At 46.1% G+C, this 144,179-nt stretch overlaps 1 protein-coding gene across 1 annotated transcript; it reads right to left on the bottom strand.

Annotated features, from left to right (window-relative positions):
• Positions 1 to 64,029: 64,029 nt before the first annotated feature.
• On the bottom strand, positions 64,030 to 123,964 carry LOC126183272 (uncharacterized PE-PGRS family protein PE_PGRS54-like). The gene is made up of 3 exons (XM_049925092.1): positions 122,628 to 123,964; positions 116,621 to 122,301; positions 64,030 to 64,550 (listed from the first exon to the last, which is right to left on the bottom strand). The coding sequence occupies exons 1-3, from the start codon at positions 123,962 to 123,964 to the stop codon at positions 64,030 to 64,032; spliced, it is 7,539 nt and encodes a 2,512-aa protein (XP_049781049.1).
• Positions 123,965 to 144,179: the final 20,215 nt, after the last annotated feature.

Here is a 144,179-nt window from a genome sequence, read left to right as displayed (position 1 = left end):
TGCGGTGGAGCGTTTTCCCCTCCCATGTAAGTTGTTCAGTCGATTGCTACTCCCCATTTAGTGCCTTTATTTAGTTGGGAGAAGATCGATAGTGGTGTGTTAGGACACATGTTTGCCTGTTCTCTAGACATGGGAAACACCCTAGTTGGTTTGTAAATAATATTGATCATCTGGAATCTGTTACATCTCCGACTTCGGTATTCGAGAGTGCAAATATCAGTTTACTCTACTTGTGTCTAGTCATTCGATGGTTTACAGCACGCTGCACGTCGTTAAAATTTGGTGTTTGGGGAGAAATAATTTACAGTTTTTATGTAGTGCATTATGTGGCGTTAGCGATCGGGAGGCTACTGCTTTGTGCTTGATATCGGGAAGTACTGCGAAAATTGTATAATATTATGGCGAAAATAGAGGTGTTCTTGCAATCGATGAATCTGAAGATATCTCTAGAAATGCGAGCAAGAAAGCGGAAACAGTAACGAGTTTGTGCCGAGGGGAAACGAGCCTGTCTTTGCACATCATTTCTGAGAGTGACTTCGGTTCGCTGATGTAAAGGGGGTGATTTGGTGTGGTAGGGGATATGAATTGCCAGACGGTACTCGGTGATTTATTCCCTGGTTGGAGATCGGTTTGACGCTCCAATATTCCTGCGAGTATAGTAGGTATTTGATGACCTGTAGATCACTTTGCGATGTTTAGTTGTCGGTGCAAATTGGTATAATAATAATGGCGTGTGACTAGGACCTCCCGTCGGGTGGAAGTCTTTCGATTTGACGGCACTTCGGCGACTTGCGCGTCGATGAGGATGAAATGATGAGGATTAGGACAACACAACACCCAGTCCGTGAGCGGAGAAAATCTCCGACCCAGCCGGGAATCGAACCCGGGCCCTTAGGATTGACAGTCCGTCGAGCTGATGGCTCAGCTACCGGGGGCGGACGGTGCAAATTGGTGATCAGTGTAAAATAGTTTCTTACCACTGAGTGTAGCGTCTGTAGAAAGAAAGGATAGGTTGGGGGTGTATAGTTTGAGGGAACCGTCGGTGCAATTTAGCAATCTTTGCAAAATGACTTCAGAAAGCCCCAGAAAGAAAAGGTGGATGGTGCTTCGATACCGACGGCGTTAGTAATTCGACTGGTAAATTCGATAAGAGCCAATGAGAGTTCACGATTGATTGCGGTGGGATATAGGAGTAGTGAGAACATTTGCATATGTTGAGATAGGAAGGCTATCACGTTATGTCCAGGAGGAAGACTGGATTCATCGATATTTTGGTAAAAAGGTTCTGTTAGGACAGGGATTGTGGTGCATACAAGCTGAGACAACAAGGAAGCGAGTTTTAACTATTTCTGGGGCACTATAAAATTACGGAGAGCTGGACCACAAAGCGATGTGACGTAAGATTAAGATTGAGAATGTTTTAGATGGCGATGTGTCAGTTACGCCGAGGTGGATACGTGCGGTTGAACACACGTGTCGACACGCTCTGTGCTATTCTTCCTGCGATGGTAAATACAAGTGGCGCCTGGAGATGCTTCGAATATGAGACTGGCGTGAACGCGCTTTGGAATGCTATGACAGTATAACCGTGGCCGTATAGAGGCGTGCAACTTTCACCGGTGTTCGACGGCGACGGCTCGGGGACTGACGTAGCACGCGGGACCCGAGCTGCGGCTGCCTCACTTCGCAGCGGTTGTGGCACGTGCGGCCCTAACTGGGGGTCTGTGAGTGCTTTGACAGCTGACAGCCGCGTCGACCGTACGTGCGTGCGATCGTGCCAGCATCGGTGTCTAGCGGACCAGGTGTTACGTATGAATGGGGGTGCTTTCAGAAGCCGAGCAGGGGCCTGTGCACCGTTTGACATCTGACTGATGCGTCACTTATCGCTACCTCCTGTGTACTCCAGGGGACAGGGGGCAGTGGACTGTGCTTGCGCGCGTTCATTGCATTATTTCGTGAGCGCAGCCCAGAGCAGGCTGAGTAGGCTTGCCATCATTTTCCCTAGCCATCTTGCTTTACTTCTGGAAACGGACGACAGCTTCCTCTGCTGGTGGGACTGAGTGATAGACCTTGTCGAGAACACGCTGTTTGCCACTATCGTGGATAACTGTACTTGCGTCACAACTGGTGTGACAGTGGCGTTCTCTGGCGGCGACGAAATGTAGCAAGCCAACTGGGGTCTGGAGCTCGTGGTGAACCCACATGGTGGCGCCATCTTAGATTACGGTACTTGCGTCATCACCTGACGTAACTACAGCATCCTCTAGTGGCATCGATATGAATAATTCGTTTGGGCTATGGGCTCAGTGGCGAATAAACTTGGTGGTTGTGCTGCCTCTAATTGTTTAAATAAAGACTGGTGTATGATTTCGACAGTTGACGAATAGCAGGCAGATTCTTTTAGATGGATTATTATTTTGACAATTTACGAGTTGTTTGTCTGTCTATACGTAAATGTGTTGTTTGATTTATGAGTGGTTCGCATGACTGTAGGCTGTGCAATGCGTTACTTTTGACGGTTTACAATTAGCAAGAGTTTGTGTAGAGCCTTATACATGAGTTATGTAGGAGTAGTTTGCAGGTCTGTAAGCTGTAGGGCATGTCAGAGCGTGTGTTCTGTGATACATATACTCCATCCATAAATAAACGGCACCCAAATAAATGAAGTACACTCCTTCCTCTCTCCATCAGCTTAGTGCGGGCTGAGTCCTCTTACCAACCCCACTAGGAAGAGGTTGCACCCTGGAGGCTTCATGGTAGCGCCCTCCGATGGGCACAATATGAACTAAGTCAGTTGGGCTCTGGAGCTCGCGGTGAACACAGTGGGTGTCGTCATCTTGAATACTGGTACTTGCCTTATGATCTGACGTCAGGAGAGCGCCCACAGGTGGCGACGATATGAACTAAGCCAGTTGGAGTTCAGACCCAGTAGAGAACACACCTGTTTGAAATTGATTAAATAATAAATACAAGTCCTTTCTTCTCGCCATTTTCTATGATTAGTATAGATAACGGAGGTGTGATGCATTATCATGTTGGAATATGTACTTCACCCCATTTCTCTTGGCGAGGGGCGCGTGGTACTTTCCCGCCAAAATTGAAACTTCCTGCCAAAATCCGCCATGTTGATTGACATAATCGCCGTCATCGTGAATATCGGTACTTTAGGGCCGTACCAACCTAACCCTAATACTAGTGTCGCATCGCGTGATGTCACGTCATGTTGTGTCGCATCAACTTCATGATCATCATGATGTTATCAGTTTTGGTCCATATTTATGTATCATTGTTAAGTCACCACTCCATTACTTGTGTGTAACGCTGTAATAGCAGAAACGAACACGTCGACTGGGCTTGTGACAGCATAGAAGATTCTGTAAGCCAAAGACATTGCATAAAGAATACCAAGCTCCATTACTTGATTGTGTGACATAATAATAAAATTCTGATGCCTCCAACCCAAGGTAGTTTATGTTTAGCCCGTGGGTACAAGAATACTCCTCTAGAGAGAGGCGAGCAGTATCTGCAACGAGCCCTCCGAAAATCATCTCGCCTGCTGGAGAGTAGATCACCCTTCAGATTGCGACGTGATGGGCATAGCCTCTAATGACGATGCTAGCGGTGACAGCGCCAAGCAATCACAGGGCAAGTTGTGATGGGTGCCTAACACTGATGGCCGTGAGATCTCCACCATCATTAGTAACCGCAAACACATACCAAGTCATAAGCCGAAGTATTAAAGAACGCTACACTCTTGCAGTACGAGGAACCCGATACTTATATTCGTTGGATAATGCCGATACTGAATGGATCTCCTCACACCATCGTGGCCACCAGGTCACGAACGGGAGAGATCCACATTTCAGTCCAACACTAAGGCAGAACGTCTCCCCAGAGGTGGCAAAGAAGTTTGCACAGTCTGTGTGCAGCTGTCACAGACGGCGTTCAATAATCCAGGCAGAGGACGTCCCGCCAATGCAAAAACGTATAGAACTTGTCGACGCTATTGCTGGTAAACACTATTAGCATTCTAAGCGCCAAGCATTTACCATTCCTCGCTCTATAATTTCTGTATGTACACCTAGACAAACCAGTATTAACTCGTAGACACCTACAAGCTCACCAGACGAAATCTGTGCACTCCTTTGCTGATAATCGCTGCTAACAGTTTAAGCACTGAGCACATCTCTCCCCAACTACCTCTCTTTCTGGGCCAATCAGAAACACACACATCTCCCCCTCCGTCTGACCGTCATACTTTTGAAAGTAATGTGGGGATTCCATTTTCAGCTTTGCGGCCCCAAGGTGGAATGAAGACCGGTAAGAAAATAAGTAGTGTAAGTATATGCGATAGCTTCATATACTAACCATGGTATGTAATTTCAACTGATCTACAGCATTTTAAAAGCACACGCTGTACAGTGATCACTCTGGTTTATTTGCTACGAAAACGTATCTGTGCATTAACCGTGAGTACCCCTCAAACGTGAGCGGGAGTGTGAGTGGTGCAACAGACGTGATACATACGTGGCACATCGTGGATACAAATTTAGCGACCAAATACTATCAGAGGACCATGTCGACGGTAGACACGTAATACTAGCAATATTTTTTCTCCATAACACTCGTAAATAGATGCGGGGATAGTCATATACGACATTGGCACACATAAAGGAGACAGAGAGATGATCATATTGCAGCACAAACAATAAACTCTCCCTATGTACAAAGTCATAGAATCTCAGAGGTTACGATACTAATAAATGCGACTTTAGAAACCAAGTACTGTATACCGATAAACCGATTCTTCGAAGACCAGTGACCAACGTCATTCTTAAATACGAACGGCATACGCACAATAAGAGATAGAAAAACTGGTGTCACATACCAGCACCACATTTATGACGAGAAGATCTGTGTCTGTCGACACAGAACCACGACTCCTGCAGAAGCCACTGTGAGCCTGCACAAGGACATGGGAGTGATGATCAAACTTCCCCGTATATGTGTCTGCCAGTTGCGGGTGGAGGGGGTTGGGGGAGCCGTCTCATTGGCTCCAAGTGACTGTGGGAAAACTCATATGCAAATTGAGAAATGGGGGGAATCTATTGTAACGCTTAGCAGCACATGAGAAAGCCTTCGCCTGGTAACTAACGCTGCCTCTTAAGACAAATCCTCCAGAGACATTTGGAAAGAAACAGGATCCGTAGATCGCCAACTTGCTGCCGGTATCAGAGGATGCCGGCGAATTAATATATACTGAGTATCTGCTAACTGGTGACGAGTCTTAACAACCAGAGGACTAAAATCTCACTTAAATTAAATAATTAAATTATGTACATAGTGGCAGCCAGTCAAGGAATACTTTAGGGAATTCGTTTAAAAAATTTGTTTCAAAGGCCCAGTCAAATCCTTACAAGTGTTCTCCCCGAGTAACTTATGCCGTGCGTACGTGAAGCAAGTCGCTTGTCTTTCAAAACCGAACCAGTTCTGTCCAGTTAAAGCCTCTGACAAAAGACGCCTTGAGACCTCTGCTGAATCTGCTTGCGAATTCACGCCATTGGTTTACGCCAATAGCGTGCGCGGGATAAAGATCACATGTGCGGACATTGGAGTGTTCTGCGGAGCCGAACACAGTTTCTTCTCTCTTGTAATCCAGACCTCAAGTAGAATAGACGTCTTTTTGGAAGACAGACCCTCTGGCTCTGCTTTTCACGACCGGCCAACAACGTAAGTTAACATGAATCGCTTCCCCATCCGTTGTCCATTGCAATTAATTGTTCGACCACCTTGACTGGCCTAAACTTCCGACCCCGTGCGCGCCTCTTGTACACCGTATATCGAAATACATCCTCCTTATTGTACTTAATCCTCTGTTTTGTCATTTAACGGCAGCCCTGGATGCCCACTATCAAATCCTGACCGCTCGACCTCCTGCACAATGCCGCCATCAGACATATTTAACAACCTTCTTCCGCCTTCCCTGCCATTTTATATATTAACACTGGTGTCAGAAATTTCTCTCCCCATCCCCAAACCACGTACTCTTTTACAAGTATACACTCCTGGAAATGGAAAAAAGAACACATCGACACCGGTGTGTCAGACCCACCATACTTGCTCCGGACACTGCGAGAGGGCTTACAAGCAATGATCACACGCACGGCACAGCGGACACACCAGGAACCGCGGTGTTGGCCGTCGAATGGCGCTAGCTGCGCAGCATTTGTGCACCGCCGCCGTCAGTGTCAGCCAGTTTGCCGTGGCATACGGAGCTCCATCGCAGTCTTTAACACTGGTAGCATGCTGCGACAGCGTGGACGTGAACCGTATGTGCAGTTGACGCACTTTGAGCGAGGGCGTATAGTGGGCATGCGGGAGGCCGGGTGTACGTACCGCCGAATTGCTCAACACGTGGGGCGTGAGGTCTCCACAGTGCATCGATGTTGTCGCCAGTGGTCGGCGGAAGGTGCACGTGCCCGTCGACCTGGGACCGGACCGCAGCGACGCACGGATGCACGCCAAGACCGTAGGATCCTACGCAGTGCCGTAGGGGACCGCACCGCCACTTCCCAGCAAATTAGGGACACTGTTGCTCCTGGGGTATCGGCGAGGACCATTCGCAACCGTCTCCATGAAGCTGGGCTACGGTCCCGCACACCGTTAGGCCGTCTTCCGCTCACGCCCCAACATCGTGCAGCCCGCCTCCAGTGGTGTCGCGACAGGCGTGAATGGAGGGACGAATGGAGACGTGTCGTCTTCAGCGATGAGAGTCGCTTCTGCCTTGGTGCCAATGATGGTCGTATGCGTGTTTGGCGCCGTGCAGGTGAGCGCCACAATCAGGACTGCATACGACCGAGGCACACAGGGCCAACACCTGGCATCATGGTGTGGGGAGCGATCTCCTACACTGGCCATACACCACTGGTGATCGTCGAGGGGACACTGAATAGTGCACGGTACATCCAAACCGTCATCGAACCCATCGTTCTACCATTCCTAGACCGGCAAGGGAACTTGCTGTTCCAACAGGACAATGCACGTCCGCATGTATCCCGTGCCACCCAACGTGCTCTAGAAGGTGTAAGTCAACTACCCTGGCCAGCAAGATCTCCGGATCTGTCCCCCATTGAGCATGTTTGGGACTGGATGAAGCGTCGTCTCACGCGGTCTGCACGTCCAGCACGAACGCTGGTCCAACTGAGGCGCCAGGTGGAAATGGCATGGCAAGCCGTTCCACAGGACTACATCCAGCATCTCTACGATCGTCTCCATGGGAGAATAGCAGCCTGCATTGCTGCGAAAGGTGGATATACACTGTACTAGTGCCGACATTGTGCATGCTCTGTTGTCTGTGTCTATGTGCCTGTGGTTCTGTCAGTGTGATCATGTGATGTATCTGACCCCAGGAATGTGTCAATAAAGTTTCCCCTTCCTGGGACAATGAATTCACGGTGTTCTTATTTCAATTTCCAGGAGTGTATTACACACTCGTGAGGCGCTGCAAACGTATTACAATATCAGCAGATGTTGGACGTTAAGATTCTACTACATATCCTCCTCTCATAGTTTTAGAACTGTGATATACCATTGTTCAGAATGATATATCGCAAATAAGGATGCTAACTCTTCTGGAATGCCCTGTACCAGGGGCTACCTGCAAATCTAGATTTTATAAAGTCAGTTGTACTAGGAGAAAAATGTTCTGAGGCGAATGTGCAGTAATTTGTGTCGTGCTTGCCATGTGGCGGTACTTATTAAACAAAGTGTAGAGGTAATCTATGTAGTGTTACATAACCATCGATGTTCACAAGACACACTCACATGCTGTTTGCACCAAAGAAGGATAAAAGAGCTATGATTAACCAATGTGTTTTATAAGGTTGCAGTGACTCTTTTCGCTGGAATATACTCCATCCTAAGTGGATAACATCTTCAAAAAATCAGTAGCGTAATGTTGGACTTGTTACTGATAGAACCAGTTGACATGCTCGAAAACGCTATTGAGAACCAACCCTCACACGCAACATAGTTTAAGACAAAATAGACGATGTACAGATAGACACATTCCTCTCTCTAGCTCTTGAGTGGCACATAGTAGCATGTTCAAAAGTTAATTAGGAGGGTACATCAGTATTCGGACAATACAATACAATGCGCACTCCGCATTGTTGCCAGATGTATCCAAGATGGCTGCGATGACACCATACAAGATGGCGGCATGTAGACTTGGTAACAGCACATGACGCCATTGAAGATGGCAGACATGACGTCAACTGATGATGCTAGTACCTTTATCCAAGATTGCGATTTTGGGGGAATGTACCACACCCCCCTCTCAAAAATGGTGGTAAGTTCAGATTTCAGTAGTATCTCTACTAACCTAAGAAAATCACAGGAAGATAGGTCACTTGGGCTACCTCCACTAACCTAATTCATCCGACCGCCACTTCTTCCTATGAACCGGCGCCAAGTTTCAATTTTGGCTATAAATAAAGGTCACTTCGCGTATCTCCAGTAAGCTAAGAAAATGGCGCGATAGAAAGGGCACTTGGACTAACCTGTCACCCGACTGCCACCTCCTCCTATGAACTGGCACCAAGTTTCAATTTCGATGGTAAAGAAAAGTCACTTGGGTTTCACTACCAACCTAAGAAAATTACGGGAAACAAAGCTCACCTCCACTAACCTAAGTCACCTGACCACCACCTCTTCCTAGAGATTGGTGGGAAAAGGATTCAGCCTGCACTGGGCTGGTCGAGAGAGGAAGGAGTGTACTTTATTTATTTTGGTACAATTTATTCAGGGATGGGTTATATTTATCACACTGATACAAAACACATGCTTGGAGTCGCGCCACACAGCCCACAGATCTGTAAACTACTTCTAAATAACGCTCTGCAGAAAACCAAACAGCTCGTAATTTACCAAAATAATGCAGTACACTGATGTGTAGACACGCTCAGTACTCGTAAACTGTCCAAATAGCACAGAGCACAGCCCACAGATCCGCTCACAAAATAATGCAATCAAAACGCACAAGCACTGTCGTCCGCCACCCCCTGTCCCCTAGAGCGCACAGGAGGCTACCTGCAGCCCCACGAAGTGACGCAACCGTCAGCTGTCAAACCGTGGCACAGATGCCCTCACGCATGAGGCGGCCAAATCCCTTTCATACTTGATACCTGAGAAATTCCTCTTGAAATATGTTTTCACCTAGGCACTGATGCTGACACAACTGGCCATTGATGCGCGAGTGCTGTCATAGCCGTGAGCCACCTTCAGATGCAGGTGAAAGTTACATCTATTTTTCAGGTATACAGCCAGTGTTATACTGACGTCACAGAACTCCAAGGCGCGCTCATGCAGCCCCCACATGCGAGTCACCTCCAGGCAGCACTTGTCTTTACCATTGATGACAGAGTAGCACAAGGCGCATTATTTCTAGCGTGACACATCTAACTGTGCTTCACTGCAAATAGCATAGAATAACATCGAATGCACTCTTCCCAACGATCCTAATGTGATATCCCAGTCCATCACGTGTTACCGTTCCCACTCTCAACACACATGAACGTTCCCATTGCTATGTAGAGGCTTATATATATATATATATATATATATATATATATATATATATATATATATATATATATATATATATATATATATATATATATATATTCTACAGATAGGACTTTCAGTGGTAAAATTATCTTGCACAGATTGCTACGGTGCATTGACAGTTAAACCCATAAAGTTGTCTATAGATCATCAAATAAGTATGAAACTCACAAAAGTATTGGAAGCCAGGAACATATCTACAAGTGTAACTACAATTAAATATTACAATTGCTGCTACAGTCTGGCACTGCTCGATGCACAGGTAATATCTCCTCTCGATGACTGTGCTTCTGGAACAAATCTCAGTATCTATAGCACACAATTTTCCATGTAAAAAATCTCATACCATCGCAGTTATTGATGTGCTAAATCTATACGTCCCTCATGCAAGGACACACAGTCATCCTCCCTACTCTTGACACAACATAAACCACAGTAACTTTACATTGCCATATATACAAATGTTTCACAACATAAGCCACAGCAACTTTACAATGCAATATACACACATTTTCCCCAAACGGTGCAGTTATCTTTTATATCTGTACAGCACCTGAAAAAATTATGTTATACCTACACTCACACTGGCTATATGTCACAATGCTTCTCAGTCCTAGGGAAGCACCGTCCACCTTTTCTTTCTTTCTTTCTTTCCTTCCATAGATGTGACATTCAGCGGAAATAAACTATTTTATGCTGATCATCATATTGCAGCGACAACTAAACCTTGCAAAGTGCCATATATCGTCAAATACGGAAACACTCTTACTCAATTACAATGCTCTCTGATTGGGGATAGGAGCTTGAATATTAGAGTGTGAAACAGATCTCCAACCCAGCAATACATCACTATGCACCGTGTCGATGTAGTAAACATACAATTCATATCGTCCACCATACTAAATCATTCCTTTTACATCAGAAAGCCATCAGTGGATTGAAGTCACTGTCGACGGTACAAACATGTTACTATCTCTGGTCCAAACCTGCCTGCTTGCTTGTGTTTCTACACCCATCTCCAGACTCTAGAGTTACAAGAACACAAGTATTTTTGCATGGTTTACCATAATGTTATTTCATTTTCGCGGTACTTCTCTATATCAAGCACACAGCAGTAGCCTGCCAATCACTCACGCAACATAACAATTCTGAAGATATAGACTGGAAATTATTTCTCTACAAACCTGAAACCTTAGCTAGGTGGCGCATGCTCTAGACCACTGAGTAACTAGAAATAAACAGACAAAAATGATATTTCCACCTGCAAATATCAACCTCACTGATGTAACAAATTCAAAATCGAATCTATAATTTACAAAGTCAACTAAGGTGTTTCTAATATCTAGAAAACAAGCAAACGTCTCTTTCACCTACTAGATGTACGCCCCACAATCGGTCTTTTCTCAACTAAATAAATGCGCGAAATGTGCAGAAGCAGTCAACCAAACAACTTACATGGGAGGGGATAACAGTCCAACGCAAACACACCTCCATAATCACTCGCAAATTTTCATTTATTCACGAAAGCTATCCACCACATACTATGTATTAGTTCGCTATTCGGTAGTCTAGAGGACAACACCTTAATTCATCTACATTCCTACAGTCCAACAGGCCTTTGCATTTGGACAGCTGCTGCCGTTACCAGGAAACGGGAATCATTTCCGCACAGGCTGCAGGCCAAGCACGTACAGGTAGAATCAATCATCCTACAAATTCGTTCTCATATATATATATATATATATATATATATATATTATCCATGTACTTACAATTAAATGTTGCAATTGTGGTCTCATTTGAACGGCATTCGACAGTGAGTGAAGTATCGGAAATACACTATTGACGGCTGTGGCTCTGGTTCAAAAATGGCTCTGAGCACTATGGGACTTAACCTCTGAGGTCATCAGTCCCCTAGGACTTAGAACTCCTTAAAGTCTATTATTACGAACATCCGTTGGTCTAATTTTTATTGTACCATGTTTAGTTCGATTATACTGTGCAATTATTTGTGGGAGGGTATCGATCCATTTGTGTGAGCCACGAAGATTGAATTGCATCCACATTTGGGTTTTCACTGTTCTATTCAGGCATTCGACGATACTCACCTTCAGGTGGGTGAACGTCGCCATCACAGTCTCGAACTATGAGGGCTTTTCAGAAAGTAGGGAACGTTTTGGAATTAAAGAAAACTAGGTACAAGAAACACCTTTTATTATATACATCTGAAAGAGCGACTGACATTCTACTTCTCCGCCTAATCACCAAACACATTGAGGAACTTATCATAGCGGTGGACAAGCTGTGAAAGACCGTCGTCGTAAAATTCTGCCACCTGAGAATTCAGCCAGTGAGTCACGCCCACCTTGAGTTCCGCGTCGTCAACAAAGCGCTGGGTTGCAAGCCAGTTCATCTTGGGAAACAAGTGGAAGTCGCTTGGTGCAAGATCGGGGCAGTAGGGCGGATGAGGGAAAATTTCCCATTTGAATAAATTAAGGAGTTCTTAATGCAGTTTCCTGTGTGAGGTCGGGCACTATCTTGCAGAAAGATTATTTTGGACGTCAGCTTTCCTCGGCGTTTGTTTTGAACTGCTTTTCTAAGGCTGTGCAAAGTTAGACAGTAGCAGGCAGAATTTATGGTTGCTCCACGTTCGAGAAAATGAGTAAGAAGCACGTCTTGCCTATCCCAAAACACTATCGCCATCAACTTCGCAGCTGAGAAGGTTTACAAACGTTTTCTTGGTTTTTTGGGGGACATTGTGTGTCCCCAATCTATGGACTGTAATGTTGTCTCGCAATTTGTGTGTTTCACCCAAGTCTCGTCACCGGTACGATTCGATCCAGTGATGAATCACAATGTTTGTGGTAGGCCTCCAGAAATGTCAACGTTGCCCCCATTCACTGTTCTTTATGGTGCTCTGTAATGATTTTTGGCACCCATAATGCACAAAATTTGTGGTACCCTAGCTTTTGAGTGACAATTTCAAACAACAAAGTCTGTGAAACTTGTGGAAAAGAAAGCGAAAGCTCCGTTATTGTGAACTGACGGTTTTCACGAATCGTTTCATCAACTTTAGCAACAAGATCGTCAGTCGTAATGCTCGGGCGTCCACTCTTCTTTTCAGCGTGAACGTTGGTACGGCCATTTTTAAAGCGAATGCACCATTTCCGGACGTAACATTCACTAATTACGTTGTTTCCGTACACTTCGCACGGTTCACGATAAATTTCTATAGGTTTTAGGGTTTTTGTCAACAAAAACAGTATCACAGTTCGGACCTCACAACTGGCGGGATTTTCGATTGCAGCACACATTTCAAATTTGAGTATCGAAAAAATCTGACGTGCAGAGATGTTCCTGCTGTCACGGATGGATGCCGCCGACTGAGCTGCTGAGCACACACATGCAAAATATACGTGATTGGAGCGCACCAAGCGGCGTCAGACAGGTAAGTTCCTGCTTTCTGGATAGCCTTCGTATGTATTGTAAAACTCACCACTGTGATCTCTCTGAAGGATGTCTTGGTTTCGATTCGTCCCCTGCTGCAACAATCCATCAAACATACGTACAACTCCCTTCCCTGTTTTCCCTTTGACGGGTAATGCTGAGGCATATTTAGAATAAATAGCAGTGAGCATGAAAATGTATTTCAATCCTTTATTTACACGTGAATATTCCCTCATGTCGACAAGATCTGCCGGCAACAGGTCGTCCAAACATTTAATCATAACTTCGAGGGTATGTTTTGCATGCTGGTTTGTGCAGTTCTTGAACTACAGCCTCCATACTTCTTCGATGATGTCTCTCTCTCTCTCTCTCTCTCTCTCTCTCTCTCTCTCTCTCAGAAAATATTGAAACAACTTCATTCGAATGAGCTGTATTACCAGAGGCAGCTGATGCCATGAGCAGTCATAGCTGGTCTATTAGCTCATTGGGGTGGTCGTAATACTGTGGGGGTCGATTGCTCGTTCTTATGCTGAATGTCAGTACCATCCAAAATAGGTCTTATAATGGATTGAATCTGTATGGGGGTCACTCCAAAATAATCCATCTTTTATTCTACATGTTTGAAAGTCTTACAGCTTGTAGATACATCCTTTAGGAACAATATTTTCATTTCTTCACATAATTCCCTCTGAACTGCCTTACGCCATCTTGGAACCAGCGCCTGCATACCCACACAGTAAAATTCTGGACCAACCTGTTGGAGCCACTGTTTGGCAGCGTGCACAAGGGAGTCATCATCTTCAAACATTGTTCCACAAAGAGAGTCTTTCAGTTTCGCAAAGAGATAATGGTCACATGGAGCCACGTCAGGACTGTAAGGCGGGTGTTTCAGTGTTGTCCATCCGGTTTTTTTGATCGCTTCTATGGTATTTTGACTGACATGTGGCCATACATTGTCATGCAACAGCAAAAAATCCTGCTTTTGCCGATGTGGTCGAACACAACTCAGTCGAGCATGAAGTTTCTTCACTGTCGTCACATATGCATCAGCATTTATGGTGTTTTCACTTGGCATGATGTCCACAAGCAAGAGTCCTTCGGAATCGAAAAATACCGTAGCCGTAACTTTTCCAGCAGAAGCTGTGATTTTGAATCTTTATTTCTTGGGTGAATTTGCATGATGCCACTCCATTGATTGCCTCTTCATCTCTGGAGAAAAATGATGGGGCCCATGTTTCATCACCTATCACAATTCTTCCAAGGAATTCATGTCCACCATTCTCGTACTGTTCCAAAAGCCCACGCCATACCGTTTTTCTTGTTTCTTTGTGAGCCACTGTCAACGTCCTGGGAACCCACCTGGCACAAACCTTTTTTTTAACGCCAACGCTTTCAGTAATCTGCAGACACTTCCTTCTCCTATCCCAACGTAGCTTGACAATTCGTTCACTGTGATGCGTCTGTCAGCAGTCACCAATTCGTTAACTCTCTGCACAAGGTCTGGAATGTGTGCAGTATGAGGCCTGCCGCTGCGAGGACAATCCTCAATATTGCTGTGCCCGCTTTCATCACGTAACCTGCTTGCTCACCGACTAACTGTACTGCGATCGACAGCAGCATCTCCATACACCTTTTTCAACCTCTTGTGTTTGTTTCTCACTGTCTTTTTTTCACAGCACAGGAATTCTATGACACTGACGAACGTCAAGTGTAGCAGCCATCTTGAAGACGTGCTGTGACGGAGCAACTCACGTGAACAGGTTGAACTAAGTTTGCAAACAAGCGGGAAGGATGTATCTACACACTAAAACTTTCACACATTGTAATGCCAATACGAAGATTAGCCAAGGCGCAGCAGTTGAGTAAGTGAACGCTCATGCCATCTTTTGGATAGTTGCGCAAACAAAAGCACAGGTGCTTCCGCCTGGCGGCAGTCAAATGAAATAGCGCTACGAGTAAGACGGTATCTGTATAGTGCTGCGCTCGGACGACGAAATGAAGTTTTAAACTAGGATAATATTACGTATAGTAAAAATACTAATTTAATGTTAGTTTAAAATATATATGACTGTAATTGAATATGGTAATGTTATGGTATGTCCATTTGTATATAGAGAACTTGGCATGGTGTAAATTAATGTTTAAATGTGAGGGAAATCCCCGAGAACGCGGACAATGCAGGTTGGCGCGTGAATTTGGTGGTAGAGAGAGAGAGGTGTTCTGGAACAATTCAGATGCAGAACAGGGATTTGGCGGCGCGAAAGTGACGGTTTTAGTACGGTACGGTAACGTTGCTTATAGACAGTTAAAAGTGTGCTTACAACAAACACAAACTGGATTTATGGTGTGTCAGCAAGTCAAATGGACAATAAAGCTTGCAGGATGCAACATTTCGACGGAGACGGCTTGTGAGCGATATAGTTGCTGTTCCCGCTCAAAAAACACATGGCACGCTTTGTGGAAGTCTGCGTAATTTACGACGGACTGCAGCGACCAGCAGCAAGGTATGAAGTGACCAGTGTCTGCAGCTAATGTTGCAATGTGATCTTACTACCACATGAGATCCATTGATGAGCTCACGCCAGCACAAGCAACGAACTAGTAGTTCTCGTACGACAGTGTTTTTATGAACAGTGCATTTTATACCGCCGCCATAAGAAGTACATTTATCTGTAGCGAACCAGTTTATGTATTTATCAAGTCAAGTTCTCTACAGTGTAATGTCTGAGTGAAATAATAAGTTTGTGATTCAAAGCGCATTCCATGAGTGTCATCAATTATTTACAAAAAATAGTTCATTATTATCCAAAACCCGTCACTGTGTGTGTGTGCAGCAATACCAGTGCTGAGGCTATATTACGTGAGTATCGGCGTATTAATGCAACAAGAGGATATAATCGGAGTTAACGCCCAAAATTTCCAACAAACGCCGTATTATACAACTGACAGAAGACGCCAGGTACTGTGCCATATTAATTACAGTTCAACTGTATGTGGTGGCTTTTCAGTGCATTGCCAACGTAAAAACTCATTCAGTTTCATTAGAAAAAAAGGATTCTAAAGTAATGTTTTTACAATCTCTAGTAACCATCAGTTCTATAGTGTTCACTGATTATTCAATTAAAGAATTTATTGCCACCACAGTACTCATTGTACCTTCATTACAATGCAAATTCAGTAACAAAATCATAACTGACAGTTGGTGTAGATCAATCTAACTTAACAGCAAGTTCAAGTGTTTATCATTTGTGTGTGTATATTGTGTTACGTAAATGTTGTTCGCCTGCTAGGCGTGATTAACATACACCAGTTAGTGCATTCTGTTCAGTCACTTCAAAGAGGTTATTTTTGTTAATGAAAATCAGAATTCATTTAACATTCAATTCCTTGTATGTCATCGCCAATGTTTATTCAGTAATTCCGTGTAGTAGTCTTAACTACATAGCAAAGCTATTCAGGCTTATTACACGTGATAGCAGCTTTCCAGACGTCCGATGCCGCATGGTCTAAAAATGTTACAGTACATTCGGATAGTGGCATCGCAACATACAGAATGGAAACTGTATTTTTACAAAAATAATGTGCATTTCTTTTGGAGTGGCCCTCGTATTTCACATTGCTTCGACTTTTTGCGTTCTTATGCAGGTCAGTTAAAAGCAATATTTCATGATCCATTTCCACATCTTTAGGCGAATAATTTACAGTTTTTGGGGTCTTAGGAAAATAAGGTTCAGTACACCAGGTGGTCTTTGAAACTGTTGTAAGTAGGCTGTTTATGTTTTCTTTATGTAAGTAGGCTGTTTATGTTTTCTTATTGGCAACGTTACGTAGCGCTCTATATGAAAATCACTGGCTGTGCTGTGTGCAGTCTGTGGCTAGTTTGCATTGTTGTCTGCCATTGTATTGTTGGGCAGGTGGATGTTAACAGCGCATAGCGTTGTGCAGTTGGAGGTGAGCCGCCAGCAGTGGTGGATGTGGGGAGAGAGATGGCGGAGTTTTGTAATTTATCATGAACTGCTACATATATTATGAGTATTAAGGTAAATACAGTGTTTGTTATCTATTAAAATCTTTCATTTGCTAACTATCGCTATCAGTAGTTAGTGCCTTCCGTAGTTTGAATCTGTTATTTAGCTGGCAGTAGTGGCGCTCGCCGTATTGCAGTAGTTCGAGTAACGGAGATTTTTGTGAGGTAAGTGATTTGTGAAAGGTATAGTTTAATGTTACTCAGGGCCATTCTTTTTCAGGGATCTTTGATAGTCAGATTGCGTTGCGCTAAATAATATTGTGTGTCAGGTTAAGCACAGTCGTGTATAATTGTTATAAGGGGACGTTTCATATGTCGACCCTTAGCCTAGGTTACCTCACTGGAATCTTCTGATTTTTTCTTGTAGTTTGTGTATTTAGTGTAGCTTTTGATTATTGCTAGCGCGTAATTGTAGAGAGAATCTCCTTTGTAGTTGCAGTCTTTCATTGTTGTACTGTAAAACAGTTGTGGCATGCATGTAGATTTGCACCAAGTATTTCGCAGCTACGCTTGCAATTAACTAGATATTATGTTCAGTGCTATGTTAATGTGTTCTCTTATTTTTGCACTTCAAATTGTGCTTTTCTGTGTTATCGTGTGAAATATTGTGACAATAATGGCGTGTGAAAAACGTAACACTAGGCTCCAAAGCAAACTGAAAAATAATAGTGACGACGAGCGTAGCTTATCAGCACCACTGTGTAGTGAATTAACAGAGATTCGAAGTAGTAATTTGGTAACTGTGCATAGGGAAATGGAGCGGGCGGCAAACAATGGCGTAGGCAGTGAAACAATTAGTGAACAGGGAAGCATTATCGATCGATCGGTCGGCAACAGCTCGCCTCAGGAATCCGAAATGACAGAACACAATACTGCAAATACTGTAGACTTCGGTTTTGGGTCCTCACCGTTTTCTCAAATGAGTGAAGACACATTTTCAGCTTGTCAAAATGTGAATGTTGCCGGTGCAAATGCACTGCCGAAAAGCGTAGAGGAACAGATTCCAGACACTAATGCATTGTTATTACAACTAATGCAACAAATGAAAGATTTTAATAGAGAACAAACACTGTATTTACCTTAATACTCATAATATATATAGCAGTTCATGATAAATTACAAAACTCCGCCATCTCTCTCCCCACATCCACCACTGCTGGCGGCTCACCTCCAACTGCACAACGCTATGCGCTGTTAACATCCACCTGCCCAACAATACAATGGCAGACAACAATGCAAACTAGCCACAGACTGCACACAGCACAGCCAGTGATTTTCATATAGAGCGCTACGTAACGTTGCCAATAAGAAAACATGAACAGTCTACTTACATAAAGAAAACATAAACAGCCTACTTACACTGTTTATCACCGATCTCTATCGTTTTTTCATTTAAAGCTATAGGCTGTGTGCGCAACATATACGGTTTCTCACCACTGACACCAAATGTCTTGTCTATCCTAGCGTCGCTGTGACGGTCAATGAAATCGGCAATAGCGCCATCTCGTCGTCGTCGCGGAATTTCACTGAGAGTTCATTTAGAGATTCAGTAACTGGTTTAAAGGTTTCTCGCAGTCTCTGCTCCCACTTGAAATGCCCTAACCTAAGCAACAGTAACTTCTCACGAACGGGCTTCCGTGCCTCGATGACTTTGTGCTTACTCGACACCTCGGTGTATACTAACTGCACTAACTGGACTTCTGCGTGAGGTTTTGTATATCCGCTGTTCTTCTTCTTCTTCTTCTTCTTCTTCAGGGTGTATACAACCCGGGACAACGGGGAGATCTGGAAAACTGGGAAATTTTTTCATCCGGGAGAAAACTGGGAATTTTTTAGAATTTCGGAAATTTTTCATTGTTTTTGTTTTCAGTTAATTTTTTGTAATTTTGAATGGTAGGAACCGATACTCTAACAAAAGATTACTGTATCCCGCTATTGCAGAATAATACTGCAGCAATAAAACATGAACTAGGGAAAAAAACTGAAAATAAAACTTAAATTGCAAAGGAAATGCGCCATATACAACAACAAAACACAGTGCTCATACAAGCAACTGCCAACAGCAAAATGTGTAAAGGCTTTAGGGAGACACTGCAATGCTTCCTAACAACAAATTGCCTCCAATGAGCGTGACGTCACAACTGTTTACATTTAGATTCCCTTTATCTGTTACGAGCACCCTCATGTGCATGCGCAGCTGAGTCGCAATGAGCAGTGCCTCCTCCCGCTTCTGGCCTCAGAAATGTGATAGTTGGCTGTGTAAGCACTCGCAGCGTCAGCTAGATGCAACCGAGAAAAATTTTAATTCCGCACCCAACATGCCAGATTGACGCATGCGCATCAGGCCTGGGTCTATTGGGGGGGGGGGGAGGGGGAATTAATATTCTCGATGAAAAAGACCTCGTTTCACAAAGCGCCTAGCATCCAGCGCACGTTGGTGTGTGTACTACTTATATGATTTTGTAACGTATCCCTGTTGGTTTTTGAACACATTCTAAGCCGATTTCTGAACGAATCATAAGCTGATTTTTGAATGCGTGCATAGCGTACGTGATGTTTATGTCAGGGGAATCCTCGTCCTATCTAGAAATAAACTTTCCTGCAGGCAAAAGAAGATGGGGCTATACGAGCTGAGCGGAGTAAAGCCGAACGGGCGAATGGGAATCGCTCTCTGATTATGTGGTTGAGTGGGTTTGCAAATGACCATCGTTGTTACAATTACTAGCAAAATCCATATATTCAGACTACCAGAGTGGAAATGAACGACTATCAGGAATAACAGCTAAGACAGATTACGTATTCTCTCTCGGTGTATTCAAGAAAATGAAATTTTGACAGAAAATTTTTGGTTAGATCACTATACTGGTAAGGGCCAGTTGCACAGTTCCCAGTTAGAAGTTTTGTTCTGTAAGTAGCACGGAGGACGCGTTGTACGAACATGTAAGAACGCCTAACCAGAGAATAATCACGCTATAACTAATCCGGTGATTCTGGCAGGGTTAGTGAAATTAAATGGCAAATAAGTTTTGACAGTGGCATGAATAGTTCCGGAATTAGTGATGACAACACTGTTTGTTAGTTCAATTCCCGGTGGGGTCAGGGATTTTCCCTGCCTCGTGATGACTGGGTGTTGTGTGCTGTCCTTAGGTTAGTTAGGTTTAAGTAGTTCTAAGTTCTAGGGGACTGATGACCATAGATGTTAAGTCCCATAGTGCTCAGAACCATTTGAACTGTTCGTTAGAGTGAGGAAGGAGAAGAAACAGGGGCATCACACCAAATACAGAAGAATATGACGATTTCAAATTTATATAAAAATTTCGTACTGCTACGTTTGAATCTCATGCTTGATAAACTGGAGCGTATGAATGAAGTGTGAAGCTAACTAAGCTTTTTGTTTGTAGTAGGACTAATATGCCAAAATTATATCCTGTCGTGTTATAAAAATGACCATTTGTGCCAAAACAGGCTGATTTATTTGATGTGTGTTGCAATTACTGCAACATTAGAAAGCCTATTTTGTTTTATCTAGCAGACAGTGACAAAATACACCTAATCAGTTCGAGAATCCACACCGTTCTTTGGTACTATATGTATTAACAGCTTTTGCAGTGTTAGACACCTACATTTCGATTTTTCATGCTGAAAAACGTTTGACGAACTTTGTTGAGGTAATATATTCCTTCGCAGAAAGGAAAGCACTCCATGTAAAGCCGTAGGAAGATCAGAGAAAAAATGCTAGGAGCCAAAGATTGAAGAAACGTGTACTGTCGTGCTTGTGTCTCGTCTTTATTGGTTTTACGTATCCTATATTAGTTTTATGTCAAGCTAAAGCGGAAGTTATTGCCTGATGGTCAATAAAGAGCGCAAATTTTCTGAGCTCTAGTTCTCTCTCTTACAAATAATCCCGTGAACTATTAACTGCGAGGGTTTTTTTGAGGAGCAGGGTGTCAAACCGTCCGACTGTGAGCAGGGGAGACATCACCAGATATTTTAATTCCCACTGTTCTGAATATACTTTGACGGCATCCATTACAAAATATACGCGTTTCAATTTCACAGAGCGATAAACAAGTGACGCGCAATAGAAGAATGCCGTGTGAAGATGCGTGGCACTGCACTCTGGCACACTTAAGGCCACATATCGAGCACATATGTTTTATATATCGGACTCGTTCAGAAATATGGGCGCTACAAATGAACATGTTTTTGAAAATTCAATTTTTTTTTTAATTTTGTCGTCCTATCTCAAACGCTCGATGTAGGAGGGCGGGGAGGGCTCCACTATCCAGTATTGCCAAGGTGCGGAAATATCGCAGATCCGGAGCTGATGCGCAGAGCAGTCTCAATTATAGTGGGGGAGTGTGTAGTCTCCACGGGACTCGTGATTACATTTAGTGATTTTGCTGTTTCCTCTTTGTTTACTGCTCTCTCGTCAAATGAAAGCAAAGCGGATATCTGTGGCCGGGAGCTATCGAGTGAATTAAAATACATTCACATAATTAAGGAAGGCTAATATATGTTATTAGTTTCTGATTTTATTTCCACCTTTCTGACAGTCAAGCATCAATCGCGTTGCAGAACAATGAAACTATTTTGGTCCGTTTGCTAAAGTAATTTGCCTTTTACTAATCTTTCCCCCTGAGGCAGTCAATGTATTTGACTTAATTCCACACTATTGGCTAGTTTCAAATGCTCGTTACATTTCAAGTGCATGTTTTCATCTTCTTGCACATATGGCATGATGCCATATTAAAGAACCAAACATGAGACAATACAGTACTGGTACTCCAAGAAAATGTACATTCCGAAAACCACACTGAAAAGCTTAATATCAGGTCGAGGCCTACTTCATTGGGAATCACAACATAGGAATGTGCACTTAAAGTAAGGAATTTAAATGTGCACATTTTAGTATGGTTCACGAAATTACGATGCTTTTTGGAGTATCCTCTGATGTCTTGTTTCTTTTATGACCTAATGTAAGATGTTTCAATGTTTCACACGAACATACGTACGGGCTTCCTGGGCCATCGCAGCTGCGCAAGCATGCTGGCCCCTGTTATCTGGCGCTCTCTAGCAACTGCTGAAACGAACCTATTTCTAACAGGTCGGGGGTAAATATTTCGAATGCTCGTTTGAAAAGCGTTACTTTAAAAGTAAATTTCTTTTGATGTAAGTTGGACTATGTGCGCAAATGTACGATGAATTTTTTAAATCACACAACATCTCTCTTTTAAAAATCAACTCTTTGGTGATGAGCCATTTAGGAATTTCGAGCCCAGAAGGTCAGACATCTACGTCGTTATGAGCAAATTTATGTAGTACTGCGGGATGCCCTCTTCCCTCTCTGGTAACTGATATATTTGTGGGAATCTTCGAGGACAAGTCGCTGGACTCTGCTAAAAGTTTTGCTGGAACATTTTCGTGATATATCCTAGAGCATAACACGCGCAAAAAAGATCGACATTACATATGAAAGCTTTGCTTCTCTTGCAGCATGTGAAAGCTTTGCTTTTCTGGTAGCACCACCACGTATATTAACTTAAAACATTAACTTTTCCTGTTCGTGTATTCGCGCTACTTAACAGTGATGTTGCTATTGGTTGAGTACATGACGTGTCCTATGGTATGAATATCCACTTTCATCCGCTGGCGAGATCACGTGACATGATCTATGACGCTTACAAAAGCGCATCGCAATCTCGTTTTTCAATGGTTCGGAAAGCAACATGCGGTGTTTGGTGGAATTCGAATTTATACTTCCGTAATATGAAAATATGCAGCGTACATGTTGCTGCCCATCAAAGATCTTTCAGAAACATGTTTTTTTCCCCTGAGTTTCGTTTTCTAAAGTGCCGGGAAATTCTACGCCCATGTCTAAAAACATAAGCATTCATTCAAGGGACTGATAATTTTTACAATCCCGAGGGAAAATCTACTGTAATTCAACATGGAAAACGTGTGTTTTCACCTGGGAGAAACTATTTTTAACGGGGAAATCCAGGAATTTTTTTTTCCTTGTCCGTGTATACACCCTGTATTGAGCTCCCCTTTCCGGTAACAGCTAATTTCTTTTCAGTTGCGTTAAACCCGTTCGCACGATGTCCCGTTCTCAATGACAGCTATTCCCTTCAGATAAACCGTTTACTTCCTTCTCAATTGCATTAACCCGATCATTTGGTGTGTTGTTCAGTCTCAGTGTAACCTCCCCCTCTCTTATCGACCTTAATGACAGTGAAAAATTAAACAGCGTGCACCTAATGGAAATTTGGGAAAAGCAATCGTCACCGAAGTTAATTTGTCGGTAAACAGGGAGGAAAGGGTTACATCTAAATTAAAGGAAAAATGCATATGAAACTGGTGGAAATTAATTTTGAAAAGGGGTACAGTTAATAAAGAAAGTAAATGTGCTGTCGTTACGTTAACAGTTAACTGGCGTTAATTAGATATTTGAGATTTGGGGAAAATTACGGTCGCCAGTCCTATGGAGAACTACTATAATAATGCACATATAATCAGCACTAAAAGCGTGGCAACTGAAGGTTGACACGTGTTGTGTGAAAACTGAATGTTTGTCAGAAGTAATAAATTTCGCTACACTGACTTAATTTAGCAAAAGAATTAATAAAACCGGAAAATTGAAAGTTAATTTAGTGACTGAAATTAATAGTGAACTTTGTTTCTCAAGCACTACGAAATTCGATAAAATAAGGTTAGTCTTGGGCTATCTCAACAATCATTACAAAAGCTACTTGAATCTACACAATTTAGAAATAAGAGATTGAACTTTGAACTTGAATCAAATGATTCTGAACAATTAACAATAGTAAAATTTAGTACGTACGAAGCTGAGCTGCAGTCACAGGTAAGCTAAAATATGGTAACAAAATTCGCACTCGTAATTTGTGCTTGTGTAATCTAAATATTGTAGCCAGCTATGAATACTTTAACTGAACTTTGAAATTAAAGCAGCGAAATTGAATTATATTGTACTTTAATGCTGGCGTCTGAATTTCAACGACACTCGGGTTCATTTCGGAAAAGGAAGGGACCCTGCTTGGTAATGCAATTGGGACAATGAGCAACAAAGGTTCATGCAAAGTTGCTGTAATTTGGTGACACAAATTGACCAGTTTGAAAAGCTGAGGTCTGCCATACAGTTCTAAAACTTTACGTGCTTCCAGTCTTCCTTGTTGGCTGATTGAAAGTTTGCAGTCAGGGAGGTGGCGACAGTCACTCATTGTCGGCCGTCGCTGTTGCAGAAGCTGGATGTTGGCGCGCCTTCTTCTCGACACGGTCACCAGGCGAAACGGGCTCTTGATGTGCGCCAGCTAATGCTTCCCGTCCACGACACCGTGTCAGACTATCATAGCAAGTCGAGCGCAATTACATGCTGCCAAACCCTGAAAGCGCGGCAACTCGCGGAAGCATCACACAACACACCTGATCCACCGCCCTACTCCAGCCAGACTCCGCTCTGGCCGCGCTCCACACGGCAGAGTTAACACTACCAAAGATCCTAAACACTTTGGTTCTCCACACGACCTATCGATGTATTCGTTCGATAGCATAGTTTTCCCTAGGCCAAATGGTTCAAATGGCTCTGAGCACTATGGGACTCAACTGCTGTGGTCATAAGTCCCCTAGAACTCAGAACTACTTAAACCTAACTAACCTAAGGACAGCACACAACACCCAGCCATCACGAGGCAGAGAAAATCCCTGACCCCGCCGGGAATCGAACCCGGGAACCCGGGCGTGGGAAGCGAGAACGCTACCGCACGACCACGAGATGCGGGCTCCCTAGGCCAGACCCAGTGTAAAAATACAAATAACATTTACAAAACAAACCAATTATACATCGACAAAAATGCATACATACTAAAACAATTACAATATATAAAGACACAGAAATGTCATATCTTCAGGTAACAAATATAGGAAAAAAATTTATAGTACAATAGATGGAAATAGGAGGATATGCATTTCCGGCGTTACATCAGAAGGGTTTGACAACATGTTTCTAGTTCCTTGCGTACATCTCCAACTTCATGTTTAAGAGTTTGAAATTTCGCGTCCACGTACAGGGTGTCCAGAAAAGGACTCCCTGATTTCAAAATTAAATATCTCGAAAACAAAGATCGATAGAGGAATGCAGTAAACGGTACGTTTATTGTGAAAGCTGTAAGAAGTTTATACAGCAGTTTGAAATAATTGTAACAAAAGCTGCTAACAAATGGCGCTGTAATCGCCATACGTAATGCCTAGTATAAATAGTGATCCGAAGCCCAGAGCGATCAGTTCCACTACTGAAACGTGAAAGGAGGTTAGCGTACCGAAGGAAGAGATTGAAACCATGTACTCCATTGAACAACGCGTTTTTCTGGTGCTAGAGTACCACAGGTTAGAAGAGAGTCCTACGGCAACAAGGCGAAGTTTTCAAGCACAATTAAATTTTCCAGAAGGACCAGATGCGAAAACCATTCGTACGCTCTTCGCAAAATTTCAACGAACAGGCAGCGTAACTGATGATCTAGTGGGGCATGTTGGCCGCAAGCAAACCGCAGTTACACCTGAAAATATCTCCACAGTTTCTGGAATTAATCAGCGAAATCCAATGTCATCCGTCCGTAAATTGCATCTGTGACTGGTTTGAAGCGTTCCAGCACGCGGAAAATACTGAGAAAGAGCCTACACATGTTTCCATTCAAAATTCAAATGCACCAGGCCATACCCGTACAAGCTGTGCAACAAAGGGTTGCCTTTGCTAATCAGATGCTCACAATGATTGATAGTGAAGGATTTGATGTTGGCTGCATCTGGTTTACAGATGAAGCACACTTACACCTGAATGGATCCGTGAATAAGCAGAACTGGAGATTTTGGGGTTCCGAAAAGCCATATTGGTGTGAAGCGAAACCCCTGTATTCTCCTCAAGTTACTGTGTGGGCTGCAGTATGCAGCACAGGCATTATTGGCCCTTATCTCATTCGAGAAACGGTCACTGGTGCACGTTACGTTGCAATTTTGGAACAATTTGTCGCCACACAGTAAGCGTTAGAGGATCGACCAGGTACTGAATGGTTCATGCAGGATGGAGCCCGACCACATCGGACCGAACAAGTGTTTCGCTTTCTTGAGGAATACATCGGGAATCGATTCATTGCTTTGGAATATCCCGAATTTACTGGTGCAGGCATGGATTGACCTCCAAATTCGCCGGATTTGACTCCCTGTGACTTTTCTTTTTGTAGGGCACAGTGAAAGACATGGTCTACCCGAAGCATCCCGCCACGCTGGAGGAGCTTGAATCGGCGATCTCTGGCATGTGAATCCATTTCGGTTGAGACACTACGAAATGTGATGGCGAATTTCATTCTTCGTTTGCGCCACCGCTGTAGTGCCAATGGTGAACATTTTGATAACATTGTGATGCGATTGTTTGCAAAGATTGTTTTCATACGATTATTTCACTTATGTATGCTGATATGAGCTGTACAGCGTACAGCGCCATCTGTTAGCAGCTTTTGTAACTATTATTTCAAACTGGTGTATAGACTTCTTACAGCTTTCACAATAAACATACCGTTTACTGCATTCCTCTATCGATCTTTGCTTTCGAGATATTTAATTTTGAAATCAGGGAGCCCTTTTCTGGACACCCTGTATATGCGAATGTTTGGCTCATGTACACCTATGCTGTCAAACTGAACTCCTGGCATGCGTGCGAATTTATCCATGGTGATGCGTATGCTGATGTACTCACCTCTCTGCATGGTTTATATGTAACTCCTGGAAGTTCCGTCTGTGCCATCATTCAGTTTCCTTGTTTTATCAATAACGAGAAACCCGTACTGTTATTGATTCCAGTTATCTGCACATATCTTTACAAAATCATTGAATGACATGTCGGTTCCTACATGAACCTGGTAGATGTGTTTTAAATTCGGATTGTCCTGATTGAATGCTACAATTAGGTTTGCATTATCCCTACCTACCTGTTTTCTACATCTACATATATACTCCGCTAGCTACCAAGCTGTGTGTAGCGGAGGGCACAATTGGCACCAAAGTCATATTCTCCCCTCCCCCTCCCCGCCCCTCCAGTTCCACTCGCGGATCGCCCGAGGGAAAAACGACTGTCTGAACGCCTCAGTACGAGCTCTTATTTCCCTTATCTTTGAATGATGGATCATTACGCGATTTGAAAGTTGGTGGTAATAATATATGCTCTACATTCTTGGTGAAGATTGGATTTGGGAATTTAGTGCGCAGCCCCTTCTATTTAGCGAGTCGTCTATCTGCAAGTGTGTCCCACTTCAAACTTTCTGACATTTGTAACGCTCTCGCGATGGCTAAATGTAGCAGTCACGAATCTTGCCGCTCTTCTTTGGACCTTCTCAATTTCTTACCAACTGGTCAAGACTGGACGAACTAACGTATTGTAAGCTTTTTTCTTTTGTTGAAGGACTGCATCGCTTCAGGATTCTACCAATAAACCGCAATCTAGAGTTCGCCTTAGCCGCTACTTGTGTAATCTGATCATTCCATTTGAGATCATTTCGAATAGTCACACCCACATACTTGACTGATGTTACCGCTTCCAAAGACGGATCATTGATTTTGTACACTTACATTAATGGGGATTTTCGCGTCGTTATACGCAGTAGGTTACAATTAGTAATATTGAGAGAACTGCTAGTCATTACACCACGCATTTATTTTCTGCAAATCCTCGTTGGGATTCTGGAATATGTCTGACTCAGATAAAATAGACCAACAGCTGTGTGGCGACCGAAACAAATATCGCCTAATTTGATCTTGTTTTCCACAGCAACATCGTCAAATATTAACAGTGTGTTTGGCTTCACTTTTTCCGGTCGTGGGATATCGCTGTCGTCACCGAATGTCGTATATGTCACACCATCTACACCGTGCAGAATCTCCTGTAATAGTTGGTAGTTGGGCTGAAACAGTGCTTTGCAAATACACATACATGCTCAAAGCGGACTCCATCCGGATGTAACAGCTGTGGCATGAGAACATCTACCTTTCGGCAGTTGGATGGAACTATAATTATTGCACGTATGTTGTCGGCAAGGAGTGAGCGATTCTTCTTCCGGTCTTCTTGCGCAGCGTCACAGCTCCAGTCGCTTACAACAAAGTCTTGATGCTTCACCCACCCTGCAATGATACATGCTACGTGAGGTACTGGCGTGCAATGGGTTTTTATAGAAAATAATGAACACAATGCTCTTTCAATGATACCGACCATTTCAGGTACTGGCGTCCAATGGGCTTTTACGGAGAATTTACGTAAATGGCATAATTTTGTGCTGTTGCTTGTTTCCAGTGAAATTACTGGGGCAGTAGCTGTAGTACTTGGATTATAATAAGAGGTAAGAAGAAAGAAACACATACATTGGCATATGCATTTTTTTTCAGTAATCATATATCACCTGGTTCTTTCTTTATCTTAAGTCCATTACAGAATATTGAAAATAGAGCCTTCTTGTAAGCACAGAATTCAGCACGTATTTATCTCAAACTTATTGGTAGTACAGTAGTTATCGCAAGCACCATACTGACCCATTCTTCCAAGTCTTCTACATGCACAGTGTTCGTTCTCAGATACTCTGCAATGTCGCTATACACAGCTTTAACGCAAGGCAGCCGTGTACTCAGTCTTTCCAACACAATGGATAGCACCATCTGTAGGTCGAGAAAGTTTTTAACGGTGGAGTGCTGTAGGTAAACGGATGTGTCACCTGATTTCACACGGGGTGCAGAGCGAATGTACACTGTGGTAATGGATAGGGTTAGAGCAGCAGAGTAAATATCCGGAGGAGGACGGCTAGGGTTATACTCTGCCGTCAACTGGTGCTCGAAATACGCTTTAGCACGACAAAGTTCATCCCATTCCACCGCACTTAAGTCTTTTAGCTGCATTCTCGATCTGTATCACAATACGCCACTCTGTGGTTGCTTGTATACCAATATGGAAACGTTTCGAGCCACTAGCGGTTAAATTATACACTGAAGAGAAGAATAGTGGTGCGCAGGATTTGTATGGTATCTTCTCGTCCACTTCATCCATACTCTGTCCATGCAGTATCACTGGAATATTCTGCGATGGCGCGTATGATAGAGGCCAGTACCGAACAGCGTCATGCTGATTAGGACCCCCAGTGCACTTCAGCGAGCCAGGGGCTGGCTGTCTTCAGCAGCTGACTGTCCTGCCCCACCAGGCTGACCAGATGCGCGACAGGATCCCAGGACGCTGCCGCGGGTCCCGACGGGCTGCTACACGTCGCTGCTGCACACCCCGACAGGCTGCAGGACGTCGCATCCGCTGATGAGCGAAGAAGCAAAACCGTTACAACCGCGATAGAAGCACAAAGACCCTCACGCGGCAGTAAACACTGACATTAAGCAGGGGGTACTCACTTTTCCGCGGCTTCTTCGTATTCTGTTGCTGCTGCGGCTTGACTATCTCGACTGGCGCTCCATTCCGGGTGAAACACGTATGTATTCATTACCAGCGATGGCGAGGCATGACAGAATCTCTGACCAGAGAGTTATTTATCGTTGCTAGTCTGCGCTTGACCGCGCGAGACGACAGTAGTAGCGTGTAGCGAGTCAGCAGGAACAGTAGCACGTAGCGAGTCGGCAGGAACAGTTGTTGTATGTAGCGAGTCGGGAGAAGTAGTAGTCAGTCGACAGTAGTAGCGAGTGGACGATTGTACTGAGCGGGCGTCGGCAGCGTGCTCTTCTCGCGACTCTGGTCACGGTTCGGGACGCTGTATATTGTTATATAAGGTAACGAAGCAGCACTGCGCAAATCTAATAATGTATGTTAATTGTAATTAATTTGTTCAAAAAAATGCCCCAATAATAATTTTTATAAATTAACTCTTAAAGAAAAACATTCATTGCAATTTAAAGAATATTTCCTATGCATTTCCTCCAAGAATCAAAATTAAATATAAGCCAGCATTGCACGAAGCTGTGTAGTAGAATCTACAATTAAGAGCAGATATAGATGCAGTTTTTTTTATTGAGGTAAGAATCTTTTGCTTTTTTTATTCTGAATACAGGGCCGAAGGTCAGCACTGCTGCCCTTATAAAATTTATCAGGTTTAATTATTTCTGTTCAGATGTTACATTCAGTTTATGATTCATTATTTAATTAATATTATTGTGGGTTTAAGATCAATCATCATTCTTTAATTTTGTAGGGAAGTTAACATTCCGGCACATTTTCATTATCATTGACTTTTTACTATTTCTGTGGGGAGGTTAAGCTTGGCTCCATTTCCATTTCCATTTATTATTGATACACATTTTTTGCTGGGAGGTTGCAGGGGTGACTGACTGTAACCGAGGCTGCAGAGCTGCTGGGCCCGCCTTATATCCCCGTTGTCATTGGATGCTGCGTTCTTGTTGGCTACTGCCAATTTCCGATTCCTCCTGTGGTCTAATTGTGAACTAGACGAGTTGTTTGGTCCTCTTCATCACAGGTAGATGTCTTGTAAGGTGGAAAACTGACAGAATTTCAAAAATGTCTGGCAGTTATAACATCATTGGTCCGCCTGACTTACTGACTGCATCTTAGCACCATTCTGCTGCATAGTCATTATCTCTTCACCAGGCACTCGTCCACAATAACTCCTTTCCCTTCTGCATTTGGGAGGCTATGGGAGCAGCCCTCAACCGTATGCTTACAGGCAGCATGGCTGTTGAACTGCTTCCGGTCAGACACCAATAGCTCTTCGATAGAAGAAATTCCGCACAGCTGCGAGGATGGGTTGGTGGAGGGAAAATGGATGGGGATGAGTATCTGCTCTTCAGTGGTATATAGCACGTACACGAATATGCTTCCACTGAAGGGAATTTAGCGTCAACTGCCCGCCTTTTCCGCTTTGGAAGAGTGAATACTTCATGTGGAATATCTCGGCAGTTTGCACACGAGCACGAGCGCGTATCGGTTACGACACTCATCGTGGCTCCATTCCTCTGCACTGTCGCAATCTGCTGAACTTAAGTCTTCTGCTTCTTTCTCATACACTCTTCTATTATCATAGCCTTCCATTCCACATGTAGTGAACAGTGGCTGCAGTCCTGCTTGGAATGTGTACTTGTAATACAGCTATTGAAAGCTGCTCTATCCTTCACATTCATCTCGTCGATCGAACATATCACGATGCTTCCCAACGACAGCCAAGCGTAGATTGAACGTATCCGACCAATTCTGGTCAAATGAGTGGAGAGAAAAAGTTCCTACTCAAATATGTATTTCCCACCAAGGATGGACACGTCAACACAGGCATGGGACAATGAAATTCGCACCAGTAATCGAAATAATATTGAATCATTAAAGCAATTGTAAACGCCTTTGCTAAAATACATAAACACTGAAATTTTTTATTATAAAACAAGCAATACTATGAAGACATTCTTCTTCTGGGTCTACCTCGATGACAACAAAATCAATTTCAGTCACATTAAACTATTTACAAAATTGAAACAGATGTCCACTTGACGAGACTTTTTATCATAACTTCGACCCTCGAGACCACTGTCCCATCTCTAAAATCTCTCTACAAAACTGTATCTAATTCAATTAACTTGCTGTGCAACGCTTTGCACTTGACTTGGAGAGTTTTCTCCTTCCACTTTGCTAACCTTTGAGTCACGAACCTCTTTTTATGGCCGTCACTGACAGCGGTGCACCACTCTGACACTGGTTCTACCCGGCACTTGTCCCCCAGGTCGCGCCCTTTCACTTACCGTCGGCGGGGCCGCCAGTTGTGTCTGGCTGGGGCGGGGCGCTGCTGTCGCGCAGGGCCCTGGCGTCAGCGGCTTCCTCGGCCACCCCTCACAGGCGGGGGCCCGCCCCAAACAGGTTGCAAGTGTCTCAGCTAGAACTACTGACATTTTTAAAATATCGGGAATCTGATATATCGATATTTAAAATTGTATCTTTGTCGACACTCACCACTTCTAAAAAGTATCGATATATCGACTGAAAGAATACCGACGTACTAGGCTATAAACATACCGGCTGCACAAGGTCTGCCGCTCTAGAGCTGCATATTTAAGTATTGATTTATCATTAGATATTCTGTATCTCAAGAAGTTAGCAGCCTGCTTAATACCCCGTAGAGCAAGAATTGGAGGGAAATCAATGAACGTTCAAACTTGGTAATAACCACTGTGCTAACAGTTGCAATTGCGTGTAAGTGGCACAATGAAAGGTGTCTGACGGGTCCGTTGTTCGGTTTCGTCATTTATCGGATTTGTCCGGAACACTTCATGTCGACTTTCCTATTTATTTAATTTCTGCAAACGCCAGCGACCTAACAGTTGTGTCAAAATTGCGTGGTTCAAGTCAAATGTCGCTTTTTCTTTTGGTAGCACCGAGTGCCGATTACGTCGGCATTTCCCCTCACAATTCTCCTTCCACTGCAAGACCAGTCTTCCCATTTAGATTTTTGTTCATCACTTTCGTTCTTTAAGATGGCCGATGTGAAGAAATAGCACATTAGTTCCGTTAAAATTTTTTTAAGAAGACTAACGTGCTGCTTTTTCACATCGGAAATCTTGTTATTCCATTCACACCTCCCCTCCCCAAGTGCAATCGGACTACACCTTTCTGCCAGCTATACTGGACGTGATGAAAGCTCAAAACTAGTAGACTCCTTCACATAGTTAAAGCAAAATTATGTTCAACTACAATTTCAAAAGAACAGTTTCAAATATTTACCGAAAAATGTGAAAAAAATAATTTAAAATAAAAATTTTGGCACTCGATATTCCCATTTCATTATCGATTAATCGGGAATAAAACTGTCGGCGATAAATATCGATACTTTTTGGAAGAACTATAGATAAATGGATATTTTATCAGTAGCCCTAGTCTGAGTGTACAGTTCAATATTGGCCACAGACCTTGATGAGCTACCGCTTAGCAGCTAGCTATTGTTGCTCTAGCATCAGGTTAGCAAAGCTATTACTTCACGTCATCAAGACAAACAAAACTGGCTGTCTACGGATTGGAGTATGGAAATCTTAATTTGGCAGGTAGATTAGAAAATTTTAAAAAGAAAATGAATAGGTTGAAGATATAATGAAAATTATTGAGATTCGGTGGGAGGAGGAACAGAACTTCTGGTCAGTTGAATACAGAGTTATAGGTACAAAGTCAAATATGGGTAATGCAGTATAAAAGGGCAGTGCATTGCTGGAGCTGTCGTGTGTACACAGGTGATTCATGTGAAAAGGTTTCCGACTTCATTATTGCCGCACAACGGGAATTAACTGACACCGAGCGCGTAATTTTACTTTGAGCTGGATGCATGGGGAATCCATTCCAGAAAGAGTTAGGAAATTCGGTATTCCGCGATCCGCAGTGTCAAGAGTGTGCCGGGAACACCACACCTCAGGCATTACCTCTTACCGCGCACAATGCGGTGGGCGACGGCCTTCACGGCATTATTTCCGCCATTATGGACGGCTATAGAGACAGCGTGGCTAACTATTTCAGCAGGGGACTTCCTACACCATGTTGAGTCCACGTCACACCGAATAGCTGCATTACGTCAGGCGAAAGGAGACCCCGACACAGTATTAGGAGGTATCCCAGGACTTTTGTCACCCCCGTGTAGTGACGAAACCCAAACCTACCACAACAAAATGGTACAAATAGCTCTGAGCACTATGGGACTTAACTTCTGAGGTCATCAGTCCCCTATAACTTAGAACTACTTAAACCTAACTAACGTAAGGACATCACACACATCCATGCCCGAGGAAGGATTCGAACCTGCGACCGTAGCAGTTGCGCGGTTCTGGACTGTAGCGCCTAAAACCGCTCGGCCACCACGGCCGGCCCTACCACAACAGTACAAATCTCTGTGCCAACTAGCTCCACAGACTATGAAAAGACTGAAGAAGTGGAAAAGTTTCTCTCTGTCTCTATGAATTTATAGTGAATGAAAAGATTCTGCAAGTTAAAGTTTTCCCAGTGTGTCACCGTAAAGAAAATTACCGGCTTTGTACACGTCCGCGACGGGCGGGAGGAACGTCCACAGACGACAAACGGAAGCAAAAAGATATAAGAAAATGAAATTAATTATTTCTGACAACAGATGCGAAATAAGCATCCGTTTACGTCACCGGCCAATAATATCTTGAGGCAGAAGACCGTCAGGCCACTGAAACGACTGCCAATGTCATTGTACGACGGTCATCGACCGATCACCTGAAGGTTATTCTTGCGTATAGATACACACATCAGATGAAAAGAAATGGTCGGCAATTTGATCTTTGAGTGATTCCACTTCGAGATATTCAAGTAAGTGACGAAAGAACACGCAATATATCCGGTCGTTGTAACCTCGAACAACCCGTCAGTAATCCTTTTTCTACTGGCCGTGAACAGAAAGACAAATATTCGTACATAGTAATACTTGTTATCACAGGAATCAGTGAGGTGTGCATTTGTAAATAGACTCGACTCTTACATTTGCGTTAAATATCGTAAGTTTACCTAAATACAGTGGAACGTAATAGCAGATGGTTACACTTTGTGGTATCCAAAAGAAGAAAGCGCCACCATCAGGCGAGGATAAATGAAGGACATAATGACCGCTTATTTCTTTACCGTCGCTATACATTTTCCATTTTCGCTTCGCTCACTTAGTAAATGTCTCTCGTAATTAAAATCGTTTGACAAAATATATTTCCTTGCATAGGAATCAGAAAACAATATTTTACTGTAACTTACAGTATTGATTGATTTCCATAAATGCGCTTTTGAAATCGCTTTGGGCGCTCGGCATAAATGTCTTTCACAAATAACGATGATATATAACTTTTTATAGGCCCCTTGAATGCGTGAAGTTATGTGATGAACAGACCATACTTCATGCATTCAGCCAGTTACGAACTAGTACACAAGTTTTCGTTTAAATATTTCGCAAAAGAATTTTACTCTTTTTTGAATTATTAGCTTTGATTTTCCAATAAAAAATATTTTCGGAAGCATTCTAATTTGCTTTAGTCATGTAATAAACTTTTAGTTATTTGGGCGCTGATCGATAAATTACCTGTCATTATTACAATGTTTAGTTTACTCCTGGATTGGGTGACAACTTTTTACAATATTTACATTTGACTTTATGAGGCGCAAGTGAATAGTTGTGTCTACGTGGTATTACACTTTGATTCAATTCCTCCCCACTTAGGCGCAGCCGACAGGAAGCCCCACCCCCGCCCCTAAAAATAAAGAAATACCCGCAGCAAGGGATAAAATTCCCATTCAGTTTAATATGTTTAACAAACAGTTTTGCTCAATATTTACAATTTTATCCAAAGGAACCATTACATAAAACAATTTCATACTTAATTGTTTTGCTTTGTGTTATCAAAATTATTGTGCTCATTGTTTTCAAGTCCGAGCTGTTTTTGGCTCAACCGTTTACAAATTGCAGTAAAGTTCTTGAACTCTTTACACACCTCAGCATTCTTCTACTTGTAAATTTCATTTGCTACAGCTCTTGTGTAACTGTTAAGGAGCGCACATTATACGGTCGGCGACCCCTGGCATCTGTTCTGTTGCAGCTCCTCCGCTACACCAGCTGCTTGCTTCATACGAACAAATGCCTGCTGCTCGCGCCAGGGTTCGCACGATGTCCCGAGGGCTGCACTTCGGCTTCTCAGCTCAGCATCGTTTATATGAAACAAATTAAAGGCAGCATCGGAGAGACAAAACATTTGTTACGCGCTATGCAGCCCTGAAAAAGAGTTAGGCTTCGCATATTCGTGTTGTCAGAAGTTTAATGAGGTTTACATGCAGTTACTACTGTTCATTCATTTCAAAGTGAGAACATGTTGTCTAGTTACTTTTACGTTGGCAAGACTGTCACCGGTCAGAGCTCCACATGGCTACCACTAAAGAATCGCTGTTAGCCTGTTGCACACAGTTCAGCTCTCAGCGAAGCATATTACCGAAGTGTCCACGACAAACAGTAGTTGTGCGTTCTTGTAGGGCACAGGTCATTTATTTGAAATTTTTGTACGTTAAACAAGACCAATCATACGTGACAACAGTAGTGGACATGTTAAGCACTGCTACCGAATGCCACAACGGCAGATATCAGTTAGCTTTCGCAGTACCACGTTCATCAGATGCGTTTATTTCTGGTAAAATGCAACAACTCTTAACGCACACTGGATTAAAAACGTTCGTAGATACTTCACCCTATGACTTATATAATCAGATGCAGCAGAGGTGAGTACAAATTCACATATTACGGTGGGCTTTCAAATGTTTTATCTGCTTATCGTTGTGTAGTCTTTCAGTATCACTTAAAAAAATGTGATGAGTTTCATAGTTGGTTTGAAACCATAGTATGTATAGAATCATTGCATCTCTTTCTTAAGAGCTGCTATGTACGTTGACAATCAAATAGTTACTGTGCAAGTATTTTGTTCTCACAGAACGTGAAACAATACAACACCAAAATTATTTACATATTTAGTAACCCTCTTTTTTGATTTTACCAATGGAGTTATATAAGCAAGATTTTTATATTTTCTTAATGTTCGGTCATTTACTTAGTTCCAAGGCTAAATGGCCTGATGTTTAAGACGTCAGAGCAAGAAGTGGGTAAATAAATTGTCCACGGCGCGAATCCAACATGTGCATCCAGAGAGACACACTAAAAGAGAAATTTTTCCTAAGAGATTAACAAGACTTCCAATAACCGACATAGCTAACGCTTTTTTATTTCTCTGTGCTTGCTAGTATATCATACCCATACAGGGTGTGTGTGCAGAAAAATTGTCGTTTCATGGTGCACATTTTAATATTCATTCACATATCGCGGAACTGACAAAGTAGTACTTTCTCAAATTATTTTGGATTAACTATTGTACTCTTCAGGACATATTTACAGCTCATAGCTTTAGACGCCACTGTGTTGTTAGTCCATGAAACAAAACTTACTTATGCTGCTTCGAAGTTGGGTCCAAATCTTAAGCAGTGCGCCGTGCATAGACTTACTTGCTAATCCGCTTCAATCGATTGACTGGCTGCACGCCAACAAGCCCGAACTATAAACACCAGACCAAAGATGGTATACCGTGCAAATATCTATACATACCGCTGCTGCCACGTGTAAAATGAGGAAGAACCATGGCATGACCTCAATAATCGCGTGAAACCAAACGCAGAGTAACAGCCAAGTTTTAAAACAAAACATAAGCCAGGGTCAGCACACCGCAACCCCCCCCCCCCCCCCCCCCCACACACACACACACACACACACACACACACACACACACACACACACACACACACACACACACACACACACAATATTAACCCAGGGAGGAGGTAATGGAAACCCTGAGCTACTTTAACTTAACCTGACTAAGGTGAACCCGATATTGCTTACCTGAGCTCTTCTCCTTGACCAGCAGATTTACTGGGCCTAATATACACGTGGTAGTGTACGGCCGATAGACACGAGGAGTAAATTTACTAAGATTCCCACCGCGCACCTGCCTCCCTTGGAAATTGCGGACATAAACCTGGTCCCCCAGCCTGCCCTTAAAGGTTTCCCGATTACGAATATAACGCCCCGCTTGCTCATTATGAGCTCTGAGTATTTTACGCCTGGCCCAGTTCCAGTTTTCCTTGATAACATGCGTATTAACGTCGGCTGGAATAATATCTTGAATTCCCCCGGAAGTTCGAAAGAGGGGAGTTAACTGGATAGGAAAAGATAAAGGATGCAGGCATAGCTCGCAAGGCGTCACGACTGTCGGTATTAAAGGCAAAACCAAGTCATGGAAGACTTGAGTCCCATTTACTTGGGGTTTTCTGATGATAAATAAACAGAGCGGACTTACGATTCCAATTAACACTCTCCGTAAAGGACCCCTGGGGATAACACGGGGTGGTGGTGACATGCTTGACACCCCCTCTGAAAACAGAATGCCTTGGAAGGGCCCGAAAGAAAGGCAAGAGCGTTATCGCTAACTCCCTCTGAAAACAGAATGCCTTGGAAGAGCCCGAAAGAAAGGCAGGAACGTTATCGCTAACTAAGAAAACACTGAAGATACTAGTTAAATGATTGATGGTGGTGGTAGCAATAACGTTAAGGCTCAGAAACAGCCAAGTAAATCTAGAGAATGCATCGATAATAACTGGTACATATCGATGACCTCTTTTAGTACGAGGTAAAGACCCAAATACTCAATATAGAGCTTGTGCATCGGAGAGGACTCTCGTTCAGAACTCAACCAACCTTGTTGAAGAGCACTGCTGGGTTTGGCTACATTACACAAGCAGCATTGAGATACCATTTGTCTCACATCCTGGTCCATGGAGGGCCGAGGTAAATGCTCCGTGATTTTTGGAGAGTTTTGGAAGTCCCTAAATGGCCACCCACCATCGAATCATAAAAATAACGAAAGACCGGACATACCAAGGTTACAGGCAAACAGATCTTAGACTGCTTAGCATTGCCGACCTTTCTGCAAAGAATACCCCTCTTGACCTCATACTCGTCCGACAGCTGTCCTGCCAACACACGTTGCTTAATACCAGCCCAAACTGGGTCCTGATCCTGATGCTGAGCAACGTCTTCGAAGGAAAGGGGAATTTCACCCAACACCATGCAGCTAAGATTGTCAGGTTCCACCCGCTCCCTTCTCTCACTAATCGTAGCTTCGGTAAACATCTGGCTGAGAACATCCGCAATGACATTTTCAGGGCCCTTCACATGTTTGCCTTCAAACTGAAATGCCGAAATACGCACTGTCCACCTGACAATATGGCCAGTTTTAGCCAATACCCAGCTGAACTGTTGATTGCCGGTTTCAAATTGGAAAACCCCATGTTCAGGGTAGAAACGGGTCTTCTCGAAGGCAAATAAAACAGCCGAGGCCTCGCACACGTAGACAGAATACTTAAGCTCGGCATCAGTTAACCGACAAGACGGGGAAGCTAATGGCTGTCTCTGCTCCTCAAACTCCTGGAGGAGAACAGCAGAAATCCCCACATTAGAAGCGTCACTCTGCACAATAAACTTTTTATTGAAATCGGGTACACCAAGAATTGGCGGGTTAGCTATCACTGTCTTAATGTGCTCAAAGGCAGCCTCCTGGGTGGGACCCCATTCAAAACGCACACCCTTCCGGCGTAACTGATTTAAGGGCGCCGCCAACTGAGCAAAATTAGGAACAAAGCGCTAAAGTCATTTGCCATGCCTATAAATTTAGCAATTGCCCACTTATCAGTAGGAGGAGGCAATGCCCGCAGGGCTTTCGTTTGCTCTTGGTCAATGCGAATACTCTGACTGATAATAGGCCTGATTCAAATCAAGGACGTAAACCAGTTCGCGCTGGCAAACCAAGTAAAAGAATTATGCAGATCCAGCAGGGGTACTGATTCAAGTACAACCTTCCGCTCAAATGGCAGTAGTCAGTCACAGGTCTGTAATCGCGCCCCTGGTCTTTAGGTACCAAAAATATTGGAGAAACATAAGCCAAAGCAGAGGACCTAATCATTCCTTGTTAGAGTTTGAGAGATCTTAGCGCTGAGTATCTTCACCTTCGGGGGTGAGAGTAGATATGAAGATTGCCTAACTAGAATATCATCGGAGAGACATATGATATTCGAGAACGCTAGTGACACCGAGGTTATCATTAAGGAGTTGGGGAATACCGCGCAACAGCTGGCGCAACTGAGAGGCCTGATTGGGCAAGAGATGGGCCAAATCAAATTCATTAGCTACGAACTCCACGGCGAAGCTCCTGGCAATCTGCCGTACCCCAGATTTAGCGCTTTCGCAAAGACCAAACTTCTTGCTAGGAGAAAACTTAAAAGGATGTGTCCGGAATAATCCAAGATCAATCCGGTTTTATGGATGAAATCACACCCCAATATTAGATTAACAGGCAGTTCTTTAACCAAGGCTAAAGACATAGGCCAGGAAAAATTGGTGACGGATATACTCCCCCGGACCCATCCCTCCAGAGGTAACGCCTGGCCATTGGCCACCCAACATCTCTGCACTGTCGAAGGGACCGAACGAAGTTTCGTAAGATGCCCAAATTCCAAAAACCACTCAAAACTTGATAATGAAAAGCAACCACCACAATCGAAGAGAGCACAAACGGGCTCACCAGCTACCCGAGAACAAACATAAGGTCAAAGGGGTGATGAGGAAGCGACAACCCGGGTACACCAAGGCCTGAAGGTTCGAACCCGAGTTTGAGGGCGAACCTGGCGTCATCTACTTGCTCTAGGAGCATGAGGCTGAACACGAGAGCGTAGCAAATGAGCTGTACTGCCGCATCTGAAACACTGGGGTCCCCTTTTGATAACTTAAATGGATGCAGATAATCCGGAATCGGCGCCTACGTCGCCCTCCTTGTTCTCCTGACGTACTTGGCTCTCAAGGGGTAATTCAGATGCTGCTATAACCGCATCACAGAGCTCTCCCCATGTTTCAGGCTGCTTATGGGAAACAAAATGCGACGTATCTGCCTTAAAAACGATAGACTAATTCTTGTTAAGGTAAATCAATCAATAGGCTCCTTACCCTGCTGCACTTCCCAAATATAACGACACTCGAGTTGTTTCCGAAGCCCGGTGGTTAACCTTTGGCTAATTACGAGCTACCTTATTTGCTGCAAGGAAAGGTCTTCCCCCATGGCACGTCAGAGGAGATTCTGCAACTCGTCTCTAGCTAGCAGGTACAACAATGACAAAATTACTTGGTGCGGAACGCGGAAGGCGGCCGCGTGTTGCTCTAGACGGACCAGCAACCACAACAAATTCTCCACCCGATCAAGTCGCTCTACAACCAATTCAGTAATATCCCGAAAGAAATAGGCCAGATGATTAGGCAACTTGGCGAACACAGTATCTAACTTAACAGAAAATGGAACAGTGCCTTTGCCGGGCTGACTCTCGTGCTCTCGCTGATAGCACACATCACCATCTTTAACCTTCCTCTCATCCAACTCCAAACACGTAAAGTGTAATACGCTTACCTGGTTCCCAATTCAAGGGTCAAATTTTCTTGTGATGATCCCCAAATGTAACATACTTACATCGGCTACCCGATTAGTTAAATGCATCAACTGTGCCCGCACCCGATCCAGCTGAATGTCACTAGTTTGGGTTCCCTCTAGGAGACAAATAGTGTCCTCAAGGCCTTTAACAGCCTCATAGAGAAATTTAATCGCCGCTCCTGTCTCACCGACCACCGCCGACGTGACAACCGGCTGCAGCACGGCAGCCCGCAAATGGACCACCAGTCCCGAACACTTCCCTCAATCTGTTGGCGCCTTATTGCCAACTCATAGACAAGGTGGTCTTTCCTGAGCAGACCGATCCCCGGACACTCTGACTGCCATTTTAACACGCACCAGGGAGCAGTACGGTACCACCAAATACAAACAGAAAAAAAAGAGTGAAACTGACAGCAACTAGAATGGCAAGCACAAGCGGAACCACGCTCTGCTACCAGTGAAACGCCCTGCTGAACCCGCAGGACAGGACAAGTAGTATGAATTGTGGAAGGTGGCCAGAATGAGCGGCTGTCAGTTACACTCCAAACATAACACTATTTAGCTGTCCAAACATTGCAGCGCAACTTCGACTATCGACAGGAAACGACTTTATTTATAGCAGTTGTAATTAATTCATGGGCCTTCAGCTGTTTCAGAATTTTTTTTCTTTCTTTCGAGACAGAAGGCTCTCGGCTTTAACCTTAAATAATATTTAAGGCCAAGCGATGTAAGACATGACTAGTCCCATAGATTGAGTGTTTTTAAAAGCAGCTGAAGGCCGACAAATTTAAAACATAACTACAATAACCTGCAATAGGCTGAAGGCTCAAGCCTTATGACCAATAAGAAATCTTACTCCAAAATATCCGAAGGCCTTTATTTAAAAAAAAAAAATGAACTGTAACCAATTTTCCAAGGCAGAAGGCCCAATGCTTTTAACCGAAAGTAGTATTTAAGCCCGAGTGATGTAATACTTGATAGTAAGAATCCAATATTTTAAAGTGGCTGAGGACCCATGCTATTAAAAATCAATACAACTACAATAAAACTTAAACAAGCAGAAAGCCTACAGCTTTATCTTCCAAGAATTAATACTTGATAAGTAGGATCCTTAAAACAAAGTGGCTGAAGGCCGCTGCTTTAAAACAATACAATCAATTTTCAACAGGCAGAAGGCCCAACGTTTATCTTCAGACAATGTTTTTCTATATTGGGCAAGTCTTACTTGCCCAATATAGAAAAACATTTAAAACAGATGAAGGCCTTTGATTTTAGAAACAATTACAAACATACAAATACAAACCATCGACTATGACCCATTTAAAATACACAATTAAAAGCCAACAAGAAAGGCAGTATAGGCAACAGCTCTCTGAAGTTTCCAGGGGGGGGGGGGGGGGGGGCCTTGGTCTCCCCTTGAAATCTTAACGTTCGCTTAGGCGAGACAAGAAGTCGGCTCAACTATACTTTACCGTCGGCAACAACCAAGAGACATTCAGAAACCCACCGACAAGAACGAACTGCAAACCACTGACTAGTGCAAGAGAATACCAGAGCCAAAACGTTACAGACATAGCCGCCCACAACAAAAAATACATTAAGCTGTCAAGAACTACACACCATGTTGGATAGCAACAACAGGTGAGGAAAGCACACTGCCAGAAATTACGTCAGCGACCAAGGCAGAAAATTCTGCTGGTGCACTTTAATTTCAAACCGACAAATATAGTTAATTCCACCACACGGAAGCTAAATCTTCACTAACACTCCCTGTTGCTCCCAGGACTACCGCTAACAGCAAACCAACAAGAGAGGGGACAATGTGAACAGTCGATGCATTGCTAACTAAATCACCGCTGAACTTCATGTCCTGGGTCGGTGAGCCCCCCCACATGCTCCGACACTGCATAGAGACCACCAGCGGGCCCGGCCAACTGCGCCGTCCAGAGACTTGCTTGCTGATCGGCTCCAACCGACTGACTGGCTGCACGCCGCCAAGCCGGAACTGTAAACACCAGACCAAAGATGGTATACGGTGCAAATATCGATACACACCGCTGCTGCCACGCGTAGAAAGAGGAAGAAACACGGCATAACCGCAATAACCTCGGGAAACCAAACGCAGAGCAACAGCCAAGTTTTAGAGCAACGCATAAGCCTGGACCAGCATGGCTCATCCTCGTTTTGCTTTTTTTATGTTCATCTTGTATCCTCCTTTCAAGACGCTGTCCATTCCGTTCAGCTGTCTTCCACGTCCTTGGCTGTCTGACAGAATTACAGTGTTGTCAGCAAACTTCAAAGTATTTATTTCTTCTCCGTGGATTTTAATTCCTACTGCAAATTATTTTGGTTACGTTACTGCTTGGTCAATATACAGACTGAATAACATTGGGGATAGGCTACAACCCCGTCTCACTCCGTTCTCAACCACTGCTTCACTTTCATGCCCCTCGACTCTTATAACTGCCCTCTGGTTTCTGTACGAATTGTAATTAGGCTTTCGCTCCCTGTAGTTGACCCCTGCCGCCTTCAGAATTTGAAATAGTACTCCAGTTAACATTGTCGAAAGCTTTCTCTAAGTCTACAAATGTTAGAAACATTTGTTTGTCTTTCCTTATCTTCTAAGATAAGTCGTTGGGTCTGTATTGCCTCACGTGTTCCAACAGTTCTACGGAATCCAAGCTGATCTTCCTCGATGTCGGCTTCTACCAATTTTAGCATTCATCTGTAAAGAATGTGTGTTAGTATTTTGCAACCAGGACTTGTTGAATTGGTAGGTCGGCAGTTTTTACACCTGTCAACACCATTTTTCATTGGGATTGGAATTATTATATTCTTCTTGAAGTCTGAGGTTATTTCGCCTGTCTCCTACATCTTGCTTACGAGATGGTAGAGTTTTGTCATGGGTAGTTCACTAAAGGCTATCAGTAGTTGTACTTGAGGAAAATGTTGAGGAAATGGAAGGGAACGTAGATGATCAAATAGGAGCTATGGTATTGCATGAAGAATTTGACACAGCACTGAAAGACTTAAGTCGAAACAGGGCCCTGGGAGTAGACATCATTCCATTACATCACCCTTGTACAGACCCTTTGTATACGCCTTCCACATTTCTGCTTTCCCTTCTTTGCTGAGGACTGTTTTTCCATCTGAGCTCTTTGTATTTATACACGTGATTCTCTTTTCCTTTAAATTTTCGTGTATGCAGTATATCTTACCTTAGTGATACATGCTTCTACATCCTTACGTTTGTCCTCTGGCCATCCCTGCTTAGCCAATTCGCACATCCTGTCGATCTCATTTTTTCAGACGTCTGTGTTGACTTCCGCCTGCTTCATTGACTGCATATTCATATTTTCTACTTTCATGATTTAAATTCAATATCTCTTCTGTTACCCATAGGTTTCTACTAGCCCTCTTCCTTTTACCTACTTTAAATTCTCCTGCCTTCACTACGTCATCTCTCAAGGTCATCTCTCAAAGTTTGAATGTAGTATAAAATCCCCATGTCATCTTTAATATTCTTACACTCAGGTGCGTTATGAGCACAGTACTGCCCGCCACTAGAGTACAGCACCTTAGATTTTGTCGTTTTGAGACTGAGCTTCACTTTCTCGTAGTACCAGCCGTTATGCGCATTTTTCCTTAATAAACTTAAAACTAATTTCCTACTACCTGCTAGTAAATGAGATGCTCCGTTCGGAAGGTCGATCTTTGCATTCACTCCTGGCAGAAATTCCAAGCCTAACAGACAAATTCCTTACTGTGAGAAACGTTGAGTCTGCGCAGAAAAACGTGGCCGGTAGATGCGCGATCGGCAGGGCACTCACGGGCACTCGCTGTAGGGGAACCTTCGAGCGTGGGAGGGGTAATGCTGTTCTAAACGGAAGCGTACGGTCATAATTTTTGTTAAGTAGTAAGTGGAGCCCATACCTGTATGGTGACCATTCGAAAAGATCTGTCACCTCTGCTTTCGTTGGTATCTAAAACGAATTCCGCTGAATTGGTTTTCGCCTGGCTTATAACCATTGGTGAATTTTAGTAAAACCTGCACATTCAACTTGTTGCCATGTTAAAATTTGCTTCCATTGTCAAAACACAGCCGAGTTTACAGTTTCATCTCACTAACATATTGTGCAGATGCTTTTGCGAGACGATTCTGAAACAGTGGTTTATGAAGTTTGTTAACTAAGGAACTGAGGAACAGTAAAGTCAATAGCTTATGAAAAAGCACACAATCGGTACAAAAATAAACTTGTAATATCTTCACTTATATTGCCTCAAAACCTAAAGCATTTCTCGTTTCACCAGCTATCGATGGCCCTTAAAAATTACGTCTGTAGTTGGTGGAATCACTCAGTAAATGATGAAGTTCTGCATAATAACTAACCATATGGAAAAATAGTCTCGTCTTTGCGTGCCATCATTTGCCAAAATCTGATTTCGATATCACAAACCGTCAAGGAAATGTGAGGAATGTTGTGGATATTACACTCTGGCTTTAGTGCTGGCGGGTCACAAGTGAATGTGCTACGTCAGTTGGTCTCCATCCGTCATTGATCTCTAAAAAGTTGATCTAAGTCTAAAGAAGAATTCAATATGTTAGCTACATTTAATACAGCGAAACATATAGTGTAATATGTACCAACGTAAAATCATAGTGACCCCTGTTTTTCATTGCAACTTTTTCGAAATTCTCACTGTGTCTTCCATGCAAATATCACCGTAACTATGACCATTAACGAAATGATGTGCACATTATCATGAAGCTGACATATAAAGCTGTAAGTAACGCAAGAATGATTTTTTTTACCGAATCGTGTGTGTAAAATCGTTTGAGAAAGATTGCCGGTCTTGCGCTTCGATTTGTTACCGCCGACGGAAAGAGGCAAACATTGTCGGCATCCCCTCCTGAACAAACGAACGAACTCTCCTATCGCTTTGGTGGCATCGGCCATCGTATTCTGTGCTGACTGCTACTGTTCCGACATCACATTTCACAGTCGCCTAACTAATTGCCCCTTGGCGCCAATAGCACGAGACTATACAGCTTTGGAGTGGCATTTTTGGTGCGCGAGTTTTACTGATTACAGTTTTAAAACAATTCCCGTAAAGGACGTTAATATCTGCACCTCTGTCCGACAATTGTCGTGGGTATGCCTCCCACTACAACATTCACTGCTGCCTGAACTATTTCTTCTTTAAGTTGCATGCGCGATTTAAAATCTCCGCCGATTTCTTCTCGAATGTCTGTATCCTCACTGTATCGTAGGCTCGTAGTTATATATTCTGGGTGATCACAAATTTAATTCAGATAAATATGTGAGTGCGAAATTGATAGTGTCTGCTGTGCAACAGTTATGCTTAACATATTTGTACAACTTCTGTCGTTGCCAATAATAATAATAATAATAATAATAATAATAATAATAATAATAATAATATGCGCAACTTGTCTGAAAAAGGGATGAATTGTTTATGTGGAATTTTGTTGTTTTACACCTAATTTAGTAGATTTATGGCAAGAATGAAGTAATGTTTAGGCATTAACTACTCTGTTTCGCATTTTTGTGTAAGTGGCAGTTTTCGCGGTATTTTTTTTATTGAAAAACGTACAAGATCCCTAACTCTTGTATTAGTTAATGAATTATCTTCCAGGCCAAAAATCGGGCATTCGTAAGTTGCACCCACACAACTTACGCTTATGATAAACTTCTTTGTTAAATATTGACTGTAGTCACTCTTACTTGATTTCATCACTTTTTCAGACAACGGAGCCCCTACTTCCTTTGCGGCTAACTTTTCCTGGTAATTTTACTTTCTTCTAGAGCTTAATAGAGGTTCAACAGAGTTCACGTTGACACTACACAGGCAAGCCGATTCCTGCACAGTAATCAATCAACTCCAGACACAAACTGTTTTTTGCGGACGACTGATGTGGATAGATTTGACAATGTCCAGCAAGAAAATTAGGATTGTGTCAGTATATTCGCATTGAGAAGGGACAGATCAAGATAAGATGGATAGTTTTTATGAGGCACTCAGTGATGTAGTTGTTAGAGTAAAGGACAAGGACAGTGTTCTGCTCGTGGGTGATTTTAACGCCAGGATTGGAAATCGAACAGAAGGGAATGAAAAGGTTATGGGTAAATTTGGAGAGGATATAGAGGCCAACAGGAACAGGAAACAACTCTTGGATTTCTGTGCAGTATGGGCTTAGTAATCACAAACTCCTTTTTTAAACATAAGAACATTCACCGGTATACTTGGGAAGGCAGGGGAACCAGATCTGTCATTGACTATATAATAACAGATCAGGAATTCAGGAAGGCTGTGAGGGACACACGTGTATTCAGGGGATTCTTTGATGACACTGATCACTATTTAATCTGCAGTGAAATTGGTATTGTGAGGCCGAAAGTGCAGGAGGTCAGGTCCATATGTAAGAGGATAAGAGTGGAGAAACTTCAGGATAAGGAAATCAGGTACAAGTACATAACAGCGATCTCAGAAAGGCACCAGCTAGTTGAATGTAGTCAATTACAGTCATTGGAAAAGGAATGGACAAAGTACAGGGACACAGTACTAGAAGTGGCTAAAGAATGTCTTGGAGCAGTAATGTGTAAAAGTAGGATGAAGTAAACAGCTTGGTGGAATGACACAGTCAAGGCAGCCTGTAAAACGAAAAAGGCGTATCAAAAATGGCTACATACTAGAACTCAGGTAGACAGAGAAAGTTACGTTGAAGAAAGAAACAAAGCCAAACAGATAATTACAGCATCCAAGAAGAAATCGTGGGAAGACTTTGGAAACAGGTTGGAGACTATGGGTCAAGCTGCTGGAAAACCATTCTGGAGTGTAATTAGCAGTCTTCGAAAGGGAGGTAAGAAGGAAATGACAAGTATTTTGGACAGGTCAGGAAAATTGCTGGTGAATCCTGTGGATGCCTTGGGCAGATGGAGGGAATATTTTGAAGAGTTGCTCAATGTAGGTGAAAATGCGATCAGTAATGTTTCAGATTTCGAGGTAGAATGGGATAGGAATGATGATGGAAATAGGATCACATTTGAGGAAGTGGAAAAAATGGTCACCAGATTGCAGTGCAATAAAGCGGCTGGGGTGGATGAAATTAAGTCGGAACTCATCAAATACAGTGGAATGTCAGGTCTTAAACGGCTACGCAGGGTAATTGAAATGGCCTGGGAGTCGGGACAGGTTCAATCAGACTGGACAAAAGCAGTAATCACACCAATCTTTAAACATGGAAACAGAAAGGATTGTAACAACTACAGAGGTATCTCTTTAATCAGCGTTGTGGGTAAAATCTTCTCAGGTATTGTTGAAAGGAAAGTGCGAGTATTAGTTGAGGACAAATTGGATGAAAATCAGTGTGGGTTTAGGCCTCTTAGAGGTTGTCAGGACCAGATCTTTAGCTTACGGCAAATAAAGGAGAAGTGTTATGAGTGGAACAGGGAATTGTATCTATGCTTTATAGATCTAGAAAATAGCTTCCTCCTAGGAACCCGGTCATATGCCTTGTCTGCTCTACGAGATTATGGAATAGGAGGCAAACTTTTTCAAGCAATTAAAGGTCTTTACATGGATAGTCAGGCAGCTGTTAGAGTTGACGGTAAACTGAATTCAAGGTTCACAGTAGTTTCAGGGGAAAGACAAGGCTGCAACCTGTCTCCACTGTTGTTCATATTATTTATGGATCATATGTTGAAAACAATAGACTGGCTGGGTGAGATTAAGATATGTGAACACAAAATAAGCAGTCTTGCATATGCGGATGACTTAGTTGTGATGGCAGATTCGATTGAAAGTTTGCAAAGTAATATTTCAGAGCTAGATCAGAAATGTAAGGACTATGGTATGAAGATTAGCATCTCCAAAACGAAAGTAATGTCAGTGGGAAAGAAATATAAACGGATTGAGTGCCAAATAGGAGGAACAAATTTAGAACAGGTGGACGGTTTAAAGTACTTAGGATGCATATTCTCACAGGATGGCAACATAGTGAAAGATCTGGAAGCGAGGTGTAGCAAAGCTAATGCAGTGAGCGCTCAGCTACGATCTTCTCTCTTCTGCAAGAAGGAAGTCAGTACCAAGACTAAGTTATCTGTGCACCATTCAATCTTTCGAGCAACTTTGTTGTATGGGAGCGAAAGCTGGGTGTATTCAGGTTACCTTATCAACAAGGTTGAGGTTACGGATATGAAAGTAGCTAGGATGATTGCAGGTACTAGTAGATGGGAACAATGGCAGGGGGGTGTCCACAATGAGGAAATCAAAGAAAAACTGGGAATGAACTCTATAGATGTAGCAGTCAGGGTGAATAGGCTTGGATGGTGGGGTCATGTTACACGCATGGAAGAAGCAAGGTTACCCAGCAGACTCATGGGTTCAGCAGTAGAGGGTAGGAGGAGTCGGGGTAGACCAAGGAGAAGATACCTGGATTCGGTTAAGAATGATTTTGAAGTAATAGGTTTAACATCAGAAGAGGCACCACTGTTAGCACTGGAGAGGGGATCATGGAAGAATTTTATAAGGGGGCTATGCTCCAGACTGAACGCTGAAAGGCATAATCAGTTAAATGATGATGATGATGATGATGATATTAAATTCAAATAGTACTATCTACCAACAACGTCACTTGACTAGAATACAAATGAGGTACTCAGACACGATGGCCAAAAGCCCCCCATATTTAAGTGAATGTCAGGGAAACCAATGAGACAGGTTTTAGTGGATGTTCAGATCTAGTGTAATGTGGGTCTACAGTGCTGGTGAACCTGATCCACCATAGGGTCAACATATTTCATAAGCGTGAATAAACGCTGGTCTCCAATTGACGATGTGCTCTATGATTCTCAGCGCCTCAAATGGATTATTGTATGATAAAATCCAAAACTTGATGTACTACATCTCAATCAGAATCCCACAAAATAGGTTTTTCTGGCAATATATGTACAGCATCAACTGATGTCCGACGTAACAATGTAGCACAGCGCGGTAGATGCCGTGTATTTCAGAATACCGCATCTACAGTACGATTAAAGCGTTTAAAGAGAAACGACCAATAAATCCACAAGTTCATGCGCTCTTATGCTGTTACACAGCAGCCGCCACTGCTCTTCATGCCGTCTATCACTCCCATTCCCCCCGTCCGTCGCAGTGAGCACAATGGGGGCGGTTTTAGTGTGACACCTGCGTTGCTTGAGAACCATTCCTGGGACACCCCTACAACGCGCACGGAATGATTTCACAGGGGTGGCGTCCAGCTAGGCGTACACCCCATATTTCGTGCCGACATGTCAGCAAATCTCTCAGTTATCAGAGGACTTCAGTCCCATGAGTGATGGTGAACAGGGTCTATACGACCCGGGACAGCCGGGAAATCCGGGAAAAACCCGGGACTTTTTCATCCGGGAGATAACCGGGAAAAACCCGAGAATTTTTCGGAATTCCGGGAATTTTTCATTGTTTTAGCTTTCAGTTAAATTTTTGTAGTTTTTACTGGTAAGAACTGATTCTCTAGCAATGAATGTTACTATATCCTGCTACTGGAGAATGATACTGCAGCAATAAAATATAAACGAGAGAAAAAATAAATCTTTAGTGGCAAAGGAAATGCGCGATTTACAACAACAAAACACCGTGCACGCACAAGCGTCTGCAAATAGCAAAACTATGTCAAAGGCCGTAGGCGAAGACTATGTAATTCTTCGTAAACAATAAACTGGTTGCTATGAGCATGACGTCACAGCTGTTCACATTAGGTTCGCTTGACCAGTCGCCGGCGGGCTGATGCCAATGCGCAGTTGACCCGCGTATGAGCAGTACCTTCTCCGCTTCCCGCTCCTTGAAGTGTGGCTGTCAGCTGTATAGGCATTAGCAGCAAGCAGCCAGATGCTACCGAAAAAAATTCTTTCTTGCGCGCCCTAGCTGCCAGATTCGCTCATGCGCAGAGTTGTCTGAGTTGTAGTGTGGAGGGGACTAGTCTCCACGTACCCGTGTTTACGTTAAGTGATTTCGCTGCTTCTCTTCGTTTACAGCTCCCACGTCAAATGAAAACAAAACGGATTTCTATCAATTTACATGCACATAATTATGGAGGGCAAAAATATATTTTTTAGTTTCAGTTTTCTGATTTTATTTTGTTCCCAAGTTATTAGCAGTCAAGCATTAATCGCCTTGCAGAACAATGAAGTTATTTTTGCAAGTTTGCTAAAGAAATTTGGCTTTATTAATCTTTCACCTGAGGCAGTCATTTTATTTGAAACGAAGTGTTTCATTCTACAGTATTGGTTAGTTCCAACTGTTCGCTGAATTTCAAGTGCACGTTATCTTCTGCCATGCGTGGCATTATGCCATAATAAAGAAACAAAAATGAGATCGTAGAGTACTGGTACTCCAAGAAAATTTACATCCCAAAAACCACACTGAAAAACTTAACAGATGGGACCTACTTCATTGTGAATCTGGAAAAAAACAATGTGCACTTCAAGCCGAATTATGCATTTTAGTATGGTTTACGAAATTCCTATGCTCTTGAGAGTATCCTCTGATGCCCTGTTTCTTTTATATTGTAATGTAAGCTCTCTTAGTGCTTTATACATATTTACATGTGAGCTTCCTACACCACTGCAGCTGCTCACGCGCAGTAATGCCTCTTTTCTAGCGCTCTCTGGCAAGTGGTAAACCGAACCTATTTCTAACAGTCCAGATAGTATTGCGAACGGTGGTTCGAAAAGCGTTACTTTCAAAGTTTAAAATTGAGCAGTTTGAGGGCCAGCCACTTACAAGAATTCCGAGCCCAGACATTTATCTCATAATTTTAAATTTACTGGTACATTTGTGTGATGTATCTTAAAGTATAACACACCCCAAAAAAGATCAATATTACATGTGACAGCTTAGCTTTTCTTGTAGCTATCCTATGTACATTAATATAAACCGTTAACTTTTTCTCTGTGTGTTCGCGCTACGTAAGCAGTGATCTTGCTACTGGCTGACTATAACACGTGTCTTATGCTCTGAATATCTGCTGTCATCGGCTGACGAGATCACGTGACGTCAGATACTGTATGGTTGCCCCACGAAAAGACATCGCAACCTCGGTTTCAACGCTCCGGAAATTAACGCGCTGTGTTTTCGTCTAGACGAACCAAAATATATGCGACGTACTACTTTCACCTACCACATCTTGACAAGGTCTTCAGTTTCATAAATACGGTGATTCTAAGTTAACGACAGGTGTTTGTGAGGCACTGAATCCCCATGTATACATCTGCTTTACAGATGTCCTATTTATGGAGTTAGTGACGGCATGACGTGTAATTTGACATGTCAAACACGGCTGATATGCGTTTGTTTCCTTGTAAGAGGCTTTCTCCGTTACTATCGAACATTTTATGAGTGATGCAAGCGTAGTGCAATTTCTGAACCGTGATAGGATGTGAACAGTGGACGCCATACACCTCTGCAGAGTTATATTGTGGATGTATCACGTAGAATCGATGTTTTAAGGAAATAGTTTTTTCATTTCAAAGTTTGTCACCTCAGTTTATCGTAGAGAAACCCGCAAGAAGAATGTATGTCATGTGCTGGAAATATATTTCATACATCGGAATATTAACAGCGTTGCATTCCACACGGCTTTTAGGTCGGAATGTGCACCGCCCTAACATTACAGAGTGTTTTAAGTGCAGAACTGTGTAGCCTTAGGATCGCATGTGTTTATGTTATCTCTTACCAATACCTTCTTAGTACTGACCCCAAACACTAGAACGATACTTTACAATTGATAGCGTAGTTGATACACATGAAACTCCAGACGTACGTAGTTTGAATCATTTTATCATGCGTAAAAACCACACGTTACTTCTTGTTCTTGACTGCTATTGCAACACACTTTCGTCTCTACTACTATACACCGATAAGGGATGCCAACCTCCTGGACATGCGCGCATCTGGAGAAATCTTGTGCACTTGGATGGGTACAGAGAGCAAGATTGGTGCGGAACAGTGCTTAGGGACTCGGCTCGCTCTATTACCTCACGAGATGCGAAATGCAGCGGTCTACTTCTAGTCAGCTGCATATTAACTCAGTGACAGTGCTGCAGACAATGTGAGACCTTTCAGTTTCTAACTTTATCCTAAGAATGTGAGAATGCTCTGTGACCATCTGCATAGGGAATGATCGTAAATTACGCACTATTATCGAAGTGCTAGAAATGTGAAGATCGCTGTCTGGTATACTTTGGTTTATATGTTCGAGAACCGACAGTGAATGGATTTACTGCATAGTCATCTATCTACATTCGTAATCAAGGATATTTTTCTCGCAAAGTAGTGTAGGGCAGTTAGTCATGATACGGAAACTGGGAAGCATGCTGCCGCGTCATTGGTCGGTGTTGAAATCACGATAAAATTGCAGCATCTTGTCAATGCCTCTGGTGCTCATACTGAAAAAACTGTATAGGCGGCGGTTAGTAATAAAATTAAGAATGCACCTTTCCACTTGTTTGACCTTGTTGCCGATGTCCTATTCCTAATCCGTTACCTGCGGAAACATTTCCACACGTCTATCCTGAATTCACAGCACCAGATTTGCACCTGGTGGCAAAATCTAGAACTAATTTTTTCCAGCGTAAAACAGTTCCCTATTATCTCATGAGAATATCTACCGAGTTTCGCTGCCATACTATAATTACGGCCCACACTGGACCTCTACATCTACATGGATACTCTGCAAATCACCTTTAAGTGCCTTGCAGAGTGTTCCTCGAACCACCTTCACAATTGTCTATTATTCCCATCTCGTATAGCGTGTGGAAAGAACTAACACCTATATCTTTCCGTACGAGCTCTGATTTCCTTTATTTTATCGTCGTGATAATTTCTGCCTATGTAGGTCTGTGCCAACAAAATATTTTCGCTCCGGAGGAGAAAGCTGGTGTTTGGAATTTCGTGAGAAGATTCTGTCCCAACGAGAAACGCCTTTCTTTTAATGAAGTCTAGCCCAAATGCTGTATCATTTCTGTGAGACTCTCTCCCATATTTCACGATAATACAAAATGTGCTGCCTTCCTTTGAACTTTTTCGATGTACTCCATCAGTCCTATCTGGTAAGGATCCCACATCGTGCAGCAATATTCTAAAAGAGGACGGACAAGCGTAGTGTAAGCAGTCTCCTTAGTAGATCTGTTACATTTTCTGAGTGTCCTGCTAATGAAACGCAGTCTTTGGTTAGCCTTCCCCATAACATTTTCTGTGCGTACCTTCCAATGTAATTTGTTCACAATTTTAATTCCTAGGTATTTAGTTGAATTTACGGCCTTTGTATTTGATTTATCGTGTAACCGAAGTTTGAGTTCCATTTAGCACTCATGTGGATGACCTCACGCTTTTCGTTATTTAGGGTCTACTGCCACTTTTCGCACCATACAGTTATCTTTTTTAAATCGTTTTGCACTTTGTTTGATTCTTCTGATTACTTTATTAGTCGATAAACGACAGCGTCATCTGCTAATAACTGATGACGGCTTCTCAGATTGTCTCCAAAATCATTTATATAGATAAGAAACAGCAAAGGGCCTATAACACTACCTTGGGGAATGCCAGAAATCACTTCGATTTTACTCGATGACTTTCCGTCAATTACTACGAACTACGACCTCTAACAGGAAATCACAAATCCAGTCACAACTGAGACGATATTCCATAAGGACGCAATTTCAATGTAATCTGCTTGTGTGGTACAGTGTCAAAAGCCTTCTGGAAATCCAGAAATACGGAATCGATCTGAAATCCCTTGTCAGTAACACTCAACACTTCATGCGAATAAAGAGCTAGCTGTCTTTCACAAGAACGATGTTTTCTTAACCGATGTTGACTGTGTATCGATAGACCGTTTTCTTTGAGGTAATTCGTAATATTCGCACACAATATATGTTAGAAAACCGTGCTTCATATCGACGTTAACGATATGGGACTTATTTAGTGGATTACTCCTACTACCTTTCTTGAATATTGGTGTGACCTGTGCAACGTTGCCGACCACTGAGGCCGAGGGGTTCTAGGCGCATCAGTCCGGAACCGCGTGACTGCTACGGTCGCATGTTCGAATCCTGCCTCGTGCATGGCTGTGTGTAATGTCCTTAGAACTACTTAAACCTAACCAACCTGAGTTTTAGGGGACTGATGACCTCAGATATTAAGTCCTATAGTGCTCAGAGCCACTTGTGCAACATTCCAGTCTCTGGGTACGGATCTTTCGTCGACCTAACGGTTGTATATGATTGAAGTATGAAGCTAATGCATCAGCATACTCCAAAATGAACGTAATTGGTATACAGTCTGGACCAGAAGACTTGCTTCACTACTCCGAGGATATTTACTTCTACGTTACTCACGTTGTCAGCTGTTCTCGATTCGAATTCTGGAATATTTACTTCATCTTCTTTCGTGAAGGCATTTCGGAAGGCTGTGTTTAATAACTACTTTGATAGCACTGTCTTCGATAGTATCTCTATTGCTATCGTGCAGAGAAGGCATTGGTTGTTTCTTGCTGCTAACATACTTCACATACAACCAGAATCCCTTCGCAATTTCTGACAGGTTTCGAGACGAAGTTTCGTTGTGGAAACTGTTATAAGGATCTCGCATTGAAGTCTGCGCTATATTTCTAGCTTCTGTAAAAGATCGCCAATCTTGGGGATTTTGCGTCTGTTTAAAATTGGCATGTTTGTTTCGTTGCTTCTGCAACAGTGTTCTGATCCGTTTAGTGCACTAAGGAGGATCAGCGCCGTCGTGTGTTAATTTATTTGGTATAAATCTCTCAATTGCCGCCGATACTATTTCTTTGAATTTAAGCCACATCTGGTCTACACTTACATTATTAATTTGGAAGGAGTGGAGATTATCCCTCAGAAAGGCGTCATGTGAATTTTTATCTGTTTTTTGAATAGGTGTATCTTTCGTTTATTTTTGGAGGATTTGGGGTTACAGTATTCAATCTCGCTACGACAACCCAGTGTTCACTAATCCGTGGATCCGTTTTGATGCTCGTTTTTAACTCAGGTTTATTTGTTGGTTACAGGTCAAGTATGTTCTCACAACCGTTCACTATTCCGTGGGCTCATGAACTAACTGCTCGAAATAATTATCAGGGAATGCGTTCACCACAATTTCGGATGATTTTTTATGCGTACCTCCGGAGTTAAACATGTATTGTTGCCAACATATCGAGGGTAAATTAAAGTCACCACCAACTATAATCGTATGAGTCAGGTACATCTTTGAAATCAAATTCAAGTTTTCTTTGAACCTTTGAGCAACTGTATCACCTGAATTGGGAGGTCGGTAAAAGGATAGAATTATTTTATTCCAGTTGCCATCAATGACCTCTGCCCATACTAACTCACAGGAAGTATTTACTCCAATGTCGCTTCAAGCTGAACTACATCTGACTGCAACGAACACGTCACCGCCAACCGTGTTCAGCCTATCCTTTCGGAACACCGTTAGGTTCTTCGCAAAAATTTCGGCCGAGCTTATATCCGTCTTTAGCCAGCTTCCAGTCCCTATAACGATTTGAGCATCAGGGCTTCCTATTAGCGCTTGGAGCTCCAGCACTTTCCCAACATAGCTACGACAGTTTACAACTTCTTGGCAGCCATGTCCCTAAGGGGTCCCATTAGGAGCCTAGCGTTGGCGCTCCCTACTATCAATAATCCCACCCTCTGATTGTCTGCATTTGCAGGTTGGGAGGTTTCCTCTGAAACAGGAGAGGCGACAGCGTCTGGCTCTGCGACAGCGTCAGCCACAGACAGCGCCTGGAACCTGTTTGTCAGACAATCCAGGGAGGCCTAACGGTCGGCCGCCTGGGAACACTTTCGCCACCTGCTACACCTTGGGGGCGACCTCCCACTCGACCACAGGTGAGGGGTCAGCCTCAGTGCGAGCTGTAACTGGGCTGTCCGCCGGTGAGGACCGATCGGAGGACTCGGACGCGCTGGACGTCCTTCGAATCCCCACGGCCAGCCCACAACAGTGGTGCCCGTCCACTGCAGCTTCAAGCTGTGTAACCGAAGCCGTCACAGCCTGAAGCTGAGAGCGAAGTGCCGCCACCTCGGCTCGCATCCCCACACAACAATCGCAGCCCCTGTCCATACTAAAGACCGTGTTTCTGCATAATTTAGTTTTCCACGGACTATTGGCACGTACAGCGCAACTCTACTGTAGACCCCGACGAAAACGCAGGAACTGAGTCTAATAGATTAACACGCCGAGATTCAAAAAGCTAACTACCAAAGCAATCAGAGGAAACTAAATAATTTGCCCCCGATTAGGAACTTTTAATATGTCACAAAATCGATTTACTTTCCAAATCAAACGAAAACGCGGGAACTGTGGCCATTATTTAAACATGCAGAAACACAAGAAACTAAACTATTAAAGCACAGATGATATTACAAACTTCGCTCCTGGTTAGGAACCCGTAAAAGTCACAAAATCGGTTATTTTCCTGTTATTGCTTGTGTCGCTGTCGGCTACTGCTGCCTGACTGAGTACCTGTACTTTAATTTGCGCCCAGAACTTCGTTTGGCTATGGGAGACTGTACACTAACTACACAAAACGACTACGTTTATTGTTGCATGTTGTACCTGCACTGCTTCCACACATTCGTCACACAGGCCAAGAAGTTCGTATTTTTTATTTGTGTCAAACATACTGAGATAACAGAGACACAGCAAAACTAACGTAGCAGTATTATGGTTGGAAGTGAAAAGTCAGCACCTTATTTTTAATCCCTTGTTCCTGTTGTTAAGAAATATGTATCTGCCAAATAATCATCTACACTGTCCGCCCCTGGTAGCTGAGTGGTCAGCGCGACGGAATGTCATACCTAACGGCCCGGGTTCGATTCCCGCCTGGGTCGGAGATTTTCTCCGCTCAGGGACCGGGTGTTGTGTTGTCCTTATTTCATCCCCATCGTCATGCAATTCGCCGAAGAGGCGTCAACTCTAAAGACTTGCACCAGGCGAACGGTCTACCCCACGGGAGGCCCTAGCCGCACGTGATTTCCATTTCCATCAGCTACACTAGTTAATTACGAATATTCTTTCCTCGTATCTTGATGAAACAGAACTTGTAACTGCAGTAATTCAGCTACCTCACAATCAAGGTTTGACTCTGCAGATTTGCTGCAGTTTGTAAAACCAAGTAAGAACTAACTGGATCGTAGGTTCTTTTTTGCCTTCTAATTCATATGTACCTCCTTCGGTAATTCTACAATTCTTCCTGTAATCTCATTCTCATAGCCCTGTAATCCACAAGTGGAATTCTTATCCTTCACTAAAGCGACAAATTCGTTACACAGTGTGTGTACGGACTATAGCATAGTGAACAAACTGTTCCAGCGTGTGCGTAACTTTGGCTCCAAGCATGAGCAGAAGCCACTTCATATTATTTAACATCGTAAATGTGGCTGAGTGCTGTTACACAATTAGCACCACACAGAAGGCTTTCGCGAATTTCCAAAGCTGTTATTGTATTGGAACCCTGGTCGGAGACAAAAACAAAACTATGCAACATGTCCGGCGATATTTTCGTATCAGTCATCCTCTCTTATGCATCTTCTCATAGTGTTTACTTCCGTGAGCTTAACGGCTGGGAATTCGGCTATAAATAAAACGTTGTTCAAACGAGACCAATCTGTGTTTATGGAATGTGCCCTAAGTGTCAAATAATGCACGTTTTATACGAATCAGTGCGCATATCAACAGTCGTAGTTAATTTTTTATTAATAACTTACGTAATAACAAAAAGTCTTATCCGGTTTTGGACTGCAAGAAGCCTCTTTTCTGATATGTCTACTTACAGTAGAAATATTTGACAGAACGTCTGAATCGCTGACTTCTCGATATGTGGACCCATATGAATTAATTCTTGGCCTATTTGTTTAAAACCTTCAGCAGACAACTCTCACTTCTAAAAGGTGTCATGTCCTTAGCACACATTGCAACGAACTTTGCTGTTATGTTTTACTACTAACTACATTCCTGGTGGTGTTAGTGTGGGATTTTTTACAAATGTATTTCTTTAAATGAGTTATTCTCGACTAGAAAAACAGTAACGTTGATCAGTTTACGCATGAGACATATCCTGTAGACTTTCTGTTTTAGTATACAACAAATATTTGTTCCTTACTTCGCTTTTTAGTCTCTCCCATTTCTTCTACGTTTACGCACTGGTTTCAGTTTTACTTGTTAGTGCACTTCCTTCCACACTCTGCGTGATTACAAACACACCACGAATGTAGTCGCGCAGGGATAAAGACAAGTTTAACATTTTTGGAGTCAAACATTACCTGTGACTCGTTCATGGTCTCTACGCTAGGCCACTGTAGCTACTGTGGGCAGGCTGTCCAGTTAGGCTGTTCGAAGTGCGCGTGCAAACACACACACACACACACCACCACACACACACACCACCACACACACACACAGAAATTCTTTATCGACCGATCGACAAATTGCAAGGCAGCCTATACGACGCACGTTCCGACCGACTACACTGAATAACTTCAGCGCCGCCCGGCTCCTAGCGCTGGTTGTGACGTTCTGTTCTATGAGATACCGCTTAGTATTCCATAGGAAAAGAATTCGGATTTGGCTTGGCTGTATTCGAATTAACAAGGCCAGAAAATGCCATGATAAAGCTGTGGGTAATGAAATGGATAGTGCAATGGACCAAGTGCACCTACGCTGTGTTACTTACGGAGCTGGGACCCGAAAATTTTTGGAATTATTTAAGAGTGGATGAAAAATCCTGTTCGGAGCGCGTGAACGTCGTCAAACGATAGCTACATCACGATTTCTGGCCACTGGCGGATGTTACGAGGAACTCAGATTCAGCGCAATTAATCCCAACAATTATTATCTAAAATGATTCTTGAAACCTGCAAAGTGATTCGTAATGGCATGAGGAAGTATTCGTGATAAAGCAAAAGCGAAACGAAAACGAAATAAATTATATTCATGCAAACTTTATGAATTTATGTTCGTATGTAATATTAATAACACCCTTTTTAATTTCGAGAAACTCATTACAAATTAGAAGGAAGACTGCAAATGGCAACGGCGCATACTATGTAACAAATTCAGCAACATTTTCATATAAAATATAGCACGTAACTGGTGTTAGAACTTATGAAAAGTCCTTCACTTTGCTCTTCATAGCAGAAAGGGGTGACGATAGCTTGCGTTTTTGTGACACTTCTGATGATGAACCACGCGTATTTAATGAATAAAAGTCCATCGACTGTATGTAATTAGGTTTTTAGTTTTCATTTGCGATACGTATCGGAAATAAAATGAAAATCCAGTCCGTTTATTTAAGGGTATCAGACTTCATTTCCAAAGAGTATCGGAAATAAAACCAAGAAACAGACAGACGACTAACAGTTATTCACAACAGTGTGTATCTTTTAATTTTCTCTGTTTGCCACATGAACATGCTACGGATTCGTTAAAAATGAAAGAAGCGCTTCGTTGCTTACCTCTCTACTGCTATTCTGCTCGCACGACATGTCCGACAGACATCTGAAGACTCGAAAACTTCCGAGAAACTCTGTCGTCAAAAGTTCGTCTGCCTCGTACACTGTCACGTTAGCCACATTTGTACTGAATTGAATCTCGCGCGAGGTGACTCAAAAGGAACTGTTCTCAGGCGATTTGCACGGCGGACTACACACTACACGATTTGTTGGGCGAATGGGGCGTGGGAAGGGGGGTGCGGCTGTTTGCTGGTCTTACCTAACCAACCGACCGCAACGAAAAATCGGTCCGTCTTTCGATCAACAAGCAACACTCGTACAATTAGTCGGTCGGTCGCGCAACAAGCTACGCACGCACAATTTATCGGTCGGTCGATAAACCGGAGCATGTGGTGTAGGGTCCTCCACTGGCAATGAGACTCTGACAATAATTGAATGAGAGAAAGAGCTCGAAAAACAGGATTTTGCAGCAGCAGATTCCGATATCTCATAACAGGCTTCTGACTGCAGCGTTGAAGGATTTGAATACTGTTCCTTGCCAGCTATGTAGTATACCGATGCAAACATTACGACTGCTCACTGGCCACACCACTGGAGAGTTACTGGCAATGCTTGAGACAAGCTCGGCTGGGTAGCTGAGCACGATTTCTCGCAGTTCGCTTGTAGCCTCAGAACCGTTCCTCGAAACTACTACGAAACTAACGAGCGAGGTAGCGCAATGGTTAGCACATTGCACTCGCATTCGGGAGATTGATAGCTCAAACCTGCGTCCGGCCATTCAGGTACAGGTTTTCCCTGATTTTCCTAAATTGTTTGCTGCAAATGCCGGGATGGTTCCTTTGAAAGGACACTGCCGACTTCCTACTCCATCCTTCCATATTCCGAGCTTGTGCTCCGCCTCGTTGTCGACACGATGTTAAACTTTAACCTTCTACTCCTCCAGCTACGAAATAGGAGTTAATATTTGCCCAAATCTGAGGGAATTGGATTAGGAAATGAGACGCTTAAAGTAGTAAATGAGTTTTGCAACTTGGAGAGCAAAATAACTGATGATTTAAGTGTCAGGAAGTCGTTTCTGAAAGTATTTGTATGGAGTGTAGCCATGTATGGAAGTGAAACATAGACGATAAATAGTTTGGACAGGAAGAGAATAGAAGCTTTCGAAATGTGGTGCCACAGAAGAATACTGAAGATTAGACGGATAGATCACTTAACTAATGAGGAGGTATTGAATAGAACTGGGGAGAAGAGGAGTTTGTGGCACAACTTGACAAGAAGAAGGGACCGGTTGGTAGGGCATGCTCTGAGGCATCAAGTGACCACAAATTTAGCATTGGAGGGCAGCGTGGAGGGTAAAGATCGTATAGGGAGACCGGGAGATGAATACACTAAGCAGATTCAGAAGGATGTAGGTTGCAGTAAGCACTGGGAGATGAAGAAGCTTGCACAGGATAGAGTAGCATGGAGAGCTGCATGAAACCAGTCTCAGGACTGAAGACCACAACAACAACAACATGGGTACCACAATTTCCCCACGGAACGTGGTGTCACTAAAAACCTGTGCGCGATATTTTGCGAACGATTCTCCGATGTCCATCAGGAAGTAATTAAAATTTGTGCCAGAACGAAAACATTTATCCGGCTGTGTTGGCTATCATCAGAGACAAAGGCAGCTCAGCGTCGGAAAGCAGGGAAGTCTCATTTGCCATTGGCTTAAGTATAAACGAACTTTATTTGCGTAAATTAAGGCGTATATAACACCCCTTCACACGCACCAATTTATCGGCTGACAGATGACCAATTCCGTGGCACCCTACACACGTCCCGACAGACTGAACTCAGCGATTATAGTGCGGACCTGCTGTCGTAATTTGTTTCAAAAATGGTTCAAATGGCTCTGAGCACTATGGGACTCAACTGCTGAGGTCATTAGTCCCCTAGAACTTAGAACTAGTTAAACCTAACTAACCTAAGGACATCACAAATATCCATTCCCGAGGCAGGATTCGAACCTGCGACCGTAGCGGTCTTGCGGTTCCAGACTGCAGCGCCTTTAACCGCACGGCCACTTCGGCCGGCCGTAATTTGTTTATTTTATGTTTAGTTCATTGTGTTTTCCCTACGGGATCCCGCTTAGTTTTTCACAGAAGCAGAAACGGGGTTTGCTTTGCCTGTTTTACAGGTAAGAAGGAAAAATAGCTGTGGGTAAAGAAGTGGCAGTCGCAGAACGGGTGAATAGTGCGTTTTGGAACTGCTGAACATCATAAACCCATTCTTAAGGGAAAATACTGCAGTCCTGACAGAGGTTGTAAACTCCGAGGAGAGAATGTTAGCTACGTATATTACGATTTCTCGCCAATGGCAGCAGGCGTAAGATTCAGTGCTCTTCTGCCGCCACAATTATTAACTAAAATTGTTCCTGAAGTGTGCAACGTGATTTATAGTTGACTGAGAAAATACATCGTGGTAAAGCAAAATAAATACAATAAAAGACGTTCGTGAAAACATTATTAATGTATTTATGGATGTAGCACAACAAGATGACCTGTAAATTTCATACACTCATATTCGAAGAAGAAAGACTACTCATGGTGTCGGCGCACGTCATCTAATAAATACAACAGATGCGTAAGAAATGAAGCATTTAGCGACTGTTAGAATTGAAAAAAAAAATACATAGCAGATGGCATGGATATAGGCTGGAATTTTTCAGTACTTACAAAAATGAAGCAAGTATATTTTATGAATTAACGTCCATGGAATGTCGATACTTCAGTTTTTAGATTTCATTTCCGATAAGTAGCGGAAATAAAACCTAAAAACAGAAATAAAGAAGGCGACAGACTTAACCTCGTGTTGCACATAGAGAAACCATTATGTATTCGTTAAAAACGAAACAGGTGCTTCATTTCTTGCATCGCCGCGAATACATCAGCAGTCTTTAAATTTCTTTAAAAACTCTGTCCTTAAAGTTTCATCCTCCTCGGACGTCCACACATATATTAGAATAGTATTTAATTCCGTGTGCTGTGACAACACATGAATTTTAGTTGGGCGGCCAGCACGATGGCGCTCACTCGACACAATCTGTTGGGTCGGCTATCGAGTGGTGCTACGCGCCCGACAGTAAAGTTCGTCGGTCGGTCCTTCAAAACACCGACACGCAGCGAATTTGTCGGACGGTCGGTGGTTGAGGCGCCACGAGAGCCGCTGCTGGCGAGTCACGTGATCAAGCTGACCGCTGCGACAGACGAAAGGAAAACCTGTGAATCATTCTTCCTGCTTTGCTGGTTGTTGAAGTTTGGAAGGGCTATCTAGAGTTGTTTGGAGGAGTTGGTGTTGTTGAGTAGTTTTCGCTGTTGTTGGAGATCTTGTTGTTGTTGAAGTTTTTGTTGTCATTGCATTTTTTGTTGTAATTGCAGTTTTTATTGTTGTTGTTTTCGTTGTTGTCGGTGGAGGTGTTTTCGTTGTTGTCGGTGGAGGTGTTTTCGTTGTTGTCGGTGGAGGTGTTTTCGTTGTTGTCGGTGGAGGTGTTTTCGTTGTTGTCGGTGGAGGTGTTTTCGTTGTTGTCGGTGGAGGTGTTTTCGTTGTTGTCGGTGGAGGTGTTTTCGTTGTTGTCGGTGGAGGTGTTTTCGTTGTTGTCGGTGGAGGTGTTTTCGTTGTTGTCGGTGGAGGTGTTTTCGTTGTTGTCGGTGGAGGTGTTTTCGTTGTTGTCGGTGGAGGTGTTTTCGTTGTTGTCGGTGGAGGTGTTTTCGTTGTTGTCGGTGGTGGTGGTGCTGCTGGTGTTCGAGCTAACAGTCACGGTAAGTGAACTCACTTATATTTCTGCACTGTTTATTTTAGGATTAGAGATTTGCTTTCTGTCATTGACTTCCAAATTCTTAACCATTTAACTCCAAAGGTCTGTGGTGAAGGTTGTGAGAAGGAAAGTTTGCAAACCGAGCAAATGTGGCATAGTGTTTTCAGCATTTTCGGGAAGACAGTGAACGGATATAAATTTTATTGTTTGTGATAAACAATCGCGAAAGATAAATCGTATTTCCTTTTTGTAAATGTTTTATTAAACTCACGTATATTTTAGGGCAGTATTACTCATTGAAAAGTAGAGGTGGATCAAACGCGGCGGTGGGGGAGGCAGGGGGGGGGGGAGGGGAGGGCGATGGGTATCATAGGAGGCAGTATGGGCCGGGTAGTGAAGACGTGAAAGATGAAAAAGTTATTCACAGCGCAAACGTGGAAATAAATTTAAACTGCTCTTACGAATTTCGCGTTCTTGCCAGTAATAAAGAAGGGCGGAGGAGGACTATGGTTCATTTCTGTTGCAGTGCCATCCGAAATAGCGGCCCTAGCGCCTTGAACAAGCTTCTTTCATTCATTCACATTTTTCTAGCGGAAGTATGCAACAGCACTGGAATAGATCGTCTGGAAGGAAGGAAGGAAGGAAGGAAGGAAGATTGGGTTTAAAGTTTCGCCGTCATAGAGATGATTAGAGACGGAGCCCAAGCTCGGACTGTGTCGAGGGTGGGGAAGGAAATCGGCCGTGCCTTTTCAAAGTAATCGTCCCGGCATTTTCCTGGAGCAATGTAGGGGAACCACGGAAAACCTAAAATTCGATGGCAGAACGCGGTTTTGAACCGTTGTGTTCCTGACTGAGGGTCCAGCGTGTAACAACTGTGCCACCTCGCTCGTTAGTGTTTTCATAAACTTCGATTACATATCGTAACTTGTTTGGACAACTGTGTGAACATTGCTTGCATAACGCAACTTGTTTGGACATGAGATAGGAGCCGTAATATTATACTGCTGTTAATTATCGCCCTCCTGTCCGCCCAAATAATCAGCTACACTGTCCGCCCCTGGTAACGGAGTGGTCAGCGCGATGGCATGTCATACCTAACGGCCCAGGTTCTATTCCCGGTTGGGTCGGAGATTTTCTCCGCTCAGGGACTGGGTGTTGTCTTAGCATTTCTTCCCCACCGACGCGCAAGTCGTCGAAGTGGCAACTCGAAAGACTAGCACCAGGCGAACCGTCTACCCGACGGGTGGTCCTAGCCACACGGCATATCCACTTACCGCCCTCTCAACTCGAAGTATCCAATATAGGAAAAGGTCACCGTCTTGAGTAGCTAATAAAATCTGGAGTGCAGAATTTGTATCCAGCACATAATTCATCTCAAAATCGTGTTCTCCATGAATGCAAACAGATATTAGTAATTCCCCTCCCGTGGAGGGCTACATTAGAGCCTCGTTATACAAACTTTCTTTGAACAATTTTGTTTCAAATCACGAGAGCTACATTGAATTTCGTTTTTGTAAATCTTTTATTAAAATAATAACTACCAGCGTGATGTCGCTTATTAATGCTAGTATTTGAAAAATATGTTGGAACTATTCAGTATTAAAAGCTTTCTGTATTTACAATAATAATAACAGTAATAATCTCCTAAAAATATTTTCGTAATTTAGATACGTTAGGAGCTTTTTATTTTCTACCATCAAAAAATTTCATCTTACGCCTGAGCGGATGATCACAGTCAGCTTAAGAACGTCTTTACTACAACGTAGTTGCAGCATTATCGTCCGTGATGGGAAATATTATGGCTTAAACAGTGACTAAATAATTCGGATTTTGTTAAGCCTCTCAAGCGCAGTCAGTGCTAAACGTCAGTGAGAATTCTGTAATGCCTCTCCCTTTCACGGGCGCCTACCATATTGCGGGGTACGCAGGGTGTAAACGGTAGCTTTCACAACGTACCACAGTGGTGTAGGGCAAGTCGAGACGAACAATTCGATATACTTCCTATGCACCAAGCATGGGAACTGCCTCATTGTCGGTAAATGTTACGTATTTCAACCTGTTAAATTTTTCAGTATGGAGCAGATATATACACAGGGCTTCACTGCCTGTCAATTTATTACCACAAACTCTATTTGCCTCTGAAACTTCCTGGCAGATTAAAACGGTGTGCGGGACCGAGACTCGAACTCGGGACCTTTGCCTTTCGCGGGGAAGTGCTCTACCAACTGAGCTACCCAAGCACGACTCTACGCCCCGTCCTCACAGCTTTACTTCTGCCAGTACCTCGTCTCCTACCTTCCAAACTTTACAGAAGCTCTCCTGCGAATCTTGCAGAGCTAGCACTCCTGAAAGAAAGGATATTGCGGAGACATGGCTTAGCCAATGCCTGGGGGATGTTGCCTTTCACATTTGTTGATTTCGCCAGCTATCAATCAAATTGTGACCTTCCAACGTAACATAATAAAGCTCGGGTTGTGCAACGGATCAGTCTGTTACCACACACAACCAAGATTCGTGGGTGGGGGATGGCGTGGTGGCAATACCACGCTTTAACTTCAGATTGGCCTACGTGAAACACCTAAGCTGCGTTTCATTCGATATTTTTCAATATTCTCTCGCTCTTTTCGCTAAAACAAAAAAATAAAACAGAATAGAAAATTTTTGTAGCATATATACTGCAGTTTAATTTTTTAATGATATGCATTTCTACTAGTCGTCGGTTCTCGAGTTGTTACAGAAAGGCGTAAAAAAGAAATGATCTCCAAGTACACTTCCTCACACACGCCCCTCCACCCTCCCTCCTGTCAGAATGTTTAGTACGTTGCTCATGGCACTCCCTTCTGCCACTGTATAAAAATCTGAGATTACGTGAATTATTTCCATATTCTGCCGGTTTCATCGGATATATCATCGTCCATCATCATCATCTTAATCTTACAGACTTCATTGAACCACTCCCATTAAATTTACAAACGTTTATAGACTTTGTTGGTATTCTGCAACGCAGTTGTTCAGTAATAATTCAGTAAGGTGATTAATAACAAAGTACTTGTTCAAGGAGTGTTATAATTTGTTACACAAAGGGTGTTTTGCTCTCCTGTCCGGTCAATACTTCTCTATTCTTTCGGATATTTTTATTTATTCTTATGGGATGAATCTTGTTGTTGTTCTCCTGATCGTCTGCAGTCTGGTTTGCCTGTCTCCCAGTATTTCTTTTTTTTTTAATTCTATAATTGTATCTTCCTTAATTTCTATTTAAAATTACTCTTACGATTCCACAACTTTTCTACTACTTTTGTACTAATTCTGTTCTCTGGTGTTCTCGTGACATGTCCAGACGATGATATGCAATTTTTCCTGACTGTGCTCGTTATTGGTTCTATTTTTTGTATGTGGTTTCATTTGAAGCTCTTCTTCAGTTACTCTATTTTACCATTTTCCGTTCTCATTTAGATTGACTGTTACGGTTTCATCTAAATACTCACATTTTTGCCTCAAAGTTGCGTATTGGACCCCCATCCATTTTTTCAATGTGGCACAGATGTAGACATTAGTCTTCGCTACATGTCAATTTGTTACTACAACCAAATTTGCTACTTTCTCATTACTTGGCTTTGCCATCTCAACCAGATCGCCACCTTAGAACGTAACCTTGACTAAGGGCTGTTCTACAAATCCTTGTCACCATGGCTACGATTTCAACGGGAGGGGAGGTACCCAATAAGTAACTTTAACTCAGTTTTTATTCCCTATTGTTATATTGTAATACTATTTGCAGGTCAGATAAGTCAGTCTAATCCTGTGATTCTTCAGTTTCTCCTGGCATTTACCCACATAAGGGCTTAGTAATCCTGCCAGGTATTTGGCCAGCAAATATGTAGGTGCCCTAAAGTTGCTGCCAAGGGGGACCGTTACGCCCAGTTGTCAACAACATTAGGGCACCTACATATTTGCTGGCCAAATTAAGCCCTTATGTGGGTAAATGCCCTCATCACGTTAGTAATTCTGTGATTTCGTAAAAAAGCTCGACAGCTTCAAGATGAAAGACTCAGATATCCTGGTGAGTTTCGACGTTGTTTCATTATGCACTAGGGTTCCTCTTCGAGAGTCAGTTTAACTTATTGCACAGAAATTTGACGAGAAGACGACCGACCTTTTCAAGCACGTTCCGACCTCCACGTATTTTCTCTTTAATGGAGAATACTATGGACAACCAGGAGGAGTCGCAATGGGGAGCCACTCCTACCTGTGATCGCGAATTCCTATATGGAGTACTTCCAGGAAGAAGCTTTGGCGTCATCCAAATGGAAACTTACTTGTTTTCTACGTTATGTGGATGACACGTTCGTGATCTGGCCCCATGAAAAGAACAAGCTCCAAGACTTCCTTATACACCTGAACTCTGTACATCCGAACATATTCACTATGGAGACCGAAGTAGAATGAAGATTACCATTCGTGGATGTCATGGTCAAAAGAAGAGCGGATGGCACCCTGGACCAAGGGGTATACAGGAAGAAAACGCACACTGACCTGTATTTGCAAGTGGATACCTGCCACCACCCAGCGCAGAGGAATAGGGTGTTAAAAACACTGGTGCACAGGGCGCGCACCATCTCTGACGCAGCCCCCCAGGGGTCTGTCCTTTTGTAGGTACACGTGTGGTGCGCACGGGGCCCCAAGCTGTTGCAGTTTCCTTTCCTTTCCTTTGAAGGCTGCAGTACCATCCCTGTTCCTCTCCCTCCCTATCCTTGCTCCTTTGTCCCTGCCCCCTCTTTTCCCTCTTAATGGACTTCGTTATGTCGACCTGGCTATCATTCTAGCTTTGTTTTGGTCTGTGCTATTGTTCAGTTTGCTGTTTCCATGTCCTTTCCGGCGTTTTTGGTCCCCTTGAGGATTGACCTCCATTTACAAAATTTTCTGTTCAGTGTGAGCCATTTGGAGATGAACTCCCTACGTAGCTTCCATGGTGCAGGTTCCTCTCCCCCCTCCCCTTTCCGTTTGCACCCATGCCCCCTTCCTGCTAGGTCACCAGCACGGTAGCCAGTCCGCGTGGAACCCACTTGACTGAGGCCCCTGAAACCCAAGGGATCACACTACTACTACCTGAGTTGTTAACGCCTCGTGTACGTCCAGGAGTCAATGCTCATCGTTTTGGGGCACCATAACTCCCGGTAATGGTTGCCATGCCAGACAGCTTTTGCTGTGGCTGGTTGGCGCACATGGGGTGAGCCCCTAATTTGAGTGGGTGGTACTACGGCGGACACCTTGTGCATGGAGCGACAAAAGCTTCACTATGCTGACCATTCTGTGGCCATCTCTGAGTGGTAGCAGACGTGACACTTCTCCTGATCCTTAGGCCTTCCCCTCCGTGACCACCCCCTGGGAGGAGGGTCAAGCTCGCCAGCTTGGGTTGAATCCTTTCCCTCAGTACCTGGTTTGTACCAGGACGGATGGCGGTAGTTGTGCCACGACCAAGCCTTTGTTTTTCGTGCAGACAATTGGAGATAAGTATGGCGAAGTTGAATCGATGAGTAAAGTGCAGTCCGGTACTTTGCTCATCAACACATCTTCTGCTACCCAATCTGACGCCCTGTGTGCTTGTGACCATCTCGGTGACGTCCCAGTCTCCATCACGCCCCACCAATCTTTGAACTCAGTACAGGGCATTATTTTCCACTGAGATCTTCTTCCGCAAACTGACAAGGAGCTTCGTGCCAACCTCGAGAGGCGAGGGGTTCCATCCAAACAAACGCATTGCTAAGGGAACCTTTATCCTGACCTTCGAGGGGGATTTACTCCCAGAGGTGGTCAAGGTAATGGTGTCACATAAAACCTTACATTCCAGCACAGATGTTTTAAATGCTCAAGGTTTGGACACATGTCTTCCCACTGCACCACTGATCCCCTCTGTGGTGACTGTGGGTGTGCTCCCCCACCAATGTGTGTAAATTGTAATGAACAGCATGCCTGGTGTTTGTGAAAGAAGGATTCAAGAGTACAAAACCTTATATGGGCTCACCTACAGTGAGGCTCGTCAAAAATATGACTGGCTCCACACCATGTCTATGACCTCGACTTCTGCTTCAATTGCGTCCATTCCCCCTCGTACCCCCTCCTCATCCCAGCCCCATCCCATTCGCCTCATGGCTTCGTCGTCCTCCTTCTCCTCCTCCTCCTCCCACTCCCCCTCCCCCCTCCCTCTCAGTACCCATACCCACCCCTTTGGGTGCTGCTCCCTCTCCCCCATTGGAGAAGTGTTCCCCTCCTTAGGCAGCTGCTGGGACTGGAACTCCCTCATGGGACTCCTCTTCCCGGCACCCACGTGAAAGGTGATCTCCTGCTCCACATCAGCAGCGTGATCCTCAGCCGGTGGGCGCCAAGATTGGCCGGTGTAGTTCCGTGCCTGCCCTTGTTGAAGTCTGCCCTTCTCTTCCTTCCCAAGAGAAAAGCAGAAACGCAGCAACAAAGGCAAGGCCCCCTCTGGTACCCCCTGAGATGCAGCCTTCCACTCTTACAGTCAATGAACCAACAGAGTCTGACCCCACCTATATGGATATTACCCCGGCCTTATTGGTGATGGATAGCGACTCGGTGGTGTGACTGACTCTGGTCCATTCGCTTCCACTTTGGACTCTGGCTTGAGAATCCTTCAGTGGAATTGTAATGGATATTTGCTTCACCTTCCAGAATTGCAGCCCCTTCTTTATTTCTACTCTGCCGCTTGTATTGCGCTCCAGCACACCCATTTTGTCAATTCTTACTCACCCACCCTTTGTGGGTTCTGTGCTTTCTGTCGGAACTGAATTGGCCCCTTGCGGGCTTCTGGTGGTGTGTGCACCTTGGTCTACAAGGACATTGTTAGTAAATGGGTTCCCCTCCATACCACTCTGGAAGCAATTTCTGTCAGGGTCCATCTGGCCACTCCAGTCACAATCTGTAATCTCTACCTCCCATCTGAAAGGCCGCCCACATCCAGTGCCCTCACCACCCTTTTTAAATAAATCCCTTCTCCCTTCCTGTTATTAGGGGACTTTAATGGCCACAACCCTCTTTGGGGTAGTCCTACGACTACTGCCCTGGGCAGGACAGTTGAAGCTGTTCTGTTTACTAATCACACACTTTAGTGTGGCACACAGCACTTTCTCAACCATTGACCTCTCCATCTGCAGTCCCGGCCACCTTCCCTCCATTCAGTGGGGCGTCCATGATGACTTATGTGACAGCGACCATTACCCGATTGTTTTGACGTTCCTTCAGTGTCTCTCGCTCTGTCACCCTCCCAGGTGGGCCATATCTAAGGCTGATTGGGTGCCTTCTCCTCTGCTTCCATCCCCCCCTCCCCCCCCCCCATATTGCCACACATCAGTGTTGATGAATCTACTCAGACTTTGACTGCCTCCATCGTTTCAGCAGCTGTTTCAGCAATCCCTTCTTCAGATCCCCCCGCCGGATTTGGACTCTTGGTGGACTGTGGACTCCTGAAATTGCTGCAGCCATAAAAGACCGCCACTGTGCTCTTTAATACTTAAAGCGGCACCCTTCTACTGCTCTTCTTCCAGTCTTTAAATGACTCTGCACCCGGGCCCGCTACCTAATCAAATTTCAGAAACGGATCTCCTGGGAATGATATGTAGCTGCCATAGGATCCCACACCCCCTCTTTACAAGTCTGGGCGAAACTTGAGTGAGTTTTTTGCCACCATCCTCCCACTGGGGTTGCAGGAATTTCTGTGCATGATGTTGCTCTTACCAATCCGGATTTCATGGCAGGATATTTCGCTCAACACTTAGCTCAAGCTTCGGCATTGGTTCAGTATCTGCCCAGTTTCCTTCTCCTGAAAGAGCGTTCAGAACGACTGCCCTTGTCTTTTGTTTATCGCTGGTCAGAACCATATAATGCCCCATTCAGCGAATGGGAATTTGCCAGCGCCCTCGCCCTTTGTCCTGACATGGCTCCTGGACCGGATGCTCCAACACTTACCGGTAGTTTGCCACCATCGTATACTGACCCTCTTCAACCATCTGTGGAGTGTGGTGGTATTTTCTACCCAATGGTAGGAAAGCATTGTTGTTCTGGTGTTGAAGCCAGGGAAGCCGCCTCTTGAGTTGGATTGCTACCGTCCAATTAGCCTTAATAACACTCTCTGCAAGTTCCTTGAATGCATGGTGAGCTGGCGGCTGTTTTGGATCCTTGAATCCCATGACCTTTTGTCATCGACTCAGTGGTTTTTGCTGTGGCCGCTCTATGGTTGATAACTTGGTCCACCTGAAGTCTGCTATGTGGTCAGCTTTTGCCCATAAGCAATCTTTGATCTGCATAAAGTCTGGCACCACCATGTGCCACCACATACTCACCACCCTTCACGAATGGCGCCTCGGTGGCGCTTTGCACGTTTTTATCCATAACTTCCTTGTTTGTCACTCTTTTCGGGTCAAAGTTGGCTCCTCCTACAGCTCTTCCCATGTGCAAGAAAATGGGGTTCCACAGGGTTCTGTGCTGAGCATTCCTCTCTTTCTCATAGCCATTAATGGTCTTGTGATAGCTGTTGGGCCGACAGTGTCCCCCTTTTCGTATGCTGACGATATTTGTATCTACCTCGCCTCCTCTGTAATGGTTGCTGCAGAAAGCCATCTAAAGGGGGCAATATGTCGCGCACACTTATACGCTCTCTCCCATGGCTTTCAGTTTTCGGTGGCCAAGACTTGTCATGCATTTCTGCTGTCTCCGTACAGTCCATCCCCATTCGGAACTGCTGCTCGATGGCCAGCTCAGGGCAATTAAGGGTTCTACAACTCTGTGGCGGTCCTCCTCCTGGGCGTCTCATAAGTCCTCTGTTGTCCTTGCTGGCTCTGCATCAGCCATACTTGGCTGACTCATGGTTATCTCCTCCGTTGTGAGGACCCCCCTCTCTGTCGTTGTGGTTGACTGTGGCTTACATCTTATTGGACTGCCCCAACTTATCCACCCTGCAATGGACTTCTAGCCTTCCAGACACGCTACCCCTGGTGTTGCTGACCATGCCTCAGTGGCGGATCTTGTTTACGTTTTATTCGTGACAGGGGGTTCTTATCACTTTATTTAAGGGAGGGGCCTTCCACCTTATCGGTGAGTGGAGGGGATGACAGGCCCTCTTGCTCTCACCTTCGCCCCGAGTGGATTGGCTTCAGCTGGACTTGGTGGTTCACCCCAGCCCTCTGCCTTCTCACTCCTTTTGTTATGGGTTCTGTTATGTCTTGAGCGTGTCTCTCCTGTGTGTCTTCCTTCCCACCCCTGTCATTAGTCACTTTCTTTCCCTCACATCTTCTTCCACCCTTTTCCTTCCATCCCTTAGTTCTCATTTTATGGACATTGTAGTTGTCTCTCCTAACGTGGGATTTTATCGGTTTTAGTTAATCTAAGGTCGGCGGAATCGATGACCTCACAGTTTGGTCCCTTCTACACCCAACCAACCAATCTCTGATGCAGAGTGCCTTCCCCAAGAGCTGGAAGACCTCAAAACTGTATTCGGAAAAACGGGTACTCGGAATGGCAGATCAGACGCGCTCTCCGCCTCACCTCTACAGTACAGCGTGTGGAGACGAAAGAAGTCGTGGAGAAAGACATAGCCACTGCCTATATACCGTATACTGGCACACTCGCGGTGAAAGTAGGACGAATATTGAGGAAACACAGAGTAGGTACGGTCTTTTGCCCACCAAATAAAACGCAAGCATTATTGGGAAGTGTCAAAGGCGATCTCGGTTTGCAGAAGGCTGGCATATATCAGATTCTGTGTCAATGTGGGAAGACTTACATTGGACCGACAGTGCGCACCATTCAAGATCGTTGCCGAGAACATCAGAGGTACACTCGACTTGGGTACCCCAACAAGTCAGCGGTTGCAGAGCACTTTCTTTGCGAAAATCACAAAATGGACTACCAACATACCTGGGGCCTGGCACAGACATCCAAATACTGGGACAGTGTCGTTAGAGAGGCTATCGAAATTCGTACCAGGGATGGAGTCATCAAACGAGATTGCGGCTACAACCTCAGGGCGTGGGAACCAGCATTGAGTCTAATTAAAAAGACGCTCAGCAAAGGCAACATGTGGATGACTAGGGCGGACGAGGCAATTACACCGACGCCACCACAGACGCCGTCGCCAGCATCTCACTCACATCCAACTCTTGGGCGTGGACCGCGAGAAGAAAGCCTCACGAGGGGTGGGGATTTAAGATGACCGCTCGCCCTCAGGAGCTCAGTTCATCAGCGCACCTGACCATGGCAACATGTCTGATCAGCGAAATATTGTGCCCATTGGACACTACGGACCGTCAGTACACCTGTGATCTGTTAGAGCGGCCTAATCTTGTTTTTCAAATGGTGATGTTTCTTGTAGCGATTTAACTTGTATGGTTTTTTGCATATTGTTGGCTAGGTGAGCTAGAGCATTAGCAAATCCCAAGCAGTGAACTTACTTACTTTGTTGCACCTCCAATTCTTATTTTCTTTTATCTTTGTACCATTCACCCATACCATACCCCCCCTGCAGGTCCGGGGATTAGAATAGGCTTGAGGTATTCCTTCCTGTTCTATGAGGCGAATAAAAGGAGTTCCGCACGTTTTGGCCTTTGTGATGGGCCCCTGCGGGTTTTGACCTCCATTCTTCAAAATTTTCCAGAAGATCTAGCCAATTGGGGAAGGGCGCCTTACAAGGTGCATTGTGTCCATCGTGCACTGAGATCTTTTTCTTGTTATCGCATCGCAGTCCTGCTCAGTCTCTATCTATTGGGAGAGGACACCTTCCTGGGTGCGTTTTCCACCATGCACAATGCAGTATCGATTTCTGTGTCGATGATGACCATGGACTTCTTTGCACCTGATACACAGCACTGTAGCCAGTCCATTGTGGTGGGGCCGCCATGTACCCTGTTGGTTGTAGCCCCCTGACCCCACACAGGGATCACTCTGCTGATGCCTGAGTCGTTAACTCCCCATGTGTGCCGAGGGGTATATGCCCATCCCCCTGGGGCATCAGGACTCCCAGCAATGGCCATCCTGCCAGGTGGCCTTCCACCATGGACTTCTTTGCACCTGATATCCAGCACAGTAGCCAGTCCATTGTGGTGGGGCCGGCATGTACCCTGCTGGTTGTAGCCCCCTGACCACAGCGTCGGCGAGCTTTACAGCGGCAATGCCGCACCCATCCCTGGAGTACCTCATAGCCTTTAAACAGCGCCATGCCAGTGTCTCATACCCTATCAAACAATGGAAGGAGGAGTGTTGGGAGAGATACATCTCCATCATTGGGGGTCACAAGTCACCTGCCCAAGTCTGGGCAAAGATCAAACGTCTTTTCGGGTACCAGGCCCAAACAGCTGTACCCAGTGATACCATAAATGGCGAGTTATTACCGACGCATATGCGATTTCTGAGCATTTTGCTGAGCACTTTGCTCTAGCCAATGCATCATAGAATTAACCCCCAGCCTTTCGCATACTCAAACGGAGGCTGGAAGGGAATGTCTTCTCATTCACTACACGCTGCAGTGAATCCTATAACGTCTCATTTACAGAGTGGGAGCTCCTCAGTGTCCTTGCACGTTGCCCTGACGCAGCTTCTGGGCATGATCGCATCCACAGCCAGATGGTTAATAATCTCTCATCTGACTACAAGCGACATATTCTCGTCATCTTCAACCAGATCTGATGCTATGGCGTCTTTACATCGCCATGGCGGGAGAGCACCATCTGTCTGGTGCTCGAAACCAGTAAACACCCACTTGATGTGGATAGCTATCGGCCCATCAGCCTCACCAACGTTCTTTGTAAGCTGCTGGAATATATGGTATTTCCACAGTTGGGTTGGGTCTTGGAGTCACGTGGCTTGCTGGCTCCGTGTTAGGGTGGCTTTCCCAAGGGTTGTTATCCACTGATAATCTTTTGTCCATAGTGTCTGTTATCTGAACAGCCTTTTCAGACAGCAGCACCTAATTACTGTCTTCTTTGACTTACGTAAAGCATACGACACGACTTGGAGACATCATATCCTTGCCACATTGTATGAGTGGGGTCTCAAGAGACCACACTCGATTTTTATCCGAAACTTCCTGTCGCTCCGTTCTTTCTACGTCTCATAGCTCCCCCCCCCCCCCCCTTATCCAGGAGAATGGGGTCCCGCAGGGCTCTGTATTGAGCGTATCCAGACGACTTCTGCCTTTCGTACTGCTGCTGTAGTACTGTTGTTGCTGAGCGGCACCTCCAGGGAGCCATTGACAAGGTCCACTCACGGGCTCTAGCCCACGGTTCCCATTTTTGAGCCGCAAAGTCGTGTCTCACGCACTTCTGTCGGCGTTGTACCGTTCATCCGGAACCCACACTTTACGTTAATCACGATCCACTCGCTGGAGTGGAGACATCAATTCCGAGGACTGGTTTTTGACCCTCGATTGACTTGGCTCCCTCATCTTCGTCAGCTTAAGCAGAAGTGCTGGCAGCTCAACGCCCTCCGTTGCCTGGGCAACACCAATTGGGGTGCAGATCACTCTGCGCTGCTGCAGCACTACATAGCCCTTGTCTAAACCCGAATTGACTATGGGAGTGTGGTTTATGGTTCAGCAGCGCCTCCTGCATTAAATTTCCTCGACCCTGTGCACGACTGTGGGGTTCGATTAGCGACAGCAGCTTTTAGGGCGAGTCCGGTGACCAGCATACTAGTGGAGGCTCGTGTCCCTCCATTCCAGGTCAGACGTGCGCAACTGCTCGTCATATATGCAGCACACATTTATAGTTCCCCTGAGCATCCAAATTAATGTCTCCTTTTTCCGCCCGCGGTAGTCCATTTCCCGCATCGGCGGCCCACGTCGGAGATAACGATTGCGGTCCACGTGTGGTCCCTTCTCACTGAACTGAAGTCCTTCCCTTTACCACCTCTACTTGCGATCCGTTCTTGTATGCCTCGGCCGAAACGTCGTCTGGATATTTTGCATGGCCCTAAGGACGTTAACCCCGCCGCTCCCCCCAGTGTGCATACGTGCATAGCGAGCATGGGACCCATAGCTAGTGTGGCCCCCTCCCCTTTCCTTTCCTTTTCCATATCCTTCACCATCCCCCATATTCCGCCCCCCCCCCCTCTTCACCTACACCGCCTACTCCACCTCTTCCCTTCCCTTTCTCCCCCTATGGGAGTATGTTTAGTAACTAGGTCTGGAGACGGATGCTTGAAACTGTAAAACAGTCTCTCTTCTTCGCTTTCTCTGCGGGCAAGTCTCTGTCCTTGTTGCAACCCTTGTTCATTCATGTACGAGCAGCCCTTAGCGGCTCGACATCTTATTTACAACTATTTGTGACGTCGCCTTTCCGGTTTAGATTTTTTAAAATGTGACTTGTAAGTACTGCATCTCGTTACAGTCAGTGCAAATTTAAATTTTATTAATATTTGTGACCGAGGGCTTATTTGTTCTAATATATCATCTCTGTCCTTCCTTTGTCCTTCTCTTTTCCTTACATCTTCTCTTTCCCTCTTATCCGCTGCAGCGTTTCAGATCACTCTTCTTTCATTTCATTTTCTTTGTCCCTCCCTTTCTCTTTTTTCCTCCCTGTGCGTGTCTGAAGACCGACTCATGCATTCCCACGCATAGCCGGTGACGGGGTAACACGTAATTACCCGCCTCGGGTAGACAGGTAGGACACGTACGTACCCCCTGGTAACGGCCAGGCCCAGTTAGGGGTGATTACCCGAGCTGGTACCTTCCGAAAGTGCCGATTGGTCCCTCCGTCCATTTCTTGGCAGGTGTGACCTGAGGTGTGAACAATCACCTAAGGTGGGAATGCCCTCAGAGAGGGCAACCACAAGGAAGGAGCGCACCATCGGAGACGCCGGTAATCATGGAGGATACATCCACAATGGTTTCCTCATCTACTATACCCCCTGCGGGTCCGGGGTAAGAATAGGCCCGAGGTATTCCTGCCTGTCGTACGAGGCGACTAAAAGGAGTTTCAACCGTTTCGGCCTTCCATGTGATGGTCCCCCTTGGGGTTTGACCTCCATTTTTCTAAATTTCTACAGAAGTACGAGCCTTTTGGGGAAGGACACCTTACGTGGTGCACCACTGGTCCTTAGTGCACTCAGACCTTGGCACTCAGCATTGCACCGGCGTTGTAACCATACCCACTATTACTCAAATTGGGCCTAAACGCCTTTTGGGTTGTCCCAGTTACGCCCATAGTGCGTCTCCATCTGCACCAGCGATCATGATGGACTTTCCATGGCACCAGAAATCGAGCACGGTAGCCAGCCCGTTGTGGTGGGGTCGTCATGTACCCTCTAGGTTGTAGCCCCCTGACAACACAGGGATCGTACTGCCGATACCTGAGCTGCACCCTCCCCACGTCGGCCAAGGAGTAGATGCCCGTCTCCTTGGGGCGTCAGGACTACCGGCAATGGTCATCCTGCCAGGTGGCCCTTGCTGCGGCTGGGTGGCGCCCGTGGGGAGAGCCCCTGGTCGGAGTGGGTGGTATCGGGGCGGACGTTTCGCAGATGAAACGTCACCACGTATCGGGTCGCTCTGCGGCCGAGTCTTTCAAAAGAAAAGGTACCGTTTCTAGTTCTAGTTCTGGTTCTCCTGCCCCTTCCCCCTTGGCCACTCCATGGGAGGAGGGACAGGCCCGCCGGCTTGGAGCGAAGTACTTCCCCCGCTATTTGGTCTGTTCTCGAACCGATGGGGGGACATTCGCCACCTCCAAGCCCATGTTCTTTGTTCAGCACATTGAGGACATCTTCGGGGAAATCGAGGCTCTCAGCAAGATGCGTTCAGGGTCCGTTCTTATCAAGACCACGTCCGCCACACAGTCGGCGGCGCTCCAGGCGTGCGACCGCCTAGGGGACATCCCAGTCTCCATTGTCCCACATCTGGCACTCAATAGGACGCAGGGGGTTATTTTTCATCGTGACCTCCTGCTACAATCTGATGAGGAGCTCAGGGCCAACCTGGAGCGCCGAGGCGTGCATTTCGTCCGGCGAGTCCAGCGCGGCCCCAAAGACCGTCGCATCGACACTGGGGCCTTTATCCTCGCCTTCGAGGGGGACGTTCTCCCGGAGAAGGTAAAGGTAATGTGCTACCGGTGTGACGTGCGACCCTACGTTCCGCCTCCTATGCGCTGTTTTAGGTGTTTGCGCTTTGGGCACATGTCGTCACGGTGTGAGGCTGAGCCCCTCTGTGGCGATTGTGGACGTCCTCTTCGTGAGGAACATACATGCACCCCACCACCTCGGTGCGTTAATTGTCCTGGCGTCCACTCGCGTAGATCCTCAGACTGCCCCGCATATCAGAAGGAGAAGAAGATAAAAGAAATCAAAACTTTGGATCGGCTGTCTTATTCTGAGGCCAGGAAGAAGTACGACCGCCTCTATCCCGTGCCATTGACCACTTCGTTTGCCTCAGTTGTGTCCACTCCTTCCGCGGTATCCTCACCCCTCTCCTGTCCCCCCTCCGCCTCCTCCGCCCATCAGGGGGCTCTGCCTCCGCCTCCCAAATCCCTCCCTTCCAAATCCTCCTCCCCCGTGGCCCCCACCCCCTCTGCCCCAGGGGCCACCCTTCCTCCTCCTTCTCCCCACACGCCACCTGAGAAGCGATCCTCTTCTCAGGCGTCCATCGGGGAAACGTTCCGGACCCCGGCTTCCGAGGTCCGGCGTTCCAAAACAGACCCCGCGCGTGAGGACCTTCTTCGGGTCCAGCCCACCATCCCTGTGCCTCCTCGGCCTTCCAAGAAGGCCTCCAAGAAGAAGTCTCTATCCCCCTCTCCACCCCGGCGCGTTTCGACTGACGCTCCATCCGTGAGTCGCCGCTCCCGGCCGTCCTCAGTTTCGCCGGGACGCTCTGCTGCCAGGCGCTCAGCTGGCCTTTCGTCGGCAAATGATGCTGCCCCTCCTACACAACCAGGGACAGCGGCCGCAGCTGGCGACCAGTCGATGGAACCGGATCCGCCTCCCGTCGGTTGTAGCGTTGTTCCCTCGCAACCTGGCCCTCCGCGGCCGTCGAGGTGACCAGCTCTTCCCCCATCTCGTTCCCCCAACTTTTTGACTAGCGATGGCGTTGTTTCATTGGAACATAAGAGGTATTCGATCTCATCGGGAGGAATTACAACTGCTCCTCCGCCTGCACTGTCCGCTCGTCCTTGGACTCCAGGAAACCAAGTTGCGCCCGACTGACCGTATTGCCTTTACCCACTATACCTCGGAGCGGTATGACCTCACCCCTGTGGACGGTGTCCCAGCTCATGGTGGGGTCATGTTGCTCATTCGGGACGACGTCTATTACCATCCCATCCCATTGACCGCCCCACTCCAAGCAATAGCTGTCCGCATTACTCTTTCTGCTTTTACTTTTTCAGTTTGTACCATCTACACTCCACTGTCGTCTGCTGTTAGTCGGGCTGACATGATGCACCTGATCGTTCAGCTTCCCCCGCCGTTTTTATTGTTTGGCGACTTCAATGCCCATCATCCCCTTTGGGGCTCTCCTGCATCCTGTCCAAGAGGCTCACTCTTGGCAGATGTCTTCAACCATCTCAATCTTGTCTGCCTCAATACCGGCGCCCCGACTTTCCTCTCGGACTCCACTCATACCTACTCCCACTTGGACCTCTCGATATGTTCTACCACTCTTGCCCGTCGGTTCGAGTGGTATGTCCTTTCTGACACCTATTCGAGCGACCACTTCCCCTGTGTCGTTCGTCTCCTGCACCACACCCCATCCCCACGTCCTTCGAGCTGGAACATACTGAAAGCTGACTGGGGCCTTTACTCATCCCTGGCGACCTTTCCGGATCACGATTTTCCCAGTTGTGACAGTCAGGTCGAATACCTCACGGCTGTTATCATCCATGCTGCCGAACGTTCCATTCCTCGTACTACTTCTTCACGTCACGTTTCCGTCCCCTGGTGGAACGAGGCTTGTAGGGACGCTATCCGTGCTCGACGACGTGCTTTACGCACCTTTCGCCGTCATCCTACGTTGGCGAATTGTATTGAATACAAACGACTCCGAGCGCAATGCCATAGAGTCATCAAAGACAGCAAAAAAGCTTGTTGGGCCTCTTTCACCGGCTCCTTTAACAGTTTTACTCCCTCTTCCGTCGTTTGGGGTAGCCAGCGCCGGCTGTCGGGCATTAAGGCCCACTCCTCGGTACCTGGCCTGACCTCAGGTAATGCGGTCCTTGTTGATCCGGTGCCTGTCTCCAACGCCTTTGGCCGCTTTTTCGAGGAGGTTTCAAGCTCCGCCCATTACCATCCTGCCTTCCTTCCCAGGAAAGAGGCAGAAGAGGCTCGGCGACCTTCCTTCCACTCGCTGAATCTGGAAACCTATAATGCCCCCTTTACTATGCGGGAACTCGAATGTGCGCTTGCACTGTCCCGGTCCTCTGCTCCGGGGCTGGATGACATTCACGTTCAGATGCTGGCACACCTTTCTCCGGTGGGCAAAAGCTTCCTTCTCCGTACCTACAATCGCGTCTGGACCGAAGGTCAAGTCCCCATGCGTTGGCGTGACGCCGTTGTTGTTCCTATACCCAAACCCGGGAAGGATAGACACCTTCCTTCTAGTTACCGCCCCATTTCTCTTACAAGCTGTGTCTGTAAGGTGATGGAGCGCATGGTTAATGCTCGGTTAGTCTGGATTCTTGAATCTCGACGGCTACTTACCAATGTCCAATGCGGCTTTCGTCGCCGCCGCTCCGCTGTTGACCACCTCGTGACCTTGTCGACATTCATCATGAACAACTTTTTGCGAAGGCGCCAAACGGTAGCCGTGTTCTTTGACTTGGAGAAGGCTTATGACACCTGTTGGAGAGGAGGTATCCTCCGCACTATGCACAGGTGGGGCCTACGCGGTCGCCTGCCCCTTTTTATTGATTCCTTTTTAACGGATCGAAAGTTTAGGGTACGTGTGGGCTCCGTATTGTCCGACGTCTTCCTCCAGGAGAACGGAGTGCCTCAGGGCTCCGTCTTGAGCGTAGCCCTTTTTGCCATCGCGATCAATCCAATTATGGATTGCATTCCACCTAATGTCTCAGGCTCTCTCTTTGTCGATGACTTCGCGATCTACTGCAGTGCCCAGAGAACATGCCTCCTGGAGCGCTGCCTTCAGCGTTGTCTAGACAGCCTCTACTCATGGAGCGTGGCAAATGGCTTCCGGTTCTCTGAAGAAAAGATGGTTTGTATCAACTTTTGGCGATATAAAGCGTTCCTTCCGCCATCCTTACATCTCGGTCCCGTTGTTCTCCCATTCGTGGACACAACTATGTTTCTAGTGCTCACGTTGGACAGGAAACTGTGTTGGTCTCCACATGTCTCTTATTTGGCAGCCCGTTGTACACGTTCCCTTAATGTCCTCAGAGTTCTTAGCGGTTCATCTTGGGGAGCGGATCGCACTGTCCTGCTTCGCTTGTATCGGTCCATAGTCCGATCGAAGCTGGATTATGGGAGCTTCGTCTACTCGTCTGCTCGGCCGTCCCTCTTACGCCGGCTCAACTCCATCCACCATCGGGGGATACGTCTTGCGACCGGAGCCTTCTACACTAGTCCTGTCGAGAGTCTTTATGCTGAAGCTGCCGAGTTACCGTTGACCTACCGGCGCGACGTACTGCTGTGTCGGTATGCCTGCCGGCTGTCGTCTATGCCCGACCACCCCTCTTACAAGTCCTTCTTCGCCGATTCTCTCGACCGTCAGTACGGGTTGTATGTGTCTGCCCTGCTGCCCCCCGGAATCCGCTTCCGTCGCCTGCTTCGACAATTGGATTTTGCCCTCCCTACCACCTTCAGAGAGGGTGAGAGCCCGACACCACCTTGGCTCCAGGCTCCGGTTCATATTTATCTCGACCTCAGCTCACTCCCGAAGGATGGTACTCCGGCTGCAATGTATTGCTCACGGTTTGCCGAACTTCGTGCTCGACTTGCCGGTCACACCTTTATTTACACCGATGGCTCCAAAACTGACGATGGTGTCGGCTGTGCCTTTGTCGTCGGGGCCGCCACATTTAAATACCGGCTCCTCGACCAATGTTCCAGCATTACGGCCGAGCTTTTTGCTCTCCATCAGGCCATTCAGTATGCCCTCCGCCACCACCATTCATCATATGTACTCTGCTCTGACTCACTCAGTGCTCTTCGGAGCCTTGGAGCTCCCTATCTGGTCCATCCCTTGATTCAACGGATACAGCAGTCCCTCCATTCTTTCGCTGATAACGGTGGTTCTGTCAGCTTTCTATGGGTTCCCGGACATGTGGGAGTGCCTGGGAATGAGGCTGCGGATGCTGCAGCCAAGGCTGCAGTCCTCCTGCCTCGGCCAGCCTCCCATTGTGTCCCGTCATCCGACGTTCGTGGGGATGTCTGTAAGAGGCTTGTGTCGTTGTGGTGGGATGCTTGGTCATCCCTCCAAGGAAACAAGCTCCGGGCAGTAAAACCGCTACCAACTGCTTGGACAACATCCTCCCGACCATCTCGGCGCGAGGAGGTCCTTCTGACCAGGTTGCGGATTGGGCATTGCCGGTTTAGCCACCGCTACCTGCTCTCCGGTGACCCAGCCCCGCAGTGCCCTTGTGGTCAGGCATTAACAGTGCGCCATGTTTTATTGTCGTGTCCCCGTTTTAGTCAATTTCGTGTTGTCCTGTCCCTGCCATCTACTTTACCGGATGTTTTAGCTGATGACGCTCGAGCAGCTGCTCGTATTCTGCGTTTTATAACTTTAACTGGCTTGTCCAAAGACGTTTAATCTTTTTACTTATTTTGTCTGCATCTTTGTCGGGTCCTTCTGGTGTCCCCTCCATCCCCTTGAGTTTTACCAGATTCCATGTGCTCTAACAACAGTGACTGGGCGCTAATGACCTCAGCAGTTGAGCGCCCTTAAACCCAACCAAAAAAAAAAAACTCATCTACTATGTCTGCTCACAAGCGAAAGTTAAATGAGTCTCAGCCACGAACAATTCTTCCATCAGTGCCACAGTTCCTTGTTGTGTCTCGGTCGGACGAAGGTCAAGACTTCTCCACAGTCAACCCTTTCATTATTCAGAAAGGAGTCGACGCAATTGCAGGTCCTATAAAGTCTTTTTCCCGATTACGAAGTGGCACCCTCTTGTAAGAAGCAGTCAGCGCCCTCCAGGCACAAAAATTACTGCGTAATTCACTGCTACACACCTTCCCTGTCTGGGTAGAAGCGCACCACACTTTAAATTCATCACGTGGCGTGGTTTATACACGCTCCCTCGACGGATTGTCCGACGAGGAAATTCAAAACCACCTGACCGACCACGGCATAGCGGCTATTCATCGAGTCATGAAAAGGGTTGACAAGGACTGTCAAATGCCAAGAAAGTACGGGTTGGAACCGAGTTCAACTTCCATCGAACATAAAAGCGGGCTATGAGATAATTTCCGTTCGCCCTTACATCCCAAACCACACGCGTTGCTATCGGTGTCAGTGGTTCAATCATATCAGCCAGTCATGTTCCAATCCGGCCAAATGCGTTGTGTGGCAAGGATGCCCATGAGGGTGCTTGTGCACCTCCATCCCCTCGTTGCATCAACTGTATGGGTGATCACGCTGCTTCCTCTAGAGATTGCCCTATTTTCAAAGACGAACGGCTCATTCAGCAAATCAGAGTGAAGTAAAACGTGTCGACCTTTGCTACTCGAAAGTTATTCGCCATTTGTAAGTCAACTGTGCCTCACACAGGTAAATACAGCGCTGTCCTTGCCTCTCCTTGGCCTACAAAGGAGGCAGCCACGCAGATGTGTGCTCTCACCTTTAGTGCCACGGTCGCCCATTCAACCTCCCCACTGTCCTCTGCTCACCCTATGGCTCACCCTTCATTGGGTTCATCTAAATCACGAGCCCCAAAATCAGACACCAGGACTTACAAAAAAGAGGCTACTTGTGAAGATTTTTTTATGTACCCCGACTCCACAACTATCGACTCCTCCTTCATCTCAACGTCCTGTATGCAAGAAGGCTAATAAGAAACCCAGTTCCTCTCCTTCTCCGCCACGGCATGTTTCATTTACCGCACCACCTGGCTATCTTCTGTGTCGCCAAGGTGCACTGTTGGAGGCCAATCAATCGGCCGATCGCTGGTGGCAGGAGCTGCTCCCGAACAATCTATGGATCAGGATCTTCTGCTTTCGGCAGAATGCTGTTCCACACTCTCGGCCGCTGGCTCTAAGCAGTCGTTGAGGGCAACCTTGGCCACATTCTTCCATTTTCTGTCCACCCTATGTCCATTATCCATTGGAATATCCGCGGCATTCGAGCCAATCTGGATGAATTGTCGATCCTCTTACTATCCTACTCACCGGTCATCTTTTGTCTTCAGGAAACAAAGCTGCGTCCCATGAACACTTAGTTTTCCCCCATTTTCAGTCAGTCCGATTTGATCCCCCCTGTGTCGATGGCACTCCAGCATATGGAGGACTCATGACTCTTCTCCATGATACTGTCCATTATCACCCAATTCCCTTAAACAGTTCCTTCCAAGCTGTTGCTGTCCGTCTTTCCCTTTCTGGATACACCTTCTCTCTTCGTACTGTATACATTCCATAATCCACACCAATGGCAAGAGCTGATCTCCTTCATCTTCTTGGTCAGCTTCCACCCCCCTATCCCCATTTTGGGGATCTCCGCGTCCTTGTCCGTGTGGCTCACTATTAAGAAATTTTCCACCAAGCGGATCTTGTTTGCCTCAACACTGGGGATCCTAAATTTTTGTCTGCCTCCACGACAAATTTCTCTCATTTGGACCTTTCGGTCGGTACTGTTCCGCTAGCGCTCGAGTGACCACTTTCCATGTGTCCTTAGATTGCAGCATCAACTGCCATCTATGCACCCGAGCCGCTGGAAGTTTGCCCAAGCCGATTAGACACTTTTCTCATCTCTAGCGACATTCAGCGACCGTCACTTTCCTAGCGTCGACGATGAGGTCACTCATATTACAGAAGTTATTCTTACAGCTGTGGAACGTTCAATACCTCGTACCTCCAATTTCCCCGGCGCCCCCCCAGTTCCTTGGTGGAACGAGGGGTGCCGTGACGCAATACGTGAGCGGCGACGTTCTCTTGGCGTTTTCCGCCACCATCCTACTTTGGACAACTGTATACGCCACAAACAGTTCCGTGCGCGATGCCGTCGCGTCATCCGCGATAGCAAGAAGGCAAGCTGGGACTTCTTTACTAGCTCATTTAAAACCTTCACTCCCTCCTCAGAAGTTTGGAGTCGGATTCGACGGTTATCTGGCGCACCTAGTTTCTGTGCCCGGTCTCTGGGCTCAGTGACTCACATGATATCTTAGTGGACCACATCGCAATTTCTAACTCATTGGGTCAACAATTTGCTGAGATATCGAGCTCTTCAAATTACCCGCCAGCTTTTCTCCTGAAGAAACGTGCAGCGGAAGTGCGACCTCTTGTTTTCTGCTCTCAAAATCGCGAAAGCTATAATACTGTTTTCTCCATGCAGTAACGCCAACACGCACTCTCTTCTTCTCGCCCTGCCGCCCCAGGACCAGATGGTATCCATATCCAAATGTTGTTGCATTTATCATACCATAGTCTGCGCTACCTCCTTCGCCCACCGAGCGAGGTGGCGCAGTGGTTAGACACTGGACTCACATTCGGGAGGACGACGGTTCAATCCCGCGTCCGGCCATCCTGATTTCGGTTTTCTGTGATTTCCCTAAATCGCTCCAGGCAAATGCCGGGACAGTTCCTTTCAAAGGGCACGGCCGACTTCCTTCCCCGTCCATTCCTAATCCGATGAGACTGATGACCTCGCAGTCTGGTCTCCTTCCCCAAAAACAACCCCAACACTCCTTCGCCCCCCCCCCCCCCCCCCTGTGGGTCCGAGGTAAGAATAGGCCCGAGGTATTCCTGCCTGTTGTAAGAGGCGACTAAAAGGAGTTTCAACCGTTTCGGCCTTCCATGTGATGGTCCCCCTTGGGGTTTGATCTCCATTTTTCAAAATTCTACAGAAGTACGAGCCTTTTGGGGAAGGACGCCTTATGTGGTGTACCGCTGGTCCTCAGTGCACTAAGACCTTGGCACTCAGCATTGTACCGGCGTTGAAAGCATACCCAATATTCCTCAAATTGGGCCTAAACACCCGATGGGTTGTACAAGTTACGCCCATAGTGCGTCCCCATCTGCACCTACGATCATGATGGACTTTCCATGGCACCAGAAATCCAGCACTGTATCCAAACCGTTGTGGTGGGGTCGTCATGTACCCTCTAGGTTGTAGCCCCCTGACAACACAGGGATCGTACTGTCGATACCTGAGCTGCACCCTCCCCACGTCGGCCAAGGAGTAGATGCCTGTCTCCTTGGGGCATCAGGACTCCCGGCAATGGGTCATCCTGCCAGGTGGCCCTTGCTGAGGCTGGGTGGCGCCCGTGGGGAGAGCCCCTGGTCGGAGTGGGTGGTATCGGGGCGGACGTTTCGTAGATGAAACGTCACCACGTATCAGGTCGCTCTGTGGCCGCGTCTTTCAAATGGAAAGGTACTGTTTCTAGTTCTGGTTCTCCTGCCCTTTCCCCCTTGGCCACTCCCTGGGAGGAGGGACAGGCCCGCCGGCTTGGGGCGAAGTACTTCCCCCGCTATTTGGTCTGTTCTCGAACCGATGGGGGGACGTTCGCCACCTCCAATCCCATGTTCTTTGTTCAGCACATCAAGGACATCTTCGGGGAAATCGAGGCTCTCAGTAAGATGCGTTCAGGGTCCGTTCTTATAAAGACCACCTCCGCCACACAGTCGGCGGCGCTCCAGGCGTGCGACCGACTAGGGGACATCCCAGTGTCCATTGTCCCACACCTGGCACTGAATAGGACGCAGGGGGTTATTTTTCATCGGGACCTCCTGCTGCAATCTGATGATGAGCTCAGGGCCAACCTGGAGCGCCGAGGCGTGCATTTTGTCCGGCGTGTCCAGCGCGGCCCCAAAGACCATCGCATTGACTCGACAACGGGGCCTTTATCCTCGCCTTCAAGGGGGACGTTCTCCCAGAGAAGGTAAAGGTGATGTGATACCGGTGCGACGTGCGACCTTACGTCCCGCCTCCTATGCACTGTTTTCGGTGTTTGCGCTTTGGGCACATGTCGTCACGGTGTGAGGCTGAGCCCCTTTGTGGCAATTGTGGACGTCCTCTTCGTGAGGAACATACATGCACCCTACCACCTCGGTGCGTTAATTGTCCTGGCGTCCACTCGCCTAGATCCTCAGACTGCCTCGCATATCAGAAGGAGAAGAAGATACAAGAACTCAAAACTCTGGATCGACTCTCTTATTCTGAGGCCAGGAAGAAGTATGACCGCCTCCATCCCATGCCGTTGACCACTTCGTTTGCCTCAGTTGTGTCCACTCCTTCCGCAGTATCCTCACCCCTATCCTGTCCCCCCTCCGCCTCCTCCCCCCATCCGGGGTCTCTGCCTCCGCCTCCCAAATCCCTCCCTTCCAAATCCTCCTCCCCCGTGGCCCCCGCCCCCTCTGCCCCAGGGGTCACCCTTCCTCCTCCTCCTCCCCCCCCCCCGCCGCCTGAGAAGCGATCCTCATCTCAGGCGTCCTTCGGGGAAACATTCTGGACCCCAGCTTCCGAGGTCCGGCGTTCCAAAACGGACCCCGCGCGTGAGGACCTTCTTCGGGTCTAGCCCACGGTCCCTGTGCCTCCTTGGCCTTCCAAGAAGGCCTCCAAGCAGAAGTCTCTATATCCCTCTCCACCCCGGTGCGTTTCGTCTGACGCTCCATCCGTGAGTCGCAGCTCCCGGCCGTCCTCAGTTTCGCCGGGACGCTCTGCTGCCTCTTGTCGGCAAATGGAGCTGCCCCTCCTACAAAACCAGGGACAGTGGCCGCAGCTGGCGATGACTCGATGGAACAGGATCCGCCTCCCGCCAGTTGTAGCGTTGTTCCCTCGAAACCTGGCCCTCCGCAGCCGTCGAGGTGACCAGCTCTTACCCCGTCTCGTTCCCCTCGTTTTTGACTAGCGATGGCCTTGTTTCACTGGAACATAAGAGGTATTCGATCTCATCGGGAGGAATTACAACTGCTCCTCCGCCTGCACTGTCCGCTCGTCCTTGGTCTCCAGGAAAACTAGTTGCGCCAGACTGACCTTATTGCCTTTACCCACTATACCTCGGAGCGGTATGACCTCACCCCTGTGGATGGTATCCCAGCTCATGGTGGGGTCATGTTGCTCGTTTGGGACGATGTCTATTACCATCCCATCCCATTGACCACCCCACTCCAAGCAATAGCTGTCTGTATTACTCTTTCTGCTTTTACTTTTTCAGTTTGTACCATCTACACTCCATCGTCATCTGCTGTTAGTCAGGCTGACATGATGCACCTGATCGTTCAGCTTCCCCCGCCGTTTTTATTGTTTGGCGACTTCAATGCCCATCATCCCATTTGGGGCTCTCCTGCATCCTGTCAAAGAGGCTCACTCTTGGCGGATGTCTTCAACCATCTCAATCATGTCTGCCTCAATACTGGCGCCCTGACTTTCCTCTCGGACTCTACTCATGCCTGCTCCCACTTGGACCTCTCGATCTGTTCTACCACTCTTGCCCATCAGTTCGAGTGGTATGCCCTTTCTGACACCTGTTTGAGCGACCACTTCCCCTGTGTCGTTCATCTCCTGCACCACACCCCATCCCCACGTCCTTCGAGCTGGAACATACCGAAAGCTGACTGGGGACTTTACTCCTCCCTGGCGACCTTTCCGGACCACGATTTCCTCAGTTGTGACAGTCAGGTCGAATACCTCACGGCTGTTATCATCAATGCTGCCGAACGTTCCATTCCCCATACTACGTCTCCTTCACGTCGCGTTTCCGTCCCCTGGTGGAACGAGGCTTGTAGAGACGCTATCCGTGCTCGACGACGTGCTTTTTGCACCTTTCGCCGCCATCCTACGTTGGCGAATTGTATTGAATACAAACGACTCCGAGCGCAATGCCATAGAGTCATCAAAGACAGCAAAAAAGCTTGTTGGGCCTCTTTCACCAGCTCCTTTAACAGTTTTACTCCCTCTTCTGTCCTATGGGGTGGCCTGCGCCGGCTGTCAGGCATTAAGGCCCACTCCTCGGTACCTGGCCTGACCTCAGGTAATGAGGTCTTCGTTGATCCTGTGGCTGTCTCCAACGCCTTCAGCCGGTTTTTCGCGGAGGTTTCAAGCTCCGCCCATTACCACCCTGCCTTCCTTCCCAGGAAAGAGGCAGAAGAGGCTCAGCGACCTTCCTTCCACTCGCTGAATGTGGAAACTTATAATGCCCCCTTTACTATGCGGGAACTCGAACGTGCGCTTGCACTGTCCCGGTCCTCTGCTCCGGGGCCAGATGCCATTCACGTTCAGATGCTGGCACACCTTTCTCCGGCGGGCAAATGCTTCCTTCTTCATACCTACAATCGCATCTGGACCGAAGGTCAGGTCCCCATGCGTTGGCGTGACGCTGTCGTTGTTCCTATACCCAAACCCGGGAAGGATAGACACCTTCCTTCTAGTTACCGCCCCATTTCTCTTACAAGCTGTGTCTGTAAGGTGATGGAGCGCATGGTTCATGCTCAGTTAGTTTGGATTCTTGAATCTCGACGGCTACTTACCAATGTCCAATGCGGCTTTCGTCGCCGCCGCTCCGCTGTTGACCGACTTGTGACCTTGTTGACATTCATCATGAACAACTTTTTGTGAAAGCGCCAAACGGTAGTCGTGTTCTTCGATTTGGAGAAGGCTTATGATACCTGTTGGAGAGGAGGTATCCTCCGCACTATGCACAGGTGGGGTATACACGGTCACCTGCCCCTTTTTATTGATTCCTTTTTAACAGATCGACAGTTTAGGGTACGTGTGGGCTCCGTATTGTCCGACGTCTTCCTCCAGGAGAACAGAGTGCCTCAGGGCTCCGTCTTGAGCGTAGCCCTTTTTGCCATCGCGATCAATCCAATTATGGATTGCATTCCACCTAATGTCTCAGGCTCTCTCTTTGTCGATGACATCGCGATCTACTGCAGTGCCCAGAGAACATGCCTCCTGGAGCACTGCCTTCAGCGTTGTCTAGACAGCCTATACTCATGGAGCGTGGCAAATGGCTTCCGGTTCTCTGAAGAGAAGACGGTTTGTATCAACTTTTGGCGATATAAAGCGTTCCTTCCGCCATCCTTACATCTCGCTCCCGTTGTTCTCCCATTCGTGGAAACAACTAAGTTTCTAGGGCTCACATTGGACAGGAAACTGTGTTGGCCTCCGCATGTCTCTTATTTGGCGACCCATTGTACACGTTCCCTTAATGTCCTCAGAGTTCTTAGTGGTTCATCTTGGGGAGCGGATCGCACTGTCCTGCTTCGCTTGTATCGGTCCATAGTCCGATCGAAGCTGGATTATGGGAGCTTCGTCTACTCGTCTGCTCGGCCATCCCTCTTACGCCGTCTCAACTCCATCCACCATCGGGGGTTACGTCTTGTCCTGTCGAGAGTCTTTATGCTGAAGCTGCCGAATTACCATTGACATACCGGCGCGACGTACTGCTGTGTCAGTATGCCTGCCGGCTGTTGTCTATGCCCGACCACCCCTCTTACCAGTCCTTCTTCGCCGATTCTCTCGACCGTCAGTACGGGTTGTATGTGTCTGCCCTGCTGCCCCCCGGAGTCCGCTTCCGTCGCCTGCTTCGACAATTGAATTTTGCCCTCCCTACCACCTTCAGAGAGGGTGAGAGCCCGACACCACCGTGGCTCCAGGCTCCGGTTCATTTTTATCTCGACCTCAGCTCACTCCCGAAGGAGGGTACTCTGGCTGCAGTGTATTGCTCACAGTTTGTTGAACTTCGTGCTCGACTTGCCGGTCACACCTTTATTTACACCGATGGCTCCAAAACTGACGATGGTGTGGGCTGTGCCTTTGTCGTCGGGGCCACCACCTTTAAATACCGGCTCCTCGACCAATGTTCGAGCTTTACGGCCGAGCTTTTTGCTCTCCATCTGGCAGTTCAGTATGCCCGCCGGCACCGCCAGTCATCGTATGTACTCTGCTCTGACTCACTCAGTGCTCTTCAGAGCCTTGGAGCTCCCTATTTGGTCCATCCCTTGATTCAACGGATACAGCAGTCCCTCCATTCTTTCGCTGATATTGGTTCTCCTGTAAGCTTTCTGTGGGTTCCCAGACATGTAGGAGTGCCTGGGAATGAGGCTGCGGATGCTGCAGCCAAGGCTGCAGTCCTCCTGCCTCGGCCAGCCTCCCATTGTGTCCCGTCATCTGACGTTCGTGGGGATGTTCGTAAGAGGCTTGTGTCGTTGTGGTGGGATGCTTGGTCATCCCTCCAAGGAAACAAGCTCCGGGCAGTAAAACCGCTCTCAACTGCTTGGACAACCTCCTCCTGACCATCTCGGTGAGAGGAGGTCCTTCTGACCAGGTTGCGGATTGGGCATTGCCGGTTTAGCCACCGCTACCTGCTCTCCGGTGACCCAGCCCCGCAGTGCCCTTGTGGTCAGGCGTTAACAGTGCGCCATGTTTTATTGTCGTGTCCCCGCTTTAGTCAATCTCGTGTTTTCCTGTCCCTGCCATCTACTTTACCGGATATTTTAGCTGATGACGCTCGAGCAGCTGCTGTTGTTCTGCGTTTTATAACTTTGACTGGCTTGTCCAAAGACATCTAACCTTTTTATTTATTTTATCTGCATCTTTGTCAGGTCTTTCTGGTGTCCCCCCCTCCCCTTGAGTTTTACTAGATTCCATGTGCTCTAACAACAGTGACTGGGCGCTAATGACCACAGTAGTTGAGCGCCCTTAAACCCCACCAAAAAAAAACCTCCTTCGCCTTTATGATCGAATTTGGACCGACAGTACTTTACCCAGATGATGTTGGGAAGCTATCGTCGTTCCTGTTCCGAAACCTGTAAAGGACAAACATCTCCCCTCTAGCTATCACCCCATTTCTCTCACGAGTAGTGTATGTAAGTTTTTGGAGCGTATGGTGAATTGCCGTTTAGCTTGGTGGCTGGAGTCCCGCCGTCTTTTTACACCTGCCCAATGTGGTTTCCAAAAGTATCGTTCTGCCTTTGACCATCTTGTTGCTCTCTCCTCTTACATCATGAACAATTTTCTCCGGAAACGCCAAACAGTAGCAATATTTTTCGATCTGGAGAGAGCATACGATACCTGTTGGAGGACAGGCATCCTCCGCACACTGTTCTCTTGGGGCTTTCGAGGTCGGTTGCCCCTTTTTCTTCGTGAATTTATGGCAGAGCGCACATTTATAGTGCGGATGCACACTACATTCTCCTGTACTTTCTGGCAAGAAAGCGGGGTACCCCAGGGCACCGTGCTAAGTGTTGTACTGTTTGCCATTGCCATAAATCCAATTATGGACTGTCTCCTTCCCGATGTCTCAGGCTCTCTCTTTGTGGACGATTTTACGATCTACTACAGCTCTCAACGGACCAGCCTTCTTGAACGACGTCTTCAAGGATGTCTCGATCACCTCCACTCTTGGAGCATCGAAACCGGCTTCCGCTTTTTTCCCAGTAAGACCGTTTGTGTCAATTTTTGGCGTCGTACGTAGTTTCTTCCACCTTCCTTACAACTGGGCCCTGTCAACCTTCCGTTCACAGACGTCGCTAAATTCTTGGGTCTTGTGTTTGACAGAAAACTGTGCTGGTCCTCCCACGTTTCCTATCTTTCAGCTCGCTGTCTGCGATCCCTCAACACCCCCCGTGTCCTGAATGGCACCTCCTGGGGAGCGGACCGAGTGGTCCTTCGCCACCCCAATCGCACTTTAGTGCGCTCGAAATTAAACTATGCTTCCATAGTCCAATCCTCTGCTCGGACGTCTATTCTTCGGCGTCTCGGCTGTGTCCACCACCGTGGATTACGTCCTAGCTAGCCATCTGTCTTCCATGCCTGCTAATCCGGCCCATGACATTTTTTTTCGACGCCTCCTTGGGTTTAGGGTATGCGGGTCGTCCTTCCTCCCTACTACCACCGGGAGTCTGCTTCCGTCAACTGCTACGTTCTCTTTCCTTAAACTTTCTTGACAACTTCGTTCCTCTGGATCCCAGGGTATGTTGGTATCTGTGGAAACGAGGCGGCCGATATAGCGACCAAGGCTGCAGTCTCTCTTCTTCAGCCTGCTGTTCGCATGGTTCCCTTCGAGGATCTACGGAGTGTTTTATGTCGTCGTGTTGCTCTTTTATGGCATGCACATTGGTCGACACTTCCCAATAATAAATTGCGGGACGTGAAAGCTCTTCCCTGTGCTTGGACCTCTTCCTCCCGAACTCTTCGTCGGGAGGAGGTAATTTTAACTAGACTCTGGACAGGGCGCTGTCTTTTTCGCCATCGACATATTTTAAGTGGCGATCCTCCCCCGCTTTGTTCCCACTGCTCTAAGCTGTGGACAGTGAGACACCTTTTACTTGAGTGCCCCTATTTTACTCAGTTACGCGCCGGTCTACAGCTGTCGCATGATATATCTTCCAAGTTAGCAGATGACTTCCGCTCAGCCGATCGCGTTATCGAGTTCATTAGTGTCAGTGAGGTGACGTCAGTCATTTGAAGCTCTTTTGGGACACACAACCCCCATTCTGTAGTGGTTTTTTAAGCTTTCCTTCTGTTTTTAGTTTCCCCACTTTTTGAGTTTCGCTCCCATGGCTGCTGGTTTCCTAAGTCACAGACTGGGCGCTAATGACCGTAGTAGTTTTGCGCCCTAAAACCATAACAAAAAAGAAACCCGCCGCTCTCCGCTGTTATTTCCTCTCGATTCTTGACGTGTTCTGGGGCTTGAAGTGGTTTACATCGACCGCTCAATGGCTGATGGTCACGTATGTTTCGCATATGTTCATGGAGGACATGTTGAGCAGCACTCCTTGCCAGTTGGCTGCAGTGTTTTCAATACAAAGCTGGCGGCCATATCTCGTGCTCTTGAGTACATCCACTCATGTCCTGGCGAGTCATTTCTCCTGTGTACTGACTCACTGAGCAGCCTACAGGCTATCGACCAGTGCTACCCTCACCACCCTCTGGTAGCGTCCATTCAGGAGTCCATCTATGTCCTGGAACAGGCCTGCCACCTCGTGGTGTTTCCGTGGACCCCATGACACGTCGGAACCCCCGGAAAGGAACTTGCCTACAGGCTGGCCAAACAGGCGAAGCGGAAACCGCTTCTGGAGATCGGCATCTCTGAAGCTGACTAGCATTCTGTCTTACACTGCAGGGTTTTCCTGCTTTGGAGACGGAATGACATAACAGCACGCACAACGAACTGCGTTTCATTAAGGAGACTATGAATGTGTGGAATTCTTCCATGCAGGCCTATCGCAGGGAATCAGTTGTCTTCTGCCGGCTCTGCGTTGGCCATATGTGGCTAATGCATGGTTACCTGCTCCGTCGCGAGGACCCACCTCAGTGTCGCTGTGGCTCCCAAATGTTGTCCACCTCTTGCTGGACTGCCCACTTTTAGCCGCACTGAGGCAGACTTTTAACTTTCCCAGCACCCTGCCTTCACTAGCCTAAGGACATCACACACATCCATGCCCGATGCAGGATTCGAACCTGTACAGAACATCTAGGTCTTATTTAAGAAGGTTGGCTGGAAGTTTGAATTTGTCATTCCTCCTACTCAGTGTGTGTTGGCTCTGTTGTTGTTGTTGTTGTTGTTGTTGTGGTCCTAAGTCCTGAGACTGGTTTGATGCAGCTCTCCATGCTACTCTATCCTGTGCTAGCTTCTTCATCTCCCAGTACTTACTGAATCTGCTTAGTGTTTTCATCTCTTGGTCTCCCTATACGATTTTTACCCTCCACGCTGCCCTCCAGTACTAAATTGGTGATCCCTTGATGCCTCATAACATGTCCTACCAACCGATCCCTTCTTCTAGTCAAGTTGTGCCACAAACTCCTCCCCAATTCCATTTAATACCTCCTCATTATGTGATCTACCCATCTAATCTTCAGCACTCTTCTGCAGCACCACATTTCGAAAGCTTCTATTCTCTTCTTGTCCAAACTACTCATCGTCCATGTTTCACTTCAATACATGGCTACACTCCATACAAATACATTCAGAAACGACTTCCTGACAATTAAATCTATACTCGATGTTAACAAATTCCTCTTCTTCAGAAACGCATTCCTTGCCATTGCCAGTCTACATTTTATATCCTCTCTACTTCGACCATCATCAGTTATTTAGCTCCCCAAATAGCAAAACTCCTTTACTACTTTCTGTGTCTCATTTCCTAATCTAATACCCTCAACATCACCCGACTTTATTCGACTACATTCCATTATCCTCATTTTGCTTTTGTTGATGTTCATCTTATATCCTCCTTTCAAGACACTGTCCATTCCCTTCAACTGCTCGTCCAAGTCCTTTGCTGTCTCTGACAGAATTACAATGTCATCGGCGAACCACAAAGTTTTTATTTCTTCTCCATGGACTTTAATACCTACACCGAATTTTTCTTTTGTTTCCTTTATTGCTTGCTTGATGTACATATTGAATAACATCGGGGTGAGGCTACTACCCTGTCTCACTCCCTTCCCAACCACTGCTTCCCTTGCATATCCCTCGACTCATATAACTGCTACCTGGTTTCTGTACAAATTGTAAATAGCTTTTCCCTCCCTGTATTTTACCCCTGCCACCTTTAAAATTTGAAGAGAGTATTCCAGTCAACATTGACAAAAGCTTTCTGTAAGTCTACAAATGCTCTGTTAGCACTTCTTTAATGGGGTATCAGGAATCAGTATGTCAGTGCAATGGCGTAAAGTTCAGAAAATGATCAAATGTGTGAATTCCTAAGGCACCAAATTGCTGAGGTCATAGACCTCATCGATCCCTGGACTTACGCACTTCTTAAACTGACTTATGCTAAGAACCACACACCCACCCATGCCAGTTGGAGGCCTCGAACCTCCAGCGGGAGGGGCCGCGCAATCAGTGACATGACGCTTTAAACCGCGCGGCCACTCCGCGCGGCGGCGTGTGTCTGACTCTTCCGTATGGGAGAGAGTATCCAATCCCTCCTTAGCTAGCTTAATTTTAGAGATAGTTGATCCTACTGTTATTCAAAGCTCGTTTTTTTTCAAAAGTTCTTGTTATTTTGTAGGAGCTGTTCTGTGTTCTATCTGTTATGGAAGGTGGTTTGAGTAATGGGAAGTGGACATTATTTAACAAGTGTCTTGACAATTATTGCGTAATGTATCCAGGTAGATCTAGAAGCTGAGACCCTGGTGTTCAAGGAGGGCATATTGTAACGATTCTATCAGGTTAATAAAGCTGAGTTTCGTGATAGCTAATTTACTGAAGCTGACATCAATGTTCGTCCCAAAGTACATTGTCATTGGAACCAGTCTGTTTAATTACGTCATTGAGACTGTAGATAAAATGGATTGCATCTGCACAAGGTCTGTCTTGCCACAGCATCGGTGGTTTCATGCCGAAGGCACTGGTATTCCGAGAAATTAGTAAAACGCTGGTCTTTGGCGCTGTGCCAGCCAGAAGCACGTTAAAATCCTTTAGCTCGCATTTCAAATAAAATCACACATGACACTGCCAACGTCTGAAAATAAAATGACCCATTCCAGCGAATTTAACTGCGCAAGTGTTTCATCAGAGATTTAAAAAAGCTTATACAAAAGAAATAAACACCTGGTCGAAGGCTTAATACTACGTATGCCTGAACTTAGTTACGCAGAAAATCTCGTAATTAAAATTTTTATAAGAGATACGCGAAACATGAAAACAAAATACTGTAGTAAACTAAGGATGGAGGTACGGACACATAATAGAGAAATTGTCACGTGTCTGGGAATCATATAATGCATGTGGCAGGAAGACTCAAAGTTGCGTCTTATTGCTATTTGAAATGCGAGCCAACGGATTTTAATGCGGTGTATGGTGGAACAACAACAACAAAGACCCGTATAAGATTTCCAATTCATCACTTCACATACGGAATTCACACCTGTGAAAGCTGCAACTTCAGTTGACGGTGATAAGTTTAATTCGTATTTTTACATTTTTTATGTGGAGTGTGCTATAGTGATTTATCTGCAGGTTGTACCAGTTACCACTGCTTTACGTGACTTACAGTTGCGATTAGATCCAGCTTCCTTCACAAAAATGTGTCGAAGGTATGTGACCACAGTTTCTCGCCATGGCGGTTTGTAGAAGGTTTTACATAGATTCCTAGCTCATTTCTCTTCTTGAAGCTGCAGTAACTTCAGTCATGTGACAACCAGGTAGCTAGAAAATGACGAATGTGGCAATGTTGTTTCAAAACTAAAAATAGCGTACGCAGGACAACGACTTTCCTTAAGAAACTATAACATATTTGGAAATAATCAGAGGACAGCTTAAACATTCAGCATATAGCATAACAATGGCGTAAAAATTTGTATTGCTCTATATGGTACGCGGATAAGTCCATAATTATCTTGCGTTAGTTTGCGGTTCTGTTATTGACTCTGCAGAAGGAAGGAAATGAAGCTCAGGAGGTAGTTGGAGACCAATTTTTGTTTCCTACAGGGCATTTGAGACAGCTGCACAGTTCGCGAATTATCCCATTTCATTTTATTTAAACTACACTGAAAGCAAGCACGGGATTGGTAGTAAACACGCTAACCCTCATTTTGCTCTCATTGTGAGACCGATGATGAACTGAATAATATGAGAAACCGAGAAAGTAGATAAACACAAGACGAAAATCACAGGAGGATTTGGCCTTGTTTGTCTCCCGAAAGCCATTATTGCCAGAAAGCTTGCAGATCTTGGCTGGCTGACAACGCGGTTCACTTTTAATAGCAATAAAGCAGTTCCTAAAAGAACCCCCTCCCATATTTTCGGGATGCTGCCGCGTTATTTAGTTTCTCTCGTTGCAGAGGAAAAACTAAATTTTCTGTATTACCTTAATCACGCTGGAATTGCCGGTCGCGGTGGCCGAGCGGTTCTAGGCGCTTCAGTCCGGAACAGCGCGACTGCTACGGTCGCAGGTTCGAATCCTGCCTCGGGCGTGGATGTGTGTGATGTCCTTGGGTTGGTTAGGTTTAAGTAGTTCTAAGTTCTAGGGGACTGATGACCTCAGATGTGAAGTCCCATAGTGCTCAGAGCCATTTGAACCATTTGAACGCTGGGGATTTGGCACGAGATCTCTGTTTATCGAATCGTCAGTCACGCACCCCCTTAGCTACACAAGAGGACTCGTTTCGAACCAGTAAGAAGCTATGAACTGCGCATGTAGTCAGGAGTGTTTAACCCAGACACAGTATCAAAGTGCAATGGCTTTCTGAATACCCTAAACCTGATAACTAAGATGCCAAAGCTGTTTTCACTAGACCCGGCAGTTAAAAATGCGCTCTGGTACTGGTTGACGTCTAAAAGGGCCTGGCTTTAGCAAGAAAGACTTAACTGCGAAAGTATCATCCCTGACTATAATTCATGGAACTGGAATACTCCTGAGGCGTTCGACAGGAGAATAGTTCATTGTTGCAGCTCCTTAAACAAAGCACTGTTAGGAAAGACTCCTGCCAGATATTCACCCATTGCAACCAAAGTCAACGCAAATATATTCGTAGTTTGAATCTGCCATTTCGAAAAGAACAGTTCTACGCCACCGTTTACATTTATAAAAAGGCTCGCACTGTTTGTCGAGCTTGTTACCTCATCGTGCTTTTCCGCGCAGCGCGCTGAGACGGAGGGGGAAATTCCAGCTTCTCTCGAAATCTGCCGCCGCAATGACAAGGGCACCGCGCCGGCTGCTTACCGACTTTCCAATTCCATAAACCTTACCGACATTCGTATACTTCAGTTGTCGGTGTCACGCTTTCGTCGAACCTGATGCACAACGATTGGAATTCACGGTCTCCAGTTTTATAGCGCTATACGATAAGCTCGTTCATTCGAAAAATGCGTATAGGGCCTCAAGATGGCAAAATGAATTGCCGAAACTGGTTGCGTTTGAAAGTAAATAAAATAACCTGAAGTATACGGCTGTAGGTAAAGTTTATTGAAATGTCTCCCGGCCGTAATGGACCGACAGAGACATCACCGGTTTCGTTCAGATACGTGACGTATGCAGAACGTGGCCAGAAATTAAAGTGACGGAAGTGGGAGGTCCAGATGACCAAATGTTCAGAAAAACAGTATTTTTGGTGCGGGTCGGACGATGTATGTAGTACAGAACGGTAATCGTAGGGTCGCGGGGTTGAGTTCGTATGTGAAACAATATTTTTCCTTTAAATTTTACATTACTTGCACTGCAAATAAACCGAAGTATAGGTCAATATATTTGCTAATATTTTCATAAAAGGCGTGACAAGGGAAAGCAGTGTACAATGTGGCACTGCAACCACGCTTCCAGGAAAGGATTGTAAGGCGTACACGAGAACTCGGTATAAAAAACTTAATACTTTATTACAGTACAGTTACTGATTCACACTTGCTGAGGTGATACTCGTCGTAAAAACGAGGTAGCACTAATTTTCTCAGTATCTTGCACACGTTATGAACGCCTCATTTTAACGCCACACAGTTACTTTAAAGTTTCTGCAGCGAAGCAGACTCGGTTTACATTCGTGAAAGGTTCTCTCACCGCACAGTTTGGCGCGTAACGTATCATTTCGCCAAATATTGGCGAGTATAGCTGGTAATGCGCGAAGATGCAGTATTCTCGGAATGTGATGTATTTTTGTCACTCGGTGAGGTAAGAGCAGTTTTGTAGCTTTTTGATCAAATTCTTTACCTTGCAATAAGAAAGACGTCACAGAGTTGCAGTAGCAGAGTGCATCCTGTTTTTTTTTTTAATGAAACGCTTGGCCATCTCGAGCTCGCACGTCTGTGCTTTTCCTTTCAGGCCAAGCCCTGCATACACCATAAATTTAGACGAAATCGGGGATGACGAGTAGGCGCCGTCTTACGCGCTTTGTTTGAAAAGTAAGAAAGCCCGCGCACGCGCAGCCTGCGCGCCCTGCCGAGCCAGGTAACCGGAGCGATGACACGGATACTGTTTCGTGTCAGGCAGAAGAAATGGCCCGATTTGTTGACGTACGGTAACGTAGAAGGGGACGCACGAGAGAGAGATGCACAAATTTCATAAATGTGGTAGGTGTATCTCCGGCCAGGTACACAGGTTGTATTATACCTGAAGCCTTCGAGCTGAGAAAAGACAGTCCTGGTGCTACAATTTTCTGCTTACCTGCAGCAGTGAACCGTAAATGTATTTAGCGTAGGTTCTTTAGATTTCTGAACTTTCCTGAAGCGTCTTCACATGTTTCCTCCTTCATATGCACCAGCTTTCTCAACTGTTCTTTTATTCCGGGGTTTTTGTGCATTGCTCTTCGTGTCCCAGAAATCTTTTAAATGAATCGCATATATGAAATCGTAGTTCTCTCATTATACTTTTGAACTGCAAAAAATATCTACATAGAGATTTGATTGACATTTCAAACTAAACTAATGAATTGCACGAGCCCTAGCACGAGTGTTGCAAACGTTTCGTACGAACCATTGACTAGCGGTGCATCAGAGTTCTGTATGAACCGTCTGTAGCCAAGTCCCGATGCATAACCAGTAGCCCGCTTGTAGACTGGTACACAGTCACGTGCCTCAGTACTGGTGTCGCCAGTCCTCGCACCCGTTGCTTTTACGACATATTCAAAAGCGTCTAAACTTGAAACTGCCTTTCTATTCCTTAAGTGTAAATCTTGTTCCACAGTTGTTTCGTCATCAATGTAAAATGTGTCCTCAGTGAATGTTTTCTGGAAAATACAGTCTCCATTTAAATAAATGTGTATTAGCCTGTAGTCGGAGCGAATGACGTACTTAGAGGGGGGGGGGGGGTAGAGAGAGAGAGAGAGAGAGAGAGAGAGAGAGAGAGAGAGAGAGAGAGAGAGAGGTGCTCATTCTTGGGAAAAAGAAGACAGGAAAAACTACAGTGGAAAGATAAGAAAACTAATTTCAGTTCGCGCCAAAAAGGGGAAAAAACAGGACACCGGAAGTGGAAACAACGAATACAGAGAAAGTAAACGACAAGAAATGCGATGAAATTTGTTTTAGCACCCTCCTAAGAGGCAATTAGTAATAGTAATAAATCTAATACTAATATTAATAATAGTGTTCTACTGATAAAGTTACATTCGTACGCTTGGAAAATTTTAGCAGAATGCAGGAAGACCTTCATCGCCCGGTATTGCGATTGGCTGCTCACCCTAAACATAAATAAATGTAATTTAATGCTGTGCTTATAGATAGTAAGAAAGACCCATTGATGTATGATTACTCTATAGCAGTACAATAATTGGTAGTCAGATCGATTGTGTATGTAACGCGTCTACGAACGGAGCGATTTAAATTGGAACGACCACACGAAACTAATCGCAGATAACGCAGACGGTAGACAGTGATCGATGGGAAGCATCCTGAGGAATTGTAGTCCACACACGGAGACAGACTGAATCCATCGGATCCAGTGTCACTTGTCTGACACTAATGGATTATGCAATCGCCGTTCCGGTACAGCCTTGGTAGCTTTTTGAAGGGAATCTTGTTCATGAGATACTTTTTTACTCCAGGTAGATCAAGCGAATTACGGAAAAATTTCGAAGTGATCACTGGTTCAACATCATTGTAGGCAATCATACGGACACTTCCAATAACGAGAAATACTCCAAGTGGCGGAGAACGTAGTAGGTAAAGACTTTCAGAGTAGCTCACGAAAAAGAATTTCAGATGATGCTCAGCAACTTTGAAATTACTATCGTTCTCCACATAGACAGCATAGCATATTCTGAATAAGAAACCTCTAACCATAGGCAGGTTTGTATAGAAGCTACAGAATCAGAACTGTGTAAAGAAACTTCTCGATGTGAAATAGCAATTTTATAAAAGAGTAGAGGGCTTAAAGCACGAATATAAAATTAAAGTACAGTGCGTGCATACGGAACACGAAATAAGAATGGTAGCACTGAAAGTACATTGAAAAATTAAAGACATGAAACTAAAAGCATCCAGAATTAAGATAGTCCTGAGGTGCTGAAGGTTGTGGCTATTTCTCAATCTTTGTCGAAGTAATTTCTATCATTATTTTTATTGAATTGAATAGATTTATTTCTAATCCGTGGCCATTAGCTTTTCGAAAGTTTCGACACCAGCAAATGACTGTGGACGCCTGTCAGTAATGGAAAGAGGACAACAGAATGCAGAAATTAGCCTGCTACGTAGAATAATACTGTTGTAGCCAGTTAGTTTCGTGTTGTTAATTTAGAAAAATTTCACCACTTGCGTGTCTTGTTTCGTCAAAGATAAAATGTGATTCATTATCAACCCGGGTCCCTTACCGGGTAGGACTGGTGGAAAAGGTAGAGAAGATTCGACGAAGAGCAGAGCGTCTCGTCAGAGGACCGTTTGGTCTGTGCGACAGCGTCACAGAGGCGCACAGCAGACTCCGCTGGCAGACGACACGAGAGAGGCGCTGTGCACCACATAGAGGTTCACTACTGAAATTTCGTCAGCGTACTTCCCAGGAATAGGCGGACATCACTTCCTTCTACATACGTGTCGCGAAATGACTACGACGAGGTAATTCGAGACCTTGGAGCTGATACACAGGCCATTCGCGAGTGGATCACAGTAGGGGCAGTCAGTGGTACCACAAGTAAAATTTGCCACACACCGTCAGACGGCTGAAGTAGGTGTAGACATACATTTCCCGAAGTAAAAGTCGTGCGAAAGGAGTCGAAAATAGACTGCCAAAGGACAACATTCCAATCGTGCGCATTTCCCTGAGGATCGTGAAGGTTCTATATAGTAGAAAGAGGGCTGCGTTGATGCTTCGTTACCTACAGTAGTTTTTAAAGTAATGGCCGTAACGGTTGTTTATGCAATTCTTCCCCCTCGTTCCCGTTTCTTTAAAGATGCCCGCTGCTTTCTTAGCTCTTTCCTGAAATTATTGAAGGCCTTGTAATTTCGCCTTTACACTTACCAGTAAATGTACATTTTTGTCATCAAATGCGTTTCTTTTATTGAAACAAAACTCCATCACTGATCTGTAATGAAACAGATTTACAATTTTGTTCGTCTAAAAAGATGGGACTTGGGTTATTTTGTCCCGTTTTCGCTCACATCGGGGAACAAGACGAATTTCACATAAAAAATGAAAAATTCTGCGAAGTAGTGCCGGATGAGCAGGACAAAATCAAACGAAGCAGTACTACAGAAACGTGCCGCCAGACGATGCTTCGTGATACGAGCGAAAATGGGACACGAAATACCGTAAATAAAATAAACACGTTTCGTAACGAACTCTTTTCAGACACCGAAAGCGAGCCAGATAGTAAACGTGTCGTTCTAGACCACTGATAACCTTTCATTTCAATAAAAGAACGATCGAGGTGCCGCAGTGGCTAGCGCGCTGGACTCGTATTCTGGAGGACAACGGTTCAAAGCCGCGTCCGGCCATCCTGATTTAGGTTTTCCGCGATTTCCCTAAATTGTTTCAGGCAAATGCCAGGATGGTCCCTTTAGAAGTGCTCTGCCGATTTCCTTCGCTGGCCGTCCCTAATCCGATGCGACCGATGACCTCGCTGTACGGTTCCCTCCCCCGAATCGATCGACCAACCTTCAGTAAAAAGAAACGCGTTTTGACGACAGGAATACGCATTTTCTTGTAGCGCAAAGACGACTTTAATTACCTTGAATATTCTCAAAACAACTGTAGACAATATGACCACACACAATGAAGAATTCCTTTCCTGTAACATCATTTCAAGTTCTGTAGCGCAGATTTTTATTGTACTTTGGTTCACAGTTGGAATACTGTCTGGAAATGTTCAAAGTGTTTTCATGTACATCCTACGTACTTCTTACATTATTGTGCATGTAATGTTCCCAAAACCGAGATGTTGGGGTATAAGTTTACGCTGTGGCCCCGAATGTGCTCCGCCACAGAAACCCGGATCGCCAGTTGAGAGAAATGTGGGTAACATTCGGCGGAACGAGCCCTTACAGGCCTGCGGGTTTTGCAGAATCCGAGGCAAATAGGCGTGTCCCCGCTAAAATCCGCTCTTCAGCGACCCGCTATGTTAGCAGGAGCTGACGGCAGTCGCTCGCCATCCCCACCACAGGTTCGCGTGGCCCACTCGAGGCCGCCTGTCCCCAGCTGTTTTTCTCAAAAGGGAAACTCCTCACCGCACCCCCTACAGACTTGGTGTTAAAATGGCCCAGTAGGTAGCCCGTCAACAACAGTGAATAGTTCTAGCTTAACAAACGCAATATTCTACATCTACACCTACATGGATACTCTGCAAATCACATTTAAGTGCCTGGCAGAGGGTTCATCGAACCACCTTAACAATTCTCTATTATTTCAATCTCGTATAGCGCGCGAAAAGAACTGACACCTATATCTTTCCGTACGAGCACTGATTTCCCTTACTTTATCGTGGTGAACGTTCCTCCCTATGTAGGTCGGTGTCAACAAAATATTTTCGCATTCGGAGGAGAAAGTTGGTGATTGGAATTTCGCGAGAAGATTTCGTCGCAACGAAAAACGCCTTTGTTTTAATGATGTCCAGCCCAAATCCTGTATCATTTCTGTGACACAAGCTTCCATATTTCGCCATAATACACAACATGCTGCCTTTCTTTGAACTTTTTCGATGTACTCAGTCAGTCGTACCAGGTAAGGATCTCACACCGCGCAGCAGTATTCTAAAAGAGGACGGACGAGCAGTCTCATTAGTATGTCTGTTTCATTTTCCAAGTGTCCTGGCAATAAAACACTCTCTTTGGTTAGCCTTCCCCACAACATTTTCTGTGTGTTCCTTCCACTTTAAGTTGCTCGTAATTGTAATACCTAGGTATTTAGCTGAATTTACGGCTTTTAGATTAGATTGATTTATCGTGTAACCAAAGTTTGAGTTCCTTTTAGCACTCATGTGGATGACTTCACACTTTCCGTTATTCAGGGACAACTGCCACTTTTCGCACCATTCAGATTATTATTATTATTATTATTATTATTATTATTATTATTATTATTATTATTTTCTAAATCTTTTTGCAGTTTGTTTCGATCTTCTGATGACTTTATTAGTCAATAAACGACAGCGTCATCTGCAAACAACCGAAGACGACTGCTCAGATTGTCCCCCAAATCGTTCATATAGATAAGGAACAGCAGAGGGTCTATAACACTACCTAGGGGCACTCCAGAAATCACTTCTGTTTTACCCGATGACTTTCCGTCAGTTACTACGTATCGTGACCTCTCTGACAGGAAATCTCAAATCCAGTCACATAACTGTGACGATATTCCATAAGCAGGCAATTTCACCACGAGCCGACTGTGTGGTAAAGTGTCAAAATCCTTCCGGAAATCCAGAAATACGGAATCGATCTGAAATCCCTTGTCAATAGCATTCAACACTTCATGTGAATAAAGAGCTAGTTGTGTTTCACAGGAACCGTATTTTCTAAACTCATGTTGACTATGTGTCAATAGACCGTTTCCTTCTAGGTAATCCTGCTACACTTCGACGTTAACGATATGGGCCTGTAATTTAGTGAATTACTTATACATACTCATACACACCTTTCTCGAATATTGGTGTGACCTGTACACCTTTCCAGTCGTCGGGTACGGATCTATCATCGAGCGAACGGTTGTATACGATTGTTAAGTATGGAGCTAATGCATCAGCATACTCCAAAAGGAAGCTAATTGGTATACAGTCTGGACCAGAAGACTTGCATTTATTAAGTGATTTAAGTTGCTTCACTACTCAGAGGCCCCCCAGGGGGTCCACAACTCTTTTGTGGATACGTGCATGGCGAGCACAGGGCCCCGAGCTATTGCAGCCTTCATTCTTTTCAGGGCTGCATTTCCTTCCCCTTCCCCTCCTTGCTCCTTTCCCCTCGCCCTCTCCTCTACCTCTATTGGTGTCCTTGCTTATGTTGGCCCTCGCTATCCTCCTGGTTCTGTTGGTGTTACAATTTGGCTTTGTTGCGTAATCACCTCCTCCTTTCGGCACTCCCTGGTCCCCCTCTGGGGTTTGACCTCCATTACTAAATTTCTCTTCCGTAGTGTGAGCCATTTGGGGAAGAGCAACTTATCTAGTGTCTCCGACGTATGCCCTCCTAGTTCATTTCACCTTTCCTTTCACGTCATTGTCTGATGCTAGGGTGCATAGCCAGCCCATGTGGTGGGGTCGCTATGTACCCTTTTGGTTGAGCCCCCTGAACACACGGGTATCACACTTCTGATACCTGAGCTGTGACCACCTCATGCATGCCTCGGAGTGGTTGCTCGTCATCCTGGAGCACCGGAACACCCGGCAATGGCTGCCGTGCCAGACGGCCCTCGCTGTGGCTGGGTGGCGCCTGTGAGGAGAGCCCCTGATCAGAGTGGATGGTATCAGTGCGGACGCTATGCAAATGAAACGCATACGGGTCCAGAACTCGGGCCGCTCTTCTGCGGCCCTCTCTCTGTGTGGAACTGATTCTTCTAGTGCTGCTTCTCCTGCCCCTTCGGCCTTCCCTTCCGTGGCTACCTCATGGGAAGAGGGTCAGGGCCGTCGGCTAGGGGCAAAACCTTTTCCCCGCTATCTGGTTTGCACCAGGACTGATGGGGATACTTTCGTCAATACCAAACCTTTATTCTTTGTGGAACACATTGAAGACAAGTTTGGCGAAGTGGACTCCATGAGCAAGATGCGGCTGGGTTCTTTGCCGATCAAAACTGCTTCAGCTACCCAGTCTGCGGCCCTTCGTGTCTGTACCCATCTTGGCACAATTCCTGTGTCCATTACTCCCCACCTTTCTCTAAATATGGTTCAAGGTGTGATTTTTCACAGGGACCTCATCCTTCAAACTGACGAGGAACTTTGGGACAATCTCGGACGGCGGGGTGTTCACTTTGTTCGGAGTGTTCAGAAGGGTCCTAAAGACAATCGCATTGATACTGGTGCCTTTAACCTGGCCTTTGAAGGGGATACCCTCCCTGAGAAACTAAAGATTACGGTTTATTGATGTGATGTGGAGCTGTACATCCCACCTCCTATGAGGTGTTTTAAGTGCTTTTGTTTTGGACACATGTCTTCCTGCTGTTAGCAGGCCCGTCTCTATGGTGACTGTGGACGTCCACTCCGTGAGGGGAGTCCCTGTGTTCCCCTTCCTGTGTGTGTTAATTGTCATGGCAATCATTCTCCACGTTCACCAGATTGACCAGTATATAAGAAGGAAAAGACGATACAGGAGTATATGACGTCTAGTTATGCTTTAGTTACATAGTTACATCTTCACCCCTTTTCCCCCTTCCTTATCCCAGTCCCGGACCCCTCTCCTCGCCCCCTCCCCTGCGGCTCCCACACCTCCTCCTCCTCCTCCTCTGGGCGCTGCTCCCCCTCCCCAGCCGGAGAAGTGTCCCACTCTTTCGGCATCTGCCGGTCAATGGCACCCCTCCCGGGATGCCCCTTCCTGGCACCTTCCAGGCCAAAGGTCTGCTGCCACACGACGACCACGAGAACCGAGGTCTGTCGGCCCGCAGGTTGCCCGATCTCTTTCTCTTCCCGATCTTGCTGCCGCTGGCTCCTTTATGCCACACAGCCCTCCTCGATCTCAAAGAGAAAAGAAGAAACATAAGTACAGGACAAAGAGCCTCTGGTGTCACCAGAGGTCCCATCCCTGGCTTCACAACCAGATTCTGACCTTTCGTTCATGGATGTCGCCCCCTCCTTGTCGGTGACGGGTGGTGACCCGGTGGTATGACTGGCTTTAGCCTGTTCAACCCTCATTTAAATCATTGTTCAGTGGTTATCCAATGGAACTGTAATGGATACTACCGTTGCCTTCCAGAATTGAAATCCCTTATTTCGTCTTACTCTGCAGCTTGTGTGGTTCTACAGGAATCTCATTTTAGTGATGATCACTTACTGACCCTCTGTCGGTTCTGTGTTTTCTGTCGAAATCGGGACGGACTTCTGTGGGCTTCTGGTGGCGTTTCTACGTTGGTCCGTACAGTCATTGCTAGCATGTGGATTCCTCTTCAAACTACATTGGAAGCGGTTGCTGTTGGGGTCCACCTGGACTCTGAAGTCACGGTTTGCAATCTTTATCTCCCTCCTGACAGGACTCTTACACCTGCTGCCTTAACTGCCCTTCTTCAGCAACTTCCTCCTCCCTTCCTCCTTCTCGGGGATTTTAATGCTCATCATCCCTTGTGGGGCAGTGCATTTACATCTAGACGACGTCTTCTCATAGACCAGTTTCTTGCAGACCACGACTAGTGCCTTCTTAATGATGGCTCTCCTACTCATTTCAGTGCCGGTCATGGTACCTTTTCTGCCATTGATCTTTCTCTTTCTTTTCCCTCCCTCCTCCCTTCATTACACTGGTCGCCACACGACGACCTTTGTGATAGTGACCATTTCCCGTTGATTCTCTCTCCCTTCCCGCTTCCCAAAGGACAGGTTACCTCGTTGGTCTTTTCAACTCACCGATTGGCCTCCATACACTGCACAGGTCTTGTTTTCTCCCTCTTTGTCGGTTTGTGTTGATGACGTCCTACGTGACGTGTCTGGCGCGATTGTTCGCGCTGCTAGCCTTGCTGAACCGCGCTCATCTGGACCATTTCGCCGCCGGCAAGTCCCGTGGTAGAGTGCGGCCATTGCCATCCGCGATCGCCGTCGAACTTTGCAACACCTTAAGAGGCAGCCATCCGTTGCCAGCCTTATTACCTTCAAACGCCTTTGCGCTAAAGCCTGTTATTTAATCAAACAGAGGAAACGGGTATGTTGGGAACGATTTGTTTCTTCCTAGGTTCTAGTGTCCCTATGTCACAGGTATGGGCTACACTTCACTCTCTCCAAGATTGCCATCGGCAGTCAACCCTCCCCGGCCTTCACCTCCCAGATGGCCTTTGTACGGACCCGTTGATTCTTGCGGAACATCTTGCGACCCATTTTCCAGTGGCATCAGCCTCCTATCTGGCTGCTTTCCTTCACTGGAAACAGCGGGCCGTTGCTTCCACCTTATGTTTTACCCCTTGTCAGTCAAAATCTTACAACGAACCTTGTACTGAATGGGAATTTCTTTCTGCACTCTCTTCTTCTCATGATACGGCCCTGGCCCAGACTCCATTCATAACCAACTGCTTCAACATCTCAGTGCTCCACAATGGCAACATCTTCTCCGGGTGTTTAACCGTATCTACTCCAGGGTGACTTCCTTCTCAGTGGAGGGATAGCATCGTGGTTCCTGTCCTTAAACCTAGTAAGAACCCCCTATTTGTTGATGGCTATTGGCCAATTAGTCTGATCGATGTTGTTTGTAAGTTACTCGAACGGATGGTAGTCCGTCGGCTCAATTGGGTCTTCGAATCTCGGGATCTATTGTCCCCTTACCAGTGTGGCTTCCGAGAAGGACGATCTCCAATCGATCATTTACTTTGCTTGGAATCCACAGTTCGGCAGGCTTTTTCCCAGCGCCGCCGTTTGGCTGCAGTATTTTTTGACCTACGCAAGGCCTATGACACGGCCTGGCGCTATCACATCTTACTTACCCTTCATCAGTAGGGTCTTCGGGGCCCACTCCCGATTTTTATCCGCCAGTTCCTGTTCCATCGGTCATTCAGGGTTCGGGTTGGTACTGTTTTTAGTTCTCCACGGACCCAGGAGACGAGCATCCCACAGGGTTCTGTCTTGAGTGTACTTATTTTCCTCATTGCTATTGATGGACTTGTGGCCTCTGTCAGCCCTTTGGTCGCCTCTGCCCTGTATGTGGATGATTTCTGCATTTGGGTTAGTTCCTCTTAGATGGCCTCTGCAGAGCGGCAGCTCCAGGGAGCTATACAGCATGCCTCTGCATGGACCCTCTCACATGGATTTCAATTATCTCCTCTAAAATCGCGGGTGGTCCACTTCCGTCGCCGTACTATGATCCACCCTGATCCAGAGCTAAATCTCGATGCACAACGATTGCCTATGGTCCCACAGTTTCGTTTCCTGGGTCTTCTTTTCGACAATAAGCTCACTTGGCTGCCCCATATCAGACTTCTGAAGGTAGGATGTAAACTCAATGTCCTTCGTTTCCTTTCCCACTCCTCTTGGGGTGCAGACCGTTCCCTCTCTCACTCATCCTTCCTATTCTATCCTGTTCCCAGACCATGGACGTCGCTCACCTGATTCCCGCCCTAGGCAGGTTTTACCGATTGGGCTCCGCCTTGCGTATCTTTGCCGTGATTTTCAGCTTCCTTCTTTGTCCTGTTTTCCTCGCTCCCTCCCCTCCACCCCCCCCCCCCCCCCCCCTTGGTTAGTCCCTCGGCCTCGAATACGGATGGATCTCCGCCGAGGTCCGAAAGATTCCATCTCCCCAATGGTGTTCTGTTCCTTTTTCCGCCGAATTTTATGGGAGTTTCGAGATGCTGTTGTTTTTTTTTTTTTTTTTTACACTCGTGGTTCTAAATCTGCTGATCATGTGGGATATGCCTTCATGTCCTCTGTTGGAACGGAAAATCATCTGCTGCCACCTACATGTGCGGTGTTTACTGCAGAATTGATGGCTATTTCCCAGGCCCTTACCTTTATTAAACAGTCCCAACACAACTGTGTTTTGTTAATGTACGGACTCAATGAGTGGCCTTCTGGCTATTGATCGGTGTTTTTCGCACCATCCCTTGGTCTCTGCCATCCATGACCATCTCGCTGATGTTCACCATGCTGCTTGTTCCGTTGACTTCCTTTGGGTCCCTGGCCATCCCGGGTAATGAGCTCGCTGATCGTTTGGCTGGGGGAGCAGTCACTTGACCCCCGTTTTCTGTAACCCCTCCTGCAGCGGATTTACGGCTTCACATCAAATCCAACTTCGCACAATCATGAGCCAACTCTTGGGTGGCTACCTCCCTGTCTAATAAACTTTGTGTGATTAAGGTGACACCAGGCCCGTGGTGATCTTCCTTTCACCTCTCCCGAAAGGACTCGACCATACTGTGTCGTTCCCACATTGGCCATACCAGGCTGACCCATGCTTTTCTTTTGTGTGATGAGCCACCCCCACTTTGTGGTTGTGGAGCCTTCTAGTCAGTAGCCCACGTTTTGGTTGAATGCCCCCTTCTTTTGGCTCTGCGTGCTAAGTACAGACTCCCCCACATTTTACCTTTGATGTTGGCTGACGATTCGGGAGTGGTCGACCTGGTTCTCGGTTTCCTCCGGGAAAGTGGTTTTTATTCTCAGTTTTAAGGTTTTTAATCTCTCTGGTGTTGGGGCAGGGCGGTGAGTGTTGGTGTATCTCCCACTGTAAGCCGTGTTTGGAGATTCCCGATTCCCCTCCGTGGCCGAGATCCTCTTTCTTCTCCTCTTACTCTGTATTTCATTTTTTTTTTTTTTTTTTTTGTAGGATTGGTTAGTCTGTCTCCTTTTCCCATACGCGCTTCTACATTCTAGCTGTTGCACCTTTTAAGTCGCAGGTGATCTTGCCTCTCCTGCTTCAGAGGTGGGATATTTCCTGCCTCTAGCATAGCATTGGGTTCGTTATCTTGCTGACTAACATCATTTTGTCTTTACCATTGACAACATGACTGCCGTTTTACACTTTTTAGCCTTTTCCGTTTTATCATTATGACTTTTCTGAAATGTCACACATCGGAGTGGACCACATTTGAAACAAGGGACAGATGACCTTGCTGTTTGGTCCCTTCAACCCCAACAACCAACCAACTACTCCGACGATATTTATTTCTACGTTACTCATGTTGGCAGCTGTTCTTGATTCGAATTCTGGAATATTTACTTCGTCTTACTTTGTGAAGGCATTTCGGAAGGCTATGTTTAGGAAATCGGCTTTGGCAGCACTGTCTTCGATAATATCTCCATTGGTATCGCGCGGAGAAGGCATTGATTGTTTCTTGCCGCTAACATACTTCAAATACGACCAGAATCTCTTTTGATTTTCTTCCAGGTTTCGAGACAAGGTTTCGTTGTGAAAACTGTTATAGGCATTGAAGTCAGCGCTAAAATTCGAGCTTCTGTAAAAGATCACTAATCTTGGGGATTTTGCGTCAGTTTAAATTTGGCATATTTGTTTCGTTGTTTCTGCAAGTGTCCTAACCCGTTTCTTGTACAAAGGAGGATCAGCTCCGTCGTTTGTTAATTTATTTGGTATAAATCTCTCAATTGCTGCCAATACTATTTCGTTGAATTTAAGCCACACCTGGTCTACACGTACAACATTAATTTGGAATGCGTGGAGATTGTTTCTCAGGAAGGCGTCAAGTTAATTTTTATCTGCTTTTTTGTATAAGTATATTTTTCGTTCATTTTTCGAGGATTACAATATTCATACTTCCTACGACAGGCCTGTGTTCACTAATCCCTGAATCGGTTTTGATGCTAGTCATTAACTCACGATTATTTGTTACTAAGAGGTCGAGTGTGTTTTCACAACCGTTTTACTATTCGCGTGAGCTCATGATCTAATTGCTCGAGATAATTTCCAGAGATTGCGTTTAGCACTATTTCAGATGAAACTTTATGCGTACCTCCGGAATTAAACATGTATTTTCGCCAACATATGAGGGTAAATTAAAGTCCCTTTCAGCAACTGTATCATCTGAATTGGGAGGTCGGTAAAAGGATCCAATTATTATTTTATTCCGGTTGCCAACAATGATCTCTGCCCATTCCTACTCGGAGGAAGTATCTACTTCAATTTCGCGAAAAGTTAAACTACTATAGACAGTAACAGACATGCCTCCGCCAACCGTGTTTAGCCTATCCTTTCGGAACACTGTTAGGTTCTACGCAAAAATTTCGGCCTAGCTTATCTCCGGCTTTAGCCAGCTTTCGGTGCCTATAACGATTTGAGCATCAGTGCTTTCTATTAGCGCTTGGAGCTCTGGTACTTTCCCAACACAGCTGCCACAATTTACAACTGTTACACCGATGGTTCCTGTGTCTACGTTCTTCCTGTGTTCAGCCTGCACTCTTTGTGACTGAAGCCCTTCTTGTGTTTTCCCGATTTTTCTAACCTAAAGAACCGCCCAGTCCACGCCACACAGACCCTGCTACCCGTGTAACTGCCTCCTGCGTATAGTGGTAACCTAACCTATCCAGCGGAACCCGAAACCCAACCACACTTTCGCGCAAGTCGAGCAATCTGCAGCCTACACGGTCGCAGAACTGTCTGAGCCTCTGAGTCAGATCCTCCACTCGGCTCTGTACCGGAAGTCCGCAATCAGTCCTGTCGACTATGATGCAAATAGTCAGCTCTGCTTTCATCTTGCAAGCAAGACTGGCAGCCTTTGCCATTTCTGTAAGCCGCTCGAAACCAGATAGAATCTCTTGTGTTCCAGAGTGACGCACATCAATGGTACCGACGTGAGCCACCACCTGCAGTTGGCTGCACCCTGTGCTCTTCATGACATCCAGGAGGACCTGTTCAACATCTGGAATGACTCCACCCGACATGCATACAGAGTGCACATTAAGATTTCTTACCCTTCTTGTCAGCTACCCCCCTATGAACCATGGACCTTGCCGTTGGTGGGGAGGCTTGCGTGCCTCAGCGATACAGATGGCCGTACCGTAGGTGCAACCTAAACGGAGGGGTATCTGTTGAGAGGCCAGACAAACATGTGGTTCCTGAAGAGGGGCAGCAGCCTTTTCAGTAGTTGCAGGGGCAAAAGTCTGGATGATTGACTGATCTGGCCTTGTAACATTAACCAAAACGGCCTTGCTGTGCTGATACTGCGAACGGCTGAAAGCAAGGGGAAACTACAGCCGTAATTTATCCCGAGGACATGCAGCTGATTAAATGATGATGGCATCCTCTTGGGTAAAATATTCCGGAGGTAAAAGTCCCCCATTCGGATCTCCGGGTGGGGACTACTCAAGAGGACATAGTTATCAGGAGAAAGAAAACTGGCATTCTACGGATCGGAGCGTGGAATGTCAGACCCCCTTAATCGGGCAGGTAGGTTAGAAAATTTAAAAAGGGAAATGGATAGGTTAAAGTTAGACATAGTGGGAATTAGTGAAGTTCGGTGGCAGGAGGAACAAGACTTTTGGTCAGGTGAATACAGGGTTGCAAATACAAAATCAAATAGGGGTAATGCAGGAGTAGGTTTAATAATGAATAAAAAAATAGGAGTGCGGGTTAGCTACTACAAACAGCATAGTGAACGCATTATTGTGGCCAAGATAGACACAAAGCCCATGCCTACTACAGTAGTACAAGTTTATATGCCAACTACCTCTGCAGATGAAGAAATTGATGAAATGTATGACGAGATAAAAGAAATTATTCAGGTAGTGAAGGGAGACGAAAATTTAATAGTCATGGGTGACTGGAATTCGTCAGTAGGAAAAGGGAGAGAAGGAAACATAGTAGGTGAATATGGATTTGGGGGAAGAAATGAAAGAGGAAGCCGCCTTGTAGAATTTTGCACAGAGCATAACTTAACCATAACTAACACGTGGTTCAAGAATCATAGAAGAAGGTTGTATACCTAGAAGAATCCTGGAGATACTAAAAGGTATCAGATGGATTATATAATGGTAAGACAGAGATTTAGGAACCAGGTTTTAAATTGTAAGACATTTCCAGTGGCAGATGTGGATTCTGACCACAATATATTGGTTATGAACTGCAGATTGAAAATGAAAAACTGCAAAAAGGTGGGAATTTAAGGAGATGGGAACTGGATAAACTGAAAGAACCAGAGGTTGTAGAGAGTTTCAGGGAGAACATAAGGGAACAATTGACAGGAATGGGGGAAAGAAATACAGTAGAAGAAGAATGGGTAGCTCTGAGGGATGAAGTAGTGAAGGCAGCAGAGGATCAAGTAGGTAAAAAGACGAGGGCTAATAGAAATCCTTAGGTAACAGAAGAAATATTGAATTTAATTGATGAAAGGAGAAAATATAAAAACGCAGTAAATGAAGCAGGCAAAAAGAAATACAAACGTCCCAAAAATGAGATCGACAGGAAGTGCAAAATGACCTCGCTGCCCGCCCGTCCTTTCCGGTTCCCGCCTCGCTGCCCGCCCGTCCTTTCCGGTTCCCGCCTCGCTGCCCGCCCGTCCTTTCCGGTTCCCGCCTCGCTGCCCGCCCGTCCTTTCCGGTTCCCGCCTCGCTGCCCGCCCGTCCTTTCCGGTTCCCGCCTCGCTGCCCGCCCGTCCTTTCCGGTTCCCGCCTCGCTGCCCGCCCGTCCTTTCCGGTTCCCGCCTCGCTGCCCGCCCGTCCTTTCCGGTTCCCGCCTCGCTGCCCGCCCGTCCTTTCCGGTTCCCGCCTCGCTGCCCGCCCGTCCTTTCCGGTTCCCGCCTCGCTGCCCGCCCGTCCTTTCCGGTTCCCGCCTCGCTGCCCGCCCGTCCTTTCCGGTTCCCGCCTCGCTGCCCGCCCGTCCTTTCCGGTTCCCGCCTCGCTGCCCGCCCGTCCTTTCCGGTTCCCGCCTCGCTGCCCGCCCGTCCTTTCCGGTTCCCGCCTCGCTGCCCGCCCGTCCTTTCCGGTTCCCGCCTCGCTGCCCGCCCGTCCTTTCCGGTTCCCGCCTCGCTGCCCGCCCGTCCTTTCCGGTTCCCGCCTCGCTGCCCGCCCGTCCTTTCCGGTTCCCGCCTCGCTGCCCGCCCGTCCTTTCCGGTTCCCGCCTCGCTGCCCGCCCGTCCTTTCCGGTTCCCGCCTCGCTGCCCGCCCGTCCTTTCCGGTTCCCGCCTCGCTGCCCGCCCGTGCTTTCCGGTTCCCGCCTCGCTGCCCGCCCGTGCTTTCCGGTTCCCGCCTCGCTGCCCGCCCGTCCTTTCCGGTTCCCGCCTCGCTGCCCGCCCGTCCTTTCCGGTTCCCGCCTCGCTGCCCGCCCGTCCTTTCCGGTTCCCGCCTCGCTGCCCGCCCGTCCTTTCCGGTTCCCGCCTCGCTGCCCGCCCGTCCTTTCCGGTTCCCGCCTCGCTGCCCGCCCGTCCTTTCCGGTTCCCGCCTCGCTGCCCGCCCGTCCTTTCCGGTTCCCGCCTCGCTGCCCGCCCGTCCTTTCCGGTTCCCGCCTCGCTGCCCGCCCGTCCTTTCCGGTTCCCGCCTCGCTGCCCGCCCGTCCTTTCCGGTTCCCGCCTCGCTGCCCGCCCGTCCTTTCCGGTTCCCGCCTCGCTGCCCGCCCGTCCTTTCCGGTTCCCGCCTCGCTGCCCGCCCGTCCTTTCCGGTTCCCGCCTCGCTGCCCGCCCGTCCTTTCCGGTTCCCGCCTCGCTGCCCGCCCGTCCTTTCCGGTTCCCGCCTCGCTGCCCGCCCGTCCTTTCCGGTTCCCGCCTCGCTGCCCGCCCGTCCTTTCCGGTTCCCGCCTCGCTGCCCGCCCGTCCTTTCCGGTTCCCGCCTCGCTGCCCGCCCGTCCTTTCCGGTTCCCGCCTCGCTGCCCGCCCGTACTTTCCGGTTCCCGCCTCGCTGCCCGCCCGTACTTTCCGGTTCCCGCCTCGCTGCCCGCCCGTCCTTTCCGGTTCCCGCCTCGCTGCCCGCCCGTCCTTTCCGGTTCCCGCCTCGCTGCCCGCCCGTCCTTTCCGGTTCCCGCCTCGCTGCCCGCCCGTCCTTTCCGGTTCCCGCCTCGCTGCCCGCCCGTCCTTTCCGGTTCCCGCCTCGCTGCCCGCCCGTCCTTTCCGGTTCCCGCCTCGCTGCCCGCCCGTCCTTTCCGGTTCCCGCCTCGCTGCCCGCCCGTCCTTTCCGGTTCCCGCCTCGCTGCCCGCCCGTCCTTTCCGGTTCCCGCCTCGCTGCCCGCCCGTCCTTTCCGGTTCCCGCCTCGCTGCCCGCCCGTCCTTTCCGGTTCCCGCCTCGCTGCCCGCCCGTCCTTTCCGGTTCCCGCCTCGCTGCCCGCCCGTCCTTTCCGGTTCCCGCCTCGCTGCCCGCCCGTCCTTTCCGGTTCCCGCCTCGCTGCCCGCCCGTCCTTTCCGGTTCCCGCCTCGCTGCCCGCCCGTCCTTTCCGGTTCCCGCCTCGCTGCCCGCCCGTCCTTTCCGGTTCCCGCCTCGCTGCCCGCCCGTCCTTTCCGGTTCCCGCCTCGCTGCCCGCCCGTCCTTTCCGGTTCCCGCCTCGCTGCCCGCCCGTCCTTTCCGGTTCCCGCCTCGCTGCCCGCCCGTCCTTTCCGGTTCCCGCCTCGCTGCCCGCCCGTCCTTTCCGGTTCCCGCCTCGCTGCCCGCCCGTCCTTTCCGGTTCCCGCCTCGCTGCCCGCCCGTCCTTTCCGGTTCCCGCCTCGCTGCCCGCCCGTCCTTTCCGGTTCCCGCCTCGCTGCCCGCCCGTCCTTTCCGGTTCCCGCCTCGCTGCCCGCCCGTCCTTTCCGGTTCCCGCCTCGCTGCCCGCCCGTCCTTTCCGGTTCCCGCCTCGCTGCCCGCCCGTCCTTTCCGGTTCCCGCCTCGCTGCCCGCCCGTCCTTTCCGGTTCCCGCCTCGCTGCCCGCCCGTCCTTTCCGGTTCCCGCCTCGCTGCCCGCCCGTCCTTTCCGGTTCCCGCCTCGCTGCCCGCCCGTCCTTTCCGGTTCCCGCCTCGCTGCCCGCCCGTCCTTTCCGGTTCCCGCCTCGCTGCCCGCCCGTCCTTTCCGGTTCCCGCCTCGCTGCCCGCCCGTCCTTTCCGGTTCCCGCCTCGCTGCCCGCCCGTCCTTTCCGGTTCCCGCCTCGCTGCCCGCCCGTCCTTTCCGGTTCCCGCCTCGCTGCCCGCCCGTCCTTTCCGGTTCCCGCCTCGCTGCCCGCCCGTCCTTTCCGGTTCCCGCCTCGCTGCCCGCCCGTCCTTTCCGGTTCCCGCCTCGCTGCCCGCCCGTCCTTTCCGGTTCCCGCCTCGCTGCCCGCCCGTCCTTTCCGGTTCCCGCCTCGCTGCCCGCCCGTCCTTTCCGGTTCCCGCCTCGCTGCCCGCCCGTCCTTTCCGGTTCCCGCCTCGCTGCCCGCCCGTCCTTTCCGGTTCCCGCCTCGCTGCCCGCCCGTCCTTTCCGGTTCCCGCCTCGCTGCCCGCCCGTCCTTTCCGGTTCCCGCCTCGCTGCCCGCCCGTCCTTTCCGGTTCCCGCCTCGCTGCCCGCCCGTCCTTTCCGGTTCCCGCCTCGCTGCCCGCCCGTCCTTTCCGGTTCCCGCCTCGCTGCCCGCCCGTCCTTTCCGGTTCCCGCCTCGCTGCCCGCCCGTCCTTTCCGGTTCCCGCCTCGCTGCCCGCCCGTCCTTTCCGGTTCCCGCCTCGCTGCCCGCCCGTCCTTTCCGGTTCCCGCCTCGCTGCCCGCCCGTCCTTTCCGGTTCCCGCCTCGCTGCCCGCCCGTCCTTTCCGGTTCCCGCCTCGCTGCCCGCCCGTCCTTTCCGGTTCCCGCCTCGCTGCCCGCCCGTCCTTTCCGGTTCCCGCCTCGCTGCCCGCCCGTCCTTTCCGGTTCCCGCCTCGCTGCCCGCCCGTCCTTTCCGGTTCCCGCCTCGCTGCCCGCCCGTCCTTTCCGGTTCCCGCCTCGCTGCCCGCCCGTCCTTTCCGGTTCCCGCCTCGCTGCCCGCCCGTCCTTTCCGGTTCCCGCCTCGCTGCCCGCCCGTCCTTTCCGGTTCCCGCCTCGCTGCCCGCCCGTCCTTTCCGGTTCCCGCCTCGCTGCCCGCCCGTCCTTTCCGGTTCCCGCCTCGCTGCCCGCCCGTCCTTTCCGGTTCCCGCCTCGCTGCCCGCCCGTCCTTTCCGGTTCCCGCCTCGCTGCCCGCCCGTCCTTTCCGGTTCCCGCCTCGCTGCCCGCCCGTCCTTTCCGGTTCCCGCCTCGCTGCCCGCCCGTCCTTTCCGGTTCCCGCCTCGCTGCCCGCCCGTCCTTTCCGGTTCCCGCCTCGCTGCCCGCCCGTCCTTTCCGGTTCCCGCCTCGCTGCCCGCCCGTCCTTTCCGGTTCCCGCCTCGCTGCCCGCCCGTCCTTTCCGGTTCCCGCCTCGCTGCCCGCCCGTCCTTTCCGGTTCCCGCCTCGCTGCCCGCCCGTCCTTTCCGGTTCCCGCCTCGCTGCCCGCCCGTCCTTTCCGGTTCCCGCCTCGCTGCCCGCCCGTCCTTTCCGGTTCCCGCCTCGCTGCCCGCCCGTCCTTTCCGGTTCCCGCCTCGCTGCCCGCCCGTCCTTTCCGGTTCCCGCCTCGCTGCCCGCCCGTCCTTTCCGGTTCCCGCCTCGCTGCCCGCCCGTCCTTTCCGGTTCCCGCCTCGCTGCCCGCCCGTCCTTTCCGGTTCCCGCCTCGCTGCCCGCCCGTCCTTTCCGGTTCCCGCCTCGCTGCCCGCCCGTCCTTTCCGGTTCCCGCCTCGCTGCCCGCCCGTCCTTTCCGGTTCCCGCCTCGCTGCCCGCCCGTCCTTTCCGGTTCCCGCCTCGCTGCCCGCCCGTCCTTTCCGGTTCCCGCCTCGCTGCCCGCCCGTCCTTTCCGGTTCCCGCCTCGCTGCCCGCCCGTCCTTTCCGGTTCCCGCCTCGCTGCCCGCCCGTCCTTTCCGGTTCCCGCCTCGCTGCCCGCCCGTCCTTTCCGGTTCCCGCCTCGCTGCCCGCCCGTCCTTTCCGGTTCCCGCCTCGCTGCCCGCCCGTCCTTTCCGGTTCCCGCCTCGCTGCCCGCCCGTCCTTTCCGGTTCCCGCCTCGCTGCCCGCCCGTCCTTTCCGGTTCCCGCCTCGCTGCCCGCCCGTCCTTTCCGGTTCCCGCCTCGCTGCCCGCCCGTCCTTTCCGGTTCCCGCCTCGCTGCCCGCCCGTCCTTTCCGGTTCCCGCCTCGCTGCCCGCCCGTCCTTTCCGGTTCCCGCCTCGCTGCCCGCCCGTCCTTTCCGGTTCCCGCCTCGCTGCCCGCCCGTCCTTTCCGGTTCCCGCCTCGCTGCCCGCCCGTCCTTTCCGGTTCCCGCCTCGCTGCCCGCCCGTCCTTTCCGGTTCCCGCCTCGCTGCCCGCCCGTCCTTTCCGGTTCCCGCCTCGCTGCCCGCCCGTCCTTTCCGGTTCCCGCCTCGCTGCCCGCCCGTCCTTTCCGGTTCCCGCCTCGCTGCCCGCCCGTCCTTTCCGGTTCCCGCCTCGCTGCCCGCCCGTCCTTTCCGGTTCCCGCCTCGCTGCCCGCCCGTCCTTTCCGGTTCCCGCCAGGCTGCCCGCCCGTCCTTTCCGGTTCCCGCCTCGCTGCCCGCCCGTCCTTTCCGGTTCCCGCCTCGCTGCCCGCCCGTCCTTTCCGGTTCCCGCCTCGCTGCCCGCCCGTCCTTTCCGGTTCCCGCCTCGCTGCCCGCCCGTCCTTTCCGGTTCCCGCCTCGCTGCCCGCCCGTCCTTTCCGGTTCCCGCCTCGCTGCCCGCCCGTCCTTTCCGGTTCCCGCCTCGCTGCCCGCCCGTCCTTTCCGGTTCCCGCCTCGCTGCCCGCCCGTCCTTTCCGGTTCCCGCCTCGACGCCCGCCCGTCCTTTCCGGTTCCCGCCTCGACGCCCGCCCGTCCTTTCCGGTTCCCGCCTCGACGCCCGCCCGTCCTTTCCCGTTCCCGCCTCGACGCCCGCCCGTCCTTTCCGGTTCCCGCCTCGACGCCCGCCCGTCCTTTCCGGTTCCCGCCTCGACGCCCGCCCGTCCTTTCCGGTTCCCGCCTCGACGCCCGCCCGTCCTTTCCGGTTCCCGCCTCGACGCCCGCCCGCCCTTTCCGGTTCCCGCCTCGACGCCCGCCCGCCCTTTCCGGTTCCCGCCTCGACGCCCGCCCGCCCTTTCCGGTTCCCGCCTCGACGCCCGCCCGCCCTTTCCGGTTCCCGCCTCGACGCCCGCCCGCCCTTTCCGGTTCCCGCCTCGACGCCCGCCCGCCCTTTACGGTTCCCGCCTCGACGCCCGCCCGCCCTTTACGGTTCCCGCCTCGACGCCCGCCCGCCCTTTACGGTTCCCGCCTCGACGCCCGCCCGCCCTTTACGGTTCCCGCCTCGACGCCCGCCCGCCCTTTACGGTTCCCGCCTCGACGCCCGCCCGCCCTTTACGGTTCCCGACTCGACGCCCGCTCGCCCTTTACGGTTCCCGCCTCGACGCCCGCCCGCCCTTTACGGTTCCCGCCTCGACGCCCGCCCGTCCTTTACGGTTCCCGCCTCGACGCCCGCCCGTCCTTTACGGTTCCCGCCTCGACGCCCGCCCGTCCTTTACGGTTCCCGCCTCGACGCCCGCCCGTCCTTTACGGTTCCCGCCTCGACGCCCGCCCGTCCTTTACGGTTCCCGCCTCGCTGCCCGCCCGTCCTTTACGGTTCCCGCCTCGCTGCCCGCCCGTCCTTTCCGGTTCCCGCCTCGCTGCCCGCCCGTCCTTTCCGGTTCCCGCCTCGCTGCCCGCCCGTCCTTTCCGGTTCCCGCCTCGCTGCCCGCCCGTCCTTTCCGGTTCCCGCCTCGCTGCCCGCCCGTCCTTTCCGGTTCCCGCCTCGCTGCCCGCCCGTCCTTTCCGGTTCCCGCCTCGCTGCCCGCCCGTCCTTTCCGGTTCCCGCCTCGCTGCCCGCCCGTCCTTTCCGGTTCCCGCCTCGCTGCCCGCCCGTCCTTTCCGGTTCCCGCCTCGCTGCCCGCCCGTCCTTTCCGGTTCCCGCCTCGCTGCCCGCCCGTCCTTTCCGGTTCCCGCCTCGCTGCCCGCCCGTCCTTTCCGGTTCCCGCCTCGCTGCCCGCCCGTCCTTTCCGGTTCCCGCCTCGCTGCCCGCCCGTCCTTTCCGGTTCCCGCCTCGCTGCCCGCCCGTCCTTTCCGGTTCCCGCCTCGCTGCCCGCCCGTCCTTTCCGGTTCCCGCCTCGCTGCCCGCCCGTCCTTTCCGGTTCCCGCCTCGCTGCCCGCCCGTCCTTTCCGGTTCCCGCCTCGCTGCCCGCCCGTCCTTTCCGGTTCCCGCCTCGCTGCCCGCCCGTCCTTTCCGGTTCCCGCCTCGCTGCCCGCCCGTCCTTTCCGGTTCCCGCCTCGCCGCCCGCCCGTCCTTTCCGGTTCCCGCCTCGACGCCCGCCCGCCCTTTCCGGTTCCCGCCTCGACGCCCGCCCGCCCTTTCCGGTTCCCGCCTCGACGCCCGCCCGCCCTTTCCGGTTCCCGCCTCGACGCCCGCCCGCCCTTTCCGGTTCCCGCCTCGACGCCCGCCCGCCCTTTCCGGTTCCCGCCTCGACGCCCGCCCGCCCTTTCCGGTTCCCGCCTCGACGCCCGCCCGCCCTTTCCGGTTCCCGCCTCGACGCCCGCCCGCCCTTTCCGGTTCCCGCCTCGACGCCCGCCCGTCCTTTCCGGTTCCCGCCTCGACGCCCGCCCGCCCTTTCCGGTTCCCGCCTCGACGCCCGCCCGCCCTTTCCGGTTCCCGCCTCGACGCCCGCCCGCCCTTTCCGGTTCCCGCCTCGCTGCCCGCCCGTCCTTTCCGGTTCCCGCCTCGCTGCCCGCCCGCCCTTTGCACAAGTGCAACCCCACTGGACACCTGCGCAATCTCCTACAGAAGCCCACCGTGCTGCTAGCCCCACCCTGCCTGCTGTAGAGTCCCGCGAGGTTCCCCCACCCCTCTTGCACACTAGACATTTCTACCTGCCCTCCACAGTCCTCATTGATTGTTGCTGCCCATTCTCAGTCCCTGTCTCATCTTCAGCCAACAGCGAGCAGCACATGGCAGGCAGATTAACCAGTTCTGCCTGGGTGTTTTCGTTTGTTCTCCAGACTGTATTATACTTGTGCTGTCATGCTGTGACTTGATAAGTAGCTGGTGGCTCACGACTGTTTTTTATTGGGTTTGGAGATAGAACAGGACACAGTGAGCTTTGGAAATTTTGTCTTTCTGTTCCCTGAGGAAAGAGTGTTCTATGTACATTGTGTATGATATTTGTAAATATTCTTCAGGTAGGTTTTCGTTGTAGGAAGTAGTACATATAGCGCCACGTGACAGAAGAATGTTTTTTTTAAGTATGAAAGAGTGCACACACGTTGAATTACGTGGGCAGGAATCTTCATAAGTGACAGTTCTTTCTCAAACGTGCTTAACCCCTGCATTAGGCCATTCCGTGCACCATGCAGCTGCCGTTGTTGTGGTGTTACCTGCTGCTACTGTAGGGATTTGCAGGAGCTGCTATCTGTTGTGGCCTATGTAATTATTCCTGAGCCTTAAGGTGCTCTTTTGTAGCACAATTTATGTTGACACATTTTGACATGCTTTTCTCAAATGAAGTGACTGTTCTGATTGTAATTTGCCAACAGTTTGAAGCTTTTGGCAGTAGCTAGTGTGTTATGGAAATAAACAAATTACTTTTGACTTACTTTGATAGACAGAGGAATGATTTTATCCAAGGAGCTAAGGCATACTCAGTTTCCTTGTACAAAATTTATTTAGAAATTATTTTTTATATGGTACTATTCGAAACAAGGTATTAAAAATAGACCAAAATAACATGCTTTACAAAAAACATGTGTTTATTTTATTTCCTTTGATGTTTTTTCTACTACAACACATTTGGCAATGTCTCATAGGTGCCTGTTTCTTCTCAATAGAGGGAAAATCTTCCAGAAAGCACAATTTCGCCAACCCGTGTCGGAACTGACACTTGGCAGAGGCAACCCACTTTTTTTTGTTGAGAGGAAGAATGTATAAAATGCTCCAAATTTTTCAATTAAAACTTTCAATTGAATTTGACTATCAAATCTCTTGAATTTTTCATTAAGTTTCTTGTGCAAAAAATTAGACTTTATAGCAGCAACAGTCAACATGGTGAAACTGCTTTATGTAATATTTATAAGAGATGTTTCCTTCCTCTCGAATAATTTGTCATGTGCTAGTCAGAAGTCAGTGCCACCCATTGTGTCACTGTATTTGAGGATAGTTTCTGGCTTCACTTTCACTGTTTCCTTCCTCACAACTTGTAATAATTATTCACTGTACATACTAAATACCATATAGACGTCTTTTTTGTGTTACTGTCCTATTTCCATCCATTTCCCTTTGCAAAAAGTCATAACTGTACCCTTCTTGAATTTTGCCTCCCTCAAAGCAGCTGGTATTTCCATGGTGGTACTCATAACTGTGTCAGTGCCGTCAGTATTTTAAGAGACAAGGAAATCAAATAACTGGAGACACGAATAAAATCTGTCGGTATGCCCTTTGTCAAAATATCCTTCGAGCAAAGGCAAAACTTACTTTTATATGTAAGAGAATTTTTAATATGTTGTGGCTCAAATACTATATCTCCCTGTGTGAACTGTAAGGCAAAATAAAAAGCCACTATTTGCTTCGCACAAGCAAAATGTTTCATTCTCAAAATGAGCATATTTCATTGGTACTACTTTTTTATAGAGGTGTCCCTTTCCACTATGAAAATTACTTGTCAGTAGTAAGTTAGTTAAGTGTTCAACAAATGATTTGCATGATAAATTGTAATGATGTGGAATGAGTCATTTTACATTAGAGTAACAAATTAATTTTTGAGTATGGCTGGCTGCATGATGACCATTCTTTTTTTGATATACAGATGTCAATTAGTAATTCCTACCTACCATCTTTAAACATTGCAATAGTACAAATTGTTCTATGAAATAGAAATAGTTGTCAAGGAGAAACTTTTTTGGTTTGTTTTCAAAATTTACATCAGTGTCAGACATTTTATGTCATTTGGTGATCCAAAATTGTTGGTTGCAGCATTGTGCACACCTGTTCATGCTGAAAACAACCATATTGTTGAGTAATGAATATCACTTTTTCTTCTGCTATTGTAATAATGTACATTATTAATCCTTTTGAACTTCTGTGGACTATGTACAACAAACTTCATGAGAGAGTAAATATACTGTGAAGCAGCAAGGGAGTAAATATAATGTGAAGCAATAGTCTAAATGCTTAACTCTCCAAATCCATGCCTATAAGATGATTGGTTGTGAGCACCACTTATGTGTCTTACAGCACATTTTTGGGCAATGAACACTTTCTTTCTTAAAGTTGAATTAACCCGGAACATTATTATGTAAGGCATCATTGATTGAAAAATACGCAAAATATCGCAGATTACAGATTTGTTTCACCCCAAAGATTCTAATGATTCAAAGTGCAAGTGTGGCTGAACTATGTTGTATAAGGGATTTAAAAATGTATTTTTTCCAGTTTAAATTCTCGTCAACATTGACACCAAAAATATCGATCCTTTCCACCCTAATTGTTCTTTCTCACCTAGTATTATACTTAACATTGCTATAGTACCTCTGAGTGTATTGAACTGAATATGTAGTGTCCCTTTAAAATAGTGAGACCATTTACAGAAAGCCAAAATATTGCTTATCATTTCTTCTGTTCCTGTGTATATGCTCGGAATGATGACAAAACTAATGTTGTCAACAAAAAGAAGTAATTCTGCTTGTTGTAGATTAGATAGAAAATTGTTTACCTGTATGATGAACAAAAGCAGAGCTAATACTGAGCCTTGGGAACACCATTCACGATTTCTCACCGGAATTCTCATTCGGGAGTGTACACTGCATGAAATTTTTTCTGCAGATGGTCAGCCACAAGTATTTAATTTTTATAATTTAGCTGGAATACTATAATCTTTCGAGCCGAAACTATAGTCATTAAAATGAATAAATTTCAGCAGAAGACTAAATCTACTTTCTTGCATTACTTTCCAGAAAAGTGATGTTTCAAGAGTTTCTTTGCTTAAATAATAAATTTCAAATAAGAGTTTCTGAACTTTGACTTCGAACAAGGAATACAATTTTTCTCTGTTTGTTGGTACAGATTGATGCACACACAATTGTTTCATTCTGTACTTGTGGGAACTTACAAACTGTTCAGCATACTTGTTCATCTCAGTACTTATCATTGTTAACAACCTATCGTTAAAGTGAAAGTATCACGTGGATTCAGAAAACAAGCAAAACAATTTTTCTATACATTGTCCATACTTACTTACTTTACTTTACACGTGGCTAAGGCCTTATCGACCATACACCTGCTCTACGAGCCTCTTCCAATTATTTCTATCCAGGGAAATTGTTGTCCAATCAGAGTTGATGCCCATCCTAGCTGCATCTTCCCGGATATTCTCCATCCACCTAATTCGAGGTCCTCCTCTTCTTCTCTTTCCTTCTAATTTCTTAGTGGATGCTATTTTGGGTAGTCTGTTCTCCGGCATCCTTGCTACATGACCAGCCCCGTTCAGTCTTCTCTTCTTTAACATTTCCACAATGGTTCTATATTTGTACAGCTCCCATAGTTCTTCATTTTTCCTTATCCTCCACTCCATGACATTTTCATCGAAGATTGGTCCAAATATTTTTCTTAGTATTTTTCTTTCAAATATCAACAGTTTTTCTTCATCTTTTTTCCTGAATGTAATAGCTTCACATCCATATAATGCTACTGGTACAATAGTTGACTGATAAAAATGGATTTTGAATTCAGTACTAAGTGATCTCATCCTTAAATTTTGATACAGCTGTGAAAAGTTCTATTAGCTGCTGCTAGACGGGTGTCTATTTCTATTTCTGCTCTATTGTCTCTGCTAAAAAGACTCCCTAAGTACTTGAAGTGGTCAACTGCCTTGAAAGTGAGACCATTTACGGTCAGTGGTGTATTCTTTTGGAGTTTTTTACTTATGACTAGATATTCTGTCTTTTCTTCATTCACATGAAGTCCAGCTTTCTCAGCTATTTTGTAATAATTTTGCATCATCCTGATTAATTCAGCTTTTGAAGTGCTTATTAAGGCTACATCATCTGCATAAGCAAGTCTAGTAATGTTCTGTCCCTGCAGTTGGATCCCTTGTGGATTAGTTTTGGTGAATTCTCTATCAATCTTCTCTAAGATAATATTAAATAGAATAGGTGAGATGGCATCCCCTTGTCTCAGTCCAGTGTACACCTTAAAATTTTCAGTCTCTCCTGCAGGTGTCTTAACTTTGCATATGGTTTCTTCCAAACACATTTTAACTAATTTGATTAATTTTAATGGTATTTCAAATTCTTTCATGGTGTTAAAGAGTGTCTGTCGGTGTATGCTATCATAGGCCTTCTTGAAGTCTATAAATAGAATATGGATATCTACATTAAATTCCCATGCCTTCTCAGTTATTTGTCTCAATGTGAATTAGTGATCCAAAGTGGATCTGTTAGTGCGGAAACCACATTGGTAGTCCCCAATCAGTTCTTCGGTTATGGGAATCAGTCTGTGTAGTATACACATCGACAAAATTTTATACGTGACATCGAGTAGGGCAATTCCTCTGTAGTTATCACAGACAAGGGGATCATTCTTCTTAAAGATGGGGCATATAATTGCAGTTTTCCAATTGGCCGGTATGTTTTCTGTCTCCCAAATTGTTTCAATTAAGGAATGTAGTTCTATTTCCAATTGTGGTCCTCCATTTTTTAAAAGCTCAGCATATACCTGGTCTTCCCCACAGGCCTTGTTGTTCTTTAATTTCTTTATTGTTTGTCTTATTTCATTTACTGATGATGTGGTGACTTGTATATCAACTGTATCTGGTTCTTCAAATGTAAAGTAATATTGTGGATCATTGCAGTTGAGCAGCTGTGTAAAGTATGTCTTCCATGTTTCTTGTATGTCATTCTTGTTCGTAAGTATTTTCCCATTATGGTCCTTTATAAACTGTTCCCTTTTAGTGAATTTTCCCAAGGACTTTTTTATATTCTGGTACATCTGCCTTGCTCTGTGATGCTTGAAATCATCCTCCGCTTCTCTTACCATGTTGTTGTAGTGTTTTCTCTTCTCTTGTCTTAGAGTTCGTTGTGTTTCCTTGCGGATTTTATAGTATCTCTCCTTTAGTATAATATTGTCCATGTCTTGTAACCATGCCTTCCTTGCATTTTTCCTCTCCAGTACTCTTTCTTGGCACTTTATATTAAACCAGATTTTGTTTGTTCGTTTTCTTTTACCTATAGTTTTGGAAGCTAAATCTTGAATACTGTTTCTGAGGTGTATCCATCTACTTTCCACGTCTTGCTGGTCACTATGTGTCAGTCTAGATTCCGATAGGTTAATTTCCATTTCTTTCCTAAAGTTTTCTTTTATTTTTTCTTCTGCCAGATTTTCTACATCGTACCTTTTAATTTCAATCCTATTTGTACTTTGTTTCTTTTTTAGCTTTATTTTCATTTGAGCTATGATTAACATATGATCTGTCTCACAATCTGCTCCCATAAAAGTTCTAACGTCTTTAATACTGTTTTGAAATCATCTTTGGATGGCGACATGGTTAATCTGGTTCACTACTTTTCCATCTGGTGATATCCATGTCCCTAAATGAATGCGTTTGTGTTGGAATTTTGTGCTGCTTAATGTGAGACCATTTGCCATTGCAAAGTTTATGAGTCGCACACCATTCTCTGAACTTTCATCATGTAAGCTGTAATTCCCAATGGTTGGTTTGTAGATTTCTTCTTTTCCTACTTTGGCATTAAAGTCTCCTAACACTATTGTTACATTATGTCTACTTATTGAATTATATGTCTGTTCCAGTTGACTATAAAATTCTTCTTTCACGTCATCTTCCTTATCTTCTGTGGGTGCATGAACATTTATAAATGTAATATCAAACCACTGAGCCTGAATTGTAATGTGTGATATTCGGTTATTAATTGATTTGAATTCCTTTATTGTGTCAATTGCTGTTTTATGAATGTAAAAGCCCGTTCCAAATTCATGGCGCTGACCGCAGTCTCCATACATTATTGTCCTGTCTCCTATTTTCATTGATCCCGTTCCCTGCCATCTTATTTCTTGGAGCGCTACCAGTTGTACCTTGTATTTTCCTAGTTCGTTTATTAGTATTTGTGCGCTTCCTGGGCGGTATAGACTTCTGACATTCCACAAACCAAAAGAGAAATCCTTGTAACTTTGCCAGTTTCTGTTCCAGTAAATTCTGTCCAGTTTCCGAGACATACCTTGAGTGTCCTGACTGGCCATTGTTTTACATGAGTGGGTTGGTAGCCCTCTGCACAACCCCCAACCTGGAGGACCAGGAGTCTTGATTTTGGGGTACTCTACCCCTAGGGATTTGCCTTCACCATGGCTTAACGAGTCTTCCCACACCCGTGCTAGTTTTGGTCCACCCCGGGTATTTTATTTCCCCAGTACCCCCCATAACTGGAGAGCATTCCCCAATCCGCCACCCGGGGAGGCGCCCGATGGGGGACTAGCAACCCCACACATTGTCCATGTAAATGCAAATTTAGTCCCGCCTGCACTATAGTTAACAGACCATGTTCTCATGGAACCACAGTCAGCAGGGTCACCTTACCTACGTGACGTCTCTGTATCACCTTCGTAAAGATCCTCATCTCCACTGTTTTCTCCACTACTAGACCAATTATAAGCATTTTCATTTAATATTCTTCTAACGCCTTCACCATGCAGAGACATGTGTGATGTATGACATACATTCTCCTGGCTCTCAACAATGTGTATACTACCTGATGCAATAATTGTTTCATAGAACAGAAAAGCCATCCACAAATGTTGGATAGTGCTTACACTAGGTAATGTGACCCTTGTGGCTAATATACAACTCCAAATACATGTTGTAGAGCCTTCTGAATGTTGCCACTGTGCAGTGTATCCTGAGCCCAGCTGGTAGAGCACAGTTGAGGGTTTAAAAGTGTTATGGCTTCTGGTGTGTGCCATCTTTACATTTATCATTTTGAGAAACAAATGGAAAATTGAAGCCAGTTTCCATGTTCATTCTCTCTTCCTTCTCTCTTACGTATCTTTTATCAAATATAAATTATTTTTTGTTTTGTCTTTTACTTCTTCAAGTAGAATAATTGGGTTACCGTTATTTGTGTGTCTGAAAGTTACGAAAATAAAAACTTTTTTTTTTTTTTTTTCCCCTAGGTCAGAGTGGCAATGGCTGAGGAACAGTTTTGCCTTTGCTGGAATAATCACCAGCCAAATTTCATCTCAGTTTTCACACATCTGCTACGCACGGAATCTATGGTGGATGTAACACTAGCTGCTGAGGGCAAGCATCTCCAGGCTCACAGAGTAGTTCTCTCTGCTTGTAGCCCATACTTTCAGGTAGGCACACATGCACAATCAGCAAAATTATAATTTTTTGGATTAACAGTTTACATTTAATATGCTGTAAATACATTTCTGTAAGCTTCTACGATGGTTATGAATTCTTTTCATTACTTTTCCATTTTTTCGACGAGTATGCAATTTTTTCATTCTTTCTCTCCATTTTTTTCAATTTGGTACTACCTAGGGATTTAATTGGCAAATTTAAAACCTTTTTTTGCTCACTATACTCCCATAAAACAATATTTTTGGTGAGAAAATGTGGTAAGTACTCAATATGCATAGTATTTGTGTTTTGTAATGACTTCTTAACTATTTGACAGCTGTTAATGCTTTGGAAGTTAAAGCTTAAGTCTTCAGTACCTTGTTAAAATGCCTGGTTGTTGTTGTTGTTGTTGTTGTTGTTGTGGTCTTCAGTCTTGAGACTGGTTTGATGCAGCTCTCCATGCTACTCTAACCTGTGCAAGCTTCATTATCTCCCAGTACCTACTGCAGCCTACATCCTTCTGAATCTGCTTAGCGTATTCATCTCTTGGTCTTCCTCTACAATTTTTACCCTCCACGCTGCCCTCCAGTACTAAATTGGTGATCCCTTGATGCCTCAGAACATGTCCTACCAACCAATCCCTTCTTCTAGTCAAGTTGTTCCACAAACTCCTCTTCTCCCCAATTCCATTCAATACCTCCTCATTAGTTATGTGATCTACCCATCTAATCTTCAGCATTATTCTGTAGCACCACATTTTGAAAGCTTCTATTCTCTTCATGTCTAAATTATTTATCGCCCATGTTTCACTTCCATACATGACTACACTCCATACAAATACTTTCCGAAACGACATCCTGACTCTTAATTCAATACTCGAAATTAACAAATTTCTCTTCTTCAGAAACGCTTTCCTTGCCATTGCCAGTCTACATTTTATATCCTCTCTACTTCGACCATCATCAGTTATTTTGCTCCCCAAATCGCAAAACTCCTTTACTACTTTATGTGTCTCATTTCCGAATCTAATTCCTTTAGCATCACCTGACTTAATTTGACTACATTCCATCATCCTTATTTTGCTTTTGTTGATTTTTGTCTTATACCCTCCTTTCAACACACTGTCCATTCTGTTCAATTGTTCTTCCAAGTCCTTTGCTGTCTCTGACAGAATTACAATGTCATCGGCGAACTGCAGTTTTTATTTCTTCTTCATGGATTTTAAAACCTACTCCGAACTTTTCTCTCATTTTCTTTACTGCTTGCTCAATATACAGATTGAATAGCATTGGGGAGAGGCTACAACCTCGTCTCACTCCCTGCCGTCTGCTTTCTGTACAAGTTGTAAATAGTCTTTTGCTCCCTGTATTTTACCCCTGCCACCTTCAGAATTGGAAAGAGAGTATTCCAGTCAACATTGTCAAAAGCTTTCTCTAAGTCTACAAATGCTAGAAATGTAGGTTTGCCTTTCCTTAATCTTTCTCCTAAGATAAGTCGTAGGGTCAGTATTGCATCACGTGTTCCAACATTTCTACGGAATCCAAACTGATCTTCCCCGAGGTCGGCTTCTACCGGTTTTTTCATTCATCTGTAAACAATTAACGTTAATATTGTACAGCTGTGACTTATTAAACTGATAGTTTGTTAATTTTCACATCTGTCAACACTGCTTTCTTCGGGATTGGAATTATTATATTCTTTTTGAAGTCTGAGGGTATTTCTCCTGTCTCATACATCTTACTCACCAGATGGTAGAGTTTTATCAGGACTGGCTTTCCCAAGGCTGTCAGTAGATCTAATGGAATGTTGTCTACTCCCGGGGCCTTGTTTCATCTCAGGTCTTTCAGTGCTCTGTCAAACTCTTCACGCAGTATCATATCTCCCATTTCATCTTCATCTATATCCTCTTCCATTTCCATAATATTGTCCTCAAGAGCATTGCCCCTGTATAGACCCTCTATATACTTCTTCCACCTTTCTGCTTTCCCTTCTTTGCTTAGAACTGGGTTTCCATCTGAGCTCTTGATATTCATACAAGTGGTTCTCTTTTCTCCAAAGGTCTCTTTAATTTTCCTGTAGGCAGTAACTATCTTCCCCTTGCATGATAAGCCTCTACATCCTTACATTTGTCCTCTAGCCATCCCTGCTTAGCCATTTTGCACTTCCTGTCGATCTCATTTTTCAGACGTTTGTATTCCTTTTTGCCTGCTTCAGTGGGAAAAAACTGGGAACATTTTGGAATTCTAGAAATTTTTCATTGTTTCAGTTTTGAGTTAAATTTTTGCAATTTTGATGAGTACTGATACACTAACAAAGAGTTTCACTGTCGCCTACTGCTGCAGAATAATACTGCAGCAATAAAACATAAACAAGAGAAAAACACCAGTATAAAAGTTACAAAGAAAATGCTCCATTTGGAACAACAAAACGCAATGTACATACAAGCGTTTGCTGAAAGCAAAATGTGTCAAAGGCTTTAGGACAGAGATTGTGCAATGCTTCATAACAAAAACTATTTTGACGAATGTGGTGTCACAACTGTTTAAGTTAGGTACATTTGAGCAGATGCCAGTGGGCTCATGTACATGCACAGAGCTACCCAGAAAAAATTTTCTGGCACACCAAAGGTGCGCAGAGCAATCTTTTTTTGTAGGGAGTAGTAGTGTCCACATAACCTGCATTTATGTTATGTGATTTTGCTGTTCTGTCTTTGTTTACAGCTCTCACGTCAGATGAAAACAAATAACTGCAGCTATCAAGTGAATTAAAATACACTCCTGGAAATTGAAATAAGAACACCATGAATTCGTTGTCCCAGGAAGGGGAAACTTTATTGACACATTCCTGGGGTCAGATACATCACGTGATCACACTGACAGAACCACAGGCACATAGACACAGGCAACAGAGCATGCACAATGTCGGCACTAGTACAGTGTATATCCACCTTTCGCAGCAATGCAGGCTGCTATTCTCCCATGGAGACGATCGTAGAGATGCTGGATGTAGTCCTGTGGAACGGCTTGCCATGCCATTTCCACCTGGCGCCTCAGTTGGACCAGCGTTCGTGCTGGACGGGCAGACCGTGTGAGACGACGCTTCATCCAGTCCCAAACATGCTCAATGGGGGACAGATCCGGAGATCTTGCTGGCCAGGGTAGTTGACTTACACCTTCTAGAGCATGTTGGGTGGCACGGGATACATGCGGACGTGCATTGTCCTGTTGGAACAGCAAGTTCCCTTGCCGGTCTAGGAATGGTAGAACGATGGGTTCGATGACGGTTTGGATGTACCGTGCACTATTCAGTGTCCCCTCGATGATCACCAGTGGTGTACGGCCAGTGTAGGAGATCGCTCCCCACACCATGATGCCAGGTGTTGGCCCTGTGTGCCTCGGTCGTATGCAGTCCTGATTGTGGCGCTCACCTGCACGGCGCCAAACACGCATACAACCATCATTGGCACCAAGGCAGAATCGACTCTCATCGCTCCATTCGTCTCTCCATTCATGCCTGTCGCGACACCACTGGAGGCGGGCTGCACGATGTTGGGGCGTGAGCGGAAGACGGCCTAACGGTGTGCGGGACCGTAGCCCAGCTTCATGGAGACAGTTGCGAATGGTCCTCGCCGATACCCCAGGAGCAACAGTGTCCCTAATTTGCTGGGAAGTGGCGGTGCGGTCCCCTACGGCACTGTGTAGGATCCTACGGTCTTGGCGTGCATCCGTGCATCGCTGCGGTCCGGTCCCAGGTCGACGGGCACGTGCACCTTCCGCCGACCACTGGCGACAACATCGATGTACTGTGGAGACCTCACGCCCCACGTGTTGAGCAATTCGGCGGTACGTCCACCCGGCCTCCCGCATGCCCACTATACGCCCTCGCTCAAAGTCCGTCAACTGCACATACGGTTCACGTCCACGCTGTCGCGGCATGCTACCAGTGTTAAAGACTGCGATGGAGCTCCGTATGCCACGGCATACTGGCTGACACTGACGGCGGCGGTGCACAAATGCTGCGCAGCTAGCGCCATTCGACGGCCAACATCGCGGTTCCTGGTGTGTCCGCTGTGCCGTGCGTGTGATCATTGCTTGTACAGCCCTCTCGCAGTGTCCGGAGCAAGTATGGTGGGTCTGACACACCAGTGTCAATGTGTTCTTTTTTCCATTTCCAGGAGTGTACATTCACATAATTATGGAGTACTGAAATATGTTATTAATTTGTTTTCTGATTTTATTTTATTTCCACGTTATTTCCAGTTAAGCTTAATCACTTTGCAGAACAACGAATTTATTTTTGTTGGTTTGCTAAGGAAACGTCGCTTCTATTAGTCTTTTTGCACAGGCATTCTGTTTCTTTGAAACAAAGTGTTTCATTACACACTATTAAGCACTCAGTCTTCAGGCCACGAGTGGCCTGCCAGGATGATCCGACTGCCGTGTCATCCTCAGTGGAGGATGTGGACAGGAGGGGTGTGGGGTCAGCACACCGCTCTCACAGTCGTTACGATGGTATTCTTGACCAAAGCCGCTACTATTTGGTCGAGTAGCTCTTCAATTGGCATAACGAGGCTGAGTGCACCCCGAAAAATTGCAACAGCACATGACAGCCTGGATGGTCACCCATCCAAGTGCTGACCACACACGACAGCGCTTAACTTCAGTGAGCTCACAGGAACTGGTGTATCCACTGCAGCAAGGCCGTTGCTGCTTTCCACACTATTAGCTAGTTTGCTAGTCACTGAATCTCAAGTGCACGTTTTTCACCTTCTGGCATGTATGGCATTATGCCATAATAAATAATGGAACTTGAAATAATGCAGTAATAGTACCCCGAGAATATTGACATCTCGAAAGCCACACTGAAATGCTTTAGCGGAATTTTACATATCTGCCTCCCGTGAAACAGTCTTTTTTTTCAATTGCAAGACATGTTTCAACACTTTCCTGGTTCCTCCTCTAGGCCTCACATTATTTCTTAATTTGTGTTGTCCACATCTTAAATTTACAGAACACCACTCTCGGGTACATTGTAGACTGAGAGCACACCATGTTTGTTTACTCCTGAAGTAGAATCTAATAGGTAGGTATACAGTTTCTTGATTTCACAAATAAAATTATTAATTTTTATACAGTTTGAAAATCATGAAAAGCATGCTGTTCTTAGTTCTGGCATATAGAAGTAGATGTTTATTTTTAATATAATAGAGGGAAACATTCCACATGGGAAAAATACATCTAAAAACAAAGATGATGTGACTTAACAAACGAAAGCGCTGGCAGGTCGACAGACACACAAACAAACACAAACATACACACAAAATTCAAGCTTTCACAACAAACTGTTGCCTCATCAGGAAAGAGGGAAGGAGAGGGAAAGACGAAAGGATGTGGGTTTTAAGGGAGAGGGTAAGGAGTCATTCCAATCCCGGGAGCAGAAAGACTTACCTTAGGGGGAAAAAACGATGGGTATACACTCGCTCGTGCCCACACACACACACACACACACACACACACACACACACACACACACACACACACACACACATACACATATATATCCATCCACACATATACAGACACAAGCAGACATATTTAAAGACAGAGAGTTTGGGCAGAGATGTCAGTCGAGGTGGAAGTGCAGAGGCAAAGATGTTGTTGAATGACAGGTGAGGTATGAGTGGCGGCAACTTGAAATTAGCGGAGATTGAGGCCTGGTGGGTAACGGGAAGAGAGGATATATTGAAGAGCAGGTTCCCATCTCCGGAGTTCGGATAGGTTGATGTTGGTGGGAAGTATCCAGATAACTCGGACGGTGTAACACTGTGCCAAGATGTGCTGGCCGTGCACCAAGGCATGTTTAGCCACAGTGTGATCCTCATTACCAACAAACACTGTCTGCCTGTGTCCATTCATGCGAATGGACAGTTTGTTGCTGGTCATTCCCACATAGAATGCATCACAGTGTAGGCAGGTCAGTTGGTAAATCACCTGGGTGCTTTCACACGTGGCTCTGCCTTTGATCGTGAAATTTTTATTCCTTCTTACTGGCTTTGTGCAATACTGTGTGGATGTGAACCTGACTGGAAATGCTAAGTGACAGTATTGTAGAGTACGAATAAAAAATCTGTGTTAAAGTCACCAAATAGCAAAATATTTGCATACTTTGAGTTGTAGAGTCTAGTTTTGAAACAAATATTGTGGCAATGAGTGCATTCTAATTTTGCATTTCTTATATGTCCTAATTACAGTCCTCAGAACAATAACTCCAAATACCCCTTTCAAACAAAATGTCACACTGCTACACAGGGTCACGTGATGTCCCGCTATGCACAAAATTCCAAACAGAAATGTGAGTGTGTACGAGCAGAGCAAACACAAAGCGTGGGCTTGCTATGTCATCATAGCTGCCCGTGCGCTGTAATTCCTGTCTCCTGGTGCTCTTTTTTTATTTATTTATCTTACAGCTCTAAACACGTATTTAACATGCACGGGCTATGTTACAATAATTACATTTAGATTATTGATACACAATATAAATAGATTACATGCTACTAAGTAAAATATCATTTAAGTATATTTAACATAGCATTCCTGAGGTCAAATCAGTCAGCACCATAGTGTATGGGCACTTCAATACAAGCCATTTTTTTAACTCGTTTTTAAAAATTCTACCAGAAAGCGGTTTCAGGTTGTATGGCAGAGAATTATAAAATATTGCTCCCTTAATGAATGGGGTATTTGTTGTTAGATTCAATCGTCTGCTCACCATATGAAAGTCTGATTTTTGTCTTGTATTGTAATCATGGATTTCCATATTCCTGTTTGTCACTTTTTTGTCTTTTTCCACTAATAATATTGATTGAAACATATATACTGCATAGATAGTCATAATATTAAACTTAATAAACAGGTTTTTACATGAAGTTCTGGGTCTTACTTTTGCCATAGTTCTTATTACTCTTTTCTGCAATACAAATACCCTTTTTATATTGTATTGGCTACACCCACCCCACAATACAATTCCATAAGGTAGATGGGGATACACCAACCCAAAATACGCTATTTTTATTGCTTTGATATCTAAATATTGAACCAATCTCCTTAGTAAATACAGACTAGATGTTACTTTACCACAGACATGATCTATTTGCTGATTCCACGAAAGTCTGTCATCTATATATATATCCCCAGAAATTTACATTCTGAACAGGTATTTTCCTGAATGTCCTCATTTAGAACAGTATTTTTATTTGAACTACTTGTCTTAAAATAAATTAAATTAGTTTTGTTAATATTGACCCTCAGGTTTTCTTTTTCAAAATGTGTTTGGGCTTTTTCAACAAAATTCTGTACCACTGAATTTAGGTCATCATTACTACGTGCGCAGCAAACCCCAGAGGTGTCATCAGCATACATATTAATACGATGACTGGTGTCTAATACTTTTGGGAAATCATTCATGTAGCAAATAAACAAGAAGGGGCCCAAGATAGAGCCTTGTGGCACACCAAAATTTATATTCCTTATCTTTGATCTTCTTTTTGCAATTACCTCTCCATTATCATACACAACTTCTGTGCATTGTTGTCTATCTTTAAGGTAAGATTCTATTAAAAGCAATAGTTTCCCTCTGACACCATTATAAGCAAGTTTACTTAAAAGAGCGCCATGAGGACTCTGTCAAACGCTTTGGAAAGATCTAAAAACACTCCAGCCGTTTCGTAACCCTCATTTATTTTCTCCATCAGACAGTGTACAAACTGTACTGCTGCAGATATGGTGCTCCGACCACTTCTAAAGCCATGTTGGAAATATCCTATTAAGTTATTCATATTATAGTGCTCAATTAGGATTTCTAGCATTATTTATTCAATTAATTTACCAAACACTGAGGTTAAGGCAACTGGTCTGTAGTTCTGTGGTTGTTTTCTTTCCCCTTTTTTATATAAAGGTTTAACTATAGCAAGTTTCAGTTTCTTCGGAAACACACCTCCTTCAAGTACACAGTTTATTAGATGGACTAATGGTCTGACTAACTCAGCCTTGCTTTTTTTCAGTAGAAAAGGAGAGAATTCATCCCATCCAGCTGATCTTTTATTTTTTAGGTTAATTAGCTCTGTTACGTCCTTGATGGTTACTGTAGGTAGCTTACAAGAGTCCCGTTCCTTTTCCTTATCATATTTAAACTGCCTCTCCTGTTTCATGCAAGTATCATTTTCAATAGCATCTATAAAGTAATCATTAAATATATTGCTAACTATATAAGGATCAGAAAAATTATCATTATGTATACTTAACTCTATATTATTAATTTTAGTTTTTGAATCAGTGTTCCTCGTATCATTAACTATTGCCCAGCACGACTTTGAGACACAGTCAGAATTTCGGATCTGTTTACTAATATGTTCTACTTTCCTTCTCCTTACTTCCTTGCGATACTCATATTTATATTTTTTATAATCCTCTTTATATGAATCAAGACTGGTTTCTCTGTGTAGTTTATACATATACTCCATTCCTTCTTTGAGTCTTTTCGTTTCTTCATCCAGTTTTACACGTTTGACTACTGGAGGTTTATTTTTATTTACATTGATCTTCTTTGCCAGGATAATAATATCAATATGTCTAGTTAAAATTTTTACAAATACTTCCCATTTGCTGTCAACTCCCCTTTCTCTATAAACTGATTCCCAAGATTCTTGACCCAAAGTTTTCTTTAGCAAGGTTGTGATGTATTCAGAAAATAATCTTCTATTCTCATATTTTTTGTTTTGTTTAAGTTTATTAAGACAACCAATCACTAATAATTGTCCTAGATGATCAGATATGTGCCCGTTTACAGTCTGTGCCGACACAAGATTTTCATAATTTGTCATTACATGATCTATGGAACTGCTGCTTGACTCAGTTATTCTAGTGGGCACATGACCAAGTAGATCTTTAATATCATAGGATCGTATGCAGTCTTGTAAACCTTTGCATTCCTGGCTGTTGCTTAGTGCGTTTATATTAAAGTGTCCTAACATGATAATATTTACTGTATTGCCACCCTTGCTTAGCTTCCACAATACACTATCCAGTGCTTCCAGGAAAACCTCAAGATTACCAGAAGGGGCTTGATATATACCAACCACAATAAGTGGGACGGATACAATCATTAACGTAATTATCACTGCTCCAAAGTCTTTCTCGATACAATAATCCTTAACCCATGATACTTTTTCTACAGAACTTGTTAGGTTACATTTCCTTACGTAAGTAGCAACACCCCCTCCTTTATGTTCTGTTCTACAAAAAACGATGTAAGATTATACTCCTGTAACTTATAATACTGAATATTATGGTTAGCTTTTTGATTCTCTGTAACCACGATTACATGTGGAGCTAGATCTGTAACTAAGGCCACAAATACATCGATTTTGTTACCCAAGCCCTCAACATTATAATGTAAAAATGATACATTAGTACAATCATGAGAGGATATATCCTTCTCAAGGTTAACATTATCACACAAATTGATAGTTTGTAAATTGGGAACACTGAGGGACTTTTTTATCCTAAAAAATCAACAGTCTTGACACTGCAGTGAGGAATTATTTTCATTTGCTTGCTCTGCAGGCATATATAATTATCACCTCCGTCTTTCGTGTGTATGACATCTGAGGTACAAGGTAGCAGATTTGAATTATTGCTTTTTGTTTCCTCAATAGCTCTGTTGATGTCAGTTGCTAGAGTATTCTTACCCAGACGATTAAGATGTAGTCCATGTACAGTGAAGCTGCTTCTTTGATAACTGTTAAGATCCAGCAGTCTCACATTTTTTTAACTTGGAGCAGAAATGTTTTGATTTTTTATTTGTAGATCGGATTTCTTGGTTCACACATGACCAGTCAGGCAGATCAAATCTCGCCGGAATATTTGACAAGATCACATTTGTATGGGACAACATCATTAACGTAACAGTCAACTTTTTAATAAATGAACTGGCCTCGTTGCAATAAGCGTCGTTTGAACCTGCTATAATAACAACATCACTTTCTGTAAAATCGGCGCAGTCATTGTTTACAGAGCTTGTTACATCAACAAACTTCGCCCCAGGTTTAATAACAGATGAAATGCGCACATTTTCTGTGGTCAAGTTAGACATACAATCTGAAATATTGCGTGCATGACTATCTCCGTAAATTTTAACATTCGTTTTACACTGAAACTGAGCTTGTTTAACCTTAGGACTACTTTTTGTAGTTTTGGTGACACTACTTGCATTTGCAGTTGCACTTTCACACGTGGTTTTCAATTCTTGTTGCTGTTTTGTTTTATGTATTTCACCCACATCGGACTGTTGTTCAAGTATTAATCTAGAATTTCCTTCCTTTAAACATAGTATTTCAGTTTTTAATGCCTGAATGTCATTTTGAAGTAATTTTATAATTTCATTTTTGGAGTCCACTATAGTTACAAGATCGGCCGTTTCGTTACGTATATAAGCGTGACACGTCCACGGAAAATCCTCACTGATGTATTTTAAGTTTATTTTTGCACACTTTTCGTGTAACCAATAGTTGCACTTGACACACCAAATACCTTTTATAACTCGCTTTTCGCATTCTTTACACGACAAACTGCTTATTTTTTGCCTTTTGGACGAGAGCACAGTGCCACTATACTTTTCTGTCGGCACCATCTAGCAACTGCTCAAATGTACCTATTTGAAACAAGTTGTGAGAAAAAATTGTGAATGGTGGTTTGAAAAGTGTTACTTTCAAAGCAGATTTCCTTTTATGTAAGATGAATTATGTTAACTGTGAGAATGTGAGACGACTTTGTTAAATCGCAGTGTGTTTGACCCTCATTCAAAATACTTTGAGGACCAGCCACTGAGAAAAAAATTGAACCCAGGAGACCAGATATTTATGTCGTCATTTAAAATTTTTGTGGCACATTTGTATTTTACATAGTTTAAAGGGTAACACATGCAAAGAAAGACCAATGGAAAGTTCTATGCCAATGTATAAAACCTTTACTATTCAAGGGATTAATAAGTTTTACACTTCTGAGAGAAAGTATACTGTCACTTAACATGGAGAAAGTGTGTTGTCATCAGGGAAAATTTGTATTTTCACTCAGGAAAAATGTATTTTTAACCATAAAATCTGGGAATTTTTTTTCTTGTCTGCATACACACTGCATGTACATCAGGAGGTATGATGTCAAATACCGAAATGCGCGAAAAACTACTGCATTGTGCATGGCATTTTAATTTATCACTTCTTTGCTACTAACTCTAATCGGAACATATTTCACAGACATTATCCACATATGCTGCTGAATGTGCCTAGAAAAGAATACCTTTGTAAGACAAGTAGTGCAGGAGATATGACATAAACATTGAGATGCACAAGCAACTTCTACATCGTGGATGACATTTTAATTTAATATTTCTTTACTACTTACTGTATTCACAACACATTCTGCAGACAATAGGCATGTATACCACTGGATGTACCTGAAAAATTACAATGTTAAACATCATATACAGTAGTTCAAGAAATACAATGTCATAAACATTGAGCTGCATAAAAATGAAACTGCGCGGTGAAATTCTCGACGTGCAAGTGAAATATATGTACAAATGTATGTGAAATATGTTAAATGTGTGTGAAATATACTTGACATGAGCATATGCAGCAAAGCCACTAATAAAAAGGTCTGATTTGCTACAAATGAGTTACAGTCTGGGAAGAAATACTGTAGGGGTAAGAACCACCAGCCTCTCATTGAGGATAGGTTAGTGACATGGAAGTTGCCTAAGTGACATCCAATTTTATGACCTACCAGGCCACTGGACCACACATCATTATTATTATTACTGTTGTTGCTGCTGCTGTCATCATCATCTCAACTGTGGGTCATCATCAACATCATCAACATCATCATCATCATAACTGTGACATTTACAGGTGCCTACACGTATCATGGTAGTGTATTGCATTCATTCACTTTGTGAGTTGCTTGTGTGACATTCTTTTTTGTGAGTTGTTTGCTCACTTACTGTTCTTCAGTGTAGTATTCTCTGAATGGTGGAAAAAAAACCACTGATTTTTGTACTCATCCAGTTCATTGGATCAGCAACAAGTATATTCTCCTTTTGGCAGCAATTATTTCCAGCTCCTCAAGTGCATCAAGTCAGTCACCTTCCCCTCCCATGCACAATCTTCCCCTCAATCTGTTATCTAACTTATCCAAAGACAACTTTGAGAAGTCTTTCCTTGCTGCTGTGGAGTGGCACCTGTCGTGCGCTCTTTGTCTTGTAGAATTTCATTTGGAATATTACGGGGCATCTGCTAAGTCACTCACAGTTTTTAAAAAACTATAATTTCTGTATTTATGAATCAGTTTTCTTAGAACTACTTTCGTTAGAAATGAAACTCCGTGAGGTTGTGTATAACATAATTTTAAACCTCCATATAAGGTCCACCATTCCCTACAGATTTGTTAAACAAGCTGATATGTTGATGCGTGCACCATTAGGTGGAAAGTTGGCTAAATCATTATATATTACTGCTTCAAATTCATCCAAGTTCCTTGGTTTTCTCGTGTAAACCACCACCTTAGCCCACCCCTAGACAAAGGAAACACACACACACACACACACACACACACACACACACACACACACATGGGGTTAAATCAGGGCTGCGGGCAGGTCTTTCGTGCTCACCATGTTCACCAATC

The sequence above is a fragment of the Schistocerca cancellata genome, chromosome 4 (assembly GCF_023864275.1).
Source record: "Schistocerca cancellata isolate TAMUIC-IGC-003103 chromosome 4, iqSchCanc2.1, whole genome shotgun sequence".
NCBI classification, from domain to species: Eukaryota; Metazoa; Arthropoda; class Insecta; order Orthoptera; family Acrididae; genus Schistocerca; species Schistocerca cancellata.
The sequence above is the reverse complement of the archived record's forward strand: the minus strand, read 5'-3'. Positions and strand labels throughout refer to the sequence as shown.

Excerpts from the sequence above, each read along its gene's own strand:
- LOC126183272 (XM_049925092.1), bottom strand. The coding sequence starts at position 123,964 with ATGTCTAGTGTGCAAGAGGGGTGGGGGAACCTCGCGGGACTCTACAGC. Across the intron at positions 122,302-122,627 it reads CGGGCGTCGAGGCGGGAACC|GGCGGGCGGGCGTCGAGGCG; the intron begins GTAAAGGACGGG and ends GGAACCGTAAAG. Across the intron at positions 64,551-116,620 it reads AAGGACGGGCGGGCAGCGAG|CTCGAACACCAGCAGCACCA; the intron begins GCGGGAACCGGA and ends CGTGACTGTTAG.